Source organism: Argiope bruennichi, chromosome 10, assembly GCF_947563725.1.
Source record: "Argiope bruennichi chromosome 10, qqArgBrue1.1, whole genome shotgun sequence".
Taxonomy (NCBI): Eukaryota; Metazoa; Arthropoda; class Arachnida; order Araneae; family Araneidae; genus Argiope; species Argiope bruennichi.
In genome coordinates this window covers 101,086,977-101,231,155 of record NC_079160.1, presented here as the reverse complement: position 1 = coordinate 101,231,155, position 144,179 = coordinate 101,086,977, and the positions used below count along the sequence as shown (strand labels likewise).

The 144,179-nt window shown below is 29.7% G+C and overlaps 1 protein-coding gene across 1 annotated transcript; it reads right to left on the bottom strand.

The window, feature by feature from the left end:
• Positions 1–69,653: 69,653 nt before the first annotated feature.
• LOC129989344 (BMP and activin membrane-bound inhibitor homolog) lies at positions 69,654–116,242 on the bottom strand. Its single transcript, XM_056097825.1, has 3 exons — positions 116,034–116,242; positions 73,074–73,283; positions 69,654–71,579 (listed from the first exon to the last, which is right to left on the bottom strand). The coding sequence occupies exons 1-3, from the start codon at positions 116,095–116,097 to the stop codon at positions 71,308–71,310; spliced, it is 546 nt and encodes a 181-aa protein (XP_055953800.1). The 5' UTR covers positions 116,098–116,242; the 3' UTR covers positions 69,654–71,307.
• Positions 116,243–144,179: the final 27,937 nt, after the last annotated feature.

Below are 144,179 nucleotides of genomic sequence, written 5' to 3'. Positions count from 1 at the left end.
TTTGAGCTCGACCCCATTACCCATCTCATTAGTGTGTTTTCGTTTATATCTCTCTAGTGGCAGCGCATTGAATGTTCAAGAACAAACACTAGCACTCGTGTCCTAATGGAGATATTTTTGAGCATTCTTGCTTCTTCATTTTTTGTTGTTGTTGTTGTTACATTCGCCTGTAAGTCACCATATGGTTTCTAAATTTGTTCCCAAGACCGGCAGAACTAACCGACTAAATAGGAAACTAACAGCATCGAAAGCAACTAGTGACTACCCACAGACACGCATACATACCAGGAGCCCATCACATGATGAAAGTAGCGAAAAAAAATCATAATACCATAAAAAAAAGCCTTGACAACGAAGTAAAGAAATATAATACCAAATTTTAAAAATATAATATCAATTTTTAAATTCGTTTGAACTTAATCTATCTTTATTGACGATAAAAATCAAAACAAATTATTAAAAATGAAAAGGCTCAAAAAAGAAAAAGGGAACATTAGAAAAAGTAGTTTTCTTGATTCTTACTTTATTTATTTGGCATCCTACCAAATCAATGAAGAAGTCAAGCTTTTCTTAATGAATCGGCCAAGGATCAACTAAAAAAGTCTTTGAACTGATAAAAAATTAATTAAAACTCTATAAATAAATGTTTTGATCGTTCCTGTTTTAAATTAGAGAGAAATTTTCAAATAATTACGTCAAGTTATTTGAAAACGATAAAAAAGAATGTCAGACTTAGGAATTTTAGTTTCGAATCTTGAAACTATGCAGGTAAAGTAATAAAGCTTAACAAATAATTTATTAAATTTTTTCAAAATTTAATAAATTATTTCAGAAGTACAAAACAAATGTCTTTAACATCACAATTTCTTATTCTCTTAGATAGGGCATATATTTTTTTCTACTATCCTTATAAACTATACTACTGGCAAATGCGTGCAACAAAAATCACATAAAGTAACACAAAATAATAAATAAAAATATTCTGTATTAAATTTTAAAATTTCAGCTTCGAAGTGAATGCACATTATGACAACCTTTGTACCACATTTCATATCTATAAGTGCGATAGATTTGTCTGGACATTGCACACTCATAAATACTCTTTTTTATAATAAAGATAAATAATGAAAATTTTTAAAAAATTATAAAAACGAAAATTAAAAATTATCCAAATGCAGCAAATAATAGCAGTTTTTTTTCCCAACATTTATAAATCATCAAATATGCGTTTGTGGAGATAAAATATCTGTTGCAATGCACTGGAAACTATGCTAAGAATTCAGTGAATTCCTTTTCTAGTGGAGTGAATTCACATGACGGTTACAGATCGCGTGACATACGTAACTACCGTCACCATCCAACAAGTAACTTTATGCAACTCCTTACGGCATTCTGCGCCTGTCAAGTGACATTTTATGCACACTTTTTAAGTAGAAAAAGAATGGTTTAATATTCGTCATCTGGCTGTTATGGAAGAAAACAAAAAGACAATTGTCTCAAGAAAAAGGTTTTTTAAATCCATACCTGGTGATCATGAGTTGTTAAAGGCGTTTAATATGAGAATCCGGATATTACAAACGTACGTCATATCTTTCTTTAGGGTATAAATGCTTTCCAGCACTCTAGTATAAATATTTATAAACTGATTGATAAACCATGAAAAATTATTTAAAATAATTATGAAACAATTACGGAAATACATATTGTGATTAGAAACCAATAGTCAAGCTTAAACTATTTATATTTAAAAACTACTTGAAGTGGTTTCTCCAAAATTTTATCGCATATTCTCTGATAAAGATATTATCTTAGAGAAAGAATTGCTGGCATTGGCATACAATAGTTATGAAATATTAACCTTTGGCGTGAATTTAGCATTTTTTCTGAATGTATCATATGATCCTTGGCGAATTTTTGGCTGATTAGTCTTTGGCATAAGGATAAAGATATCCAAAAGGCGAATTTAGATTTGAGATGCATTTTTTCCAAACGATTGAAACAAAAAGTTGACACAAAACTGAAATTATAGTCACAAAATTCCATACCAAATTTAATATATTTAAGTCCTTGCTCTTTTGAATTATTGCGTTTACATGTTTCTGAAACTACAGACCGACAGACGGTCAATCTCTTGTTGGATTTGTTTAACCCTTTAAAGGGTCACTTTTTTTCTAGTCATATTATATTAAAATATTTTTAGGCTTGAAATTAGAATAAGAAAAGGAATTCATTTAGCTTATTAGATAAATTTAATTTGATTCATTAATTCATTTGGTTAATTAATAATTAAGTAACAAATCAAGACACATCATTTTGTCTGAGATAAAGAACTGAGGCATCTAAGTTTCTGACTTACTAAAAAGATTTTTCAGAACTTATGCCAACCTACATAATTTCATACAAAGATTGATAAATGTGGTGGGAAGCATACTTCCCACGGCCCTAGAAAGGGTTAAACATTTGGCAGTATCTATATTATAAATCAAAAATCTGTGTACCGAATTTTATGTATCTAGCTCTCTTCGTTTTGTAATTATCGTGTTAACTTATATTCAAACAGCCGGACAGATGGACTTCCACTGAAAAGATTTTACCAAAAATTTAATAGAAAAATGCGAATTTGGTAATAAGACCATATACCAAATTTTAACCATCTATTTCAAAGCGTTTTTGAGTAGTCTTTGTCACAAACAGGGGGACATTTCCCCAAAATGTATTTTCTATATCAGGAAGGTCTAAAAGGCGGAGATTCGTCAAAATATCAAGTTCGAATATTTTTTTTTTTTTTACGAATACAATACTTTTGTTATATTTCATATACAAGAAATGTTGACAACAGTGAAAATAAATAATACCAATAAAACAAACCATTAAAAATGGAAATATTTAAATTTCATTTTTGCAGTATAAACTTTCCTATATAACTTTATATTCATGATACCGTGAAATTGCCAAAGGAATTAAAAATATGTCGCTTTAAATGTTTGATATATGTCCCGCTCATTATATTGTTGAAATTTTCTAATGGGGACTCTTCCTATGATATCATTGTCCTATTAAAAGTGTAAATGTGTAATTCATCTGTCTTATATATTTCGAGGCATTGTAACTTTACTTTTTTATCCGTCTCGTGAACTACGCAGATATTAAACAAAATCCTTTTTCTTTAATTTTCATAAATGGAAGAAAATCCCATGATCAGATATTTGAAAAAAAATTAAAATGATGTGAACTTCAGGGCACTAATATAATCTATTGTTAAAAATTAGGCAAAAAAAATTGTTAAAAATCAGTAAAAATTTGCACGATTATTTAATTAGTATCATTAAAAAGACAATTTTTTAAGTTTTAAAACGTTGCAAAATTGATTTTCATACAATAATATTACCGGAATTCTCGAGGAAAAACATCAAAATTCATCTTAATTATTTATCAATTAAAGCTTTAAAAATTTCAAAAGATTCGATTCAAAGTGCACATCCAAAGTTATCTATGCGCCGAATTTGGAAGTTGTAGATCAAACAGTCTGGCCTGTCGAGCCAGCAACAAAAAAAGCATCTGCTTCTTAATTTATGTTTTTGTGCATAATGGTTCTTCTTCTACTTTTATAACAACTTCTTAGGGCACAATTTATGTTTTTGTAGTTATAGTACTTCAAAATTCAATATTTTTTTTACTATTTCCATGAATTATTGAAATTATTCCATGAAAAATTGAAAAGAATCGATAGAATTTAGATTAGATCTTCTTTGATATTTCTCCCCCTACTGTCATTTTTTACTTTTTAGTATACGTAGTATAGAGAAAGTATAGTAATCCTCAGAAAATTCGAACTCGAGATTTTGAAGAATCTTCGCGTTTTAGACCTAACTGGTTTCGAAAAAAACATTTAAAAAATGTCTGTATGTCTATCTGCGACAAAGATAACTCAAAAACAGTTTGAGCTATACAGTTGAAATTTCGTATATGACGTTTATGCAAAAATTTCTGTCAAATTTTCAATAAAATCTGTTCAGAAGAATTTCGATTGTCAGGCTGTCCTAAAATAAGTTAACACGATAAATACAAAATGGAAAGAGCTAGATAGATAAGATTCGGTACACAGATTTAGCATCTATTGTATAAACACCTATCAAATTTTGGATCAAATCCAAAAATGGGTTGATTGGCTGTCGATCTGCGATTTTAGAAGCATATAAACGTGAGCATTTAAAAACACAATCACTTAAATTAAATTAAATATATTAAATTTTGTATAGAATTTTTTGACTAAAATTGCAGTTTTGTGTCACATTTTTGTTTCAATCGGTTGAAAAAAACGTGTCTAATACACAAATTCGATTTTTGGATACTATTAATTGCATGCCTGGGATAAATTGTCAAAAAAGTCGCCAAGAGGGACACGATATATTCAGTGAAAATGCTAAATTCATGCCAAAAAATATTTCGTAACTATTGTATGCCATTGCCATGCAAGGCATTCTCTGTCATGACAAGTTTATTAGAGAGTATGCGAGAAAATTTTGCGGAGACCACTTCTGCTGTTTTATTTTACTATTGTTATATCCTCCTAATATTTGCTTCTTGAAACAGGAATAAATACTATTTAAAATAGATAGTTAAGAAAGAAATAGAAGTTTAAGAAAGAATAAAATGCCAAAAAATGAGTGAAAGTTTTACATTATATTACTCTGCGAGTTATGATATCTAATGAAATAATAAATAAATATTATTTCAAGCAGCAAACGAATCGTTGTAAACGTAATGAGCAGCAGCTGCACGATGCGCAATCGATTCTAAATTTTAATTGGCGCAGATCACCTGACATGCATCACGTGATCATGAATTGCTGCCATTGATATAGATAATCGTCTGCAAAATAAACCGATTTTCTTTTTTTTTAGATGCATAATTTAAAAACGGAAAAACCAAACGATTTTTTTGAAAAATAACATAAAATGTCTGAAATTCAAATTTATGAATGGATATACCTCAGAATATTTAACATTTAATTAAGGTTAAAAAATATGTATTTATCAATTCGATGCACAAATACAAATAATTTCAAAAGAATTCCGATTAATTAATTCATCTTCAAATTATTAAACCACTTAAGTAATCTTCAAATTTTTAAAGAATAAATACCCATTCAAAATTCAAATAACATTTAATGAGATACAAGATTGCATTTAAAATTAAAATAAAAAATACATAAGCGTTAAGAATTTAATAAAGACAAGTATTTACTGAAAATAAATGCATCCATTCAAAAAATATTAATTTAGAAGTCAAAAGATAAAAAGAATCTCGTTTAAATAGATGACATTTCATTGAAATGCATTCTATTGCCGCCATTGATATAAAAACCAATCTCGTTCTGAAGATTCTTCTATCATTCCAGAGAAATCTCTTTTCACTTTTTTCTTGCTTCCGAGGTAGAAGCTTTTTCGTTTCGATTCATTTCATTTCATTTCCTTTCTTTTTTCGTTTTCGCCTCACTTTCTTCGTCTTTATCTCGTTTCAACTTCTTTTGTTGTCTGTTCTCTTGAGTAAACTTGCGGTGCTTCCTGAATGGTTCTAAATAAACTCTTCGAGTGGGTTTTCGAATGTCTGAGGTACTGTTGATTAGAGAAAAATTTATGCTGTTACTTTGTAACATAAAAAATGTTTATGTTCGTATGATTCTTATTGTATACTTTTCCTTTGTTAATGTTGTTCATGTTTATAAAAGTGAAGTTTTAAAATCGATTTTTCTCTCCTTTATAGATGCATATGAGTAATTGAAATTTAATATGATCTCGTGTTTATGAAAAAATACAATATTGTAATATTTTTGCAATTTAATTATCATTTAATCTATTTATCAGTTAAATTTTTATTCCATTTGGGTGGCGCTATTTGGTAAGGAATTTTAAAGCTAAACTATAAAATTTCATAATAAGGTATTATGAAATGTCGTATATTAAAAAATGAATATAATTTTTTCTAAAAATACTATTTTTATATATTAAAGAGTATAAGTTTTTGTTAAAAATAGATGATACTTAAAAAAAATAGTGTTAATGATGAAAAAGTATGATAGTGAAAAAAAAAAAAAAAACGGAAATCAATATTATAAAGAAACTGAACTATAATTAAGGCATTATCTTCTACTTATTAAAAGTGCTAGTACTTTAGACTATATATATGGTACTTTAGACTTTATAATGATCAATTGGATATTTTGCAGAAAAAAATATCATAAATTTAATTTGAAAATAACTCTTTGTACCGATTAATTTGTCTGAATTCCTTTTCTGATTACCAAAGCCATGTATCGTTATTTTCACGATCATTACTGTTTAATGTTTATCTGGAACAAGTGGCCACAGAATAATAATTTAATATTTATCTTGTATGTCTTCTGAACATCTGTAACTATCCTTTTTAAACTTTTCATCTTAGATTATTTCTCCTTTTAGTTAACACGTGAAAAAAGGATGTTTCAGATCTCACTTCAACCCTTTTTTATCTCTTTACTAAATATATCATATCTTTCGTGTAACTTCGCTCTCTAATTCGTCATACAAACATATGTACAAGAGTAAATAATAAATAGAAACTTTCTTCGTTAATTTTCAACAATAAAAGACAATCTAACGATTGTTTACTCGATGAAATGATGGACACGGTTTCAGTTTCTTTGCAGCAATGACAACCATTGCTAAAAATAAAACAAAAAGACTATTCAAAAAAAATGTGTAGGTTCAGGGAAGAATTTCATGGCAGTTAAAATATATATAATTAAATAATATATACTTTAAATTTTAAATTGGTGTAAATATTACTTTTGCGATATACTATTTTCGGAAGTCATTGTAGAGAAATACCAAATTATCGCTTATTTTCGCTAGGACGTCATTGTAGAAAAATACCAAATCTAAAATTTCTAAATAGTTACAAAGGAATATACATTTTTACCCTCTAAACTATATATCTATCCTAAATTTGATGGCTATAATTCAAACGGCCTGGCTTTTTCAGTGACAATAAAGGTTGTGGTTAGGTATTGCAATACCGGTATACCGGGATACCGAATACCGGTATTTTGAGCCATTTGTACAATTTTGTAATACGTGTATTCACAAGTTTAAATACCGGTTTTTCGGTATTTACTAGAAATTTTTAAAATTTCTCCACTATATGTTCAGGTATCGCCAACATAGCAAAATAGTATGCGTTTTTGTTTTTATGTCTCCCTAACGGGCGAAATTAATTAGCTAATTAACGGCTTAATTAATTGTTTCATTCTAAATTAGCGAAACAGGGATTATCCCTGAAAGAAAATATTGTATGATTAATGACTGATGGAGCAACAATTATGAAAAAAGTTGGAAAGTTGATTGGTGCAAATCAGCAATTGTGCTATGCACATGGAATTCAATTAGGAGTAATAGATGTATTATACCAAAAAAAAATAAAGAACAGAAGAATCCAAATACTATGGATATAGAAACTTCGGATTCCAACTATGAAGAGAGTAAGAATGAGAGTGATATTGACAATGAAGATAATGACAATGTAATTGTTGAAGAAGATATTGTAATTGAGGATAAAATATTAACCTATCAAGAATGGCTACCTATAATTTATAAAGTTCGAAAAATTATTAAGATATTTAAACATTCCCCTATAAAAAGGATATTTTACTAAAATATATACTAACTGAAAATAAAACAGAATATATGTTAATATTAGATTCTAAAACAAGTTGGAATAGTTTACTCCTAATGATGAAACGATTTTTGAAACTGAGAAGTCCAATCCAAAAAGCAATAATCGGCTTAAACCTGAAAATTAATTTTTCAGATAGGGAATTCGACTTAATATCCAGAACTATATCAGCTCTATTTCCAATAAAACTGACTATTGAGGCATTGTGTTGGAGAGATTCTAATTTATTAACAGCGAATACAACAATAAATTTCATGTTGCAGTCACTGAAAGAACAGCACATATCACTATCTGAAGAATTATATATTACATTGAAAAATCGCACAGAAGAAAGGCATATCGAAATAGAAAATGTCTTACGGTTATTTACATAATTTTAATGATTTTAAAAATGAAAATGAAAAGAAGAAAAGAATATAACCAATTCAAATCTAATTAAGTTTAGAGTAAATTTTGTTAAAATTTTTTACCCACAACCCTATCCACATTCAGAAGAATTCGATTCAATTATCGTAACTACTGTCGATAGTGAAAAGGAATTGTCTCTTGAGCAAAAATTAGAATTAGCGATAAATAAAAAAATGTCAACGAACCAAAATACAATACAGAAATCAGCTATATCCAAAACCATTCGACGAGAAATCGATTTATTTGAAGATGATGGATTTAGAGGTAAATACCTGGAAAAAGTATATCACAAATAGCTAACAGTACCACCCACTAGCGTAGATGCCAAAAGAGCGTTTTCGACAGCTGGTCATTTTTACACAAAATTACTTTTCAGGCTTAATGACAGTACAATGGATGTATTATGTTTTTTAAGATCACATTTCAAAAACTTGTAATAGTACCGCAGACTGAATAGTGATATTTACACTTTTTTGTGATTTAAATAAATAAGATGTTTCTTTACTTTTTTGTGATTATATACTGTTATAATTTATAAGTTACAAATTATTTTTTGTGATATTTACACTCTCTAACAAAACTGGCAAATAAAGGAAAGAAACACCTGTGTTTTCTTTCTTTTTCTAAAATTTCTAATACCGGTATTAAGATTTAAAAAATACCGAATACCGGTATTGAACTTTTGGTCCAGTATTGCAATCCCTTGTTGTGGTGAAAGCTTATAAAGCTTATAAGCCAGTTAAAAGCTACTCTACCGAGCAATTGATTTGGTATTGTGGTCATGTTCCTCGGTTGCGAACCACAAGGTCACAGGTTCTATTCTCGCGCATCTCAGTCAGCTACAAGGCACGCACGCAGATACTCAGATTACTTTCCTTTATTATAATATATATATTTATTTAACTTAAGAATGCGCGTTACAGAAAAAATTCAACTCGAACGTCGCTCTACAGTCTTTACTTATATCAAAGATGAATGTGTGTGTGCATGTGTGCACTCGCGCTATCGTACTACAAGCCGTACTGTAATATAACTACCGAACTCGGAACATGTATACTTTAAAATGTGCCCCTCGGATTGAGATATTTAAAATTTTTAATTAGAATTCTATTTAAAAATTAAGCGAAATATTTTGCGTTTTTTCACAAAAAAAAAATTCTAAAAATATTACAGTGCAAAAAGAATTTTTACATCATCTTAAAATTAAAAAAGGAAATTATCTTTGTATTTATACCAATTTTTTTTGTCATATATATTTTTTGTTTTTTAAAAAAATGTGTTAAGTATATTTATCAACAAGAATACAAGATATTAAATATTCTAAATATTAAACGTTTCACGAAAAATAATTAAAAAAACATAAGAATTCTGAAAGAATGCCAAAGGTATTCATAAAAATTACGATTAGAATTGTAGATATTTTTTCTCATATTTTTTACAATCGAATTGCCATCTATTTTAATATAAAAAATAATGGAACATATAAAATAATAAAATTAAACTTCTTTCTTTAACACAAGTCATTATTGGTAAAGCAGATTTCTGAAAAATCAAACGATATATTTATTTAAATATGAGAAAAAACTACGAAGATTTAAATGTAAATTTAAAATGTTATTGACATGAAGGAAAATGCCAAAATTTGCTTTGTTTTGTTAGAAATTAGGTTACATTGTTAAAAGTCTAAAAACTGCATTTCTACATTTTTTTACGAATTTTAGAAAATTTGACAAAACATTAGGAAAATGTAAAGTAAAATGAGCAGAATTGTGCTATGTCCTAAAATAGTATGAAATAAATATCTATCATAAATTGAAGTATAAAAATATTTCGCTGAGGAATCTTTAAGGTCAAGTTACATAAAATATTTATTTACAGGTTTTAGCGATTTTCGATCCAAGTGAACCAATTGGTGGCCAAAGGCTTCTAATAATTAAGTAAAATCACAAATAAACGATATTAATATACTTCGCAGAGAAAAATAATCATCTTATAAAGAGCGCGTAAAGAAAATGAAAATGAAAGTTGAAGATATATTTAATCTGAAAGACGTATAGGATATATTTAAACCTCAAAAATATTTATTGCAAAATTTATATAAAGAAAAATATTAAGTAATTAATAAAAACATTTTGAAATAGTTTGTCTCACAAAGCTTTAGTTCGCATAGCAAAATGACATAGGTATTATAAAACATTAAATAAATCGCAAATAGTAATTAAAAATTAATACATTCTTTGACAAATATAAATTTAAACAGTCGAAAAATTAAAAGTTGATAATTTTATTGACGGAATTTAATTCATGAGTATTTTCCATTGATATTAAACGAATTTCTTTTCCCTTGAAATTTTTCGAATCTGAATAATGTATTTTCTATTTCTTTCTTTCTCTTTCAAAGCTTTTCCATTTAATTTTCTTCTTCGTCTTCGATTTGTCCCCCCCCTCCTGTCTTTTTCTATTGACAAAACCTTCAGAGGTAAATTTTAATAAACTTTTCAGCTGCATTTTCTGACGTCTCGATGGGCTGACTGTTAGAAAAAAAGTGTATGTTGATGCTTTATATCACTATAAAGCTTCAATATTAGATTGCGCTTATATTATAAATAGAATGCTTTTCTTTCAATATATTGAAAACAAAATGTAGGATTTTAGAGCATTTCTCGCATAAAATGTCCTTTCATTTTAATAAATTTTTGTACAACTTAACGTTTTTTATATTTATTACTAGTCGTCTTTGGAGATCGGTTGGTTTACTGAGATTAATGGCTGCAAAAAGTTTCCATTCTATGTTTTCCTTAATTTATTCTTATTATTTTTTCCAGGAAAATATTTTTAAATTTCAGATTTTGATAAGCATACAATTGCACTATTTAGAAGTCTTGATCCGTTCTATTGATTGTGTTGTGCATTTCCCTAATTTTATTTCTATATCTTAATATACTATTAGGATTTTTTTTTCTTTCATCCTGTGTCTTACTATATAGCTAATTATATTTCAAAAAAGCAGCTGTATTTCAAAAAGACGCACTTCAGACATTTCTCAAAATTGCTTGATTTTGAAGTTAAACAATTGCAAGTCAAACAGTATTTGTTGATGATGTCGTGTCCGCGTTACCACGGAAAGGGGGTACTGAAACTTTTGAGGGTAAAAACCCCTGAACATCGATGGGCAGTAGTCTGACTTATAATTCATATGAAGATGAAACTCATGCACTCGTTTGCACAACTTTTTACAGGGAGAGGGGGGGGGATCTTTCCCACACCCACACCCACACCCACACACCTCACAAATAGAACACATGGTGAAGATCAACCGTGTCTGAACCAGGGTTCGAACGATGGAGCTCAGATTAGGTCATAGACGCGTTACCCCTTAGTCCAGGACGGCGGCTCCAACAGTATTTCAAAACTTTTATTAAAACCATGACGTGTACTCAAACTTAATGTCGGAAAATAATGCAAATCTTGGTAAGGAGAAAGAAACCTAGATGGAATATTAGTAGCAATAAGGTAATGACTTTTACTTTAATACTGAAATATATTTTTGAAAACTATGCTTACATTTTTTAAAAAATTAAATACGAACAAAAAAAATATATATACTGCGAAAAAATTGGTTTTCATTGGAAAGATAATTTTTCGATTTTAAGGCGATATTAAAATTATTTTAAATCTGTAATATTTTCGGAATTTCACTTAATTTTGAATTGACTAAAATTATATATATATATAATTATATATATATATATCTTTTAAATACACGTTCCTATACTCTAAAGCAAAAATGCCAAATCTTATGGTTGTAGTACAAATGCTCCAAAACACACATAAACACACAAGCCCTTATTATCAATAGAGATTGTCATTTTTCGGAAGATATGGAATTTTGCAAACTATTTTTCATTCACATTTTTTTAAAGAAATTTTATGATTTGAAATTACGTTTCAATATTATTTATTTTCCAGATTGGCACTGCGAATTTTTGGCGTTTCCCGCGATAACTTCTGAAAATATTACAGCACAAAAATAATTTTTACATCATCTTAAAAGTCAAATAAATTATCTTCTCAATAAAAGCAATTTCTTGCCGAGTAATTCTTTCAATTGTTAATGAGTTTTTTTTTAGAAAATATTTAAAGTTTATTTTAATATGCGTTTTGTTCTTCTATTTTAATATATGTTTTAATGAGTAATATTATTGTTCTGATGGATGAAATAAATAATAAAAATTACATCTTTTAAAGAATTTTTTTAAAATTATTTTTAAAAATATCTGCATGCCAAAAGTTTTATATTCAAAAATTCAAAAATATTTCATCTCAATTTTTTTCAAATAAACATTATGTCATATTTACATAATATATCCACAAGGCTTCATAAATAATATTCATGTATTAATTTAAAGATATAGTAAGTATTTTTAAATAAAAGCAATAACAAAAAAAAAAAATTATGAGCGATTTTCTTAATAATTTTATACATTTTGTTAAAAATATTATGCATGATTTTTTTTAAATTTTGGCATCATAAATTCAGAACTTCTATATTGTATCGAAGCAATTAGAATTTATTAAAATTAGATCTGCATAGCAAACATTTAAAAATAACTTCTGATTTATCTTATCAACAACTTTTTTCGTTTTATTTAAAAGAGCTAAACTAAACAATAATTAAGTTTTTTCTTCGTTGCAAAAAAATTTAAAACTAACACTTTGTATAAAAGTTTTCTTCTAATCATAAAACTTCCGACATTAAAATGAAGCGAGCCTCCTCAACTCAACCAAACGATAATTTTAAGAAGAAAAAAAAAAATATGCCATAAATGCTGCGGGAAGAAATCTTGTCTCAAAACAGCAAATTTCCTTAATGCTTCATCATTTGCATAATGATGCTAACACACTTTGTCCGTTTTAAAACTTTAATATTATAATAAGACGAAACGAGAAAATCGCTCGTTTTTTGAATAATTAAAATGCATCATTTTAATTGTTCTTATGAAACTGACAGGATTTTTTAAAATAATGGCTGATTCGTTTTTTCTATAGTATATAATTTGTAATTTAATGAAAGGCTATTAGGCCATTTCTGGGAATATATTGGCAGATTTAGGCAATAATTGTTCTTTCTCTGTTTATTTCTCACATTGAAATGCTTTCGGTGGCCATTTTCTTGAAGTTTATTGCAGTGCTTTTCAAGTATTATATTTTAAATTATTTTTATTCAGGACACAATATAAAAGAGGCTTGCAACATAAAAAATAAATTTACGGGTTCATAGATTTTTAAATAAGGGAGCAAAAGAAGGCTGAATAGCTTAAAAACAATTCCAGATCATAATATAAAATATAAAATTATTATATCAATGTATAAATAAAAACAAAGGCTTGAAATACTAAGAGATATGGAGAACAATATTTTATAATATTAAGAAGCAATATTAAACAATATTGAAAAAAGTTTTACACTTCACAATATTCAATATTAAGGAACAATATTGTTCAATATTAAGAAGCAATATTAAACAATATTAAAAAAAAGTATTACCCTTCACAATATTCAATATTAAGAAGCAATATTACATAATATTGAAGAATTATTACGCTTCACAATATTTCAATATTGAGAAACAATATTGTTCGATATTGTGTGTTACCAAGAAAGATTAATGAGCAATCAGTTATTATTGTTCATGATAATCGGGAGAGTATATAATAGGGAAGAATTATGAGTACCATAAGAATGCAAAAAATATTAACAATGACTCTAAACGTACAAACGTCGATTTTACAAATGTAAAAACTGTGAATCTCCTGAAGTGTACAAATCTGCTACAAAAACCTAATAAATATCTTTTTTTATTATTTTGCGAAGCAAAAAAACCGAGCCAATTAGGTCATTTTTGAGACCAATAAGATTTTTCGACTTTTTTCAAACTTTTCATATGACTCCAAAGATAAAAACCAAGTAGTTTAATACCTGATAATAAGTAGTTTAATATCTCAAAAAGAAACTATTTCACCGTTCCACTTTGTCATTCGGTGTGTTTGAATAACCAGGGACCGCGAATAGTAACCGTCAAGTACTAAAGTCAACAATGAAACATCTTTCATAGACCCATACATCAACCTTTCCTTTAGGAGGTATGACTCGCCATCACCGTCATTTCTGAATGGATTCACCAAGAAAGTGAAAATCCATTTAATTATCTAATGACTTTACATTCGCGTACTCCCTATGTCTAGTCGGAAGGACTTATATTAGGTAACTGCAAGAGAACTAAGCACCCCTCTATTGTAGAATCCAAGGCAAACTGACGAACCATCATAGTCGCGACGGCATTCTAGCAGTAATGCCGCTTGAGTCCCAAAGGACATCACTAGGACATCTATCCCATCATAGATATGGAGGTAGCAAGTCGCACACCATTACTTTACCTGTCAGGGAAGCCAGAATCAACCATCATATCAGAAGCTACTCATCCCCATTTTCAGGTATTCTCTATGGGAATCTTATATAAGATAAAATAAGTGGCCAATGTATTGCACAAGGATAGCGAATTAAACTTTGATGATCGATAATATATGTTCCAAACTCACTGTTAATTGTTCCAAGTACCATGTGTTTATTGTATATGGAAAGGATCTTCCTGTATGAACCAAAACTAACGGTGCTCATATGTACTTTGAGAATTTCAGAATTTGACCTTTTCGTCATGGCTAAACACAATTAAGGTTTTCAAATATTCTTATTAAATCTTTTACCATTTCTCTTGAAGGTATAAGATGTATGTTAAATGTCGAGGTCAATTTATGTATTTAAAATAATTAGAAAACTTGTGGAAATGAATTCAATTAAATTATAAATTCAATTAATTAGGAAATAATTTCAAATTGTTTTTATCGTTTCATCAGAAAATACTTGCGTAATTTTCTTTCATTGCTGAAAGATAAGAAAATTCTTGTATTATCAGGCTACCACACATATACGAGTTTACATGAAGAATAAGAAAGTGCAAATATATTACCGCGGAAGAGAATGTAAAGTTAGAAGACAGTTTGTTCGGACGTCATAGGATGTTGTGAGAATTGATTCCTTCAGGAAGGTTCAGTGAACACAATAAACAGAACAGGTGTGAGGCTATTAAAATAACACGACATGATCTGTCAAAATTTTATGCTTCAAAATACTTTGTTAAAGAAAGAAAAACATCACATTTTGCATAAGTTTAGTTTAGTTATATTAACATCCCGTTTCAAAGCAACACTAGGAGTATTTTGGGACGGACCTCGTAATTTTGAACCGCCATAATATAAAGAGGACGACACCTGACCTGGCACCCCGTCTTCAAACTTTCACACCACAATAGTGGGATGACGTTTAGCCTCGATGTATTTAATGTGCACCAGACCCTCTTATACGATGATTTTTAGTGGAATCGGGTCTCGAACCTCAAAACATCCGGTTCCGAGATCTTACCACCTGGTCACCACGACCCCAAATTATCCATAAAAGATTTAATTAAAATTAAATACAACTAAAATTCCCTACGAACTAGTTGGTTGCTAAAGATGGCTAGTGAATACATCAATAGAAGGGAGAACACCTCAAGTTTGGTTAGAATAGAACCAAACTTGGATTAGACTCCCGGCCAGTTCAAGGAATCTAACAAAATAAGCTAAGAAAAATTCATGTGCTTCTAAAGAATGGAAAAAATTATGCACCCTTTATCAATGTATTCAGATGAATAACTATACATAGTATATAGTAAAATATAAACAAATTTTATGCAATTATATTTAATCACCGAAACATTTAAATTGCACAAGAGGTAAAATAGCAATATACATTAAACTATTTAATATTTTCAGCAATATACATTAAGTCGTATTTTAAACATCAATAATTAATTAATATGATTAATAACGCCATTAAGGTTAAACATTTATTGGAATTCAATGTTTATTATGGAAGATAAAAACATAAAATCGAACAAATGGCTGTTTCGTTTGATGGATGAATTATTTCCCTATTGTGACGTCCCTAGATGATCGCCTCGGGTCACGTGATGATAAAACTGGACCGAAAAGGTTCGACGACATCATTAGCAATACCAGAACAAATAGAGAGCGTTGAAAATTTGAGGCATTTTGGAAAAGAGGGTTAAGAAAGGAAAAACTGCGAATGAAGTGGCTAAATAATCAACTTAACTTGAAGAGATAATTATTTTATTTGATTGTGTGATTTGATTGGCACCTCATCTTTAGCGTGCTCCTTACATATCTTGAAGATTTGTGCAACTTGTTTCCCCAAAGTTGCTTTGGTTTGTGATAAGAATAATTGAATTTATTGCTGTGACATTTTCAACAAATAAAATTGAATGAAAAGTGTCCATAAATTTCAAGAAAAACACAAAATGCTAATTCTTTTCCAGAAAATTAAATTGTGGTATAGTTTCCAGCTGTTAAAATCGCATGAATTGAATATTAGTCTCACAAGAGGATAAAAATATGAAGCGAGACAATTTGTCAAAGATATTTGTATGCTTTAAATTCGTGATTTGTGTTTTTTTCTCTCTTTCTATAGCAAACGATACGCATTGTTTTGTACAAATTATAATAAATCAGGTTAGAAAAAATAAAATCACAACAATACAAATCTGGACATCCAAATCATATTTTATTTCACACTGTTGCTTGCCGTTCACATAAAACCATACATCTTCTTTTTCGTTACAAAACTCGTTTCGATACAAAACTGGGTTCTTTCATTTAATACTATAAACTTCTTAGAACTTTGAAATCATTTTAGTTTAACCGATTAAAGGGCCATTTTTTTCTAGTCATATTATGTTAAAATATTTTTAGGCTTGCAATTAGAATAAGAAAAGGGATTCATTTAGCTTATTAGATAAATTTAATTTGATTCATTAATTCATTTGGTTCATTAATAATTAAGTAACAAATCAAGACACGTCATTTTGTCTGAGATAAAGAACTGAAGCATTTAAGTTTCTGTCTTTCTAAAATAATTTGTCAGAACTTATGCCAACCTGCATAATTTCATACAAAGATTGATAAATTTGGTGGGAAGCATACTTCCCACGGCCTTAGAAAGGGTTAAATTTACATATTTGAAATTAGGTCTCGTGGTAATGATATGAGTATTTGTTTAAGTCCCGACGCATGACAAAGAACACAACTGGATGATGTTATTGGCGTAAAATTGTGAAATAGAAAAAAACTATCCACTAAAAATTGCTAATTATGAATTTGTTAACTGAAAAAAAGTTATTAAAAAGTTATGAAAAAGATTTTATGAAATTGCAATAATTACTAGATATCATTATTCTGGTCTACCAATTAACATTAATGAAAATCAGGATCTATATATGCAGATTACAGTAAAAAAATACTGTCGTTAAGTTGGCCCCATTGATTATAATAAGCACGGTTACCAAAGCATAGCACTTAACTGTTATTAAATGTGCTCGTTTGGGTGCCCGTGTTCGATGTGTTCCACCTAACAATTCCTATACCACTTTCCAATACGCATCTAATAATAATTCCAATAATTCTAATAAAAATCCACGAACGAGTGACTAAAAATCCAGTAAAGAGATGTGTTCTTCACCGATAAAAAGTGATTTTGTTTATTGTTCAAGGTGCCAGTACATTTGGCCTAAATCCTGAATTGTTTTTCTTAGTACAAGCATCTTGGAAGTGAATCCTTGGAGGGACGATGGCGTGGTCTGAGCAAGTACAACGTCTGACGTGCATACTGAGGTGAATAGCATATAAACCAGTTAACAACTACGCTACACGAGCGTACGCTTTTGTATCCTGGTTTAGTTACTGGACTGCGAACCACAAGGTCCCAGGCTCTATCCCAATAAATTGGTGACCCGGACGTTCTACATGAACATCACCACAATACGCTTTACGTCTTGAAAAAGAGAACAATGAATGCGCAAAATTAGCAAGACTATTACTAGTAAGAATATAACTGCATCATGTATACAGATCTTACAGTGGAACCTCGGTTAACAAACATAATTTGTTCTTAATTCTTATTCATAATACGAAACACCCTTTAAACGAAGCAATTTTATCCATAGGAATCCATGTAAAATAGGACAATTCATTCCATTCCGAAAAAAAAAATATTCAAAGAAAGAAGAAAGGGTTTTTTAATCGACCTTCTTGCAGTCCCTTTTAGCACAACGGCACTAGGCAGCTACCTAGCGTGCCTAGTTGGAAATCCGAAACTGATTGTAACCGTAAGTCCTAATTGCCAAACAAAAAAGACCATATGCAAAGCGATAAATCAGTTAATTTAATCAAAGCGGCATGAAAGATGGAAGAATTGTCTTAGAAAATTCCTTGAAAATAGAGATAAACCAGAATATTGGCAAATGAAAGGATTATAATATTTCAAAGCAATTCTAATTAGGCCTTAATATCTGTTCGAATATCGAATCATAACTTTCACTTTTAAGTGACAGATTCATGTGAAAAATTACTTATTTACTGCGTAATTAGTGACTAATTGTAAACATTCTGAAACGAAAATTATTATTATGCAACTTTTTAGTTGAGTTTTCCCGCTGGTGTTTTGTGGTGTGGAGAGGGGGGTGCCAGCTCAGGTGTCGTCCTCGTCATCTGACCTCGGTTCAAAATTACGGGGTCTGTCCCAAAATAGCCCTAGTGTTGCTGTAAAAACGGGACTTTAATATAACTAAACTAAACTAACTTAGTTGAGTTTTCTTATTTAAATAATTAACAGGAAGTGTTTTTTTTTTTGTTCGTGTATGTGTGTACTATCAGTTACTAACAATCCACTTCACAGAGCATTTCAGCTTTACTGAACTACTAAAAACGGTCGCTAAATGCTTATCCGACTCTAAAACACTGCTGAAGACATGTAGGCACATGTAGCTACAAATGAAAGTCAGATTTCTGATTCTAAAAAGTTGTGAGAATCAGCTATAAAAATGCAAAAAGCTTAAGCAAAGTATGCATAATTTTTGCAAAATGTCAAAACAACACTGATAGCACTGATTTCAAAGAATAATTTTATACTCCAGAATTTGTGGACGCAATACATAAACCTTATTTTTGAATCATTAAATTTAAAAGTACAAAATCTGATCATTAAAAATTGTCAGTTAGTAGACTTTCTCAATATTATAAAATTTATTTAAATTATTTAGTTTTTTTTAATCGTGAAAAAAAAGAAGAAAGAAATTAACAAAGTAATGTTCGCTTTCTCAAATGAGGAAATTATCGTAATATTGTAATCATTGAAAAAATTTGACCTCGAAATTTTTATGAATCTCCATGTTTAAGACCATCATGAGGATGAAAAAATCTTTTTTAGAATCATGCCTGTCTGTCTGTGAACATGATAAATCCTAATACGGAACTAGCTAGGCAGATAAAATTTGACACGGGGTGTTTACATCAAAATAATGCATCAACATCAATTTTGGAGCAAATTTGTCAGCTTGAAATCTGACTTACAGTTCATCTGAATGCCTGTGGACAAGGCAGCTAAAAAAAATGAAAGACAGCAAATGATTGAAAAGAAATATAAGATACAGATTTATCATCAAAATAGTAAATCTACGTCATAGTTTAAACCAAATACATTTACTGTCTGACTATTTGGCGACTTATCCGTTCATATTATGTGAAAGAAATAACTATGCAACACCGCCAACTAGATGAAAGAAATTCGGTGGGTGGTTTGCCACAAAATTACGGATCGAATCTGCAGACCCAACACATAAAGTTCGAAGCGAATATGATTTCATAATATGACGAAGTTAAACACAAAATGCGCCATTAGTAAGAAGTATGAAACCAAGCCGAAGTCTTAGCAATAAAGATGACAATTGACTATTGTGTGGGGCTGGATGACTAGCATAGAGTCTCCATATTCTCAGACTCCATGGCTATATGGCAGACCCTTAAGGCAATACAAATCACGAACACCAAAAATAAAGAAATCTTGAAACTTAAAGAAAACTTGAGAAAAGCTAAAGGGACCAAATGGAATAGATTAGATTGGATTAAGACTCACATCGGAATATGCTGAAAACGAGAGACCAGATGAATATGCAAAAACGTCTGCACAGAAAGACCAAATAGATATTGTAGTTACAAAATCATTCCAAATGTTAACGAAGAAAATTTGTCACCTCTCTCCTAATTTGAGAGAGAGGACTTTGCAGTGGCAGGTTAGATGGATAATGTCATGCAAAGGACGCATCTATACTACTATTATAAATGTGAAATTTTGGATGGATGGATCATTGTTAGTCAATCACGTCAGAACGGCTGAACGGAATTAGATGAAATTTAGCACAGAGGTAGATTATAGTCTGGAATAGGACATAGGCTTCTATTTATTCCGTTTAATTGAGTGGTTAATTTTTTATTAATTAAAAACTAACTTCCTCGCCAAAAATCTGAGGCCAAATCCCGCAAAAAATGAATAAGGCTTCAGTTTTTTCCCCTCTCTAATCAGGTTAGGCTTAACGTGTTTTCGACCGAATATTTCAAACGATTCTATTTAATTTCTTAATGTTTGATTCATTTAAAATTAAACATTGTTAATGAATCGAGCTTTCGGATTCATTCTGAAGTACTTTTAAATTAAAATAAAACATGAATAAAGGAAATTGAAAATTCCTAATTTGTATTGCGTTACTCCAACTGGCGTTGAAAATTCACGCATGCGCAGTGTGTTCTGATTGTTGACAACTGTGTTTTCATTTTAATTGAAAGTTTAAACATTATGTGTTTAAACTTTCAATTAAATATGTGTTATACTGTTGTATCTATCTCAGTCTCGAGCGATAAATAAAATAGACTTGACTTCATTTTAAAGAAACACGGACTTGATTTGCTGATTTGTTTTATTTTAGGTATATTATGTAAATAAATATTTTTTAGGTCAGTTGATTGCTTTTGTAATTAAATTGTATTTATATCTATACTACTATTATAAATGTGAAAGTTTGGATGGATGGATGGATGTTTGTTAGTCACTCACGCCAGAACGGCTGCACAAAATTGGATGAAATTTAGCTGAGAGATAGATTATAGTCTGCAATAGGACACAGGCTTCTATTTATTCCGTTTAATTGTTTATTAATTAAAAACTAACTTTCCCGCCAAAAATCGCCAAATGAGTAAAGCTTCAGGGTTTTTTTCCCCCGCGCCAATGATATTAGGCTTAACATGATTTTGACTATTATTTCAAACGATTCTGTTTATTTTCTTAGTGTTCGATGCATTTAAAATTAAACATTGTTAATTTATCTATCTTTCGGATTCATTCTGAAGTACTTTTGAATTAAAATAAAACAGAATAAAGGAGATTAAAAATTTATAATCTATATTGCGTCACCTCAACTGGCGTAGAAAATGCATACATTTGTGTTGCCCCAGTTGGCGTTGAAAATTCACGCATGCGCAGTAGTAACAGAAGATAAAGCCATTGATGCTATAAATTCCAGTCTATTTCCATGCTTACGAAATCGCGGGTAAAAGCTAGTAACATATAAATTCATGCCGGAACCGAAAGTTATAAGAAGAATATTTCAGCCGATGATATTGCAAATTATATCGGCACATGGAAGATTTCCTGAATACTTCTACAGATTCGGAAGGATGCAAGACAACACATATATATGTGGGGAAATAGGCAAGTTTCTGTACTACATAATAGAATTTGTCGAACTCGAAGAAATTAGAGAAAGTATCATTATGGATAATGAAAATTTTTACACAATATTGCAACAACCCGAAAATTTAAAAATATTTAAAAAAATTTATGGAAAATATTTCTAGACTTTTACATACAAGATTATTTAAACTTTTGTTGGCAGTTGTTTTCTTATAGAAAAGTTGGATAATTAATGAGCATAATAGCAAATCACAATAATCCCCGTTTATAGGCTTAGTTCTATGTTAAGGGGGCGACTGACTGTAATTAAAAAAAAAAAAAAAGGAAGTATGCAAGACAAGAAAAAGGGAGGGCAGGGCCACTGGCTCATTTTCCTTTTCCCGTTCTAAAATTTCTGCTTAAACCCACAAGTACTTTCTTAATAATAAAACATAACATTGTAAGAAGTTGTAAAAGAACGTTAACAGAATGCTGTTTAAAAATAGAAGTAGCAGTATATTTTTTAGTCAGCCCTCATTCGATATTTTTATAATTATTCGGAGTTTTTTAGGGATCCCCTAAATCAATTGGAAAAAAGAAAAAGGATGTGCGAGGCAAGAAACAAGAGTTATGCCTTTTCCTCCCCAATTATGAATTTAAATTTTTCTTAATAAATTCACAATGAAAAATTATATTTTCACCATATTACATCCATTCACATTTTAAAAAAATGCAACACCAACACCATAACAAGAATAACCAGTTTAAAACACTAAAAAAAGTCGAATGTACTTTTCCCCCTTAACTATAAGCGCACCTCTCGGCATATTTTTATGTTCTGATAAACCCGTCCCTTGGATGCCCTAACCCCTACTTCCAGAAGAAATTAATCTCTCACTTAGACCCTCGATGGAGTATTGAAATTAATAACCGGACATATTTTTGAGCTGCTTTAAGGGGTCTCCTCCCATGGGTCGATAACAAGTTTATGCAAGGAATGCGAAGCATCTCCAAAAGAAGATTCCCGGGTGGAAATTAAATTCCTCTATTAATCGATTTCGGAAATGGGCTTCCTTATTTAATGATCAAAGATAAGGTGCTGGAACCTGATGATTATTTCCTGGTATTTTCGGTGATAATTTAGTGAATGCTAAATGTGAATTAGTGAATCCAAATGCTTAATTCTTTGTAATAAATCTTTTAATTAAAAATAGTGAATCAATCAATTTTGAATGAATTAGTTATAATTATAATATGCATAATATGTAATATTTTGTTAGTAGTTAGTTTTTTTTTTTTTTTTAAATTTATGATAGAATATTTTCAAACATTTAGATAATGCTAAATGTAAATCAGTGAGTCAGTGAATCCAAACGCTTAATTCTTTGTAATAAATCTTTTTATTAAAAATAATAAATCGATACATTTTTAATGGATTAATTTTAATTATAATATGTAATATTTTGTTAGTAATTAGTTTGGTTATCTTTTTTTAAAAAAAATACGACTGAATATTTTTAAGAATTGTATTGAATATTTTCAAGCATTTAGTGAATGTTAAATGTAAATCTGTGAATCCTAACGCTTAATTCTTTGTAATAAATCTTTTAATTAAAAATAAACAATGAATAGATTATGAATGCATTAGTTTTAATTATAATATGTAATATTTTATTATTAGTTAGTTTGGCTATTTTTTTAATTTATGATTGAATATTTTCAAACATTTAGTGAATGTTAAATGTAAATTCAAATACTTAATTCTTTGTAATAAATCTTTTAATTAAGAATAGCGAATCAATAAATTTTGAATGAATTAGTTTTTATTATAATATGCATAATTTGTGATATTTTGTTAGTAGTTAGTTTGATTATTTTCTTTTAAATTTATGATTGAATATTTTCAAACATTTAGATAATGCTAAATGTAAATCAGTGAGTCAGTGAATCCAAACGCTTAATTCTTTGAAATAAATCTTTTAATTAAAAATAATAAATCAATAAATTTTTAATGGATTAGTTTTAATTATAATATTTAATATTTTGTTAGTAATTAGTTTGGTTATTTTTTTTTTAAAAAATACTACTGAATATTTTCAAGAATTGTATTGAATATTTTCAAACATTTAGAGAATGTTAAATATAAATCTGTAAATCCTAACGCTTAATTCTTTGTAATAAATCTTTCAATTAAAAATAAACAATCGATAGATTATGAATGGATTAGTTTTAATTATAATATGTAATATTTTATTATTAGTTAGCTTGGTTATTTTTTAAATTTATGATTGAATATTTTCAAACATTTAGTTAATGTTAAATGTAAATTCAAATATTTAATTCTTTGTAATAAATCTTTTAATTAAAAATAATCAATCAATAAATTATGAATGGTTTCTAATTTAATTCTAATTCTAATGGATTAGTTTTGATTCTACTATATGATATTTTGTTAGTGGTTAGTTTGGTTATTTAAAAAAAATTATGATTGAATATTTTCGAATATTTAGTGAATGCTAAATGCAAATCATTGAATCCAAATGCTTATTTCTTTATAATAAATCCTTTAAATAAAAATAGTGAATCAACAAATTTTGAATGGATAAATTTTAATTTTGATAAGTGATATTTTTCATGTAATTAGTTTGGCAGGTTCTTTTTTTAAATTTGCGAATATTAAGTTAAAGATAATAATAAGAATTGAATGATTATTGATAATTGCTGATCAATAATAATTGGTTGAATCAATAAAGTGAGTATGCCTCTCTTCATATAGTTTAGATTGTTTTGTATTAGGTTTAATTATAATATGCGATATTTTGGTGGTAGTTAGTTTGGTTATTTTTTTTAATTTTATGAACATTATGTTAAAGATAATAATAATAACTGATCGCTTATAGAAAATTGCTGATTAATAATAATTGGTCGGATCGATAAAATTAATATACCTTTCTCTCTATATATTTTAATAGAATTCACAATGTTGCTTAGTTTCACAATGTTTCGTATTATTATATACTTTTAAAAAATAATCTTTCTTTACTTTTTTACATGTGTTTTGATGGATGGAAACATAAATATTAAAAGTTTTGCGCATATTCCCTGTTTTGAATATTCTATGTAATGCAATAATTAATTGCATCTTTTCAGTAGCTTTGTTACTAGATTTTCTGTATGAAGAAAGTTTAAAAAACCAGCGGGAGGGGTCTCCTAAAAATTTTCTCGAATACTCTTTAATAAACTTGTTATGCCTGAGAACGCCTTGCGGGACAATGGTGTATAATAGTTACGAAATATGAACTCTTGGCGTGAATTCGGCACTTTAACTGAATCTGTTATGCCATCCTTGGCGGCTTTTTTGGCGATTAACCCCAGGCATGCAGTTAATAGTTTCAGAAAATCGAATTTTTATTTTAGACATGTTTTTCTTAATAGACTGAAACAAAATTTGATACAAAACCGCTCTTGTAGTCACAAAATCCTATGCTTAATTCCATACATTTAAATCATATCGTTTTTGAATTATTATGCTAGTATGTTTCTGAAAATGCAGACCGACAGACAGCCAACCCGTTGCTGGGTTTGTCTCAAAGTTTGATAGCTCTCTAAAGATGCTAAATCTGTGTACCGAATCTTATCTATCTAGCTCCCTTCATTTTGTAGTTATTGTGTTAACTTATATCCAAACAGTCGGAATAGACGGACTTCCTCTTAACCGATTTTACACAACATTTGATAAAAATCTGCAAATTTGATGTAAAGATCGCATACCAAATTTTATATATCTTGATCAAATTGTTTTCTAATTATCTTTGTCACAGACAGACAGACGGACAGATATTTTCCAGACATTAGTTTTTTAAGCTCAGAAATATCTAAAACGTGGAGATTCGTCAAAATCTCGAGTTGGACTATACTTTCTCTGTGCTACGTGTGGGAAAAAGTAAAAAAGATGGATTACATCTGTAATGTTGCCTCTTTAACTGTTTTTGATAACTGAAAAATAAATCGATATGCAGGTTCGAAAGTTTGTTTTTTCTGATGGAAGTTTGAAATATGGACGTAATACCAAAATCTTGATGCTAAAGTTTTTGGCTAATAGCAAGAATTTCTCAAAGTATATACCTCGCAGATGAATGAGTAAAAAGTAAATAAAAATTCATATTAATTTTTTTTTACGATAAGCATTAGGAAAAATAATTCCTTACCAAATAAGAAAAATAAAATTTTCCATAAACTCTTTATACTGTATACTGTATTTCTTATACTGTACCTAATTATTATAAAATAAAGAAAAATAATTTTTTCAAAAAAGAAAAAAAAAAAAAGAAAGAAAGAAAGAAAAAACGTGATCTAAAAATGAACATTGAAATAACTGATGATTAGACTTAGTTATATTAATTCTTCATTGATTACACATTTCATAATATTTGTTGTTTCAAAAAGAGGAAATTGGCGCCAAATTTTGAAAACAAATTAACTTATTTCACAATTGATATTTCTGTTAAATTTTAACTGTTTGGTGATACTATTAAATGCAACTCTTTGTAAAAATTTAGAGCTTATATTTTTAATCCCTCTCTAGATTTAAAGTTAAAAGCCAAATTTTTTTAAAACAATATTGTATTTTGCAACGAGAAAACGTACTGAAATGATTAATGATAAGTTTATCAAATTTAGCTGCCTAATATTAATTTCTCCTAATACATATTGTTCTGTAGAGTAAAAGCTGCTAAATAACAGTCGAAATGTTTTATTATTTCAACTTCAGTTTTCATGTAATCCCATCAAAATCATGATCTAACGGGTGATGAATTTTATGACAGAAATTAACATTTAAGTATGCACAAAATAAAGAAAAGTAAATCATTTGTTTCTTACATTTATTTTATTCAAGCTTATAATGCCCATTTTGCAGAAGTGAAATAACCATTCCCAATAACAAAATACACAGTTTATAGAATACAATAAATTTAGTAGCATACAATAGTTATATCAGACACACAGTTGATGAAACACGCTGTATTAATATAAACATAGTCTTTATATTAAAATAAATGAGATTGAAAAAAGCGTTTAGAATTTAATGTAAAACATATCGAATTTAATAAAATATTCCAGATATAATAACTCATTTCACCAGCATGAAAAGTAAAAAAATAAAAACAATGTTTTACAGAATTTACTAATATAATAATGAAGCTTAAAAATTGGAAATATTAATATTTAATAAAGATGATAATTTAAAAGCATTTTCTTCCTTAAAAAAAGTAAATTTAAACAAATAAAGTTTTATTTAAAATGAATGGTTTTTAAAATAAATAAAATAATATCGTTTGAACATATATCATATTCAGTATCGTTTGATATTTTTAATGCAAGCAAATTCATTTCCTTAAAGCCGTTTAGTTTAAATTTTTTATGCTTTGTTAAAATTACTTTAAATGCTGACTTCGTTTTCAAACTATTAAATTTTTATTTGAAGATATTAAAGGAAGGATTTAAAAAGAAATAATTCCGAATTCACAGAAAAACATAAATAATATAGCACAATTTAATTTCAAAATGAATTTTTGGATAAACTAAACTAAAAATAAGATGGCAGACGATATCTTTTTTTTTCTTTCAAAATCAAATTAAAACATTTCTTTTCGTTAATTAAAAAATATCTGGTACAATAATTTTTATAAAAATTATATCATGTGGTACAGCATTTTCTTTCAAACTTTTTATATTGGAAGGAGGAAACTCAATTAAAATAAATAAATAGTTGTTTGATTATTGCGAAGTTTTTAAGCCGATTTTCTATTAGAAAGAAATACAGTGAAGTTCCAATGCTAAAAAAAATATGAGTTTCCTAACTTACGGAAAAATATGCTTTTAAGAACTTCTGAACTCTTCTGAAAACATGAATTCTGAATTTATTGATTTCCTATATCTAAATATTTATGAAAAACGGCCCGAGTCTCTTGTTAAAATTTCTCTTGTGAACGATAAAAATTCAGAATCAATATTTCACAATTCTCGCCGTTCCTGAAGAACAAGATTTTGGTTTTAAATTTTTTATGAACAAGTATTTGATAGACGAGCACAAGGAAGATGAAGGAGCCTGATTTATAGAATAAATATTGAAAAGCAATAAAACTATTTTGAATTTATTTTTTGAAATAAAAGAGAAAAAAGATAGATCGATTTTAAAATAAAATTGTGATGAGTTATGGGATACAATTCAACTATTTTATAAAATTTGTTCCGAATGGCATCAGTGAAATGCAACAAATCCCAGATTCATTCTAGTCCGTTAATAATCATGAAAAATCTTATTTCAATTTTCAAGACTATCTTTTTGAAATCATTGAAGAAAAATTTGACGAATACTCTTTTTTTCTATTACAATGAATTAAACAAAAAACCAAAAGCGTTATATTTAGTAGAAGAAAATTCAAAGTTTGAATTGGTAATTTATCTATGTTTTATGAAAGTATTATCAGAATTTAAATAAAAGTATTAACATATCTGAACTAACTAGAAGATGGACAAGAAATTTTAAAATAAAAGATTCAATGTAAAACTGTAAACACTATTTAAGCAGCAACTGTAAACATTATTAAGCGATTCACTGTAAACACTATTTAAGCAGTGATAATAATTCTTATTCTGATCATAATTCATAAATTTTTTAATTAATTTTTAAAAATTTATGTTGAAATCTAATTACAAAATAACCCTGATTTCATAAACATTAAAATTGCATCAATATGAAAAAAATCAAGATATATATACAGATATTCAATTTAAGTTAGACAATCACATCTTTAATCTTTTGAGCAGAAATCTAATTATATTTCTCAATAAAGGATAAAAAAGAAAGGAAAATCAAGTTCAGCATTTATAAATTTGTTTTTGAATATAATTTTATATAGTTTTAATTTAGAAAGGAACATTGAAACCTTTTACATTATTGTGCATAGAACAGTTTCCAGTGTAGCAACTGTCTTCATCAGCCATACCCTCTTTAATGATGGTGCCCATGATGGTGATGGTGGCCATGATGATGCCCATGATGGTGATGATGTCCATGATGATGGTGGTGGCCGTGGTGGTGATCGTGGTGGTGGTCATGGTGATGGTCGTGATGATGATCATGATCGTGGTGATGGTCATGATGTTCATGATGATGGTGATCATGGTGCCCATGATGATCATGATGATGCCCATGATGGTGATGAGGCTTACCGGAAGCATACTCCAGAGCAATAGCCAAGGTAAAGGCAAACAAAACAAGAGTGATAGACTTCATGATTTCAATAGAGAAGTTGCAACTAATACAACGAAGTCAAAGATCTTGAAAATGAGATCGTATTTGATACTCGACGAATGTGTTTTGACTGTGAACACTTCGGCTTTATATAGTGATCGGCGCTATATATTTCGAAAGGTCAGTGTTTGTGTGTGCTTGGAACTGTTTGTTGGTCAATGTTAGTAAACAATGAAGCTATATTAAGAAATTTAAAGAATAAGAAGAAGGATTAAGTGTAAAAAAAGGATGCTCATTGTTTAACTGTATCAAGGTCTGAACACTCAACTTGTATAATCAAGTTTAACATTTTCATCGTCTAAATCACTGAAAAAAAACTTTAAAAAAACCCTGCAATCTCTGAAGCGGAAATGATACTTCGCAAACAATTACTCTATCGTGAATGCTGACCTAAAGAAGTGCGACTTTTTTTTTTCTTTTTGTGAGGGCAAAAAATTCATTTTGCAATACATGTCGGTTAAGTTTGCGAATGGTGACATATTACCCCAAATCCTCGGTGAATCAAACAGAAATTTGATTAAAAAAGAAATAACTGGTAACAATGTATGATATAAAACACTTTTTGTACAAAAAGTTAATGTGAAATTTTCACAATATTTCTTAACGAATCACCAATATATTTTAGCTTAAATTTTTTTTTCAGATTATTAATAAATTTCTTTCAGTAAACTTTTAATCAACAGGTATTTAAGTGTGGAAAAATCCAGAAAGAAGAAATCAAAAGGTTTTTTTTTTATATATATAAATCAAAAAATAAAGCATGAAAAAGGCAGATTAATTAATTTAAAATCATTGCGATTCATTATATTATGAAATGAATTTTAATTTTTCTGATTTATTATAAATTATAAAATAAAACTCTTGACAGTTAGATTCTTTTTTAAAATAAATGAGTGATTATGATGATATTAAAATAATAAAACCGGATGACTAAGCATTGAATTATTAAAGTAGGTGACTACTTTAAAAAGTCAATTTTTTGTAAAATGATGATTTTTTTTTAATTTAATATTCTTAATCTTTTAACAGTTTCTTTATAAAACCATTTGAATTTTGTTTCTAAAATCTATTTTTTTTTTTGGAAGATACACTTATTTTTATATTTGTCTTTACATACGTTTTAATGCTGTTTTGCATCTCACATATAGACTATGATACAATTTTCTGAAGAAAAATTTCATGAATTAAAATCTAATGCATATTATTTGTTCAAATTTGATATAATAATTTCTAAATATGTTCTGCAGTTCCTGAACAAGAGAATAAGTAATCTGTTCATTTAAAAATATTTTATGGTTGTTTTAGTTCTTCACAATGTGAAAAAAAATATTCGAAATTTTCGTGTAATTTATCAGTCGAACTCCAATATTTGAAGAATGGATAGAAATACAGCTTATTTTTTTAGTTCAGGCACTAGATAATATATTCCTTAAATTATCTGAAAATGTTAAGCAAATCATTTGATAAACTTCTAAACTAGAAGATTTTTGCTTTATATCAATTTTTAACCAAAAAAAATTTCCTTTTTTCCAATTTAAAAAAAAACTTTTGATATTTAACAGTTATATTTTGGTTTCATGATGCTCTTTCAGTCTTTTTTTATGCAAATATTCAAAATTATAACGATTTTTGAAAGTTTTTCAAAAATTCATCCCTTACGTTGTCACTTATCCATTCACGTTTAAAATCTCTCAGTAGTCAGTTGCTTTCAATAAATTTGCACAATTCCTTAGGGTTCAAAAAGATTCAGTTGAAATAAGATTAAAAAGAACCACAAGCCAGATTTTTTCTAGTAATCTAAATTTTTACTCTACGAAAACAATTTATGTATAAAGACGTTGCCATAAAATTTTAAATAAATAAGTTGAAGAAAAAATTACAAAAGTTCCAGTGCGTCCACTCGTTTAACTTTTTCATTTCAATATAATTTGGTTTTCTGCACAGTAATTAAGATAAATTAATGTGAGAACGCATAACTTAAAGTTGAATAAATAATTTGAAAAAATTGAATGATCAATTTGTTTATTTTTTTAATTATTTTTTTTTCTTATAGATGACAGCATTTCTTTTTTATAGAAGCTTTATTTAAAAGCTTTATTCACTTGTCTGAATATGAAATATAGTAATTATTTTTTTAATTGATTATCGAGTTTTATATTTTCCCCGCTACCGAAAATTCATTTTTCGAACTTTATTTGTGAATATTATTGTTCCAAAGCCGAGTAAGCTAGCCGAATGAAAAATATGTATATTTTTGCATAAATAGTATATACATTTTGTGCGCATTTGTGCATTGCATCGAAATTCTTAACGAGTGCCAAATTTTGGGCATCATCTGCTAATGCATGTATCAATATTTAAAATACTTTTTAAATAATATTACAAAAAAATCAACCCAAATAAGAACATCTAGCCGTTCAGAAGCAATGCATTGTAAGGTATTGAATTGTTACATTAGATTAAAAATACTTAAAAGTTTATAGTTTAAATGATCGTATTTTTTTAATTGAAAGAAAAGAAATTCCAAATGTCTTGTTTTAAACATTGCAGCATGAAATTTTTTTTGTCTTGATTCGTCAGATCTTTACAACGATTTTACATCACACAATTTACAAAAAGAACCCCAGTCTGAAATAAATATCATGTTAAAAAGTATTACTTAATTTGTCTGCGTTTTCATAATATATTAAACGATACATTTAAATCACGTTTAGAAATTCATAAAAAAATGTAGAAAAAAATACAAAAGGCGAGATAATTAAAATTAAACAAAACTACACATACATGACTTGTAAATTAAATATTTTTTAATATAACTCTGTTTTTTTAAATAAAATTTATACTATAAAGCCAAATCCACTATTAAAATGAATACTGGTTATTTTCAGAAGCGAATAATCAACACAAACCCATGGTATTAACTGATGTACGATATATTTTGGCGGAAAATTAAAGAAAAATTGTTCAGAAATACAATTGATATTTCTGAAAAGCTATTTTTCTGTATTTTAAAATAGAAATGTGTAGTTTTTGTGCGATAAAATGATCTTAAGGTATAAGCGGTTGGTCATGAATTCCTGTTATGCCATGGGGGAGGGACAATAGATGGGAAATATAGATTTTTGGCTTGAATCTACCTTTTTACTGAATCCATCGAGAGAAAATATAATTTGGACGCCTTTTTGTAAGCCGCTTCGAAATGAAATCAAATTTGACTACATTTGTAGTCATTAGATAACATACCGAATTTTAATGAGCTACGTTATTACGTTCATAAACATACAGACCGACAGACAGTCAACCATTGGATGAATTTGTTCCAAAATTTGATAAATATCTATATTTTAGATGCTAAACCTGCGTGAAAAATTTTATTTACTTTGCTCTTTGTATTTAGCACATATCAAGTACTCGAACTTTCGAGTACTTGATATGTGCTAAAGTATAAGCGTCTTGTACTCGAACAACCAAACAGACAGTTAGGCTTAATGCGAATGGATTTTGTTGAAAATTTAATTGATATCTATAAATTTAGTTATAATTCGATATACCAAATTTCAGCCGTCTAGCTCAGAGGCATTTTTGAGCTATCAAGTTCATAGAGATAGGCATAAGCAGAAAATGTGATTTTTCGTGCTCAGGAAAAGTCAGAAAAGTGGAAATTTGTCAAAATCTCAAGTTCGTTTTTTTTTTTTTTTTTGACGATTGCAATACTTTCTCTATATTTCGTACACTAGAAAATGTTAACGTTACAATGAATACATTTAAAATTAACTCTTAATATTTATTAATTAAAATGAGTTTTAAATGTTATTAAAAATTTGAAAACTCTTTACTTATTGAATACTTGTCGGCCAAGAAGTAACTAAGAGCAAAATTTGGTGCTCTAGATCGAAGTTCCGTCTGCTCAATGTTTTAAATTATGCATTACAGATCAAATTTCTAATTAATTTTCAAAATCAAGCATCTAATTTCTAATGCGTAATATGAGGCACTTCCTTCAAAACAGTAATTTTAACCCTCACACTGGCAGACACGAGAGGTGCGTTATTTTCATAGCCTTAGACATGGTCTGATATTTTGTGTCTTGGGTCTTTCTAATGGAATAAATCATCATATTAAGAATCTAAACGTTCGGTCATATATTCTACCATTTAATTACATATTGATTTTTGCGACATTACTACTCATTTTCTAATTCCTTATGCAAATTAGGCAAGAAAAAACATATATGTGTCATGGTATATGTAATTAATCTGGTAATTATGTATAATGATAGGTAATTACTCAAATCTCTGCTAGACTTCTTGGGGATTAGGATTAATCACTAATAAATATATTTCCCTTTAGCTGTTTTATTACAAAATTCCGATTATGATTTTCTTGATACGTGTCAACTTAGGAAAGGGAATCTTAGGTACCTTTGAAAACCTAAGCCTACAGACGCCACAGAGTTTTATCCCTTCACTCGCGTCATTGGAAAACAAAGAAAAAAGAATTTTTGGATCGCGTGTTGGCAGTAATTAATAAAAAATGTGGTATTTGATTTAAAAAAACATTACAACAATAAAAGTATTGCTGAAAATTATGGGAAACATATTTTGAAAAATCCTTAAATAGAAAAAAAATCACTTGATAAGTTAATATCGATAAAATGATAATTTTTGATATTTTTGGTGTAAAAAACATTTTTGTGCGGTAATAATTTTCGGAGTTATAGAGGAAAGCGCCAAAAATCTTTTTAACTTTCATTTAATTAAAATTAAAATCAAAATTTCTTTAAAAAAATCTTGGATGCACATTTAACTTTCCAATGTTTATTCAGTATCTCTTGGTCAGACATATAAAGCTCGATTTGTTTTGTTTTATTTTGTGTTTGTTTCTGGCGCAAAAGCCATGCTTGGCTATGCTGCGCCAATCAAATGGTAAAATTATAAAAAAGGTTTATAAAACATTCATTTATTAAAAAACAAGATCAGTGGTGTAAAGATAAAAACACATGAAAAATGATGAAACAAATACGATTAGAATCTAAAAATTTAAAACCATGATTCATAAGAATTCAATAAGAAGAAGTAATTCATTTAATCTTTTATAACACAATAGGAGAAAAAAGATGCTAAATGCAAGTGAAAAAATCAATAGCTTTTAAAAAATTAAAAATATTTGGGTGGTATTTTTCCTCAATAAATAAATAAAGCTCGTATAAAGCTCGAACAAGTAGGCATACAAATGTACAAACACTTTCTTTTATTAGTAATAAAGATGATTTATGTCTTTGTCAAGTTATATACTGTGTTTCAGTGTTAAGACCGAAAAGAATGAAAAAAAAAATGGCTATAAATATTTAAGGTTTGCAAAAAAAGTATGACTTTAAAAATTTATAACCCTTTTTAAGCAATACTGTGCTATACAAATAGAATTTTCACAATTTCAAGTATGAGAAACGCCATTAAAACACTTCAAAGACATTTTCAAACCGTAAAACGCTTTTTAATGTTCACGCCGACTAAAAATAAAAATCATGATAAACTTCCCCATTCTTAATCAACGCCAAGTTTCTGGAAGGGGATCTTTCACTTCCTAAAAATCCTCAATTATTTCAAAGAATAAATAAATAAAGATGAAAAATCGGGAGAAAGTCCGGAAGTTTATTGCCCATCTTCTCGGTCTTTCATTTCGGAATTCCAGCGAAATTCCTGGAGTTCTTTGTTCGACCAACCGGCTCCTGATATTAAAATCCCCAGACGGCCTTTCATCAACAGGGGGTCTTCATCTCACTGCTCCCCCTACTCCCCCCCCCTGCCAGATCTCAAGGCGAGGCTCTTCCGGGCAGGCATTCAGCCGATTAGAAATAGCATGCAAATCAGGATCCGGGATATTACCCAGGAGTTGAAGAACATAGGATTTTCCTAATCACCATTTCCCCTGGAGTGATTAGTCGAATGGAGGTTGGTGGTATCGGGTGTGGAGATATTGACTTTTGAATTTATGATTCTGATGGAGTGGTTGGAGTTATTTTGCGCGAGTGATTATTTGAAAAGGGAATTGTTGAACGGTTAGGTATGATCTCAGAGATAATAAATCGGCCATATCCAAGATGTCCCTTATTCAGAATACAATGAAAAGCATACTAAAAAGAAATTTTAAAAGTGGTTACAGAAGTTTCATCAAAAATGTTTGTTGAAAAGATAAGTACATATATTAATATGCATTGCAAAGCATACAAAAAAAAAAGGAAACAGAAGAAAAAAAATATTCAAAAGTAGTTCTGAATATACGACGAAAATGCGCGTTCTGCCCATGATTTTTTAAAACTAATGTACAATGCAAAGCATGCAACCAAAAAAACCCCAACCAAACATTGATATTTTCATTACAAAATATTCACTAAAAATATTCATTAGTTCTATAATTAATATCCATTGCAAGGCTTACCAATTTTTTTTTTAAAAAGCTGCTAAATATATAAATAAAATGTTCGTGTGCCCATAATTTTTTTAAACTAATATACAATGCAAAGCATGCAACTAAAAAAAATCCAAAGGTGATCACAGAACATTCACCAAAAATGTTCATTCGCCCTTTAATTAATATGAATTGCAAATCATACCAAAAAAAAAAAATCAAAAGTAGTTACTGAATACACAACGAAAATGTTTGTTCCACCCAAGATATTTTTTAACTAATATCCGACGCAATTAATGCAACCAAAAAAAAAAAAAATTCAAAACTGATCACCAAATATTCGCCAAAAATATTCATTCGTCTTTTTATTAATATGCATTGCAAAGCATACCAAACATAAAAGATTCAAAAGTAGTTACTGAATATACAAGGGAAATGTTCGTTCTGTTCATGATTTTTTAAAATTAATGTACAATGTAAAGCTTGCAACAAAAAAAATCCAAAACTGATCACAAAATATTCACCAAAAATATTCATTCGTCCTTTTATTAATATGCATTGCAAAGCATACCAAAAAAATCAAAATTAGTTACTGAATATATAACGAAAATGCTGTTTCTGCCCATGAATTTTTTTTAATTAATGTGCAATGCAAAGCACGCTACAAGAACAAAAAAATTCGAAAGTGATCACAGAACATTCACAGAAAATGTTAATTCGTCCTTTGATTAATACTCAATGCAGAGATACATAAACAACAAAGCAAATATTCATAGAACATTTTCATTATAACCATGATTTCGTTTATTAATATAAACAGCATACTAAAATAATTATGAAAGTAAAAAGCAATGATTGCATATTTACATAAAATATTTTTTATGCCCACGAATCTTTTAACTAATATGCACTGCAAAACTTTGAAAAAAAGTGATTATGGCATATTCACAAAAATGTTATTTTTAAGGATGATTTTTTTAACAAACAAGAAATACACAGCATGCAGGAGAAAAACAAAACCAAAAAATGATTACTGAAGACTCACAGAAAATTTTCACTGTACTTATGACTCCTTTAACTATTTTGCAATTCAAAGCATGCAACAACAATAGCAACTATTCAAAACAGATCACAGAATATTTCCTAAAAATGTTCGCTACCTTTAACTAATTTGCTATGCAAAAAGAAAATTAGAAGTAGTTACTGAATAATTCTTTAAAATTCTAATTTCACGCATGATTTCTTTAACTAATATAAAATACACAGCATGCCAAAAAAGGAAAGAAAATACACAGTTATATATTTACAGAAAATATTCGCTATGCTCATATTATTGCATATTATCAAATCTTTTAAATAATATGCAATACAAAGTATGCAACAACAGTCAAAAAAATCTTTAGCGATCACAGAATATTCTCCAAAAATGTTCGCTGATCCTTTAACTGGTATGCAGTAGAAAATATGCAAAAATAAATCAAAAGTAGCTACTGCGCATTCACCAAAAGTGTTCGTTTTGCACATGATTTCTTTAACTAATATGAAATACATGGCATGAAAAAGTAATTAAAACAAAATATTCACAGAAAATATTTATGTGTCCACGGTTCTTTTAACTAAAAACGGTTCTTTAACTTATCATTTTTTGCAAAACATGCAAAAAATATGAATATTCACCAAAATGTTCGTTATGTCCATGATTTCTTTAACTAATTTAAAATACACAGTACGCTCTCACCACCACCCTCCAACAAAATCCAAAATTTAATTATTGAATGTTCACAGAAAATATTCGTTGTGTCTGCGATTTTTTTTTTTTTTTTTTTTTTTTACTAAAATGCACAATATGCCCGCCCCCCCCCCAAAAAAGAGTAAAGAATTGATTACTGATCATTCAGAGAAAATATTTATTGTACCGGTATTCCCCTTATTTAATACGCTATGCAAAGCATGCAACAACAACAACAACAAAAATCCAAAAATGATTACAAAATATTCACCAAAAATGTAGATCGTCCTTTAATTAGCATATCATGAAAAGCATTCTAAAATAAAAGTAATTACTAAATAATCATAATAATAGTTTTATTTTTAGAACTATTTAAGAAATATTTTTTTTTTTTTTAAGTTAGATTATATTTATGATTTAAAAACGTATTTGACAGCGTTTTTTCCATTTAAAAAAACGCTCTCAAATACGTTTTTTTTTTTTTTTTTTTAAATCTCTCACATGTTCTCACTTGGTGTTTCATGAAGTGTAAAATTATTATAGTCAAATAAAATCTTTTCTAAACATGTACATTTAACAATTTATCTAATTTGTGGGTGGGATTATGTTTGTATTTTATTGAAAATTAAAGAAAAAGAAAACTAATCTTTGAGAAAGTCCGTAGAAAAGAAAGAAGAAGAATGGGATAAAAATTTCACTAGTTAATATTTTATTTTCTATTAGAAATATCGTTCTGTGGAATCTCCTGTGGTTTTTATGACCCCAGCGAAGCAAAATGGAAGGGGGAAAAAAGGAAAGAAAGAAAGGAAAGCAAAATACTTAAATAAAAAAAAAAAAGTTTTTTTTTTTTTTTTTCTAAAATTATGAGAAACAAAGTCGAAACTAAATTAATCGAACTTAACCAATGGTTAATATTTTATTCTGTATTAGAAATATCGTTCGATGGAATCTCCCGTAGCTTTTATGTTCCGAAGCACGAGGGTGAAAAAAGAGGAAGAAAATAAAAATAAATTAATAAGAAAAACAAAAAGTTTATTTGTAAAATCAAAAACACACAAATAAAAAAATATGCAGTTACTTAACAAATATCAATCGAGTTAACTAGTCAATCGATTCAGAAATTAAATAAATTGTGCAATCAAAGAATTCAAAATATAGCTACTATTACTTGCAGTCAATTAATTAATTATAAAATAGTGCTTATAAAATTACTTACTATTATTATTAAAAAACTTATTATTATTATTAAATTTATTAAAAACGTTGTTAATATACACTTTTATAAGTTTATTTAAAAGTAAAAATATTTCATTTTAATTATTTTCTACCTTTTAGTCTTCATTCCATAATTCATCATTACTAATATTACGGAATAATTTTTTTTCTTCTCAAAAATGACTATCAGGTGGTGCCATTAAGATTGAAATAAGTCTTAATTAGATTAATTAATTGATACTTATGCTCTGAAATTATTAAACTAATGTATTGCCATCGAATACTGAGAGTTCTGAAACATTATCCATTTAAATTTCAAGTTCTTTTTTTTCGGTTATACGATATTTCCTCTTTGTATACTTCATATGCGGGAAAGTAAAAAAAATATGTCGTGCCAATATCGTTTATCACGTAGTATTAAATATCGTTTCCAAGGCAACGCAGTTTAAGGGGGAAAAACAATTATTTTGCATTTATAAAAATTTTAAAAAATAACAACTTTACATGGGATTATCAGAAATAAAATAAATCAAAAATTGTTATTTGTCTCCTGATATAGTGAAAAACCATCCTTAGTTGAGCCATGTCATCGGTTTATCAATGTTAATTTGTTGCAAAAACATAATCAGAAAAATTAAAAAATTTTGCTTAATAATTTAATTAATTATCAAAAGAAACTGCATTTTTCAAACTTGAATTTTTTCAAGCGATTGTTCGCCAAATTTGGTGTACGATTTCAGATGCTTATGATAACTCCCAGTAAGTAAAAAAAGAATCCAAAATATATTTATTTCAATTTTGGTTACTCTCTAGTTAGTTAATGGTTTACGTGTTTTTAGTGTTTATTGTTATTTTGTTATTGTATTTTTACTTATTAGTGGTTATTTTCTTCTAATTTGTTGTTTTGTATTGTCCTTTCTGTTAAAATGGTATATCTCTTAGGCCTAATTTCAGGGGATTTTCGGGTCACTAGGAATCATTATTAGACTTTCTTGTCTGCATTCCCTCACAGAAGAAATCCATTTTTTTGAATCCCTGCCTGAGGGTGACCCTTGAAAAAGTCTTCAGGCCGGATGCTTTTTTTATTTGGTTTATTTGATTTTGATATTAACTTGATTTTAATACTTTTGTCTCAATTCATCTGTGTTTTAGAAGTAGCTGCATTTGCGCTATCTAAATACTATGAAGTTTTTCCTGTTCCGTTTTTGGTTTTAGTTTGAATAAGAAATAATATTTACTTGCGATTCAATATATATATATGTGGGAAGCGCTGACAGATCCCGTATCCTGTATGGCGCCATGCTGGCCATGTTGCGTCACGTCATTAATCACGTGATGCTTTCCCGCCATTATTGGCAGACGAGAGTTAGGCAGTGAGACTGCAAGACGTGTAGCTCACGCTCATGTATCTTTTATGTTCTATGTAGTAATGTTTTGTCCTTTGTACTTTAATCTTAATAAATATATTTCAAATATTAATGCTGGTCGTTGCCTTTTCCCACATTTTTGGGGGCTCGGCCTTTCTCGTGAATACCCCTAGCAAATCCCGCCAAATTGTTGAAAAGCTGTGGACGTTAGTACAATTTAAGACGTTAAATTGATGCTAAGAATTTTGATAAGAGTGGATTTTTGCCGTGGATATTTTAATGGACGTTAGTGCACGTTTTGGATGGATATGATTCAAGTGGAAACGTTAAAGGTTCAATTACTTCGTGTTCTTGTGCAACTGTGCTGACATATACTGGCTGCTTTAAAAAAAAGGAACTTTTAAGAGTGAATAATTCGACTGCTCCCAACCAGGTAGGCGCAATTTTTTCCCAAGTTTGTAATTTATAGTATAGTACGTTACTTTATTCCATTCTCCCTTTAAATTTTAATCCCGAGTGAATGTGCATTAGTTCTGTTTTAATTCATTACAATGTCTTTAAAACTAGGCGATATTGAATTAATCGCTAACTCCCTTAAATATGCAAAAACTAATTCCGTAAAATTGCTTAACTCTGTGTTAGGTTACAGTAATTTTGACCATTCTTCTCGAAAAAGAATGAGAAATTTTGAAAGATTTGAAAATTTAGATGTAGAAAAACATAAACAAGAATTGCTGAAGATTTTTTCTTTATCTGATTTTATCTCCGTTTCTAATTTATTACACTTAGAAGTAACTGAGACCGACAAAGATGCTATGTGTGAAAATATTTTTAAAGCCCTAACAAATTTAAATGAATTTCAGAACTCGCTAGATATTAGTTTTTTATCGGAAACAGAAGAAAAACCTTTGTCTCCTCAAAAGGTTTCTCAAACCGAAACTTCATCTATTAATAACAGCTCTATGAGTAATACGGGTAATAATTCTTCCTTCCCCATCCCCGTAACTTCAGACGAAACATTAATAAATAACAGTCAGGCATTAATTACTGGCGCCAAAAGGGAATCACTCGAAAATGATCCCTCGAATAAACAAACGATGAATGAAATAAACCTTCAGTTTTGTTTTTTATTACGCGATCTCTGTGGTAGTAGCAGAAACTTCACAGGAAATGATTCCTATTCAATTAAAAGTTTTTTTTATGATGTTGAAGAGAATTTTTCTCTTTTTCCTTCTTTAAGCGAACAACAAAAATTAATCTTTGTAAAGAGATTAGTTTCCGGCGCAGCTAAATCTTTTTTATTCTCTCAAAGAAATCTAAATTCCTATCATGCTTTTAAAAGTGCATTCATTAATGAATTTTCCGATAAAGTAACTTCGATTGAAATACATAAACAACTAGAAAGACGTAAAATGCGCTCGAATGAAACTTTTATGCAATATTTTATTGCCATGCGTGAAATTGCGAATCAGTCTGAAACCCTTATTGATGAATGTTCTGTTATTCAATACACAATAAATGGGATACAGGGTTCTCCTTCTGATAAAATTATTCTTTATGGTGCAAAATGTTATTCTGAGTTTAAAGAAAAATTACGAATTTTCGAAACTATCGTAAGTGCAATGAACGCAAATAATTCAAAGATGTCGTATTCTAGATATGCTAATGACGGCCAAAGACGTGATACAATACATAAAATCCCTGTCCAACAAAGAGAATCAAAATTGAATCTTAGTAATCCGACTAACAGTAAGACGCGTTGTTTTAACTGTAACGATTTTGGACATATCGCAAAGTCTTGCCCTAATCGTAATCGTGGTCCTAAATGTCTTTCTTGTAATTTTTTCGGACATAAATCTTTCGATTGTCATCGTACTACTCGGAATGACAGTTCTACCCCACGGGATAATGTCAACACTTTACATTTATTGCATTCTCCGTCGAATATGCATAAAGAGGTTGTTATTCTTAATAATACACTTTCCGGATTAGTCGATACTGGTAGTTTTTCGACACTTCTCAAACATTCTGCATGGATTAAACTAGGATCGCCGCCGTTGACGAATAACAAGATGACACTAACTGGATTCGGTTTTTCCCAAACTAAAATAATAGGTTCCTTTGAATCTGAAATTATTATTGACAAACAAAGTTTTCCTGTTTTTATTTCTGTGGTACCTAATAATTGTACTACTTATGACCTAATAATAGGTTGCGACGTAATAAATCAGGCAAATTTGACAATTAAACCTGACGGTGTTGTATTTTCCAAAATTTCTAAATCTGATGATCTTGTTGAAACTGACAGTTTTATAATGGCTATTTCTGCCGAAACTCCCACGTTTGATATAGGTCCGAATATTTCTAAACAAACTCGCAATGAGGTTGAACAGATTTTGTTAGCCTATAAACCTAACAAAACTAAAACCACGAACATCGCACTTGATATAACGCTTACTGACGATGAGCCAATTTTCCACTCTCCTCGACATTTACCCTTTGCCGAACGTGATATAGTAAATGCGCAGATAGACGAGTGGTTAAAAAATGGAATTATAGAACCATGTTCTTCACCCTATGCTAGTCAAGTTGTCGTAGTTCGTAAGAAAGATGGAAAACATAGAGTCTGTATAGATTATAGAAAATTAAATCGTAAATTAGTTAAAGACCATTATCCACTACCATTAATTGATGACATTTTAGATCGTCTTCAAAATGCTAAAATTTTCAGTACTCTCGATTTGCGTAACGGATTTTTTCATGTGCCGGTAAAAGAAAAAAGTCGTTGTTACACCAGTTTCGTCACAAATACAGGTCAATTTCAATTCCGTTATATGCCATTCGGTTTAAGTTCATGTCCTCCTGTCTTTATGCGATACATAAATGCCGTTTTTCGTGATCTTATTGCAAAAGGCATTGTCCTCCCGTATATGGATGACATCGTCATTCCCGCAAATAATGAATCTGAGGCTCTCGAACGCCTTAACACTGTTTTAAAAGTAGCTCGCGATTATGGACTAGATATAAACTTTAAAAAATGTCAATTTTTGTATAGTCAGATTGAATTTTTGGGTCACGTAGTAGAACACGGCAAATTGCTCCCTTCACCCTCCAAAACTAAAGCCGTTCTTAATTATCCTGAGTTAAAAAATGCAAAAGACGTACAACGTTTTCTAGGTCTTACGGGATACTTTAGAAAATTTATTCCCTCATACTCTACTATAGCAAAACCACTTAGTGATCTTCTTCGTAAGGACAGCCCCTTTCTATTTCAAGCTCAGCAAAAAATTGCGTTTTTACGCTTAAAACAGTTACTTTCTGATAAACCCGTTTTAACTATTTTTAATCAAGACAGTCCTACTACAAAAATCCAAAGATGATAACAAATTCCATCCAGTGTATTATATGTCCAAGAAAACGTCTGACAGCGAAAGAAAATACACCAGCTATGAACTGGAGGTACTCGCCATTGTAGAAGCTCTTAAAAAATTCCGAATTTACATCCTCGGATCACACTTTAAAATTATCACTGACTGTAATGCATTCGTCAAAACGTTAAATAAAAAAGAAATGAATTCCCGCATTTCGCGATGGGCATTATACCTTCAGGATTTTGACTACGAAATAGAGCATCGAACCGGTTCAAAGAGGACTCATGTCGACGCTCTTAGCCGAAGCCCATGCTGCATGATCATTCAAGACTGTGTCAATCTTCAAATTTTCAAAGCTCAACAGACAGATGAGCATATTACAGCTATAAAAGCATTACTTCAAAATGCACCTTACGAGAACTACATAGTCAAAAACAACATTTTATATAAGAACTTAGACGGAATCGATTTATTTGTCGTACCTGATGATATGCAGGCCAACATTATTAAATCCTGTCATGAACGAGGCCATTTTGCAGTAAAACGCACGCAGGAAATGTTAAACAAAGAATTCTTTATTCCGAACTTGAAAGAGAAAATTGAACAATGCATACGCAACTGTGTAACATGCATTCTAAATAACTGAAAACGTGGCAAATTAGATGGCACTTTGCATCCACTTGACAAAGACGATACTCCCTTTCATACATACCATATTGATCATTTGGGTCCTCTTCCCAGCACTTCTAAGAAATATAAGCATATTCTGGCAATCATCGATTCCTTTACGAAGTTTGTGTGGCTTTACCCGACCAAGTCCACCGATACCGCTGAAGTTCTCAATAAGCTCGAATGCCAAAGATCAGTTTTCGGTAATCCTTCAAGGATTATTACGGACAGAGGTACCGCTTTCACATCTACGTCATTCAAAGAATATTGTGAACATCAGCATATCACCCACATTGCTATTACAGCTGGACTTCCTAGAGCAAACGGTCAGGTAGAAAGACTTAATTCTACTATCATATCTGTACTCTCCAAGCTATCCATAGAAAACCCTGAGAAATGGTATAGCCATGTTGCTTCCGTTCAGCAAATTATTAATTCTACATTTCAACGAAGTATCAATTCTACTCCATTCGAAATTCTGTTTGGAACTAAAATGAAATCTGAGCATGATATAAAAATCCTCGAAATCGTCAACGAAGAGATCCAGTCTGCATTTCTCCAACAGCGTGATGAGCTCCGTAAAGATGCAAAACAACAAATCCTCAAAATCCAAGAAGAAAATCGCCGTACCTACAATCTGCGTAGGAAACATGCTCAAAAATTTCAATTGAATGATCTCGTCGCAATCAAGCGCACTCAATTTGGCCCTGGTCTGAAATTGAAACAAAAATTTCTCGGACCATATAAAGTGATCAAAATTAAAGCAAACGACACATACGATGTTGAAAAGTATGATTTCTTCGATGGACCATCAAAAACTTCAACTTGTGCAGAATATATGAAACCATGGTCCAGCAATATAGAACATATCACTTGAATTGTGTTTCAAAAGAAAACACTGAACACTACTTAAAGAGAAAGAGAACTATTTTCCTTCTTTTTGTGTGTGTATATTTGGACGATATAGACTTTGATTTTTTTTCTCTGTTTATTTTGTGTTTTTATATTTTTACATGTTCAACACTAATATTATTTTTATTTTTAGTTAGTTATTCGATATTTCCAGTGCACGCTATTGTATTGCTATATACTTATGCTGTCACGGATGGTATGACTATTTTATTTGTTTTATCTTGTGAATATTTCAATTTTACATATTATTATTTTCCTGTATTTGCTGTTTGTTTTATATATTTACTTCATTGTACTGTATACCATAAGGCGAGGTCGCCTATCCTGTCATGATGGCCGATGTGGGAAGCGCTGACAGATCCCGTATCCTGTATGGCGCCATGCTGGCCATGTTGCGTCACGTCATTAATCACGTGATGCTTTCCCGCCATTATTGGCAGACGAGAGTTAGGCAGTGAGACTGCACGCTCATGTATCTTTTATGTTTTATGTAGTAATGTTTTGTCCTTTGTACTTTAATCTTAATAAATATATTTCAAATATTAATGCTGGTCGTTGCCTTTTCCCACATATATATATATATATATATACATATATATATATATTGAGATTTAGGAAGATATAAAACACCGAGATTCGTTGATCAAATTTTTTGTCAATTGCAATTAAAATACTTTCGGTTCGTATACTGCATAAATCGAAAAATACAAAGTTCAAGAAAGTCTAATCTATTCGGAATTTTTGTTTGCTTTATAGAAGAAAATAGAAAGCAGTTCTACTAGATCTCTGAAAAGAAAGACTAGGAACCAGAAGCGTATGGAGTTGACAGCACGTTTGCCTCGGTTGTCAGGCGGAGGCGACAGAGCAGCAAGGCTTTCTAGTGAAAGGAGCTGAGTTCGAATAAATCCTAGCTGTCACTACCACCATACAGGTGTTGATTGTTTCGTAAAAGAAGACCGAGAAATATTAAAATATAATCGGTTTCGGTTAAGTTAAATTAAAAAAAAAAAAAAAAAACTTTCTCGTTTATGAAGTATACAAAGCGAAGGTATTGTAATCATTAAAAAATTTCGGAACTAGAAATTTCTACGAATCTCTACGCTCCAGATCTCCATGAGGCGGAAAAACTCATTTCTTGTTTGTTCATGTATTGATTTATCTGTCCATTCTGTGAATACGATAATTCAAAAACGCTTCGATCTATGCGCATGAAATTTGGTTACACTAAATTTACGGATTTCTAGCAAATTTTGAATGAAATCCATTCTCAGGAAGTATGGCTGTTTGGCTGTCGGAGCATACGTTAACATAATAACTTAAGAAACGTAAGTTATTGAAGAGATGAAATGTGATGCATCGGTTTAAAATCTAAAATGCAAATCCGAATCGAATTTGGAACTAAATCTGTATACGCAATAAATTAGCCCTTTAAAGGGCCATTTTTTTCTAGTCATATTATATTAAAATATTTTTAGGCTTGAAATTAAAATAAGAAAAGGGATTCGTTCAACTTATTAGATAAATTTAATTTGATTAATTAATTAATTTGGTGAAGGAATAATTAAGTAACAAATCAAGACAGATCATTTTGTGTAAGATAAAGAACTGAAGCATCTAAGTTTCTGTCTTTGTAAAAAAATTTATCAGAACTTATACCAACCTACATAATTTCATATAAAGATTGATAAATTTGGTGGGAAACATACTTCCCACGGCCCTAGAAAAGTTTAAATAAATCAATTCGGTATTGATTTTGAGATTACAATTGTAGTTTTATATCAAATATTAATTTCAAAGCATCGAAAATATAATTTCGATTTTCTGGTACTTGTGTATTAACCACATTTCAATGATTAATCGTCCAAAAAAAGCATCTAAAGATCGCAAGCTAGATTCAGTAAAAACGCTAGATTTACTGAAAAATTCGAAATTTGATGACTATTGTTCGCCATTTCCAAGCAATTAATATGTAAGACTAGTTTTATTTGCTATACTATAAAGAACGCTTTCATATACGTGATTCAGAAAACAAAAATTTGAACATTCGTGGCATTCATGACTCAATCCTAGGCCCACAGTTTTATACTGATGAGCAAGGAGTTAATACCTCTACTAGAGAGAATGTGAGAAATTTTAGGAAAGGCCACTACACTGGTTTAATTAATAGCTCATTTGTAAGAGATGTTGAAACTGTTTTAGACAAATTTCTAATCAATGATGGATTTAAACATATTGCATTCATGGCCAGGGCACATTATGAATATACTTTTTTAATAATTTTGGTCACGAACTCATAATAAATTTAATTTCCCATTTCACCACATTTTAACTTAGTAGTATCTATATATATGTAATGATATTTTAAACTTTTAATTTAATCCAAATTGATTTCCAAGATTTTATCTTAATTTAGCCCATCGTAACTTCATTCTAAAATATTCTTTTATTTCGTGACCCAATTCCACTTTCGGTTTAATTAATTCCTCTGTAAAAATAATGCGCCATCAGTACTACGTATCAAGAGAAATTTATATCTTCGGTTTCCCTTGAAAAGGTGTCAAAGGTCACCACGTGTATTGAGTTGGCGCCTGGCCAGAAATCCTATGTTATATAAGACTAGTGATCATTTGTTCGTCCCTTTTTGCCTTCTGCTTATGTGCCTCGCTGCGTCATCTTGTAAAATAATCATGATTTCCTGGAGAGAATGAAACGAAATTAAAGATACAAAGTCTCTTCACTGCTTGTCAAACCTGCACTCTGCTTCAACCAAAATAATGTTACACATTATTTAGCCGACAGGATTCGAAATGCATTATATATATATATATATATATATATATATATATATATATATATATATATATATATATATATATATATATATATATATATATAACACCAACGTACTTGACACAGAAATCGAGCTTATTACTAATTGTCGAATGGCAACAGTTAAATATCAATAAAACATCATATGACTTTCAGATTGCTTTATTCATTGAAAATTTTCACAGCTGTACTGAAAGAAACACTTCGCTTATTTAATTAATGGAGTTGCAAAATATTATTAAAAGTGTTCTGAAAATAGTTCGCCATGTCACCAAAGAGGGCATTCTGTCAGAGGAAAAAAGATATAAAAGACATCAAGAAATAGGCTTCAAACAAAAAAGTTCGATCAAGCGAAAAAGTAGGCGTAACTGTTGTCAGATAAGCAATTGTGGTAAGACTATAAGATTAAGTACGGTTTCTCGCCAAGCGCATCAAAATAGTGCCAATCATCCAAAAACTCTCTAAAAGTCTGCAATCCTAGGTGCTAATACCATAAATGCTAACAAAGTGCTTTTAAAGTTGCTATCAAAAATAGTCACGATTATATTGGCGAGAAATCGCTCAAAAATTGTTTAGTTTTGTTGCCCGCACATTAAGCTGGAGTCTAGCTGTAATCGCTATGACTTTCCTTCGAAAATTGATACTTATATCTTCCAAAACAATTATCTTATTAAAGTGCTTTTTGTTTTATCTTAAGACTGAAAAAAATTACCTTTTTTAATGATATAAATTTCATTTTGATACAATTTTTTAAACTTCAATATTATTTTTAATTCAACTTGATACTCAATCAGAAACAATGTTTTTAAGGGATTCAAATTCTCCATCAAAACATTCAAGCAAGTTCTTTTGCCAGTCATACCATCCATAGTAGAAATTTCACTTCCGCATTTATTTCACAATATAAGCACTTTGTAAATTGCAGTAAACTGTTTTAATTGAATTCATGCATTTTGGTCGTATTAACTAATTAAGCGAAATGTTTTTTTTAAAGAAATCCGTCCTTTTAATAATTTAACAGCCTAATAAATTAATAATCTGGGCGAACAAACTGTTCGCCAAAGGCGGCTAGTATGTGATATTTATTTTTGGTTATATTTTATCTTAATAGTTTTGGGAAAATATTTATGTTTTGATTGATTTATCTTGATTTATGACTGTACGGCATCCTCGTATGCGCATAATTTCTTTAAGAAGACGCTCATTGTTTATAAGTAGTGTTGTTCGGTAAATATCATAATCTAAATCTGTTAATAGACATTTAGCAGACGATTCCTTTTCAGACATTTTATAACTGCTGCCATTTTTATTTTGTTAAAATATTATTCAAAAATAAAAGCAAACGATTTTTTCTTTGACAAACATATTTTGTTAATATTATTTCGTTTATTTTTTGTATAAAAGCTGATGATCAATGGTAAACCTTCTGGAATCTGGCAATGTTGGTAAGATACGCTGTTATGTTGAAAGAATAAACAAACCGATGGAATTCTAAATTGCTTGGAGTATTATTTTAGTTTTTAAGAATTTAAGATGCTGTGCAAGCTATAGTTTGAAGCTTAAGAAAACGGGTAGTTTTCCAGAAAGCATGCAAAAAACTGTAATGGTTAAATAAATAGTATAATGATATAGATAAGAATCAGTTACGTTATTATTTAAGTTATTACGTTATTTTACAATTCTTAAAATATTATTTTTATCAAATTTATTTATTTTGCAATTAAGGTAATAACATCTTACTAATCAGCATGTCTGCAGCTTCCCTTTTAGTCCTAAATTTGCACTTATTCTAATCTTTCACCATATGAAGAGAGCGAAGGAAAGAAAATACAGGATGGTTAAAAAGATTTTCCTTGACTGAAAAAAAAATATCACAAAAAAGAAAGACAAAAACTATTATAATTTAGCATATAGCAGTTTAGGAATGCTCTTAAGACATTCATGAAGTTTGAAATAAAGTCGCTTATATAAGTAAATATCAATGTGAGGCACTTTTTGCAACTCGGAAAATTGCCAGATGATTTTTCTATTCCCTCCAAGTATTGTCCGACGTTTCGTCTAACATATTAAACACGTGATTTTAAATTTGAGTAACTCCAAAATTTACATTGACTGGGCGATTGGAATTCATGGAACGGAAAAATACTTAGGACTTTTTCCCTCATTGACGTCAGTTTGATAACAATCGAATGTAAAAATCATTATTTCTGCATTAGTTGTACTATCTTTTGGACTAAAAAAAATTAAGTAAGTAAAAAACTTACTGTATTGTATTCAAAAATTCTTTCATAATAATTTTTTATAATGTGAATAAGATTTTGTGACCACTTTTGCATACCATTTGCACTAACTAGTACATTAAGTATCTATACTACTACTGCAACTAAATTAAGTGAATTACTGTCTCATCAATATGCATTTAGCAATTAAAACATCAATAATTGATGCTTAATTGGGTATATATTTAATGTAGTGGTACAAATACTTAATGTATAGATTTAATATTGTACAAATGGACCATCCTATGCCCATTTGTACTATTACATTAAGTATATGACTACTGTAGGCCGGGATAGTTTGGTTGGTAGGGTGTTGGATACGCGCCCATTCGGTTGCTAGTTTGAACCCCGCCAGCCGAAGACTCTCCGCGTGTGTGGTGGTTGGCGCGCGTATAAATCTGTCGTGGTCACCAAGTCCTCCACGTTGCGAGTGCCTTTGGGAGTACTGAGTCAGGGATGATCTTTCTTTGATTCAGGTCTAAATTACGATCTGTGAATGAAATCCGCCCAGAGAGAAGGCTTGTGACGTGTGTAGTGGAAAAGTCGTTCTCTTGGCCCCAGATGGCGCCACTGAAAAAACAAAAGACGCACCTTATCGACTTAAATCGCTATCTTCGTAACAGCGGACTTGTCCATGGCAAGTGCCATAACAACAACACAACTACTGTAACTTCATTATGTTAATTAAACTAATATTTAACTACATCAAGTTAATAAAAAATTTTCATCGATATACATTTAGCAATTTAAACATCAATCATTGTTTTTAAATGGACATATACTTAACTTAATATGGTAGAACAAATACTTAATGTACAGTAGCACAAATGGACCACTCAGCATCCATTTGTACTATTACATTAAGTATGTGTACTACTACTTTAACTATATTAAGTTAATTATAGTTTCTATGTATATTTTGCATTTTAAAAGTCAATAACTGAACATATTTCATAATGCATATTCGGTTAAAGCTAAATATTTATTACAATTCAACATTTGTTATGCGATACGAGAGACCGACGAACAAATAACAGTTTCGTTTGATGGATGAGCTAGCTGTCTGTTGTGCACCCCCAGACGATCGTCTAGGTTCACGTAATGATAAAACTCGGCCGATAAGGTTCAGCGAATGTTCTATCAGCAATACCAGAACAAACAGAGAGCGGCGAATAACTGGGAAAAGATGGTAAGCAAAGAGAAACGGCAAATACTTGACGGAAACAATCAATTTAATTTGAAGAGGGGATTATTTTATTTGTTTATGCAGTTTGAACGAAGCCTTATCTTTATCGTACTAATCTTTGTTTCCAAAACATTGCTTTGATATCTTGTGTAAATTATGAAGGTTATTGCCGTGACATTTTTAACAGAAAAGAATAAATGCGCTATCGTCCATAAATTTAGAGACAAACTCAAAAAGCTGATTTTCGTCTTCAAAACTAAATAGTGGTGAAATTTCCTTTTATCGAAAAATAAGTTTTGCTGATTGATTAATAAATATTCAAATACTTTGACCCATACAAATGCATATTAAGTCACATAAGAGGATAAGAAAATGAAGCGGGGCAGTTTGAAAATGATTTTGTATATATGCTATGTATTTATACTGTTATTTTTTATTCTCTTGATATTGTTACGAAATTTCCGTTGGCTCGTTTGGATAGTGGAAGTTATATGGTGTGAAGAACGCTCAATCACCAGGCGGCAGTAGAAAATAAAACAACGACGTTTATTTACACGAAGACACACAGGACAGCACAAAGACGACAACTATATACAGCACAGAAGACGATTATCTTCAACCGAGACGTGCAGCAACAACAGCAGCATATAACAAGACTCTCTACTGCAGACAGTAGCGCACAGCTTAGTTCAGCACTCGCTTGACTCCGTCGCTGTTCCGCTTATCTCTGGAAGACCAGTTCTTCACCGTCGCTTTCGACTACTCTTCAACTCCTCTTGTCCACCGCTCCAATTCACGACTGCCCGGCAGCTGCGGCTGCTTCCTTTTATAGGTCTCAGGAGGCGGGGCTAGAAGCCTCTCAACCAATCAGGAACGTTCGAGGCGTAACTCGATTCCTATTAGACGGATCGGGAAAATTCTCGATATTTCGGGTATAATCTATTTTGGCGCCAAACTCGCCAAATTCGTAGCCAAGTTTGTCGCCAAGCTCTGAGACCTATTATAGAACCAACTATGCTGGGAAGTCGCATCACAGATTCGTAACATTATGATACAATCACAAGAGCATATGTATTGAAGGATAGAAAATTCTCAGTTTTTTTATTGAAACATTAAATAATATTGAACATATAAAATATTTCCTGCGTTACAAACTAAATGTAAAAGCTAGGATAGGTTGTTTTCTACACTCATGCACACATTTTGTCTTCCATGAATGTATCTGTTAACTCTGCTAGGATGGATAAAAGCGAATCTGTGGCGATTACAGGAGCTTTTGGATCCTAGAGAGGCACTTTCTCAGGTTCCTTTGTTTCTTGGACAATTTCATATCGCATTTCAACTCATTTTTAAAATATTAACGATCTATTAATTATTTATTTATTTATTATATTTTATTAACTTTACGGATATGTATTTATTTATCTATCACGATTCCAGACTTCCCAATATTCATATTTTGCTCGCAATGCTGTTAAAGCAAGTGTTCGGTTATTTTTTCATATAAATATTTTAATAACAAAGTGAATGTAAAGAAAATGTAGGAACCTGGACCATTTATATAATCGATCAAATGTTAATATTACTTTAATATTTTATAATCGATTTAATTTGTACATTTTACAGATTTCATTTATTTGGCTTCTTCCTCTTGCGTACAGCCGACCATCCCGCCACCACTGAACGTAGCAGTATCGACAGGATTTGTTGTGGCCGACATTATTTGGCTATTAGGAAAATAGAATTTTTTTTTTCCCCTTTCGTTCGTCTTCTCTGCCTAGCCGCAACGTACTGAAGATAATCTACTTATCAAAACTTACTTTTATTCTTCCCATAGAATTTCCAAGCGAACGAATGTTTTGAATTTATCAGGGTTTGACGGTTTTTCAAACCCGTTTTTTAAAAGCCGTTTTTTTTAAAAGTAAATTTGACACATTGAAACCGTTTTCCGGAAAGTCTGGATATTCCTCTTCTTCATAAAAACAAACAAATTTTTGAATTTTATCGGTTTGATCCGGTTTGTCTAGCAGCTGAAGGATTAGAGCGACGAGATGCCAATTTATTAACAAATGAAGGTATAGTTGAATTTCTGTTAAATGAACTAAAAAATTTAAACACTGAAATAAGTTTGAAATTATTATATGCTTTAGAAGAACGAATTCAAGAAAGAAGACAAATAGAATTAGCAACTCTTATCCTGTATTTGCAAAATCCACAAAACATTTCTAGTTCAGCAAAGAAGTCTAGTTTACTTTCTTTAGCTTCAAAAACCGAAATTATTGACTTATCTAGAAATATATTGTCTAGCATATTTCCAAATCCTTATGTGGAAACCTATTCTGAGGAGGAGCAAATCGAAGAAACTATTCATCAGAGTAATGCTTTCTTAAAAGAAGCCATGGGAAAATCAATTCATTAAGTTTCTTGAAGACCTTGAAGGAAAACTTACAAATCCAAAGACACTGAAAGCTGAATTTTCATTATTTGAAGCAACGTATAAAAGAACAAAAATCTTAGATTTGTTATTTGATGCCATGAAAACTATAAAACCAAGCTCAGTAGCTAGTCAACAAGTATTTTCAATTTCAGGCAATATTTTGTCCAAAATAAGAACAAGACTTAGCTACCGTTTAGTGGATATGTTTTTTTTAAATGTTTTTTATGTTTTTTAAATGTTTATGTTTTTTTTATTTATGTTTTATATTATTTATGTTTTTTTATGTTTATGTTTTTTAAAATCCTATTTTAAAATATTTTCCCTGGTCTATTTTTTTTTTTTTTTTTGACAAAAATTCGAAAACCGGTTTTTCAAAAAGTCGGGTTTTGTATAAACCATAGAATCTATAGCAATCTTGGATGTTTAGGGGGGAGGGGACAAAGGGAGTATATTTGTCTGAGGCACTAATACCTTTCTTAGAGAACTCCATTGAAACAAAAATTAGTGCGTATATATCTCTTGTGCACATCTAATACATTTTTGTCACTTTTTAAGTAAAATATGCTGAGACGAAAAACTGAAGACCATACCCCGAGACCATTTGTATTTCCTAAAACATTGATCTTGATAGAAGGTGAAAAATCCTATTCGGCCCCGAGTTCCAGTTTTTACCAGTTACGCCACTGTCTCAGAGCCATCTTTCATCACCATATTACTTGCAAAGAAAAAAACTATGCTGAATGAATCTTGCATTTTTTTCTTTTCTTTTTTCCCCTTGCTATTTTTACTTTCTCGTGTACGAAGTATAGAGAAAATATTGTAATTTTCGAAAATTCGAATTCGACACAATGAATCTTCAATTTTCAGATATACCAAGTTCGAAAAAAACATTTTTGCTATTATGTCTATCTGTGATAAAGATAACTCAGAAACACTTCGATCTATAAGGTTTAAATTTGATATATGGTGTTTTCACGAAAAACTGAAGATTTCTGTTAAATCATGAACGAAATACATTCGTCTGTCAGACATTTTGAATTTAAATTAGCACAATAACTATAAAACGAAGAGAGCTACATTGATAAAATTTGATGCACTAGTTTAACATTTCAACTGTAAATACCTATCAAATTTAGAACCAAATCCGTCGAGGGGTTGATTTTCTGTCTGTCTGTACTTTAATAATACTATAAAAGCTATACCTCAAAAACGCAGTGACTTAAAATATCAAATTTGATACAGGATTTTTTTTATCTACTGTTGTATTTCAGTGATAAAACTAGTTTCAGTCGGAAAGGAAAAATATATATTAAATACAAATTCGATTTTTGGGTATTAACTCCATACCAGGGATTAAGGTATTCGAACACGTTGAAAAGATCGATTTTCGCTAAAAATGGCATTTAAAAAAATTCTTTTATTGGATAGACCAGTCTTTGAGATATCCAAAATAGTTTAACTTTTGTCTCTACTTAAGGAACTACTTAAGTACTTACTGACTATTTACTTTTGTCTCTACCGGAAGCTGATATTTAAATAACCGGAAGCACCGATTTAAAGGGCCAGAAACATGTTAAAAATTTGTATTAATACAAATTTAGTTTTAAATATAATTTTAGTGAAGTAATTAAACTAATGCCCACTGTAGGAAATTGTGTGGCAATGCAGAATTATTGATGTTTTTATTGACAAATTACAAAATTACTACGGTATTGCAATCCACAGTAATGTAAACAATTTGAAAGAAAAGCAGTGATTGCATCCTTTTTTGCTACAAAACAGCCTATGCATGGTCAATGCTCAACTGGACCCAACAGCTAATGCAAATTTCAAAGACCTGCATGAAATAAATTAAATTACAGCGACAAGTCAAAGGGACTCTCCTAAAATATTTTGAATGTTGTAAAACTAGAATACATGAAACTGTGTAATAATAATAAAAAAAAACTGTTAGAAAAATGTTTGCACGGAAAAACACAAAATGCCAATGAGATTTTCAACTATCTTTTGTCGAAATTTGTACCTAAAGATGCCTTTGTTGAGCTTCGAGCTTAGGGGCATTTATGCCTGTAATACATTTTAACAAAGGTTTTATATGATTACTGAATATCCTTAAGGTTATTGGAGTGTATCCTAGTGCAAATACAGTTAGAGCATTTATTGAGCTCGAAAGAGGCAGAATAAATGAACTTAGGCGGCATTCACTGCCCAATTCAAAAATTGCTGGAAAAAAATTTAAAATGATTAAAAAGGAAAAATATTAAAATCTGAGGTGGAAAAAGGTATAAGCTATAAATGTGATGAATTTTAAGTATGTACACATTTAATTTGTTACTAAAATATGTTACTGTATACTTTAAATGCGTTTTTCTCAAAGTTGATTTTTACTCATTTCTTGTTCACTTCAAATCAAATAACTCAAAATATAATTATCATGTTACTATGAAATTCGGTGGACTTAGTCTTTATACCATTTCCTAGGAAATGAACTAAACGAATTTATATTGAGTGAATATTTTTTTTTAATTTACAGTCTATTGTTTGAATAATAACGTCATAAATTTACTAAAAATTTCATTTTAAATTTTCGACGGCTTCTAAAGTTTTTATTTATTATTATAACCATACCTTTATAGTTCATTCCCTAGAGAAAACTATGCAGTTTATTTCGGTATAAGTTTTGTTCCGATGGGAGTAATAGTTTTTGGTGTAAACCATTTGAAGTTTTTGAAGAATTTGTTTAAATTTTAGGCTATTAAATGCCAATTTTCAAAAATTATTAATGTTTATTTCAAATATTTACATTCTGTTGCTAATCTTTAATAATCTTAAACCCAGAAATATGGTTAAAGTATGTCTACATCATGTTTTTAAAAAAAAGTGCTCCAAACGCTTCGGATACCTTAAACCACAAAAAAAAAAAAAAAAAAACGCAAAGAATCACATGATAGATTCAATAAAAATGATAAATTCTAGCCAAAGATCAGTATTTTCTTCATTATGATTCGCTAGTACCATACAAGGCATTAGCATTTTCACCCAGGATCTATAATTTTATGAGGCGTGTCAGAGATAGCACTGTCAGCATGTTGCCCCGCCTCTCACTTGTAACGCCCTCTAGCGGTATATGTAAAAAAACCATCAGTCTTTGTAACATCATCGACGTAGCAGCACGCCGAAAGGCAAGGCTCAAACCAACTCCCGAAAGCGGAGAAACAATAAATTCTTTAAAAAACCAAAAAAGGTCCGTCATCATTATCGAACCTCTCCAAGCACCTTTATTAGAGTACACGGGATAAAGTTTTTTTAAGGGGGGGGGGAGACCACACACCCTGGCTTTCTCAAAAATAAGATTAAATATCATTCGGTTAATTTTTATGTTATAAACTTCGTAAAGATCTCTCACAAATCACATTACCCAAGCACTTTTCCACTTTTACTTTTTTTTCGAAATTTGTAACAGCAAATTAGTTTGTGAAAGATTTTTTTATTCCTTCTTAGAGTGAAATCAAATTAAACGAAAATCATCTTGGCAAGTGATAAATCGTATTATTCAGGTCAACAATGGTATATGCTCTTAATATTCATCGATGTCATCTAATTGAACAGACGATAAAAGCAGTGGCGTTGTGGGGGTAGTAGGCATCGGTCCATAATTGTTTGTTTCGCCCTCAGTCATCATCAGTGGCTTAATAAATAAAGATGGCGCTTGGGCAATGGCATTATTTTCCCGTCCCTTCATGATATTTCATTTCAAAAACTGATATATAAACACATTCAAATTCATTTTTTCGATAGCGCCCCTGAAATCTCCCCCCCCCAGGGGATACAATCCTTAACACTAGTCGCTACGCCACTGTATAAAGGGTATGTGCATAATTTATCGTAATATTTCTTCCATCTTATATCCTCTTTTTCTTCAGATATATTAAATATTTAGAAAATACATTGTTCAAACTTTTAAGCAAGGATATAATTTTTCTTTTGCTGACAATATGCCGAAATTTAAAATTGTATGCGCTAATATAAAAGGTGACGTTGTTTCGGTGACGTTTTTTAATATTTATAGCATTTAGCAAGTGTTTCTGAAATCATTGAAAAGAAAGTCAGAAACCATTTTGTGTAAAGATGGAATTATCTAGACATTTTATAGGTAGTTATTTTTAGCAATTTTTGGAAACATACTTTTATTGATAGTACATTAATATATTTTATATCTTAGTTATTGAATTTAAAATCTAATTGAACTCAAATAATTGTGCATAAAATTTCCTAATTAAAGCATAATTTGTTCTTTAAAGATATTTCACGAAAGATGGCACCACGAATTCAGTGAGAGCACTTAAGGCTTAGCACTTTTCAGAAAATTATTTTCAAAAAAGAATTCATGGAAATTATAATGATAATTTTTGGGTAGAACACCATTTGAAAATGAATTTGTTCATTTAGATTTTCTGGTTTAAAATTTCTAAATTTTCTGATTATCAATTAAATGAACGCAATTTGTTTCAAAATAAATTTGATTTTTCTATAGAATAGACAAACGTTGTTGATTGGCCACAGAACATGGTGGTGCCATCTCTTGGAATTTGTGTCGGAAATTAGTGATTATTTGTATGTTTTTGAGTGTGATAATTACAATAATAATAAGTCGAATGTTTCTATAAAAATAAATACATAATAATCAATAATTTTTATATAAATGAAACAGAAAAAAAATCAAAATATTTTAAGTTATATAAAATTTTATAGAACGTTAGCCGCTTTTAAGGACCACCTGCTTTCCTCGGATTAATGCTCTCTAAAATTTCAATTTATTATTTTATGTAACTTGGTCTTGTAATAATTTCTTCAACAAAATGTTTTCCAAGTTTAAAATTTTTACAGTCATATAAATTATTTTGTCATAAAAACCTTTCTCCATTCTGTTTATTGTACTACGTATTTCACTTAATTTTCTGTCTAATCCCTTGTAAATTTGTGGATTGAACTTTAAATCGAAGCAGAAGTGATTAAACTAGAATTAATGCAGTAACCTTTTCTGTTGAAAATAAACATGTTTTAAAAATTATGTATAAAAAACTGTTGCGTTCAACATAGTCTTACGTGCCATGCGGAATATTTTTTTTATATCAAAGAATATCAAATTTTTTATATCAAATTTATATTTCAAAGAATTATTCCATCAGAATTTATTTGATTCATCATAAATTTCAGTTTCCAGTTTTTATTTTCAAAGGAATTTAAACGACATAAATAATGATATTTCATTTTTTACGTCACTAGATGTACTTCTCAAAAAATTATATTCTAAATTTTAAGCAATCCCTTAACTCTAATGAATCATATTCCGTGAGATATTCAATACTCTCGACATTCCAACTTTTAAATTATATTTTAAATAAACGTTTCTGTCTTCTGAGACCGAAAGTAATTGAGTTATGAATTTTTAAAAATCACTGTTTTAGGACAATGGACAATTTCATAATTTTAAGACTTTTCAGTCTTCGGGAAACTAAGGGCTCTGATTGGCGCAACTTCTTTCAGACAATGAATGGAGTTGTCTAAAACAGCGAGTTTTTATACGATAATAATATTCATATTTTTAAAACACTCAGTTTTAATCTCAAAAGAGTAGGACTTTTTTTTTTATTTAAAATGTTAGTATTTCAAGAATCTTGTTTAATATGACTCATATGACTGAAATTCTATATAAAAATATAAAATCTGTAATTCATAAGAACATTTATTGACTCAAACCACATAAAATAATATTCCTTACTTAATTTAGATAATTTTTCCTATTAGATAGATATGCCTAATACTAACTAATTTAGATCATTCTTCCTATTAGATAGATATGCCTAATACTAACTTAGATCATTTTTCCTATTAGATAGATATGCATAATACTAACTAATTTTGATCATTTTTCCTATTAGATAGATATGCCTAATACTAACTAATTTAGGTAATTTTTCCTATTAGATAGATATGCCTAACTAATTTAGGTAATTTTTCCTATTAGATAGATATGCCTAATACTAACGAATTTAGGTAACTTTTCTTATTAGATAGATATGCCTAACTAATTTAGGTCATTTTTCCTATTAGATAGATATGCTTAATACTAACTAATTTAGGTTATATTTCCTATTAGATAGATATGCCTAATGCTAACTAATTTAGATAATTTTTGCTATTAGATAGATATGCCTAATGCTAATTTAGATAATTTTTCCTATTAGATAGATATGCCTAATACTAACTGTTTAGAAATTTGGAGTTGGGGCACGACTGGAGTCGACATCTTGTATATATATTTATAAATAATGTTTGCTGTAAATACTAAAAAAATATTGAATTAACAATATGAATATTTTAAGGGCTCACAGTAATCTTTTTACTTTGCGTTTTTTTAAAAGAAAATGTCATGTTTCATATTTTTTTCATTTTTTAAAGACACGTGCTGAAAATTATACTTCTCTAGATTTAATTTGCACTACAAATTAGCTTGATCTTTAAATTTGAACTGTTGTCTACGTGATGACAACATGTTTTCAAAGCTCATTTTTCCCTTGATCAACGTGATCGTGCGAGTTAAATTTATTTTTGTTTTCATTAAAATAAATTTTTAGAAAATAAGTTACAAATATTTTTTTAAAAAAATTGATTAAAAATAGCAACTTAATTTTTATGTTAAAATATTGAAATAATTGAAAGAAAAATAAATGATTTTTTTGAGTTTCAGGATGATGTAGAAATCCTTTTTGTATTGCAATATTTCAGGGACAAAAACTGAAACTGGTGAAGAAGAAAAAGATTTGAGCTCATTCTTTAAAAATCACTAATGATATTAAAAGAAGGGGGAGGGGGCGGAATTAGTGTTTTTTTCTTCTTCTTTTTATAAAGAAATTGTACGATGAGTGAAAAAAAATTAAGAAAGTTTCAGTCATTAAATTTCGCCAACAGTAATCTTAACCAGCGGAAGTGGTCTTACCAAAACTTTTTTGCATATTCTCAAATAAATCTGTCGTGCCAGAGAACGCCTTGCATGGCATCTGCGTACAATAATTGCGAAATATTAAAATTTGGCGTGAATTTATCGTTTTTACTAAATCTATCGTGCGATCCTTCACATTTGATTTTGGTTTTTTTTGGCGATTAATCTCTGGCATGTCGTTAAAATTATCCGAAAATCGAATTTGTGCTTAAGGCACGTTTACATCAACCCACCAGAACAAAGATTTGACGCAGAGTTGAACTTGTAGTCACAAAATCCCATACAAAATTTGATATATTTAAGTCATATCGTTTTTGAGTTATCGCCTTTACATGCATCTAAAAGTATAGACCGACCGACAATCAACGCGTTGGCTTTGGGTCAGACGGTGACAGGTGTCTACACCATAGATATTGTTACGAACCTGCGATGCTGCTTCCCAGCGTAGTTGGTTCCATAGGAGGTCCCGGAGCTTGCCGACAAACTTGGCGACCATTTGGAGACTTGGCGACGAATTTGTCGACTTTGGCGCTAAAATAGAATTTACCCGAAACATCGAGAATTTTCCCGATCCGTCCAGTAGGAAACGAGTTACGCCTCAAATGTTCCTTATTGGTTGAGAGGCGTCTAGCCCCGCCTCATGAGACCTATAAAAGGAAGCACCCGCAGCTGCCGGGCAGTGGTGAGTCGAGTGGTTGAATTGAGTAGTCGGAAGTGACAGAGAAGAGTGGTCGTGGACCAGTGGAGTCGTCGTAGTTGTGAACCGGACGGTGAATTGAGTCGTGGGCCAGTGGAGTCGGAAGCGATGGTGAAGAACTCGTCTGCCAGGGACTACCAGCTGTTGTGTATGCTGCACGTCTCGGCTGAAGATAATCGTCTTCTGTGCTGTATATAGTTGTCGTCCTTGTGCTGTCCTGTGTGTCTTCGTGTAAAAAAACGGCGTTGTTTTATTTTCTACTGCAGCCTGCTGATTGAGTGTTCTCCACACCATATAACCCCCACTATCCAAACGAACCCCGGAAATTTCGTAACAATATTAAATTTGTGTACCGAATCTCCTCGTTTTGTAATTACCGTGTTAACTTATATTCGAATAGCCGGAACTTCCTCTGGATGGATTTTACTGAAAATGCGACGTAATGACAGTAAACCAAATGCCAACCGTTTAGTACATAGCGTTTGTGAATTATTTTTGTCATAGACAGACAGACGGATATTTTCCAAAAATGTGGCTTGAAACTCGGGAAAGTCAAAACATGAAGATTCGTCAAAATCTCCTGTTCGAATTTTTTGACGAATACTATATTTTCTCTATATAACCTATACGAGAAAGTAAACATTCTCTGCAAGAATATAATACCAGAATGCTCACTTTGAACCAACCATATTGATTGATCTTAAATGATTGAATTAAATTTATTTAAGAAAATATTCATTTGTATATTTTGCCAACATTCTCTGTTTTTCTTAATGCACTGTTAATTTTCCTTAAATAGGATGTTCATAAATTGCATTTCTGACGCACTCATTGCTTCATTTATGTACTTGAATATATGGATTTTAAACTGTTTTTATACGAAGTTTCGTGGTTTAAAAGTGTCGGAGAGATGTCACTTTTTCGTATGCGTGGTACAGAGAAAGGACAGTTAATCGTCAAAAAATTCGAACTCGAAATTTCGACGAATCTCCAAGTTTTATACTTCCCTGAGTTCGGAAATTGGTACAGTTCTAGAGACGGGTACCATTTGGCAATTTTCCGCCAAATTTTTCACGCCAAGCCAATATTATGAATATTTCAAGAGACGTAGTTCAAATATTCAATATTATGAATATTTTCCAAGAGACGCTCGAGATTTTATCTTTAAAATTTGGCGGTACCCGTCCCTAGGATTTAGCCCGGAAATTGTTCTTTTAGTTATGTCTGCTGTCTATGAACACAATAACGAACGCCTCTCGAGCTGGAAGTATGAAATTTGATATATTATGTTTACGCCAAATTTGTTCCGGCGTCCTGGCATAAGGGTAGCGCGTCTTCCCCGTGATCTGGGCATCCCGGTTTCAAGCATGGTTGTCCTTCTGTGTCCTATCTGCGAGGTGTGTGAATGCCCCCCCCATAAAAAGGAGTTGTGCATGCGAAAGTGATGCGTGAAGTAGCTAAATCGTACGCTTGGCCCTCGTTGGCGCTACGGAAAAAACAAAGATACGTTCACTCGGCTTAACCCTTTCTAGGGCCGTGGGAAGTATGCTTCCCACCAAATTTATCAATCTTTGTACGAATTTATGTAGGTTGGCATCAGTTCTGACAAATTTTTTTAGAAAGACAGAAACTTAGAGGCTACAGTTCTTTATCTCACACAAAATGATGTGTCTTGATTTGTTACTTAATTATTAATGAACCTAATTAATTAACTAACCAAATTAAATTTATCTAATAAGCTAAAAGAATCCCTTTTCTTATTCTAATTTCAAGCCTAAAAATATTTTAACATAATATGACTAGAAAAAAATGGCCCTTTAAAGGGTTAAATTGATGACAGATAACTGTCGGCGGGCTTACTCATAAAGTGCCATAAGTCACAGCACAACACCAAATTTGTAGATTTCTATAAAATTTGGAATGTAATTCATCCAGAGAAAGTCTGTCTGTCCGGCTGTGCAAATATAAATTAATCCGATTATTACAAATGACAGAAAGCCAGATGGATAAAATTTGGTCTACAGATTAAATATCCCAATGGGGTCAATTCATGTGACGTAAAAGTCACATGTCATGAGCTATTCGCACATGGCATTTAAGTTTCATCCGCACCGCTTTCGTCGATGAGTCTGCCATTAACGTTCTCCGCCGAGTATGAAGCGGATTTTTTTGTTTACATTTGAAGTTATAATTTTTGAGTCATTTTTTTTCCTCTTATTATGTGTTAACAGAGGAAATACTGGTGTGCTGATGGATGCATGCTTTAATGTGAAACACAAGAGTGACTGTCATGATAAAATGTTTTCTTATTTTCCTTTCAACAATCCTGACTTGGGTTGATAGCTTTGGTATAGATTTTTTCAAGCCTTCGAAGTCGGCGATATGCTCCGATCATTTTGAAGAATTCATTCAGTGTGTGTCCATTTATTAAATATAGCTGTTCCAGTAATTTGGTAGAAAAACTCTTCGAAGAAAAAGAAATCGGTAAGTCATTTGCCATCAAAAACAATCAAACAAAAACATGAGTGCATTTCTAATTTACTTTATTCACATTTGGTGAAATTTCTGATAATTTTGAATATGCTTAGAAGGTTTTAAAATGTTTACATGAATATTAAATTGCATTTTTCTACAAAATTTTATCTAAATTTAATTAATGTAAGTAAACAAATTCCTGTTGCAAAAATAACAACTGCTATAATGCTAAACTTATGTGGAAGTGAATAAATTTCTTAAAGATTTATTTAGTAAGTGAATTCTTTACTAACTACTAAAAATCCAATTTTCTTATTGACTGTTATAATATATATATATAATTCATGTATTTTATTAAAAGTGCTCTTAATTTGGTAAATTGAATGCTATATATAAGATATATATATATATATATATATATATAAGATATATATATATATATTTAAGTTTTGAAAACACATGTCATTTAGTTAAGTATATAAATGCAAGAGAATTGATTACTAAGCAAAATTATATGAATTCTGATTTCAGTGGAATGTACTCTGCTTCATCACAGACTATTACTTTTTTCTGAAATAATCAGCAAGATCAGCAATTTGCAAAATGAGCTACAAGAACTTCAGGATTCTGTAAGAAAGAAAGAAATTCATTGCAGAAAATATTGGACTTTTTTTTTAATTTATTATTATTTATTTTTATTTATTTATTTTCTATTTCTTTAACATATCAATCTTGAATTATAAAATTCTGTAAAAGCATAAAAGTGTTTGTTTCAACTACTCTTTATATCCTATTTTAATTCTCCCTCTCTCTCTCTCTATATATATATATCATGACCTTATTCTTGTTTATTAAATTTACTGTATTATATGTTTTTGTTTTATTTTATGATATTCATTCAACTTAATTTTTATCAATGTCACTTTAGCAAAAATATTCATAAATGTTCTGCATTAAAAGTATATCGTTGAACATTATGTTTTTATTGGTAATAAAAAAAAATATTGTTTAGTATCTAGGATGTTTCTGTTAAATAAAACTGATTTCATCATTTACAGTGACATTCTTGTAATACTGTGTTTATATTATTTCTAAGTGTCTAGAAAAATAGATGTTGATAAATAGTAAATAGTTTTTTTGAATTAGTGAGTGCATTAAAACATCCATTTGATCCAATTTTTCCAAATAATTATCATATATATTTTATCTATATATATATATATATATATTTTTGTAATGTGTAAATAAAAATTATGAAAATTTGATTTAGTTTGTTTTTCCTTAATGATTTCTACAAATTAAAATGAAATAACTGATTCATAAGTTGCATAGATTTAAAAAAAGGTATCTATGCCTTTTATATTTCATAATTTGAAATTGTAAACCTAATTTATTCAATATATACTAATTTGAGTTTCATGTTCTTTCCTCTGAGCAAACATAAAACATCAAAGTCTCAATATTTATAAAAGTAATTACATAAGAAAAAAAATATAATAATTTTATTAGTAAGCTTTAAAATATTAACTTATCTAAGAGTAATAATTATTTTTTAAAAGAACTATATTCATAAGATTCAACATTCAATACTATTTAAATAATATGTAAAAAAGAACATATGTAATTTTTCAAAAACACTGCCATAGTTGTTTGTTAAAATGTATATTTTGGATAAAAAAGGAAGGGATATGGGAAAGGAAAGAATAATATGGCACCAAACGAATTAAAAAGCGATGGTAATTAATTATGCAATAATTCCATTGAAAATACTAATTAAAATTTTAATATAATAAATAAAATTATATAACTACGAAAATTTGGATTAAATAATTCAAAATAATATCTTTTTTAAAAAAATCAGAAGTTTTTAATAATTGATCGGCTAGCGTAATATTTACAAAACGATGGTTTCATCAACGTTATCGACAGACATCACGACATGCGCAGAACGGTTGAAAATTGAACAGAAGCGGTTTGTTTGGTACATGACACGTGACCGTGAATTGACCCCATTGCAAATACCTGTCAACTTTTGATCCACGTGTATTAAAGAGTTGACAGTCTGTCGGGCAGAGCTTCGACAAGAATGTACAAGCGATAATTAAAAAATGCGATGACTTAAAATACATAGAATTTGGCACATGATTTTGCGATTGCTATTGTAATTCTATATCAAAGTTTGGTTTCAATGTAGTGGGGGTGAAATATAATACAAATTAGGTTTTTTGGTGCTTGTTTATTTACAGCATCCCAGCGATTAATCGTCAAAGATATGCTGATATGATCTTTAAACTATTGCTCGACAATGGTATGCAGTTAATATCACACAAATGCATTTCATAGAGAGCATCCGAGAAAGTTTTAGAGAGACCGTTGTCACTGGTTATATTCATAGCTATTTCAGTCAAATGATGATACTTAAATGTTAGAACAATTCAAATAATGGCGTAGAAGCAAGATATCATCTTCAGAATAAAGTTAAATGTGCAGCATTCATTAACAAATTGCTTACTCACTATATTAGTAATATTATTTTAGTCAGGTTAACCAGTTTTCATAAATTAGTCTTAAAAAAAAAACGGAAAAAAATCTATTTTAAATATACTTGTAGAATGAACATTGAGTATTCTAATTGATTAGCTATGTTAGCCAAATGATGAAAACGGTTTTGTTATTCAAACTGGGGTATGCGCTGCCGAAATTTTATTTTGTGACATTTCAAGGTGGTGGAAAAGGTGGATAAGCCATTGGGAGCTTATCTTGGGGTTATCTATCACTACTTATATAAAGCTCAATGTGTGTGGGTATGTATGTGTTGGCCGCTCTACAGGCCAGACGGTTCGACCTACAGCTACCAAATTTGGCACATTGCATACCTTGGAGGTCGGGAATGTACACCTGGGGTCCCTTTTTTGAATTCTTAATTAGAATTTTAATTATTAATTAAAAACTAACTTTCCCGCCCAAAACAATCTTTTTATTTTCCCCACCACCAAATGAATAAAAGTTCAGTTTTTTTTTCAGCCCTACATTAAAGAAGGTAGGCTTAAGAAATTTTCGGCAGATTATTTCAAAGGATTCTGTTTATTTTCTTAAGGTTTGATGCATTTAAAATGAATCATTGTTAATGAATCGATCTTTCAGATTCATTCGGAAGTACTTTTGAATTAAAATAAAACAGAATAAAGGAAATTAAAAATTTCTAATCTGCGTAGCCTTACCCCAACTGGCGTAGAAAATTCACGCATTTGCATTACCATAATTGGCGTTGAAAATTCACGCATGCGCATTGTGTTCTGATTGTTGACAACTATTTTCAACGGATACGGACTTGGTTTTGAAGGCTTAATATGTTTTCGACAGATTATTTCAAACGATTCAGTTTATTTTTTTTAGTGTTTGATGCATTTAAAACTAAACATTGTTAAAGAATCGATCTGTTCATGATGAATCTGAGAAAATTTTGTTGAAAACTTCTTGAGATATTATATAAATTAAGAAAAATATTCTTCAGTGCCCATAAAGTTTAAATACTCAGAGACTCTGTTTTCAGTACTCATATTTTTTTAAAAAATACTTCGTTTCAGTAAAAATAAAAATATTATTATATTTATTGCAGTTTAATCATTTCCGCTTTAATCTAAAGCATAAATTTTACGGGAGCTAACAGAAAATGTGAGAGATACATATTACGTTATGGCTGAAGGCCTTTATAATATTGTGAGTGAATTATATATGACTATTAAAATTTGAAGTTTTAAAATATTTTAACGAAGAAGCAATTAAAATGGGAGTTCCATAAAAATATTTAATTATTAAAATTTTAACGTGCATCAAGATTGGCAAACCGGCTGGTCGCCAAAGGCGGCTAGTAATAAAATAAAAATTGCTGAATATTGTTATTCGTTGATAAAGCAAAAAAAAAAAAAAAAAAAAAAAAATGATAAAGCAATATAGTGGTCATGACAGGGTTGATTCACTCAAAGGTTTTTCTTTATATACAGCATAATAATATTTCTTATATTCCTTTCAAAAATTCGAACGGGGATGTGAGCTATCATTGGTGACATATCTAAAAGGTCATTTTTTTTCATATAAAAAAATATTGACGACGTCGTATTAGTGACTTATGTAATGTTTCAATGTATAGAGTATACAATAATAATGTATAGAGATAATTAGTAGGTAAAATTTTATTCCAGATTTCTGAATATATTAGCATATCAATTTATGAAAGGAAAAAAAAATCAGCTTATCTAGTGTCAGCTCGATTAAAAAATTTACTTTAACTAATCAGTAATGCATTATTATTTGCATATATTGGAGTAAATTTCTGATTTTATTTAAGTATACGTTCATTGAAATTAAAATAAACAAAACATTATTTTTTCAAATTTAAACTAAACTACATATTAATATGGAAAATGGAATGATATCCATATGTCAAGTATGGTTCAAAATTACGAGCTCTACATCCAATAATGTAAATTCCAAATGGGACACCAATTGTTATCAATCACAATTAAAGTTAACTGTATTGGAAAATTTACAGATTTTTTTTCATTAAAAACAGTTAATTATTCTTACATATAATCTTAATGTACTGACATAGACATTTATTTGAATATATATATATATTCAAACACAATATCTGCATAATGAAATTCTATATCTGTACTACTAATAAAAATAAATATGTGCCCATGTTTGTTGACGATTTACAGGGCAGACCGTTTGACCTACAGTTACCAAATTTGGCACAGGTATACTTTACAGTGTGAAAACGTGCATCTCTTAGACTTTTTTTGAAATTTCAATTAGAACTTTAATTAATCAAAAATAAAGCGAATTCTTGGCGTTTTTCGGCAATAATTTCCTAGTATTTTATTGTAAAAAATAAATTTCGCACAGCTTCAAAATTTAAAATATTTTCTTTCTAATGATACCAATATAATTGTAGTGCAAATTTTTTTTCTGAATTTTGGCAATTTTTTTTTTTAAATATTGCTTTGCCTAGTTTCCAACAATAGATTCCATTGTTGTCCTGGAATTCATACTATTTTCACAGTTTCATCTAATATTTAATCGTTAATTTTCTTCCATCGATTTCCTCAAATGTTTAATCTATAATTTTCTTACAAATATTTATTCGCTGAAAATGAAAAGAAGTAATTCTAATTTAATCTGTATAATTTATGACAAATAAAATTCGAAGTTACATTAATAGAAAATTTAGAAGACACACGAATTCGACCGTTTACGTTTTCAATGCAGCTGTGATGCCATTACACATGTTCCAAATTCGAAATTTCCATGCAGAGTGAACAGAACATACGAAAATCAAAATAACATGGCTTATTGTTCGAAAATTTGACAAAATCATGGATATGAAGTTATATCTAAGCGATTTAACTGAAATTAAATATAATATCTCCGCGAATCAGTTATCTTGAAAAAAATAAGCGACTAATCTAATATAAATATTAAGTTCTAGGCAGATAGCTACCTACTAAAAGTTTTAAGAACGTTAATAAAGCATATTTTAGCAGCTGCGTGACCGAATAACTTCTGAAATACCACGGGAAGCATAATTTACGCATAAAAAATAAGCAGTAAGAAATACGTTAGTCTACATCGGGACACAACAGCAGAAATTTTCCCGTCAGTGGTTTTAATATGAGATTTTGATAGGGACTTCTTTTACACGTGTCCACTTGGGAAAAGGAATCTGAGGTATCTTTAAAAGATTAAATGAATGTTGCAAGTACTGACTACTTTTATCCCTTCATTTGCAAGAACCTTCGGAAATGAGCAGTTTTAAAAAAGTTATATTATATATATATATATATATATATATATATATATATATATATATATATATATATATATATATATATATAACCAGTGATTGGAAGGAAATGTATTTTGCTTGTGTATATATAAAAAAGAATAACACAAACCAATTCAATAATAAATATTTTTAATATCACGAAAATACTTTGTGTCAATATATAAACACCCTCATGTTCAGAAGTTCAACAAGTCTTTTCTTTTTACGACATATAAACACTGATTCTTCTGTTAGAGGCTTGATGTTGATACAAGAATATAAACCATCTCTAAACTTCATTTCAATTCAAAATGCATTGATAAAAATTTCAATATTACAAAGAAGTTTGATCCAGAGAACAAAATTTGTATTGTTAGTATGAAATCCATCCAGAAATATATGACATTACAAAATATTTTTTTTTATCAATTAACTATCATCCATGTATAAAAATAATTACACTATTTTTTAGTTTGAGATTTGAAAGCGAAACAATATAGGCACCCTGAAATGCATGAGATCAAGAGATAAATTCTTTACATATGAGCTTCTCGGTTGATAACAGCACCTATCAAACATTAAAAACAATTCTTTGTAAAAGATTCAGAAAATTATCAATAGGTAGAGACGTACAAATGCACTCACTTTAAAATACATAATCATAAGTCTGTATGAAAAGATTTTTTGTAAGCATTTCCAAAAAAATCCATGTTAATAAAATAATTTATATCTATAAAAAATCTGCGCTGTACACTTTTCTTCCAGACAAACGAACTAAAACACAATTCGGACATTCTTTGTCCTTTGAAGTTTGATGCTGTAACACAATTCATTAAGTATACATCTTTCAATGGAACAGAAATTATGTACAAAAAAAGATATCTCACTTAAAACATATATCGAAACAAATTTTACTACAGCACAATAAATGAAATCACTAACGAAATCTGGAACTATAAATTCATTGATCTGTCTGTGTCATATGCATATTGCCACACTGGTCACCACAAGTCTCCAAGACGCCATTGTTGATGATTGACTTCAGTTATTTTTTGAGCTCTTAATCTGAAGTTACATCCACGAGGAGACAGTAAGCAATTATTTTCAAAAATTATTTTTTGAGCTTTTGGTCTTGAAGTAGGTAGATTTTGATCATTCAAGCTGTTACTTGATGATTCTTTCCAAGAGTTATATCTTTAAGAGCTTTTGGCCTGAAGGTCGGCAGAAATAAACCATTCCAGCTTAACTTGATGATTTTTTCCAAAAATAAACTTTTTGAGCTTTCGGCCTGAAATTCGATGGCAACTGATGATTCAGGCTGTAAATAACTTGATGTTTCTATATTTTGGCCTTTTATAAAACATGAAATAACAACTCATTGATAACTGTTTTCAAAGTTACCTAATTAGGATCTTAGCCTGCCGTGAAATATAAAGTAATATATTTAAGATGTAAATGTTGAAGACCATCTCCAATAATTACTTTTCAAGCTTCTTGACCAAAAATTGAAAAAGAAAATGATCCATTCCCCAAGCTGCAAGCAACCACTGAGGACACTTTCCAGAAGTTACTTCTTAGAGTTCTTGGCTGAATTTACAGCAATAAAAGATAAGCCTTGACCATCACAATTTAAAATTCTGGGAAACCATTGTGATGGTATGTGCGTAGAGTAGCCACCACTTTTCTAAACACTTAGGGGCCACACTGCCCCTGAAACATGCAATGAAAGCTCTTAGCGTGTCGTATGTTGGAGTGGAAAGAGTGGTAAATGTTCTTTCTATCCAGGACTAGACAATAGTTGTGTTTTTATCCTTGCTCCAAGGGAGCAATGTATCCTTCAGAGAGTGACCATAGACTCTCCGCAGTTCTAGGAGTCTCCGCTGCCTCTCCGCATCTTGGCGCAACATTCTGGCGGCAGCGATCACTAAGAGAGTCAAAATACAGAATCCGGCTATAGGTGTGGCGATCACGGCGGCCCTGAACCAGATTTCCCTACGGAATGCGGATTCCATGAGCGCAATCCGATCGGAACCATCAGGTGAACCATCTCCAAATGCATCTGCAAGAAGATAGAATAAAAATTGGTTTAAAAAAAGATATGTTTTGAAAATTATACTTTCATTTAGTTCAATTAACGATTCATTTTATTGAAACTTGGAAAAATGATAAGGCCATCATTGAAACCAGGACTCTACTCTTTCACGCCGTACTAATACTCAACAATTTTTAATACCTCATATTTATCTCCAAAATTAAACATTAAGAATCATTACTTCTCTCTTATTTTCGAGGATCTAATTACGATCGCAATTAACGCGGATGAATACATTAACAGTACAAATGTATTTTTCCCACTTCAACGTACAAAATTAATTTTAAGAAAAACACTAAATATATAAATAGCAGTATATGCAAATTAATTTTAACAAAATCATTTTTTAATACACACTTTTATAAATATGCAAATTATAATAATTTTTTTTTTGTTTATTTTCTGCTTCTTAACCCTCGATTTTATTCTTCTTAATTATAAATATTATAGAATCTTAAAATAATCTGTTTTTTCCCCCTAAATGCTTTACTAAGTGACATCACTGATCAATATTTAATTAAATTAATCGATTAATTGATACCACAACTTTGAAATTTTTTTAAATAATGTATTGGCATCGAATATATACAAGTATTAAAAATTTCAAAAATAATTTATAAAGATCCAAGTGAAAAATCGATTAAAAACTACCATTACAGACATGTAAAAATATAAATACAAATGTGTAATAAAAAAGAATTTAGAAAATTCCATTACAGACATGTAAAAATATAAATACAAATGTGTAATAAAAAAGAATTTAGAAAATTCCATTACAGACATGTAAAAATATAAATACAAATGTGTAATAAAAAAGAATTTAGAAAATTCCATTACAGACATGTAAAAATATAAATACAAATGTGTAATAAAAAAGAATTTAGAAAATTCCATTACAGACATGTAAAAATATAAATACAAATGTGTAATAAAAAAGAATTTAGAAAATTCCATTACAGACATGTAAAAATATAAATACAAATGTGTAATAAAAACGAATCTCTATCATAGCTGCCTTATGCATGTGCATATAAACTGTGAAATTCACAAATTAATTTTAACGAAAGCAATTTTTTTAGAAATCACTTTTGGTTATATGTTTATTAACTTTTTTTAATTTAATTATTTTTTATTTCTCAGTTCTTAATTTATTCTTCATTATTATAAATATTATAGTATCTAAAAATAATCTATAAATAAAAATGGTTTATTAAGTGGTGTGATTGATATAAGATCACTATTTCACTACATTCATCGATTAATTGATATCTGAACTTGGAAAACTTAAAAAAAAAAAAAAAAAAAAAAACAGTGTATTGGCATCGAGAATATACAACTATACTACATTTCAAAAACTCTTAATTTATCAGGTTGTAAGAGACAAATCGATTAGAACAGCCCATTCAAACATTAAAAAAAAGATAAATTCAAATGTGTAATAAAAAAGAATCTCTATCCTACCTGCCATGGGTGCTTTATGTGTGTGCATGTGTATATCCACATGGATGTAGTTGCACATGTCCTCTTTGCAGCAGTGAAGTCCCAGGCATTTTCGTTTCTCCAAACATCCGTGCAGCCCACTGTCAAGGTCACTGAAGCAGACAGACCTCGACTTGCACATGTACCCCGTGGACACACAGTGGGCCTGGTTGCAGTAGCACCGGATCTCACCTGGAGAGGAAATGAAAAAAAATAAATTAAGACATTGTCACAAATCTACTGGGTATCCCCCTTCTAAACGATAAAGCGGTTTAGAAGGTCGTCCAAATCATTATCAAACTAATGTAGGATAATTATTAAGCTTAATGTTTTTATGGACTCAATTTGGTATGCAATATATTCCTGTAATAAAAGTCAAGAGATATCATTCAAAATGGGAAATTTCTTTTTTTCCGCTAGCCATATAAAAAAATTACATTAAAATGATTACTAAAATTAGACCCACACAATTTCACTGCTCATTGAGAATAATGATGGTAAATAAATAAATAAATAATAGTGTTCGTAAAGTTTTTGGCGTTTCATGTTCGTGTATGATAATCACGTGTTGACGGATAAAAAATAACAGACAATAGAAAAATACATTCCAACAAATGATTTAATTAAAATGTTTCTCTTTTTTCATTAATTGATTATTTACTAAAATGAAGCATTTCTGACGTCAAATTAGTGAGACTATATCAGCTCTATAAGGTAAAACAAATTTTAATATCATTCTTCGTTCTCTTTTCTTCTAAAAATAATTTCTTTTCATTTTATTTACCTTTTTACAATATTTTTTAAGGTTTCTTTTAGCAAAAATGTTTTTTTAATTTAAATTTTAATTTAATTAATTTTTTTAATTGGATCAAATCTTATAATTAAATGTTTTCCTACATTCAATGAATACATTTTCTAAACATCAACACTTTTTCGGTGGAATTAGATTTCATCATACTTCAGTTGTAGATTCCTTTGCCCACAGATGGAGCTGCAATCTCACACAACTGCAATGTTGAAAAGTTTTGATCACAGAAACAAGAAGGAACACGGACTGATTGAATGAATTCAAACAAATTTATTTTAATTTGTTAAAATATGTATGAATGACCTATTAAAAAATAGGATAAAAATTATTTACAATAAGTCTTATTTCAATTAACATAAAATAAATATATTTTTAAAAATTATTACAATTTTAATAAACATAACTGAAAATTTAATATAAGGAAATATATTGAGATTAAATTTCAAACGTTCTAATTCTTTAAATCTCATTAGAATTATGATATAAAATAAAAATATATTAAATAACAAAATAATTGATATCATTGATAAAAATATATTTTTTTAATTTTAAGATGATGAAAAAAACAATTTTCTACTATAATATTTTTGGAATCTATCATAGATAAACACCAAATTTTTAAATATTTTTAAGTGAAATTTTAAAAAGTTAATTTTATTTTAAAAGCATACACCAAGTTTGAAAGCTCTTATCAAATGGTCTAGCCTATAGAGCGCCAACACCCATACACACAGGCAAACACATATTCATCTTTAATTAGTAAGGATTAATTAAACAACAGCGATAATGATTAAATAGAAAATATAATATCGCCGTAACTCTCAGAAATATAAACAAATATAGTAGTAAACCAATAGGACGTGCTATAATATAAACACTTAAATATCTTTTTTTAATTTATGAAAATTATAGAAGTGTTTTAATTGATATAGGTATCATTTAGAAGTAGATTTTTCAAATTTTTAAATATTGCAAAAACGGTTAATGTTCATATATTCCGAAGTTATCAAGAAAAACGTCAAATTTTTACTAATTTTGAACCATAAAATCATTAAATGATAATAAAAATGAATTTTAATTAAAACTCATTTTATAAATTTCATTAAAATTATTTCATAAATTAAAAAAATATTTCAAAAGAATTAAAAACTGAACATTATAAACTGAATTAAAATTAGATAAGATTAAAATGAGAAATTTCATAATTTTAATTAAAAATTATGAAATCTCATTAACGAGGACTAACTATCACAGAAGTAGTAACTAATAACCAAATTTGGTAGCTCTAAGCCAAACAGTTTGCTTATTAATATTTTGCCCCTAATATATCGATGCGTGGCAACCAACAAGCATTATTTTCAAAAAAAAAAAAAAAAAAAATCATGATGTGTAGGTTGAACGCATATACATCGATATGCAGGTAATGAAATAAATAATTGAGACATGAACATTTTTCAAAGAACACATATTCATCAAGGAAGAATTTCAAAATAGCACTAAAAAAAATAAAAAGAAAAACATAGACATATCATATATTCCATGTTTCAAGTCAGAGGAAAAAAAAAAAAAAAAAAAAATTAAGATTCTAGATGTATATTCCGATAAATACTGAGATTCAGAACACCAGCTTGGTAAAAATGTTTCATCGCATTAAAAAAAATGGAACAGAACACTCATCAGACATAAATCTGAAAGATTTAATCTGTTTCATCGTTTGTAAAAAACTCAATAAGTGTTTCTCATTCTTTTGGAATTCCATAAAAAAAAAAAAAAAAGAAAAGAAAAGAAAAGAAAAATAAAAAAGGGTTAAGAACATCGTAAAACGAAGACAGCAGAGGGAAAAAATAGCTTACGAAGAATTTACCAGCTGAAGCAATCGCTTGCATAAATATTACTCTTTGAACGAAGGTCTCGCAAAAGCGAACAGATAAAGCTGCAGAATCGCCGTTCGTTCTCCGATCTTTTTTTTAATCGCTTCTCCCAACAGTTCAAGGACGAGCCACTAAAAAGATGACTCCTCATTAGAAGATTTCATTTTGAGGCACGTTTTCGTAGAGGGAATATTATCTCCTGCCAGAAGTGCGGTTTGAATGTTTAAAAATCGTCTGCTTTTCTTTTTTTTCGCTCATGCTAGACAAGCAAAAGAATCTTTCGAACGCCGATGTAATGAATATATGAGAACTGGATACGAGTCTGCACACAAGTGTTGAGAATACGATTTTTCGGAATACAATTCACAACTCTTCATCATATAATTCGATAGAATAAAATTGTATTATATATATATAAAAGAGTTTCGATAAATCAGTACTTTTAATTATTTATCGAACTTCGTTGTTGAAGTGAACGATTTTTTAAAAGTTATGATATTCCATATTTTAATCACATAGTTATTAATTTCAAAGTGTTTAAAATAATAATAATCTAAGAGAAATGTTTCGAATAATAATAAACTAAAAATAATTAAAATAAAATTATTGGAAAATGAATTTTGAATTCTATGTTAGTCGAATTCAAATCCCACCTTGGCGTCAGATAAAATCTAATTTATAATTATCGCACTTTTCAAGCGTATAACCAGCTCAGTTTCGGTACCGCAGGGCCTCAAGTTCGAGACCTGATTCCATTAAAAAAACCGTTTGTATACGAGCTTAGTGCATGTCAAATCTGACGTTCTAGGCCATTCTCACCGGGGCAGTGCAAAAGCTTGGAGCGGGATGCGCCAACCCAAGTATCATCCTTGTCATTTAACATGGGTTCAAAATTACGAGGTCCGCCCCAAAATAGTCCTAAACTTCTAAACTAATAAACTTCTAAACAAGATATTTGGTTTCAAAAATAGATCAGTGCGAAAACAATTAAATAAACTAAATTATATTTTTGAGAAAGTGAAAATATAATGGAATTTTTAAAAATCTAACTGTTATGCTGTTGCCATGCAGCTTTCTACTGTCTGAATTTGATTATTCAGTTCACAGTTATATATATATAAATAATACATCTTTTGGCAGGTCAAACGATATCCAGTGTCAGTAATGGATTAACTGATATAGCGGTGGATCGTTTCGATTTGTTGAAAACATATGACTTGAAGCCGATATTTCAACTTGTAACGATTTACGAATCATCATTTCTTATCAAAATGAATTCAATGATGACTGATGAATCTGATTTCTCGGATTGGAAATTTTTTATATTTTTTATTAAACTTTTTTATTCCACCAATAAACATATAACGTATACTGAAATTTGTGAATCATAAACAAGAGCTCTTCGATGCATGAACTCTGAATACATAATCATAAAAAAAAATATGTTCGTATCAAAGTAGTATTAGTAAATCATTAAGAATGATTCTTGATGATAACAAATGTTCTTTTTTCTTCGTAGGAGTACTTAAACAAAAATAGAAATTATTTTATTCGCATTTAATAAAGTTTTGACGTGAGAATACAATATTTTTACCTTTTTCTAAATATACTGATTTTTGTTTTAAAATCGTTTGAAAGTTTATTTAGAATTGCTAAATTCTAATTAATAAAATGTGAAAAACTTTTTTATTAATTATTCTACTTTTAATGATTTTTATTCATATACGACACGCACAAAGAACTTCAAACAACGCGCTTTTTTATACATTTGCAAAAAAAAGCATTATATGGAATAAAAAATAGAATATTATTAGTAATAATTACTGAAGCATGGAATTTAGAGCCATATCATTTAAAGTATTTCGAGTTCGCTACTAATTTATCACACAACAGAATAGAATTTTAGTCGAGTCTACCTCATAAAATTATTAATTTTGGATAATGCGGGATTAAAACATTTTCTATGAGTTTCATAAAAATAGTGTATATATAGTATATTGCGAAATTGTTATAGATTAATACAAGCACCCATTTAAAAAAAGATGAAAATAAATCATTTAAATAAAATACTTATAAAATGTATAAACGTCCGACGACAAAAATTACACTCAGGATACTAATATTGACTTAACCTTTTCTAGGGCCGTCGGAAGTATGCTTCCCACCAAATTTATCAATCTTTGTATGAATTTGTGTAGGTAGGCATCAGTTCTGACACATTTTTTTAGTAAGTCAGAAACTTAGATGCTTCAGTTCTTTATCTCACACAAAATGATGTGTCTTGATTTGTTACTTAATTATTAATTAACCACATGAATTAATGAATCAAATTAAATTGATCTAATAAGCTAAATGAATCGCTTTTTTTATTCTAATTTCAAGCCTACAAATATTTTAACATAATATGACTACAAAAAAATGGCCTTTTAAAGGATTAAACTAAAGTTACTGAATTTTCTGAACAAAAGTCGGAGGGGTATGGGGAAGATGAGGGGATATTAGTCAAAATGCAAAACATAAAACAAACAAATAACATTATAAATTTAGACACAATTAAGTATTTAAATATTAGAAAATATTCAGAAAGAGAATAGGTAGAAATAGTGAAGTATAAATAATGTATTTTGTAGGTTTTTGTTCCACTTTAGCTTTTCTCCAAATTGATTGATTCATTTGCAATTTACCAGAAGTTAATCTTCAAACTAGCAGGATTGGTCTCCGCAAAACTTTCTCGTATACACTCTAATAAACCAGTCATGCCAGAGAATGCCTTATATGGCACTGGTGTACAATAGTTACGAAATATTAACTTTTTGCGTGTATTTAGCATTTTTACTGAATCTATCATCTTTGGTCAGTTATATGGTGATTAACCCCTGGCATGTGTTAATCGTATCCAAAAACCGAATTTGTGTTTTAGACACGTTTTTCACAACCGATTGAAACAAAAATTTGACGCAAAATTGTACATTTAGTCACAAAATCCCATACCAAATATGATATATTGAAGTCACTGTGTTTTTGAATTAACGCATTTACATACTTCTGAAAGTAGAGACCGACAGACAGTCAACCAGAAGTTGGATTTGGATCAAAAAAAAAAATTCGACAGGTGTCTATAGATGTTAAATCTGTGTATCGAATCTTACCTATCTAGCTCTCTAGCTTGTAATTACAGGGTTAATTTATATTCGAACTTCCCCTGAACACATTTTACTCAAAATCTGACAGAAATCTGCAAATTTGGTGTAAAGACCGTATACCAAATTTCAATCTTCTAGCTCAAAGCGTCTTAAAGTTATCTTTGTCACAGACAAAAGGGCATTTTTAGAAACGTTTTTTGAAATCATGATGATCTAAAACGTGAGGATACGTCAAAATCTCCAGTTCGAATTTTTTTGACAATTACTATATTTTCTCTATACAACGTATAGTAGAGAGTAAAATAATTAAATTTCTTTAATTTATTGAATATGAACTATACGCTGATCAGTAACATAATAACATTTTTTTTAACTAAATGAATTCAATCATGAAATAGCTGCTAATATGTACAACATGGATCCGTATTCAATGCTGAAAAATTCCAACTAATCCAGAGAATTCAATCAATTCATTTACAGGAATATCAACAGAGATTCAATTAATACACACATCACTCTACGCACAGCCCAAATTCTCTGCCATATCAATTAATTCACCACCAAGAATTCCCAGCAACAACAAACGCATCAGATACGCCACCAAATTCCCACGACCTAATCATTTCTTTGGCGACGACTGCCACTTTTTTCTATTGTTTCAGCACGCACTCGTTCCTTTCTTTATATCCGCAGTCAGCCATCCATGATTTACACGGGAGGAAAAGGGGTTTCGACGCCAGGTCCCGGGCCCAGACGTTGCTAATGAGGCATAATAGGCCCCTAATGAGCAGGTATCCTTTCCCCTCCCTCCCCGAGAGGGGAATGGCAGTGACCTCTGGTGGGAGACTCGGAGGCGCTGCGCCGGGATGAAGATGGAAGCAGATGATTTCCGCGCCTGCTGCAACCGGAAAGATTTATGCAGGGAAAAACGGAAAGATTTGGTTTGTTGGCCAAGGGCATTTATGTATTTTATTACCCCCATTAGCCTGCTGTGCATTGAAATATAGACAGCCATAACTCGTGTGTTTGCTTGGTAGCTATGAAAGAGGAACAAGCTGTAGTATAACATTAACATATTTTGATTTAGATGCCAGTTTTTAAACCGTTATGAAGTGATCTGATTTTTAAACTCGGATGGGCATTCTGGGATATTGGCTAGAGGGGACATAATTCCCCCTTCTTCTTTAAAAAAAAATTAATTAAAAAAAAACGTAATGGAAATTCGAAAAAATAATAAAATAAACCGAAATAGTTAACTACCAGAATTTTTTTTTATAACGGTTTGGAAGCGATTAAGACGTATCTCTATCTCTACAACTACTCATGATAATACAAATTATAATGGTGCGTGTGTGTGTTTGTTGGCATCCTATTGACCAATAGATACCAAATTTGATAGATATATAACTTTGAAAAGTAAAAATGTACATCTTGGTGCAATTTTTTTTTTTTTTTTTGAATTTTGACTATAATTCTAATTAATTATGAATTAAAATCGAATTTGCAGTCCTTAAGCAAGTTCCTGAAAATATTACTACACAAAAATCAATTTTACACCGTTTCGAAATTTTAATTAATTTAAATTTTATTTTATTTATTTGTTTTTATTTATTGCTTAATTTCCAACAAGAAATTACAAGGTTGTCATGAAATTCAAACCATTTTCATTGCTTCATTAAGTGTTAAGTCACATGATTTGTTTCCGTTTGTGAAAGCTAACAAAGAAGGATTCTTTAGCTTGCAATGTTTAGTTTTCGACAAAGATTAAATCTTTGCAGTTTACAAGACGCATAAAAAAGTGAAGTTACAATACTATTAAATTCAGAACATATGAGAACTGGATACTGACGTTTTTAACAGCGCTGTGATGTTATTCGACTGTCATTATTAGAAAGATTCATGCATACAATAAACGGAACATAAGTAAGTCATTTAAAATGTCCAGTCTAATGTTAGGCAATTTGGTGAAATCATGGACATGACATAAGCCCAAGAAATAGGAAAAACTTTTTAATTAAAAAACTTGATTAATTTAATTAACACTGAACTATTTTTAATTTCTGCCTTTTGTTGATATCTATAACTTGCTGTCTGAGCTACTCTTTGTTTTTATAAATACCATCAGAAAAAATAAGTCATCTTATGAAAGCATCAGCCCGATTTAAAATGTACTTTTAAATATGGTACGTAAAATAAAGAATTAAAAGATATGTTGAGACAGCGAATATTCGAAGCAAACACGGTGAAAATGTTAGAAATCGGGAAACAAATCGTTTTGCAGTACCAAATTTATAACGTCTGTTATGTAGAGACTGAGTGTGAAAAATTGATGTTTGAAAAGAAAATCTAAATTAACAACTCTCTTACACAAATAAAATAAAATTAGTTAATGATAAATTTAATGTTTCCAAATCTTAGCAATAACACTTTTTTTCCGAAATCGTCTGCGTCCTTTGTAGTAAATTGATAAACCGAAATTTAACCAATAAATTTTTATTCGAATTGGAAAACCATATGCAAATTAAGTATAATTATATGCTTAAGTGCCTAGTTTCATATTATTTTATTTAAAGTTTAAAATAGATTTTTTTTTTCCTATATACTTAATTATTTAATTGAATACAATGCAAATTTTAGTTTCCTACATTTTGAAAAGTTATACGGTAATTAATACGGAATGTGAAAAATTAATCTTTTGAAAAAAAATCTAATATAACTACTCTCTTATACAAATAAAATACAATCAGTTAGTGATGAATTTAATGTTTCCAACTCTTAACAATAATATTTTTTTTTTTTTTTTCTTTTTTCGAAATCGTTTGCGTCCTTTATAGAAAATTGATAAAACAAAATTTAATCAAGCAATTTTTATTCGAAAAGGAAAGTCATTTGCTAGTTAAGTGTATTTATATGCCACATATAAAATAATATTATATTATAATTATAATAATAATATATAATTTATCTGCCACATAAATGCACATTTTTCTATTATTCTATTTACAACTAAAAAACATGCAAGTTTTATAGTTTCCTAAGTTCTGGAACTTACATGTTACGGTAAACGCAATTAATTCGGTGATTATGTTCAATTATCAATGATAATTTATAATCACCACTAAACTTATTCAGGATTCTGAATAATCACCACTAGTGATTAAGAATTATCATTGATGATTATACAAAATCACAAGTTTATAGCATTTACCGTAACATATACTATACCAAGATCCAACGTTCTTTAATTACCAGGTGTATTTTTTATTTGGAGTTCAGTAAAATAGGAATAATTTAATTCTAATAATCACCGACAGAGATAGAATTTGGAAGGAGTACTTGGGCTTTAGATCCACCATTTCTGGCATTAAAAAAAGTAAAAAACAGTCATCTATAAACAAAAATAAAAATCAATTTTTTTTAAATGCAAAATTTTAACGGGAATGTTGAGAGTTTATCCTTCCTATGGATTATATTATTACAAAATCAATGGACAGATTATTCATATTGTAATTACCAAAATATAATACAATATTACACTTGAACCTTCAGTTCCTGCGTTGTTCTTAATATTAGGCTGTAGAACCCCGTTTCTTGGTGTAAAATATAACAAGGGTGGGGTGGGGGAGGTAAGTCAGCGATTCAAAGAGAGCTGTTTTAAAACAGTAGCTGACACGAATGAATAATTGCCGCTCCAACCATAAATTACAGTCGTCATAAAGAATCCCTTTACCTGCACAGAGCGGCGAACCTGACAAGATGCCCTTAAGAAAAGAGCTTACTAACAAAAACGAATACTTGGCCCTTAACCAGCCCCGTGAGATAAGATAAACGAAACAAGAACACATAAAGGCTTCCGAATTGAGAGAAAAAGATAATTTATACTCTCAGCAACTGCTGATAATGTTCGAGAGTTACACTTATTCTCTTTTCTTTCATGGAAGAAAAAAATTGATTTGATGCATTACATGGCCTCCTGGGCTTTGAACCTCTGGCGTACAATCACACTTGAGGAACTTCCAGATATTAGCAGGGCAATAACAAAGATGCACTTGTGGCTCTTAACCAGGGAATAATAGATAAGGTTTATTTGGCTCGAGCGAAAAATGCTTCCTTTTAGTGGCTGAAATAACCTTGGACAAACAAATGCTGAGAGATCGACGATAGCTTGATCTAGTTTGCGTTAAGAAAGTAACCAAAAGATGATTTTCGTAACAAAGAGCCATGGACGACATGAAGTGTTAATAAAACGAATATATAAGTGCGTATATATAAACAATGTAAACATCAGTAGCCATAAATCGTCCATGACGAGCCAGTGATTAAGTCGTGTCCGATTTATGTGCAAGACAGGACATAAAAAAACTGAAATATTTCATGGAAAATTTCGATAAGATGAAGATAAATCAACAGTTATAAGTAATCAAAGATCATTCAGTTGTATAAAAGGGTGAAAATATAATATACTGCTTTTTCGGAAGCTGGTTTAAAAAAAAAAAATTGTTATACATTTATTAGTTAATCCAAATCCTCCCTTATCCAAAACTATTTCGAAGTCTACAATGCTGATCGTATTAGATAATTAAATTCCTTAAGGGGACGGCTGACTCTAATAGGCACTATTGCAAATTATTCACTTAAGGTTGTGAAATCTTTTATGCATATGTATTATTAAAATATTAATACGTCAGATTTCTTAAGAACGTTTTTTAAATCGAAATATATTATTTTTTTAAAAAAATTTCTATTATTTTTTTCTTATTACTCAATATAAATTTTTTGGAACAAAACTGCGCATGATTTTGCAATTACAATTAAGCGCTAATTTTTTAGAAATATTTTTATGTACACTTATTGAATTTTATAGCAATTTCATGTTTTTCTGAACTAAAATTGACTTTTGAATCTAAAAAAAAACTTGAAACATAAAATGTATATCCTATTTTATTTTAATGTTAAACCGAAATCTTTAGTATCAATTCTATTTAATTTCTTCAAAAATTAAGATACCTGTAACATTTCAAAGATATTTAAATCTAATTACAATATAATTCTGTGAGAAGGCATTAAGATGTACTTTTTTCCCCTCTTAATCCTTCATATATTTATTTTATTGAATATCACATTTTATAACACTATTTTAGTTCAATATAAACATATATTTTGGCGATGAAATGAGAAAAATAAAATTTCATGTTTTCGTCCATTTTTGCTTATTTTCAAAGTCCAATGTCCCCTTAAAACACAATCCAATTATTTTAAATAACAACCACAGTTAGTAATTGCGACCTCAGCAAAGGTCGATCTATAGTATCTATACAGTAGGCAAAATGATTATTTGTACACCACTTTTTTTTAAAGTTTTAGAAACATATAAGCAGCTATTTTATTCATTGCGACGTGTGAGCGTGAGTTTGTTGTTTATTTCTAAGTAAACGAAAAAAATATTTTGAAATAATTGAAAATAAAATCTAAATCTAACAAACTTGGAAAATTTCTTGCAAAAAGTATATTTGTACACCTATATCTCCGGTAAGTATTACTATCATTTCATGTAATTTTTCACATTATAGTTAATTTTTTGGATAATTTGTATTTTTTTAAACATTGAAGGTTATCTTTTTTAACAGTGATGGTCACTCGCAGAGAAAAGTTGAGAAATGGCCACGAAATCAAAAGAAGTCTCTTTAGACATGAGAACTCATATTGTTAACCTTAATAAAAGTGGAAAATCTTATCGCGAAATTCAAAAGATGGTTAGGTTACCCTTTACAATTATTGGTTACATAGTAAGAAAATATAAAAATACTGGACGCGTTTAAAACGAACACAGGCTAGGTGGCCCGAGTAAATTAACTTCAAGAAATAAACGAAGTATTGTTAAAGCAGCTATTAGAAAACCACAAATTTCTGCTCAGAAAATTGCAGATGACCTTCTCGCATCTTCTAACATTAGTTTGACCGCTCAAACAATAAGAAATGTGTTACATAGTGATGGTTTAAAAGGCAGAACTCCGAGAAAAAAACCCAATGATCTCTGAAGTAAATAGAAAGAAGCGTGTAGAATTTGCTATGAAATACAAATACAAACCAATGGACTTCTGGAAAAAGGTTATTTTTTCAGATGAGAGTAAGTTTGAAATTTTTTCACCCCTAGTATCCGAAAAATCTGGCGAAAAAATAAAACAGCCCTTGATAGTAAAAATGTACTTCAGACTCTGAAACATGGTGGTGGAAATGTGATGGTTTGGGGCTGTGTAGCTCACGGCGGTGTTGGAAAATTACACTTTATTGACACAAAAATGACAGCTTTAGGTTACATTGATGTGTTGCGGCATAACTTATTAGACAGTGCTAGAAAATTGGGTATCGGTGACACTTTCTTATTCCAACAAGATAACGATCCAAAACACACTGCGATAGTTACTAAAACATGGTTGCTTTATAATGCGCCAAAACGCCTTGAAACTCCACCACAATACTCGGATATAAATCCAATTGAAAATTTGTTGATGCTATTGGATGCTCGAGTCCGAAAAAAAAAAGTATTACAAGTAAAAATAGTTTGAAAGAAGCCCTCATGGAAGCTTGGGAAGAAATAGATCACGAAACCATCAAAAAGTTCATAGAATCAATGCTAAGACGTCTTGAAACAATTGTAAAAGCCAATGGAATGCATACAAAGTATTAAATTTCTATAAAATAATTATAATTATGTTTAAAATTTGTCACTAAGTAAGTGTACAAATACTCTTTTTGTATAGTTTTAATAAAGTTTTATTCATTAATCAACTAAAGTTTATGTGACTGTTTTTTTGTTGATATTTTTTTATTATTTTACCTCACTAGAATATATTTCTGCAATTTTAACTTAGTTACCTTATTTTATTTTGCTAAAATATTTCAAAATTGAAGTGTACAAATAAACATTTTGTCAACTGTACATGGTATAAAATGAAGTCTCCCGAAAGCGTCTGTATGTTAAAACCCTAAATCCTCGAGAAATACTTAACTCATTTTGGTGATATTTGTACCATTTTGTAGGGCTTTTATTGGGGAAGGTTTTAGTATATTGAAGTCATATCAAAATAAAAAAAGGAGTTTTATAATTGCGATTTTAATTATTTTCCTACTATGATTCGCGCATGCGTAAAGCAGCAGTACCTGTGCTTTGCACTTATCCGCGCGTGAGCGGAAATCTCAAACTTGGCATGTGCAAATAGCAAGATCTGTGGTATTCATATGCGATGCATTTCTTTGTTTGCTTCTGATTTTAAACAGCGATTCAAATCTCATTATCCCCAAAAGAAGGAAATTCAGACTTGGCCGGAACACATTAAATGCCAAAACGCTTCTTAATTAATAACTAACATTTGATGAGTGCAAGAGATATGATATTAACAATATTTAATATGTATATTAAAGAGTTGTATCGAATTGTTAAAATTATTCTGTGCTTTTTACATCCTCATATACGAAGTATGCAAAATATTACAATTATAAAAAAAAAAAAATTCTAAAATTTCCACGTTTCAAACCTCCAAAAACCACATTTCGGAATTGTGCTCGGCCTTCTCTAAACACAATAACTAAAAAAATGTTTAGAGCTAAATGGATGAAATTTTGTATGTGGCTTTTAAATTACATTTCTATAAAATTTTGAATGAAATACTCTCAGGAAGAATTCAAATTTGGCGAATGCACAGTGTTTTAGAGTTAAGAGATTAAATCACTAAGCAAAATTTTAATCTATTCGGTTCTGCGGTTACAATAAACATTGATAAACCGAAGACACGATTAAACTCTGAATGAGTTTTAGGAGTTTAAGAATGAAGGGCAACTATCACAAATTTTTGATAGATCTATTTTTGGTAACATCTTACAAAGTTTTCAAGTTATATATGAGTACAAGACAATCTTTTTCTTTTCATGGAAACTCGTGATAAATATTTGATATAAGATCACATGCGAAATCTACAAATTTGGCATAAAGATCGTATACGAAATTCCGTTTATCTCAAAGCATTTTTGAGTTATCTTTGTCACAGACAGGCGGATATTTAACGAAAATGTGTTTTTCGAACTCACGGAGATCTAAAATGTGCAGATTCCTCAAAATCTATTCAAATTTTTTAACGATTACTTTCTCTATACTACGTATGCGAGAAAGAATAAGGGGGAAAAAAAAAAATCTCACACGTGTTGCAAACTTGAAACGACACAAAAGATCTTCCTTCCAATTCCAAACACCATCCCCTCCCTACCCCCCTGCCATCTTACGGCACAATAAAGAATTCAATTCGAGATAACACAAATTTGACTTTCTTTAATGACATTCCTTGTCATTCAGGTTGATTTTTTTTTATCACCGTTGCCATTAAGACGTCTTAAAAATGTCACACGTGTAATTTTCTCTACTGAGGTCTCTTTCCACGATTCATTTTTGAGAGGGAAAGAAAGTTCAAAAAAATTTTTCTTACGACGTTATTATTTCAGAAAAGGGGAACAAGTTTTTTCGGAAAACTTTTCTCGTTTTTTGATTTGTCAGGGAAGGTCACCGAAATACGATCGCGTGACAGCGTGAGTTATTTCATCTTTTCTAGCCTTTTTTTCTTTTCTTTTTGGTATATTTTTCGCTTCGCTATTTTCGCCTCTATCGCTCCTCCAGCATATTACGCTCCTTCTATTATATGCCCCAGAACTCCGGCTGTAAATTTTTTGAATGTACGCTGCAAGATACGAAACGTCAAGCACTTGGCGGGGTTTGTGTCGCCGCGTTCAGTTAATAGACGGCGATACGCCACTTTTTTTCACTCCTTCTCTTTCTTTGGAGCAAAATAATTCAACAATCTTATCTAATGACAGAAAGGGGGGGGAGGGTCTTGAGCCCCCCTAAGTGTACACATGAATTGCGGCCACTTGCACTCGCAGAAATGAGCACAGCTCGAAAAATGTTTCTAAGTTTAAAATTTTATGACATTTTAAAATTATAAATATATATGTTACGATATATATTAAAAAACTGGTGATTATGGTATAATTACCAGTGATTATTTAAAATCCTCAGTGGTGATTACTCATAATCATCAATAATCACCGGTAATTATACATGATCAGCATAATAAATATATTTTATAATTCCATAAGTTTTAGTTTAGTTATATTAACGTCCCGCTGTAAAGCAACACTAGGGCTAATTTGAGATGGACCTTGTAATTTTGAACCGCGTTTAGATGACGAGGACGACACCTGAGCTGGCACCCCCCTCTCCACACCACACCACACCAGCGGGAGGACGTTTGGCATGACGGATTTAACGTGCAACAGACCCCCTTACACGACGGTTCTTCGGTGGAATCGCGACTCGAACCTGAAACCCTAGGGCTCACAAGCCGAGACCTTACCACCAGGCCACCGCGGCCTTTATAATTCCATAAGTCTTAATATCAGTGCAACCTATCAAATTAAAAAAAATAAGAGGCGGAAAGAAAAATCTTTTTTGGCAGCCATTTAAGAGCCATTAGAGATAAGGATGTTTGTTTGTCCGACTGTTCACAACTGCATTTGCAGTCACAAAAAAACCATACCTATATTTTGACAACGGATTGTAACACTCCGCGCTTTTGCGCATGCGTTAGGATGGGTTTAATTCGTCAGAATAGGGGTGAGTGTTAAGATGAAAGCAGGGGATGTTTACATTTAACAATTAAAATAATTTGCGGATTACTCACAGATTGAATTAAAATAATAAAGCCAGAAACGACACAATATTCACATACAAGTGAAAAAAAATTGAACAAAAAAGCATTAATACGGCTAAAATCAAAGAAAAAGGATGACGAAGAATTCCAGAAATGCGCTAACCCTTCCGCCTCTCTCCCCTTAATAAGATAGAACCATCGAAAAGGGGTCGTCTCAGAATACTGAAACGAACAGTAATTTGGTACATTTAAGTCATTGCATTTTTGAGATATCGCGTTTACATGTCTCTGGAAGTACAGACCGACAGACAGCCAACCTGTTGATGGTTTTGGCTCAAACTTTGATGGATGTCTATATTAGGGATTCTAAATCTTTGCACTGCATCTTATCTATCTAGCACTCTTTGTTTTATAGTTATCCTGTTAAATTATATTCGATCAGCCGGACATGGATTGTTTGATACAAAGAAGAAACGAAAATACATTAAGTAAAACCGTTAAAATAAGGAACCTAGAACGCAAATTCAGAATGTAAAAAAAACTGGATTAAAACTAGATTTTTTTTTTTTTTTTTTTTTTTTTAAATTTCTAGAAGAAACAGATTTTTAATTCCTACGCTTCTTCAAATTTCCGATTTATATTATATAATTTTTTTTGAAAAACAGATTTTTTAAATGCATTATACTTTGTTTAAAAATGGATTAGAAATCTTGTAATCACTTTTTTTCAAACAGTATGAAATTTATCAAATGATGCAAGTCAAATTTAAATTTATTAATAAGACGTGTGTGTTTGCTGGAGTTCTACAGACCAGACCGTCTGACCTAGAGCTGTCAAAGTTGACATATATCATCTGGTATATATTCTGTAGCAGTGTGGAGAGACTTTTTTTAAAAATTTTAATTGATTAAAAATTAGACAAAATCTTCTAATTTTTCTGCCAGAGCCTTCAAAAACATTACAGTACAAAAATAATTTTACATCATCTTACAATTTTTTTAAAAAAATATCTTTTCGATGACATCTATTATTCCCGTATAATTTTGTTTTCAATTTTTAATCAATTTAAAAAAAAATATTTTAACTATACTTTTAAATAATTTATTTAGCTCGAAATAAAAATAAAATTTAACCCGCAAGATCACGTTAGGTTTCACGAAGAAAATTAGTTTTATCAATATGTTGCCACCGCACTGACAAAAGTTCAAATTAAAAGATTCGATTAAATCTTACTGTATATTAAACCTAGAAAAGAGTAATTTTCAGCACGTGCCTATAGGAAATAAATAAACACAAAACACGATACTCCCAAGAAAAGCAAGTGTAAGTAAAAAACTATTAATAACTGTTGAAATATCAATATTATTAATTCAATAATTGGATAGTTTTAAAGGCAAACGTAATTTATATAAAGAAGATATTCATTCTAATCAAATCCCAAGAGTTAATTTCAAACCAATTATTATTAGGCATATGTATCTAATAAGAAAAATGGTCTAAATTGAAAGAAAATTACATTTTTATTTGAATCAATAAATGTTCTAATGAATTACGAATTTTAAATTTTTATAGACCAACGCTGCTAGCAATTACATGGAATTAATTCTTTCTTAATGTAGCATACTGTATTTTAAATCACATCAGATAAAGTTTTATTGAAAAATATTCTGATATATTACATAGATCATAAAAAAAAAATCTGTAATAATAAAAGATTTAAATGCTGAATGATTCTTCTTCAGTACTTATATTTTTTTTTAAATATATTTGGTTTCATCAAAAAGTTTTTTTGTATTAATTAAATTTCAATCCTATTCACTTCAAATTAAAAATCAAATTTTAGAGGAAGTGACAGAAAATAAGAGAAATGCGTAGTAAAATGAACATATCTGCATAAGGCCTCTAAAATAGTATCAGTTATATATCTATAAAAATTGAAAGTTTAAAAATTCTTTTCTGCCAGTACAAGTCAAGTTACAGATAATTAAAAATTTTAGCAATCATTGATTACGGTGAACAAGCTGGTCACTAAAAGCGGCTAGTATGTAATAGAAAAGTACTTAACTTGTAAGATTAAATGATTAATAAAATTTTTAATGAAGAACGTGAAAAATCAATCATAAAATTTCATTTTAACAGATACGCAAAATACCAAGTTTACTGACAGGGTTGAAGAATTAAAAATAGTTTTCAATTCTGCTTTTTATTTTGATAATTTTTTATTACTGAAAATATATATATATTTTTTTACTTACAGTTGAATAAAACTTGGGATTGTTTCATTATTATATTATTAAATTAAGTATTAATTCCATTTTAATAGATGCAAAATATGCTAATTTTATTAGAAAGGTTGACAAATTAATTTGACTATTTTTTTATTACAGAAAATAACCTTTTTTGTTAACAACTGAATAAAACTTTGAATTGTTTCAATATTATATTATTGTAAAATATATAAAGCAACAAATATATAAAATATATAAAACATTTCATCATAATTAAAGGAATCAGATGTCCCGTATTAGCATAATTAATTCTACATTTCAATTTTTTAAGTTGGATTGAAAAATGCCAAGGATTATAAAGTATGGCCCATAGGATAATTAATTAAATCAATGAATTAACAATTAAATTATTTAATAAGAATTTTATTAAATTAATAAGTAAAGTTAGAATTTAATGGCATTTTTCTTCCTAGGTTTTACTTAAATTTATTACATGTAAGTAATAAATTTATATACTACATTTATTACAATATTTATTATCATACATTTATTACTTACATGTAATAAATTTATTACATTTATATTTTACATTATATGTTATTACATTTATATTTATTACATGTAAGTAATAAATTTATATACTACATTTATTACAATATTTATTATCATACATTTATTACTTACATGTAATAAATTTATGTATGATAAATAATTAATTTAATTACATTGATCATAAGGAATTAAATTAATTACTTATTAATTAAATTAATAAGTAAAGTTAGAATTTATTGACATTTTCCTTTCTACTTTTTTCTAAGCCTAGCTTAAATGGCTGTTATTTTAATGAACCAATCTTATTCCATGCCATAATTCTTATAAAATGCAAATAAATTCCAATAGCCAACAAAAAGAGACCAAGCTTCAAGAATTAATTGAACCGAGTTTTGATTTACTACTCCTCTATTCTTTAACCCTTTAAAGGACCATTTTTTTCTAGTCATATTATGTTTAAATATTTTTAGGCTTGCAATTAGAATAAGAAAAGGGATTCATTCAGCTTATTAGATAAATTTAATTTGATTAATTAATTCATTTGGTTCATTAATAATTAAGTAACAAATCAAGACACGTCATTTTGTCTGAGATAAAGAACTGAAGCATTTAAGTTTCTGTCTTTCTAAAGAAATTTGTCAGAACTTATGCCGACCTACATAATTTCATACAAAGATTGATAAATTTGGTAGGAAGCATACTTCCCACGGCTTTAGAAAGGGTTAACCAAAATGTTTTAACCGTGTCATGTTGAAAGAAAATCTAATTATTTAATTGTCATTTATGTATTTCTCGGTCTCACTGATAAAACAAGCTACTCTCTCTTAAAGAACTACATTAAACTGACCCGTTCAAGCTTCAGAAGCGAGATGGAGAATCTATCCAAATATGCACCAAACAATTAGATCCCACACTTGCCCTAGGTTGGAACAGAGAATCGAATCCACGATCCTCTGCAGCAAAACCCCAAGACTATCAGCAAACCCCATCTTCGTTCATACAGCAACTTTTTTCAAAAATCGACCTAATTTATCCCACAGATTACAGAGAGACGACAGACTGTCGCAGCGCAAACTTTTCTGCAAGATATCGGGCCGGATTAGAAGGTTCACTCCCCAAGGATTAGCTAATGGAAGAAGGGGAGGGAAGATTAAGTGTCGCCTGTTGTTCCGTCTTCTCTTCCACCCCGATTAAAAGCAGGGAAGGATGCTGCCACGAGTAGGGCGGACGGAGATAACGGAGGCAGACGACGCCACCAACCCCCTCTTATCCGACTATTTGCAACCAGACGACAAAAAGTCTGAAAATTGTTTTCACACCGGGAAGATGGAATGGAATGCGCTCTGGGAAAGGACGGCTTCTGGGAGAGATAATGCGATGAGTCGCCAGCGTTTGGCGACAAAAATAATTGCTTCATAAAGGTACACAATGGGGAAATAGACCTCCAGTCAGAGATACTGAAACAAAAATGACGAGATAACCCCTTTAAAGACATGTGACTAAGATCGACCCTTAAAATATTGGATTTTTCACTAAAATACACAAGCATTAGTTAAGCCCTACTGACTCTTAAACTACAATCCCCAGGGATAAAATAAGAAGGCGGTATAAAATTTGACATCATTTCCTGTTGTCATGTTCACAGATATTTGTATTCCAAACTAAAAAAAAAAAAAAATCACTTCTTTTTAATTATTTTAATTAACTCTTTGCATTTAAGTCATTAATGAGCATTATTAAAAAGCAACGCATTTAGTTTATTTTTTTAAAGAATAAATACAACGAGTTTTGGTTTGTTATATCATTGAGTCAGGAACACATTTTTAAAACAAATATGGAGTCATTAAGTATCTTATGAATGAAAAATAATATCGAGTGGAGAAAAAATCATTACTCTTTCAACTGAAGGTTATAATTATAGTATAAAAACTATTTTGAAAAAAAAATGACAATTTATTTGAAGAAAACTTTAAACGAGTAATTCTTCTATATATATATATATATATATGTAACATTATTTTATGTGAAGCATTTTAATATGTAAACATTATTTTATCTTAAGCAGAATGCTGGTGCGACCAGCAGTGAAGAGACTCAGTAATTTTTAAAGTTCGATTTATAATCCATCGGGAAAGCATAATTATTTACAAGAAGTTTAAAATATCATTACATATATATATATATATATATAAATTTATTTCGTGTATACCGAAAAAGGATTGAACGATTTGGATCAAATTTTATACTTAAATAAAGTTTTGCTTTTTAAGTTTTTATATATATATATATATATATTGACATGTGGTTATACATGGCCTGCATAAGAGAATTGGAGTAGTTCTTAGGACTTCGGACTCCCTTGCATTTTTCCCACATTCGATCCTGCGTTTGCAGAGATTTCTTGCATTTAATCAAATTCGAAAATTATGAAGACAGAAAGCGCATCGTATAATTGGACATTGTATTTGTGATTAAATATATATTGTTAACACCACACCTTTACAAATAAAACAAAGTTGGCCAACGTTTTTAATTACATTTTTAATGATCTAAGTATTTAAAGTTTTGATTAATAAAATCATACAAAACAGTAATAATTTTGCAGGGAGAGAAATCCTGCGTTCAGATTTCGATTTTAACTTTGAAAGAACTGTAGATAAGATTTTATTTACGATTAAAAAAAAATTCGAGCGAAACTCTGTCTTCTAGGTAATATATTTCATGTTTTTTTATGACTAGTTCTAGAATATAGGAAAGATATTCTGGTTCGCCAGAAATTATAATAAGTTATTTAATTTCAATTAAATATCTTAAGTATCATATCGTGACATACATATAGCCCCCGTGTTTTAATAGTCTTACATGTGTTCTGGCTTTTGCGCAAATGCACCTTCCTAATGAAGTCATATAAAGTCCCACGACGTCATACTGCATAAAAACCGGAACTGTCTGGGTATTCCATCTTTTAATTGCACTTTTCTTTCACGGTATTCTACCTTCACTTGCTTATTTCTCATGTAAATTGCACAAATAATAAGTAGAATCGTTCTAGTTTAATTTTCCACGAAGGAGGAAAATCGAAAATTAAATATTTGATGAAACAATGAAAGCGACTCGTTAAATAAACAGTTCAATTAATTAATTAATTGATGTGGAAATTCAGAAAAAATTGCACGAAAATGAAACTGATATCATTAAATGACAACTTTTTGAGTTTTAAAAATTGTGTAAAAATTATTTTTGTTCAATAATATCTAGAAATAGAGAAATAAAAAAATTGCATTTAAATTAAATTAATTTAAATTTAATTTATGATTAAAATTTGAACATATAAACTTTTTTAACTTTAAATTAATTCAAACTTTAAAAAAAAAAGACTTCATTCTGAGATGCATATTCGAGTACATATTTTATATATATATATATATATATATATATATATATATATATAGAGAGAGAGAGAGAGAGAGAGAGAGAGAGAGAGAGTCAAATTTGGAAACTCTAGTTCAAACGATCTAACTGTGTCGAACCAACACATACACACATAAATCATTAGAATTTCATTAAGTAGAATACAAACACTTGTATTTAAAATACTAAATGGTTATACTAATTAAATAAGAGTAATACTAATTCTCAGGGTAATTTTCATTACATTAATATGAATCTATAGAATTGGGGTGAGTAATTTTGAATCATGGTGGCATAATAAACAACAACTCACTCTCCGTACTATTATATCATTTATTCGATGCAAAATTATTCACATAATACAAGGGCTTGTTTATTGTTCCGAAAAATAAATATATACAATTATTTTAACTTGAATTTCCACGAAAAATTAATTTACATCTTTTTACCATACTGTAAGTAATTTTAACAATCAAAATTGAAAATTAATTAAATAAAACGTCAAAATGGTGCACCGTCTTGAAGGGTGAGGGAAATGTATTATCCGAATGCAAAGGGTTAAATATAGAGAAACTAAGATATTGATTCAGTTTATAGTTAAATTAAAATTCTTCAATCAATTTCATTTGATATAGAATAAAATTGAATTTTACTATTTTATTTTATGAAATGCTGAAAAATGCTAAATTCAATTTATACTTAAATAAAGAAATAAAATTATTTTAGCCAAAAATTCAAGCGACAAGATATTAAAATTATTCAGTTATAAAATTTAATGTTTAATTCCATCCAATAATTAATATTTTCGATCATTTGAGCCATACAAAAATAATAAGCAATTATTCAAACGAATTTATATTGGAGTCAAAATAAAATCATTTTTATGTTCTATTAAATCAAAATGCCATGCAATTACTTTTTCACAATATTTTTCACACTCCATTTCATTCGAATGCGAAACATCCTCATCCCAGGCCCCTTGGGAACTAACAAAATCAACACACCTGTAAAACAAGACGAAAACGAACACCCCACAGATAATTAAAATATCATTTGTTGTTTCCCTTCCAAAAATCATTTCCCTCTCTTAAATCCCTTCCGTCAAACCCCGGAAACGAAAAGAAAAAGTAAGTGTTAATGCCTGTCAGTAATTACAGCCAATTTTGTAACACGAATAAGCAAGATTTAAATATTACATGACTTTTGGATTTACTGTTGCTGTAACTGTGGAGTGGGGGGAAGGGTTGGCGGGGAGGGTGGTGACGTGGGTATTGTGGAACGGGTAATTATTCATCGGTAGAGAGGCAGAGGGGTGACGAAGACAGGTGAGTGGATGTGGGACGTCGGCGGACAGGCGCCGTATTTGCAATTCGCGGCGAGACTAATCAATTCGCGTTCCCTTCCGGGACTGTGGGGATTTTTAAAATGCGTCCTCGACCGCTCTTCGAATGAAAGGGCAAAATTGAATTTCATGCATATTTTCACGTTTGTTCAAAACACATTCACAATCAATGAAAGATAATAGAATATAACAGTTATGAGCGTTGAGAATGGATTCGTGGTTAAATGCATAGTTAAAAAAATTGTTACTCAACTAGCTCTGTGAATAGGATATTAAAATGTGATTTTAATGCATGATTGCACGTTTGTTTAAACCAATTTAAAAGTTTAAAAAGCAGACAGAGCAGTGTAGTTAAAAAAAAATATGTTAGTCAATGAGCTCCATGAAAGGGATAGTAAAATGTAAATTTAATGCGCGTTTTAACGCTTATTTAAACGAATTTGAAAGTGTTAAGAAGACAGAAAGCGCAGCGTGTAAGTGATCATTGCATTTGTGGTTAAATATCTTGTTAACACCAAACTTTGGGAAATAAAACCTTACCTTTTTAACTACGGTTTTTAATTACATTTTTAACGACCAAAGTGTTTAACGTTTTGATTAATAATACAATTCAAAAAGGCAATGATTTTCTAGTAAAAAAAACAGGTTATTTCGATATTAATTATATATTTTGCGTTTAAATATGTTGTTAATGCCAAACGTTGGCAAATAAAACGGTTTAAATTCCGTTTTTACCGACTAAAATGGCTTAATAAAAGAATTCAAAATTGTAATAATTTTTTATCTTAAGAAAAAACTAATATCGATATTAATTACACACTTCTGCACATAAACTATATTTTAACAAAAAAAAAAATTTTTTTTCTTCGATTAAAATTCTTTGAGTATTTCACAGCACACAAAAACGGTAGCACAGTTTAAAAAATCATAATACACTAGCGATTCCAAAAGAAAATGTAGAAACAAAAGCAAATAATTGTTTTTCATAAAAACATAACCTGCGATGATTAGGATAAAATCCATTGTTTATACAACATTAATAAATCATTTTAAAAAAATATTTTTTCCCCTTCTCTACAAAACTATATTTATAAAAAAAATTTACTAGCAATTTTAAACAAGTTCGTTAAATGAAACTCTTAAAATATTTTAATAATAAAATTCTTAAAATATTTTAATACATATTTCACTTTTATAAATTAATATGCAAATTAAATTAATTTAATGAAAGACCATTTTTGCTTCGTTGAACTTGCATTGAAAAATTATTTTTTGCTTACAATTTTCACAAGCCACACTTCTGATGAAACTTTTTAGAGTTTTATAAACAGGTGTCTTTAAATTATTTAGTTTTATAAATCTAATTTTATTTAACCAATTAAATTCAATGGATATTATCATTAATCAACATAAGCCAAATTTTCCAAATTCCATAACAGCCATTTATTCAGTAAAAAATTTCTTAAACTTTTTTTTCTGCCTTTTTGTCAGTTTAATTTAAGAGATAAAATAGAAAAAACTGCTACAGACTAGTTTATCTCTTTACAATGAACTTTAAAACAGGACAACGCAGACTTTATAATAACGCGAGCTCATTAATTAATGCGCATAAATTCGCTCGACACCAGTGCAACATAGCGGTCGGAATAGTTATGCAATTACGTGTTTCCAGCTCCACAGTCTGATTAACTTAATTTCGCATTCAAATGATTTTCCCAGGAAACAAGAGCATTAAGTTACCCCAAAGTAATGAATAAGCCGCAGCAATTGAAAAGTATCAGCGTGGCTAAAACATCATAAACGGATGTGGGCGACGAATTTAGCCTAGCAGGATATGACGCAGGCCCACAAACTAATAAACCGCAGAGAAAATGGTAAGAAAACGTAGTGGGCCAATTTTTACTCGGCGAAAAAAAAAAGAGGCCACACATACAGCAAGAGGAGGGGACAGTTCAAAAATAAACACTACGTCGATATTTTGATGATTATGATAAGTCGCGTCAAAGTAGTCTTGAGAATTTAACCAGATTGGAACGGAATATTTAGTCAAACTAAAACATTGAAAGCGCAGTTTTTTAGTTCTACAATGTATTATATGAGGAAATATCGCATAACAATATTTTTCAATGAAATAAAATATATAGGACATTAAAACAGAACAAAAAAAATCGCAATTTTAATTTGAGAAATTGTGATTGAAGAGGAGGGGGGGGGGGGGTTAAAATAAAGCGTACCAAAAATATTTATTTTATATAAAAGGTGCATATTCTTTATAAAAGGATGAAGATGCGATATTCCAGGAACAATTTCGGGTTAAGACTGGAGAATGACCGATTCTGAGGATGAAATAGAATATTCATGTTCCTCGCTCCTTTAATTTCATCAAAGTCAAATGCTCTCTTGCTAGAGTGGTGAGAAAATTAAGAGAAGAAAGGACGATGCAGTTGTTAACCTCGGTCTTTGACAATGTTTTAATATTACGATGTTCATTCCAACATAATCTGGTTTAAAACGGGATAACCATTCGATTAATTTATTTGAATAACAATTCAGTCCCATGTACGATGTACTTGAATCACCAAGCAGCCATAGACGGTAATACTGGAACTGTGAATAATGCGAAAAAAGATTCCATTATGATCAAACAATGCGTTGAATCCCCAAGTCTTCATTGAGGAGGTGTCAACCAATGACTAAAACCATCCCTTAGACACGTATGACACCATTAGACATTAGACACCATCACACCATTATCTCCATTAGATACCACACTTACCCGTTGGCGTGGTGTGGTGTGGAGAGGGGGGTCCCAGCTCAGGTGTCGTCCTCGTCATCTGACCGCGGTTCAAAATTACGAGGTCCGTTCCAAAATAGCCCAAGCGTTGCTTCAAACGGGACATTAATATAACTAAACTAGATACCACACTTCAGAAACATGTATATGGTGATTCTTTCATCATGGTATTGAAATCATTCTCCCAGGGAGGAAATTTAACTAAACTGAATTTATACACAGTCATTGGAATTCGCCATTATCCTCTTCTTCTAACAAAAAAAGATTTAAAAAAAAAACAGAATAAATAACTTAGAATAGTTAAATATGTAAATATGCGCTTAGTTCCTACAAAATACTGCCAAATAACAAAATAACTCAAATATAAATTCAAAAACATTTAAGGAAACCTTCTAGGAAATTGTCAACTATTCTAATAGCAAACCTTAACCAACTATTCTAATGCAAAATACTTAAGCCTCTTTAGCAAAGTTGATGAACTGACTCAAGATTACTTCAAAAGTTAAAGCTAATATTTTTTTTTTTTTTAAATTTTATAATGAAATTCTCAACGAGGCAATTCCTCTTTGCAAGGAAGGTTAAATACAAGCAGTCAGAAAACAAAAAACTTCGTTCCTCTTTATTATTATTATTATTTTCCTTTTTATCTTAACCTAACGTATCCGTCATTAATGTCAAAATGGGAAAAAGAACACAGCACTGGAATTATATCTGAGGGTATATTTCATGGGTCTCATTTTGAAGATGAGACGGCCGCCACAATTCAAGGATATAAATTAACATTAGACGTAAAATACTATTTAACTTTTAACACATAATTGTCCTTCCTGATAGAGCTTAAAATACAACATCAAAAAAACTTTCAAAGCGACTTTAAATAAGCTTTCAATACATATCTTGCGTTACTGAATAAATTTATCTGCGGTTTATAATTTGCAAAGGAAATAAAAGAAATAATAATTGACATAATCCAGACGTGAGAAAATAAAGAAAAATGTAAGCAACAAAGTAACCGCCCTTTGCATAAACACACCATAGAAATTGTTTCCTTATGGTTAAAATTCCAAATTATTTATTTAAATTTTAACTAATTTGCATAATTATCCATATTAACAATCGCGCCGCTGCATTCATTTCCCGAACACCTTCTCCCATTTCACAATTTGAATAAATCTTTATCAATTACACAGTTTAGATTTTTCTTTGCAACTGGGGGGGGGGGGGGGGAGAGGGAAGTGAAGTGAACCCAGAACTTTTACGCAACACCCGCCAATTACCAGTCTGTTCACGTCGTTTTGGTCCTTATCACCAGCTAATTCTAATCGTTATACAAAAAGCGTTTTCGGTAAAAGCTACAATACGGAACAACTGATAAAAGCAGTCCCAAGGTCCGATAAAGCTCCGGTCGAATTCATTACCGACATTATTTGATACGGATATCGAATTACAAGCGGGGAAAACAATACGATTCGTCTAAAGCGATTCAATTCATCTTAATCGAAAAGCAGTCTTTCTGGTTCCCGGAGCAGCTGAAAAAAATAATAAAATAGAAAGAAAAGGAAAAAAAAAAAAGAAACGCATAACTACTGACTTCAGGCGATTTCTTTGAAATCTACCGACTATTTCTGTAGGATGAAAGTGCTTTTATTTATTTTCAACTTTTAGTGGCTCTTTTTTTTATGTCTCAAGAGCTGATTGAGTTTTTATTCGACGGCCATATTGGACAAAAAGCTTCGATTTGATGGTATTTCAGAGACGACAAAAACAAACGATCAGACGTAGAACTGACAACGTACCCCCTCCCCCCCATTCATACCTACTTCTCAGGTAAAAAGCAGCGTGGAGGTGTAGGGGTGGGCAGCACATACCCTAGGGGGTCGAGCGGAGCGAGTCCTGAACAAACGAAACCGGTCGGGGAAAAACTGTAAAACTAACAGGGTGTACTCAACAACTGCGGAAAAAATTTTTTAGGTCAACATTAGTAGCAACTGAGCAATCTAATTTGGTTTTTATGCGGTCGCTCCCAGCAAGTAGTCAAGACATTTAAAATTCAGTTCCTGCAGATTCTTCTATATGCTGTGATGTCATTTTAGTATGGAGTGTGTTTTTCCCGTTCCATATTTACGCATTTGGGGCCAATTCTCCAAAAAATAAAACTAGAAAAGACATCATAAAGAATAACAGTATATATTTTTAAATTACATCATGTTAGATAATAAGGTAGAATTCGTGCTTAAAGCGCCAAAAACAGCACTGAGAAAAAATTTCGCCAAATTATAAAAATATATTCAAGTGTATTATTATTTATTATGAAAAATTTCGAATGTGCGTATTACATGCTATATAGTTTAACGATTAAAATCACCAGATCAGCAAATTTTTTTCTTTGCGCTTTTTGGCCGCCATTAAACCGACGAGTACCGATAATTACACGTGAAAAAGAGTCCAGGTGATCAAATTATTGCGCTAGGAGAAAATCTTCCAAATTAAAATCTATATGTTAAAAGCGGCAAATTCTTTTTTTAAAATTAACTATTAATCCAAAACTCATAAAATCCCGATACTTTTATTTTCATGAATTTTTTTTGTTACCAGATAGTAAATAGTTATTATGTTATTACATCATAACTTAATATCTGCCTTTCTCTTTAAATGGAAGGAGTTTCTCTTTCATAATTTTACACGCGATCCGCACAAATATGATGAAAATCCCGTCCAAACTGAAATCAAACGATAAAGGATGCACCACAACACATCGGATAGAAAACTACATGACAGCATAAAGCAAAAACCGTGGACCGGTAGCTGACTCATTCATACTAAGGTCCATCGGAAAATCTAACGGCACCAAATCGTAAATAGTAAACGTAGAAAATAGAGAGAGGAAATAGAAAAAGCAGATGTAAAAAGAGTACATGAGAAAAACAAAGCTATTGTTGTTTAAGCATTGTTCAGACCTTTAGACAATAGTTGCTCAACAATTCGAGAATTATTGGCTAATTGAAATTTCAATAAAATTGTCAATTCCATTTCCAGCCAGCCAGAAGTTATTATGCATGTTGTTATCTTTTCTAATGAGCTTTAAAAGAACCGTGGGCATTGAGAATTTTGTGGCCGGTATATATATATATATATATATATATATATATATATATTTACTTTTTGGAAATGCCTTTTATAGAAGACAAAACGTTTTTGAAAATCTACTTTTATCAATTTTGTTTACAACTAATTTAACTATTTTATGAAAAAAAAAAAAAAAATACGGACTTAAAAGTTGCCATAATTTTTCGAATTTTTTCATAACATGTTACTTTAAGAGCACAAAATGTTACCCTTAATATATTACTTTAAAAATGTCCAATTGTTCAATAGCATAAACGTTATCGGCATTTCATATGCACACATAACAAGGAAATAAGTTAAATATATTTTTATGTAGTAGTGGCCACCAATTGAATCAAATGCACAATGTTCATCGCTTAAAATATCATATAAAAAGTATTTTTTCATGTATTTGGCAATTACTCACAAAAGGATACGAAAACAGAATTCTAAATACATATATTAATACATGCAACGTAATTTTCCTTGGAATGATTGAGGAAAAGCAAAACCGGCCGTGCGCTGTGAAATGATCATCCTATAATCAGCAATTATAAATTCCACTATCTCAGCATGCTTATATAACAGTATAAAAACATGGTGACTTTTCAATCAAGTAGCATAAATACACTACAAAATAACAATTTTCCAAATGATAACAATTACAAAATTTTCTATTTATCAACTGCATATTTCAATATAAATATAATATTTTTTTTAAAAAAAAAAGTGATAATATTCGTAAGTCTGTTAATAATCAATGACAAGGTATAGAAAACATTAGGACGCATATGGATATAGCAGCTTGTCTTATATTATGTTTGTCTTTTGGGAAATTTATTTTCATATGCTACCTTTACTTTCTGGTACACGTAGTGTAGAGAAAATATAGTACAATCATCGAAAATTTTATTAAATATGGTATGGGATTTAGTGACTAAAAGTGTAATTTGTCGTGTCGAATAAAAGTGTTCAGAGAAATGCGTCTAAAACGCGAATTTGATTTTCGGGTATTATTAACTGCATGCCAGGGAATATGCGCCAAATAACTCGCTAAGGATGACACGATAGATTCATTAAAAAGACTCAATAGATTCGGCTAAATTCATGCCAAAAGTTGATATTTCGTAATTATAGTATGCCAAAGCCATTCAAAGCGTCCTCTGGCATGACAACTTTATTAGAGAGTTGGCGAGAAAGTTTTGGGATGGCCCCTCCCGCCGGTTCTAAAATTAATTTCACAGCGACTCATTTAAAAACAAAAACTTTACTTCGATTATCGCCATTATGGTCAAGAAAAATGGAGCAATTTTTATTGCCAATGGCAATATGGATATCATTGGAAATTTAATTTTTTTTTCACTTGCTTTTTGTAAGAACATTTTTTTTTTTTTTGTGAACTTTTAGCGCGTACGCAACAAACGCATATCGACACCCGGTACATACTAAGACATTAGCTCAATAAAAGAGAAAAGATGATTATATGAATTTTTCAAAAAAAAAAGAAAAAAGAATGAGAAAAAAAACCATTAGTTTCAAAACACACGACTAGAAATTCATAGAAATCTTCCAAATAACTAACATTCGAAGCTACTAGACACAATCATAAGTATGATGGGTAAAATTTTACCTAAGAGGCCAAAAGAAAATTAGAACGAACCTTGGGTGCGCCCCCCCCCCTTTCTAAAAAAGCGGGGTGGTCATGAACCGGATCCCCCAAGAAGGGACGGGCCCCGTCATTATTAGGTTCCACAGCAGGGACTATTCCGACGTATATAATTATCGAGGTCTCTTCCTTCGTGGCTGCTACGCGCCTCAAGAGTTTCGGCCGAGGTATGACGATGGAATTTTTCTTTCATAAACAGACCCATTATCTTTATGGAAGAAAGAACAGCAGAACGGGATGAAAACGCTCAAGTTTCAGCCAAGATGCTAGAGGAGGAATGAAATAAATCCCCACACTTCTTCAGCGAGATGGTTTCCGTACAAGTTATTCACTGGCTACTGTCTTTTGGAAAGTATTTTAAGGGACAGTGAGATTGGAATAGATGGGTTTCGTTAAGTTATGGACGACAATTAAATGGGAAGATGTGATATAGAACTGATATTCGGATGCTTCGTCATCTCGGTCGAAATGCGGCAGCGACGAGAATTGGGAAAAAATGCTATTTTGAAAATTTGGGAAAATCTAATTTACCACATTATGAGATTAAATTTACTCTATAACTGGTAAATAATAATAATAATAATAACTGGAAAGGAACGCTCGGGAATTTTAAATTCACACATATAATTGACAAAATATTAATTTAAAATTTGGTGTGTCCAGAATATTTCTCAGAATATGATACCTTACTGCATAAAATGTAGACTTCATAATTTTGAAATATATTTATAGGCCGGAACAAAATATTATTATTGATTTCATTTCAATCCTTTTGAAAGCAAAACTAAAAACTGAATTTTATGCTGAGTCTGAGAAATTTTTGTTGAATTATTCTTTGAGATATTACACAAATTATGACAAATATTTTGTAGTTCACATAAGATTTAAATACCGAACCATTCTGTTTGCAGTACTCATATTCAATAATAATAATAAATAAATAACAACAAAAATGATAAATAAAATAGAACGCTTGGTTTCGTTAAAAAATATCTTTATATTAATTGCAATTTCAGCATTTCCACTTTAAATTAAAGTTGAAGTTTTACCGGAAATGACAACAAATTAGCAAAATATATATAGTAAATTGAACGAAACGATCTAAACAACAGTATAAGTTTGGTATGATTATCAAAATTTGAAGATTAAAAATGTTTTGTTTGAGAAGCTCTTAAGTGACAAGTTACTTAAAATATTTAATTGAAAATTGTAGCAAGCGGTAATACTGGTGAACCGGCTGGTCGCCAAAGGCGGCTAGTAATAATAATAATTGGAAAGGATTGAGAATTTTAACATCTTTTGATGGTATATTTTACTATGATTTTCCTGAAAAAGTTCAATAAACTAGAATTATTCAAGTAAGATAGAGATTCCTACCACTGAGTTAAAAAAAAAATCAACATAAGGTTAACAACAAGGTATGGAATGCATTTTTTAAACAGTAAGATGCTGGATAATCAAAATTAGGAATTTTCTTGGAAGTTAGCATTTATCCATATAATTTTTAAATAGTTAAATCTTGAAAGTAATTTCAATTTCAAATTAAATAAATACATCTTAACCACTATCGATATGGTTTTTATAAAATTTTTAAAAACTAAGTCTATTTTTGTTCACATCCTTATTTATTGAACATTTTAAATCCGCTACTATGAAAATAATATTAAATGAAATCATTCATTGAGTCTATTATTGTTAAGCAATTATACATTCTAAATTCGCTACTACGAAAATAATATTAATTGAAATGATTTAATGAGTATATCAGTGTTAAACAATGGGAAATTTTAAGTTAGCTGCTTGGGAAATAATATTTATTGAGATAATTTATTGAGTCGTCGATCAATGTTAAACAATGAGAAATTTCAAATTTGCTACTATGAAAATAATATTAATTTATATAATTTATTGAGTCTATCAATGTTAAACAATGGGAAATTTTAAATTCGCAACTATGAAAATAATATTAATTGAAATAATTTATTGAATCGATCAATGTTAATCAATTAATTTTAAATTCGCTACTATGAAAATAATATTAACTGAAATAACTTAAGCATTGATCAATGTTAAACAAAACAATTAAATTTAATTGCATAATTTTTGTTGTCTGCAGTTTTTTAGATGTAAAATAATTATTCTTAATTTAGGAATGACATATTTTCTTAAAGTATTTATTCTTCGATATTTCAAAAACTATCTCCAAGCTATTATTACATTTTAACCATCAATATATTTTACACGATAAAAATTGCAAGCTAATCCATGAGTTTAACAACAAATGTAATTATTAAACCAAATAAATGATGGCATAAAAATTAAAGTAAACCTTGGTTCACTTGCATTTTTTATATGCTGTGAATGTAAAAATTTGAATAATTTACTACAGAATGAAAACAGTTCATTAAGTGACATTGGTCTATTGAAATTAAGCTATTAAATTCTTTCAAACAGTTCAGTACACATCTTGCAAGAAATATTCTATAATAAAAAGTTAAAAGTTTTAGTTAAAGAAATATTCTAAAAAAGCTTTAGCATTATTTGAATTCATAATTCATTGCATCATAAATTCGATCGTTGCCAATTTCTCACATTTAAAACAGTATTAATTTCAAAAAAACTTTTTAAAAAGTTTAAACTCCACCATTAATATAAATGAATATTATATAATCTTATTCAAAAGTCTATTCATTTTTCTTTTATTCAAGAATTGACTATATTTCAGGAAGATTTAGATTCAATGAACACGGGCAAATTGTGAGACTTCTTATATGGTATTCAAATTAAAACGGAAAAAAATACATACATTGCAAGCATCGATATAAAATTTTAAAAAATAATTAGCATTTCCGCAAATATATATTAAAATCTCTTTGAAACTAAGTATCTTCCAATCAAAAAGGTTCAGAGTTCTCTCATTAAAATCAAAAGGCAGGTCAAACCTCCATACCCGATGCTAATAATAATACATACATTTCAAAGCAGAAAATCAATTACGGAAGGGTAGGCATTAAAGCACTTCGAACGCCAAGTTTTACAGGATACGAGAGAAAATGTTGACCTTACCAATTGATTGAAGATCCGAAATTATAAATGGTAATTAGATGAAGCTACTTCAATTAACCGGCGACCTCTTTTACCCCGAGAAATTGCGTAGGCTGGAGGCTTCAAGTTTGCAAAGTTTTTATTTTGATAAACAAACTTTGAAAGAAAAAAAAAAGCACAGGTATATTAAGAATAATCATTCTTCTCTAAGCTAGAGTACTATTGTTATATTTAATATAAAGGTCATTTTCCTTAAAGGCGAATAAACAAACAAACAAAACAAAAAGTAAACAGGATTTGTACGGATAATGAAATAGGATATAATTTGACGTAGTTGTTCGTTTAGATTGCTATTTTTAATGTAAATATTTTCATGTGGGTTGTAATTTGAAAGAAAAAAACTTCTTGTGATAAAGAAGCAAAGGAATGATTGAATGTTGATATCAATATTTTGAAATTTATTAACTAAAAAATATTTGAAATATAACTATTGGTTATTTTTTATATACTGGCTTTTATAGCTGTATTATAACAACAAACATATATTTATTAAATTAGGGTGATTTTTTAAATGCTTTAAATTAAAGAAATTATTTTTAATTAATTTAATTAAATTAACTTCTGTTGAATTTTACTAAAATTTTAATAATCGAGGCAAAATTATTATAATCCAGTTGTTAAAGCGATTATGAAGCAAAATACATACGAAACGAAAAACATAATGAATACATATGAAAGCAAAAAAACATAGAAAATGGTTTAATATATAGATTAAATACCTGCTTACGGAAAGATGAAAAGATCTCTCTAAATTATAAATCGGTAAATATATCTACAAAGGCTTATGATCCCTTTTGTACTCATGACGAAGCGTAATTAAATTCGTTATAACGACTATACAAAACAACATTTATGGTAGTCTAAAATAAACACTACATTGGACATGAATAACAATATACCCTGATTAGCAAGACAAAATAAGGAATCGCTTTATTAAGCGGTCGTTTCATTACGAATTATTGAAGAAAAAAATAATCTACAAACATTTCTGATCATGATTTTTTAATTGGTATCCAGTATTCAGATCCGTTTTGGACACATTGGCATCTTGTATGGTATGGCAAATATAAATATAGTCGCTTCTCTTTATATATAAAGGGTGTCCCAAAATTAACGCAAGGTTTGAATTCGCCACCATTCGTGTAGTAAAGTGTTGACAACCCTATTAAAAAGAAAAACCATTTGACAGCTGATAGTTCAGGATTAGCAAAAATAGTGAGTTACATAAGAGAACAACGTGTTTTTATTGTCGATCAATATTTCGAAACTAATGAAAGTCTGGGGACCACAGTTCGAAAGTTTGAGAAGTGGCTCCCTAGATCGTATGATTTAACACCATTGGATTTCTTTTTATGGTGTTATTTGAAATCAAAGATCTATGCCAACAAGCGTGCATTGGAGAAGAAAATTCAACTACATTTATGCAAAATGGTGAAGGAAAATTTCAACAAAAGAGTACGTATGTGTCAACAAAATCATTGAGGCCAATTGCCCTATGTGTTATTCCATACATAACCCTATCCTGTGTACCTTAAGATTCAATAAAAATATTATTAAAAATATAACAATTTATTTAATTTCAATCTTACATTAACACGTAGTTCTATCGTGTAACGCTACATTTTTACTAATCCTGAACTATCAGCTGTAAAATGTTTCTTTTTTTTTTTTAAGTTGTCAACACTTTACTGCAGGAATGGTGCAAATTGAAATCTTCCGTCAATTTCGGAACATCCTTTATAACGATAAATAATTGAATTCGTTATAGCAGCTATTCTAAACGGTAATTATGGAAGTAGAAAATAAGCAATGATTTGCAAGCCAGAGTAAAGAAAAGCTATATGAAGTGGTCATTTTATTATGGGCTACTTAAAAAAAAATGAAACACCTTTTGATCGATTGGTTTCTAAATCTCATGATTCATGGTACCAAAGGCTTATGTAGCCAATCTAATGTGATGGAGTCTGCTTCATAATCCAACCCAATTTCCTCAATAACATAAACAAACAAAAAAATCTTTGAACATGTATAATTCAGATATGGCGTGGCAGTATTATATTTCTTTCCCACTAACAACGCCAACAAAAAAAAAGTGACTCCACAGCATATGATTTCCATCTTAAGAACAGAAATAAGAATATCTCCTTATTGATACCACTGATGCCAACTTCCGTAACAACTCTTGAAATATTTATAACGAACGAGGCATCATTATTCGGGTGAGATCATTAAAAACAGCCCACCAGGTTTTCCACTCGGAGTCCTGAACTGATGTCATTTTCCTTCATATTTGTGTGGATGTTGATGGCGTTGATCGGGATCAGGTCGGCAAAAATTTCTGCAAAAAAGTTTCCACTGTCTCTCTGTGCTTCGAGAAAGATATCTACCGCGATCTTTTCTGGCGACTTCGCTTGATGAATATCTCGGTACGTTCCACAGACCCTCGGGAGCCGCTTTAGCAGGGGCAGAAAATAAAGGTAACTCTGTTGGGAACCTTTCAAGCGATTCGTCTTCGGACCAGATCGTACGGTTGGCAGGCAAATCTTTTTGAGAGGGTTGGTGGAAAATCTACCAGATAAGGCATAAAAAAGAAAAACGTTCTTGGTAGTAAAGAGGGGCTTCAAATGACCATCGAGCAAAATAGAGGGGGGAAGAGAGAGAAGAGGGGAATGGTGGAATACGAGAAGGGGTGAGGCCAAAATCAACACAGTATTCAAAATCGGATAAAGCTCTCTTCCATGAATGAAGTTACGGCAAATCGCTCTCTTGTGGGATTACAATGGAAACGTGACACGAGGAGATTTCTATAGCCCACCTATTCAAAATTCGTGAATTGAAATCTAAAAGGTGAGGTGAAAATGAATATAGTAAGAGGTGGATAACACCAGATTGTTGCTTGAGATTTTGATGTTACATATGTTACTCTGAAGCTGATGACAGCAGAGTACTTGAAAATCACTCAGAAGAAAAACTAATCATAAAGCAGGGAATTTCGACTATAAATTAAACAAACAGAAATATATCCAAAAAATAATTTAATATTATTAAGAGATGAAGTTTATCTTGATGTTATATCCTAAAAAAATAATTAAAATAAAGATGTTTTCGGAAACACACTGTTAATAGGATATTAAAAAGTAGAAAATAATTCTTTATATAAAATAATTGAGGCTAACCCTAATTTGTATGATTTTATTTTGTGTGTGTGAAATAAATCAGGGTGATATAATTCATGCTCATAAAATTTATGTTTATTTGATACGTACGACTTAAGAACATGAATTTAATTAAATCAATCTGCAATAAACTATTTTGAAAAAAAAATGTATAAAAATGAAATCGATATCATTAGAAAGGTAATTTTTTTTAGTTTTAAGATAATGGAAAAACCTTTTTATGTAATTAATAGTTTTGGAAACTACAGTCATCTGTTTATATAGGTAAGTCATAGCGAATATCCGTCTAGTGTCGATTAATTCTATTTTTGCCCACGGTTTTTTTTTTTGTTTGTTTGTTTAACGCCTATTTCTTGATTTCTTTTACATCTTTTGATTGAATGAAATGTTTAACACAGCGAAGAGTATTTATACAATAATTTTATTTAACGTACTAAGTTTTGAATTAAGCGCAGCTGTAAAATAAACAAGTAAAGCTGTCTGAAACGTCAATGTATCGTTATGTTTACATTTGACTGTTGCCATTCTATAATAAGTAATAACGACGATTTCTGTGCCGCGTAAGTTAGCGTTATATATATATATATATATATAGATAAATCTTTTTTCCCAGGTCAGAAAAAAAATATATAACGTGATAATTGCCTAAGATTGCTTTTTTTTTTTTTTTTTTTTTTTACTAAGAAATACTAAGTTTGAATTTACTACACATTTTAGGAACTTCATTCGCATGAATTCCTCGATTTACAGAAAAAAAAATTACATAAATCTAACTGCGAAACACAGTCCATTTTGTAAAATAATATCACACGAAAACACGTGGGCTAAAATATTAATTGAATTTGTCGAGTCATATTATGATGGCAAAACAAATAACAAGCTTATCCAGCCGTTTCATTTCGCAACTGAACATTTCAGCTATCTTGATGACAGTAAGCATCTTGTATGGGCCAGAAAAAACAAAACGGTTTGATATAAATTCCAGCAATAACGTTTAACTTTATCTAAAACTAATTCAACACTTTTTTCGAGTTTATATCCTATACGTGAGGAGAAGCTATAATCTATGAGAATTCTTGCGATATCATCTAAACGTGTCAAATACTTAAAGGTAAAGCGATATTTTTCTTTTCCTAGCAGAAGACAGCTGTTTCGTACATCGTTTGGATGTTTATCAGAAAGTCAGCATTCCTAATAGTGTGGTATTTCTTGTATCGTGTCCAAAATTTTAAACAATTCTAAGCTGTTCCAAGTTATTTCAGATTTTACTCATAAGCCACCCATATTGTTGAGCTGGAAACGTGTACTGCAAAGTATTTCGTGATTTCAAAATAAAAGTTGTACCATTCAGGACATTTAGAGTCAACAGCTTATTTGAGAACGCGTTTGTAAAATGCAATTATATAGACAAATTTTTATTGTATAAATTCTATAATATGTTCAACAAGAATTTGATATTTTTAATATGTCATTTAGTGTTTTTAGAAACGAATACCTACAATTTTTACATTTCTAATATATTTCTAAAAAATTTCAAGATTGAATGCATTTAACTTCTAAATGTCTAATGTAATTTTTAATGTTTTTATTATTACTTATCAATAATATAAATTTTATAAAATATCCATCAATCTCTCTGAAGAATGATATTTTTAATATGTCGTTTGGTGCTTTGAAAAACAAATAACTACAACTTTTAAGTTTCCAATGTTTCTAAAACATTTTAAGCCTGAATGCATTTAACTTCTAAATTTCTAATGCTTTTATCACTAATTATATTCGGCTTTTGAAATTTGAGGCTTTAAACATTATGTGAAAAGTTTAAAAGTATATTAAAAAAATCATGCTTTTGTTAGTTTTCTAACGTTAATGAGGGAGAAAAAAAAAGAATTATCATTTGCTATAAAAAAACAGACAAAGAAAAATTCTTAAAGATTTTTAATTCTTAAAGAACGAACAATGTTAAGAATATTTATCTTATTAATTATACACTAAGAATAATTCGTTGAATGATAGCAACATGAATATACTGTTTTGTATTTACCAACATTTTGTATATACTGCTTAAATTCATAATTTTATAAAACAGAATTCTACAAAGTTTAAGAATCGAAAATTAAAATAAATTCCCAAACTCCCAATCTTTCACTTCTATTCAAAGAGAATAAAATAAAATCGAAATAAATGTCAGTAGTCTTAATACCATCGTTCCAGAGGAATTAAATGACAGACGACAGTATCTTTTTCTTAGCTCTAAGGCAAAGACCAGATACCACAGGTAAAAGCGAAAAGAGGGGTAGAAAAAGGTAGGTGCAGGTAAAGTGGGCAGTCAAAGCTAAGGATGGATGTTTTCCCATTGTGGGCAGCTGTCAGGAGCCTCTTTCGTTTGTTTGCCCTCGCAATCGGGGGTCGCTTTCTGCTGCATCCCCCCAGCCAAATCTCCCTGGGGGCAGGAGAAACCGGAGCCTACTCGGCGATGTTGTCTGCAAGACGAAGATTGACTAACTGATTACCAGACGACGACAGGTCGCAAAGCATCGCCAAATGTCGTGCCAACCAAATATTGACTGTCTTCAGAAGAACCGAAGAAATTTTGCCAATTAACAACGAAATATTCAAAGAAAAATCTAGTACTCAGGAGGTGGTCTACCCTCGCCCCCACACTGTGCAAACAAGGTAGGTTGGTATTGAATGTTTCAAACGTATACTACAAACACACTTGAATGTGGAAAGTGGGAAGCAGTGACCAAAAAACTATAAAAAAAAGTCTGCCACATAGAACTATAAAACCATTTCTTTTTCACCCAAAACAAAACTGAGGAGAGTCCCCAAGTTAAAGTTGAATTTGTTAATTAATTACATCTTTCTTTATTGAAATTTGATTAAAACATGGGCTCTTTCAACTCATATTATCATAATTCCATTAAAACAATAATCTAAATGGTTCTGCTATTGCAAAGAAAGAACACAAATGCAGCAATAGAAACTCGTTATTATGAAAAAATATGTAAATATTTACAGCAACATCAAAATGAATAAAGTGATGAAATCTCTTCATGTCAATTATATTATAAGAAAAGTGCATATGTATATCGCAGCAAATAAAAACAAAATAAATGTATTTTGCAACTAACATACATAGAAAATCGCCTGACATCGGAAAAAATAATTACAAATAATGAGAAAGAAAAAAAAAATAGTTGAATTCTGACATACAACCGATTAATTAAACAATAATTACAATTAATACATACAATAACTTAAAATAACCATTAAGAGAATACAGTTTGTAATATTGGTCAAATAAATTCGAATTTAATTTTAACTATAAAAGTTCTCATTTTACAAATGATAAGATTTTCATAAGATTATTATAACAAGCAGTGTTCAAAATGACGGAGCGCAGTTAGATTTTAAGTAATGCAACAATATTTTTTATATGAATTACGTAAAAAGGAATTGTGGAATATAATCTGATTAACGGCGAATTTAAATTATCCAGATTTACAACTAGGAGTTAAAACAACATTTCTGTAGGAAAATAATACAGTAAAAATTGATTTAATATCTAAATCACTTAAGAAAATGTTTTGTAGCTCTAAATAAGTTGAAATTCTGAACTTAACCTCTGATTAACCTTATTGGTCTGGCTTCATGAAATTATTAATGAAAATATTTCCGATATTATCAAAATCTACAATACTATTTAATAACAAAATTTCACTTTCACAATAAAGGAAACAAAATTTTCATCACATTTTAAAATAAACAATTCGAAATATCCAGAATGCTGCTGAATATTTCATCAAAACATGTAGAATGAAATTATAAGAGCCTTTTTCAATAACCGTGATGCGAAATGTATTATTTTTTTAAAAATTAATTGCTTACTTTCAGATAAAAAAAAAGAATAGAAGAGTTTCGGTTCTATTACTTAAATATATATGTATAATTCAATCATATATAAATATTATGTCAAATTTATTCTATAATTAATTAAAATAATGCAGCTGTATATAAACCCCTTTGTAAATGTCATCGAAAAAAATCAACCCGCTAAAATACAATTCTTCATAGAACGATCACAAAATTGCATAATTTAAAATGAAAGAAAAAAAAATCTAACTGGAGACGTTACTGAAGGTCACTTAAAACAATATTGTGACAGAAAAAAAAAACAGCAAAATATTTTCTCAGATGATTAAAACCTGACAGCACACAGTTCTCTGTAGAAAAGTTATGGATAGAATTTTAAATAGATAAGAGCCCTATCCTAGCAACAAGGATGGCGTAAATCAAACTAGCTATGTCAGACTAAAAGACCATCATAAACAAACGGGAACGAACAGGACAAGACACACATACCTAATACAAAATAATAAAATAATTCTTAAGACGAGACCACAGGAATGAAAAATGTTGATAATTGAAGAGACAAAATTATTACCAACATAAACAATGATGCAGAAAAGATAGGATTCCAAATTCTTTCATGTAGCAAGATATAAAACTAGTTTCTAATTATTTAATGCTATCAAATATATGACAAAGCTTAAAGATTACTTTTAATTATAAGAATTATATTTCTATAAAAAGCTATTGATAATATCTTAATTCCAGCATTTTACATAATGCAATAAGAACAATAATATTAAAAAAGGTTTCCTCGAATTCGTTAAGTAACAAATTAATTCTGGGAGTAATATTAAAAAAGTAAACAAAATTCCTGCAAACGATTTTTTTTTTAATTCTTTTGAATAAATATAGAGTAAAAAAAATTTAATTCCACTAAATTTGCTTTACTGATAATTCCACTCAATTTGCTTTCTGATAATTCCACTCAATTTGCTTTAATAATAAAAGTACTAAATAATCAAAAAACATCAACAAAAAAATCTCATCCCGTATTGTTTATTTCATAAAACAATTTGAAAAATAAAATTTTGAACCTAACAATTTATTATAGAAAGAATACATTTTTAAAAAAATCTTTTTAAGTGGCAAGAAGTTTAAACCGACCGGAATAATGAAGATATTCTTAATTTCACTGCAACTAAAGTAACTGCTGTCTTACTATAGAATTGTGAAATTCACATAAATGCAATAACAATAAATAATAAGTTAGCAAAGAATATTACAAAAATAAGTTTCAAATAATGCAAGGGTTGGAATAACATATCAATCAATGAAGTAAAAGTGTTGTAACGAAGCAACATATTAAATATTATAAAACTGTTAAAATTTTAACATATATAAGTCATTTTTAAAAAAGTAAGGGAAACTTTTTAGGACTTTATTATGCAGCATTAAATCAAACATGTTGGTAGTATTATATTAATAAAAATGTAGTCGTTTGTAATCAAAGTTTAAAATTATCATTTATCTGACAAAATAATACGTTCAGAAGCATAATAAAAATGTTTTACACAGAATTCGACTAAGCACTGTTTCATACTGTGACGATTACAAGAATAAAATATCAGCTTCGTATCAAAATATCTGTTAAAATTCAACTCCAAATAGAATTATTTTTTTCTTGTCCATTTTCGATGTCAAAAGCTTTGATCTTATCACGCCGTTCTAAGTGAATTGAAGGGACATTTACAAGGGGCATTTACACAAGAGGCATTTACTGAAATATCAAAACTTCAATACATAAAAGACATTGTTTGCTTCATGAAATCTTACAGCTAGAAACGCATTATGAAAAATATAAAATCATTAGATCGTTTCCCCCCCCCTGTCTTTAAATAGTCTGAATACCATATAATTCAACTCACTGACATAAACACAATATGTTACAGAAAATTAGCTTTCAATAGATAAATATTTAGTACTCAATAATATAACAATACAAATTCATGCTAATTGTACTTGTAATTTTCACTGTTATAATAACATTAAAATTTCATTCATTTCGCAAAATAATTCCAGGAAAAAGTGAGATTTATTCTATTAACAATGTACAACTCAAGCCTTCTACGCAAATATCCGTTCGAAATGCGATACATTTGCATATTTCGATCAAAAACAAGAACTTTACCTTTCACAGAGGAGAGGATGAAAACAATGATAACAGACCACAGCTCCCATGGTCTGATGTCCATCCTTCCGGTCAAGCGGGTCACTCCTAACTTTCTGCACGGAACAACACGAATATCATGGCCGTCGACGTTCTAATCGCGTATATCTAGTGCGAACACACATCGCTTCTTCCGCTACTGGCGCCCGTTTTCCGACTGTAGCTAGAGATATAAGCAGTTCGTGTTTGGTCCAAAGACAACCGGTGCTAGGTTACCGCAAATTCACCGTTTGGCGTGTTTCTGGCGAGGAGTGGCGAGCGGTCGCGCCAAGGGGTAATTTATGAGCGGCACTCCAAAGAGGAATGAAGATCAACTGTTGCTGCATGCTGTTGGAGGGGTGGAAAGAAAAAGGAAATTTTCTGCCCTTTTAGTTTTGTTTGAATAAGTTTTGTGATTTTATTTACTGCTTTACAGAGGTGATTCTTAGAATAATTTTCTGGGTATTTATTAGATTAAAAGATTTAATTCAATTAGATCTTTGAAATAAATGTAAAAAAAGGGAAAAAAAAAGTTTTTGCTTTCTTTTTTTGTAACTATTTACATTTTATTGTATAAAAATAATGAATTCAAAATGTGGATTTTAATTATTTTATTTCTCTCTTTAAAATACAGTAAAACCACTTTTTCGTTGATGAGAAGTTCTAAAACAACAATTATATTACATATTAGATGACATTAAGTTTTAGTCCAAAATGTAATAAACTGTAGTTTGATTTAGGTTTAATTTTTCATAGAATATCATCATCAATTTATTACGTTTTTATACTCATTATTTTTATTTTATTTATTTATTTATTTATTTTTGTAATTCTCAACAATGTACTTCATTGTTGCCATAAAATTGAAATTATTTTGATTGCTTCAACAGATATTTAATAACATAATTTTTTCTTATTATTAAAAACTAAAAAATAATTATTCCATTCGTTATTTGTGTGGTTTACTTGAAGAATAAGAATATGAAGTTACTTATGATATCGTGTAAAACAACGTGCAGTTGAAAACTAGATTATTCGGGGGGTTATGTGTTTAATGACACTTTTATATCAGTGGAGACTATCATTGGACAATAGATAAAACAAATGTAAGGCTTTTAAAATAGCCCGGCTCCAATAACTATCATAAATTGATGCTTAATTTTTTTTTTGTGTGTGTGTGTGAAAAATCTTAAAAGTAAAAATCATAAAACATTTAAAAATTAAAATTCTGGAAAATCGTAAAATATTAAACCGCATTTAAGAGAAATTAACATTCTCAGCAAACCAGTAAGTCTCCAAAGACGGCTATTTGAGCATTTAATAAAATGCGATTTTCATTGTTGGATGCATTCTACATTTCAGAATATTTTATAGCAATATATAAACATTAGAATAAATATTTTTAATGTAAAAAGTTTTTCTAGTTCTTTTATTATTATTATTATTTCTTTTTATGGAAATTTGCAAAGAAATAAAAGTTCGCGTTTTAATTTTGTTTCGAAGACGATTATTTCCATTCGAACACAATTACGTTATTTCGGTAACGTTCATTTTGAATTACAGCTTATTCAAGAGCCACGGTGGCCTGGTAGTAAGGTCTGGGCTTCGGAGCCGCAGTGTTTCAGGTTCAAGACCTGATTCCACTGAAGAACCGTCGTGTAAGCGGGTCTGGTGCATATTAAACGTCCAGGCCAAACTCGACCTCCCGCTGGTATGGAGAGGGGTGGGGGTGCCAGTTCGGGTGTCATCCTCGTCATCTGACCGCGGTTCAAAATGACGAGGTCCGTCCCAAAATAGGCCTAGTGTTGCTTTAAAACGAAACGTTAACATAATTAAACTAAACCGTTTTATCAAATTTGTGCGATTGTTTCTAGATTTTCCCTATTTATATTAAAAGTTAATTAGACTCTGTATATCAATGTATATACAGAGTATCAATGTATGTATACTTATTGTACAATGTATTGTATATTGTACAATGTATCAATGTATGTATACTTATCAACAAATACAGTATAAAATCCTGATGAAATTTTCTTCTGATTACTTCTGTAATACTTATGATTTCCACATCAGGGTGACCCTTATTTATAATTAGTCCAATAAATCATAGTTTATTTTAATCATAATAACAATTTTTTTAAGAGATTTGAATTATCACATGATAATATTTTAGGTTTTATTCGTTTATCTGCATTTTATTTGCAAAATTTGCTCTTAATTAAACAGCAATAATACACATAGAAAAAAAAGCATTTAATATCATTGCAATACGTGTATGTGTAAAATATGATTTAAAATATTTTTTAAAAATTATTGAGATTAGACAAAAATTGTAAGAAACAAAAACTACTATCACTAAAAAAAACTTATTCTTCCCAGTAGTTTTTTTTTTTTTTTTTTTTTTTTTTTTTTTTTTTGCAATTATGTAATTAAAGTAATTGAAAATAAACACTGAAATTTCGATTAATTTTTTTATTAAAAATGTAATTAAACTTTTGAAAAACAATGCTTTTAAAATATTGAGTATGTATAACTCATGTATTCTACGTGCTGAATTTGGTTGCTTAAGATTCAAGAACCTGCCTTGTAGAATGTTTTGAACAATTTTTGTTCGCTATGTTTGTCGCATCACACATTTTACAAATAGTAAACAGCTATAAGCCTCAGGGCGGATTAGGTTGGTGGGGTACACCCTGGCTCTAAATTTCTTAGGGCGTTTAAACCTCCGAAACATTAGAATAAGAATTTGCAAATTATGACACTTTATTCAATATGTTTTAAAACAGTATAATTTTCGGTACTTTTAATAATTATAATTATATTTTTACAAATAATATTATATTATAAAATTTTTATAATGTGTTTAATTACTGTAAATAAAACACTTTGAATTCAACATTTTTATTCTTATGTTTTAAATACGTACACAAAAAAATAATCATAATAAAAAATATATAAAATCATAATATAATCATAATAAAATCGATTTATTTATTAGAATTTTAATTAATTAAAAATTCAGCGAAATTTCGGCGTTTTTTCGCCATGACTTCCGAAAATATTATCACACAAAAATGATTTTTACATCAATTTAAAGTTCAAAAAATTAACCTTTTATTGATATCAATATTTTAACCTATAATTTAAGTTTCTATTTTTAAAGAATTTTTTTAAAAAAAATATTTTAGCTATAATTTTTAACAATTTGTTTCTCGTAAAATAAAAAATAAAATTTTAAATTTTAGTTTGCTTCTATATTTTTTTATATTTAATCCAATCTAAGACAGATACATTCCTGAATCCTTTTTTCCACGTGCGCTTTTTCAAGCGGCTGAAGTTGTCACAAACAGCATTCCACCACGGTGGATAATCTCTATTGGGTAAATTTTTTTCGAAGTATGCTTAGTTACAATTTAAGAAATTTTTCTAGTAACCATTTCTATAGTTGGTTGTTTAGTTGCTCTGAAAATGTCATTTGTTTCTTGAATGATTGAATTCCACTTAATAGTTTTGAAATATTTAGATGCGGTATTGAGTTTTGACCATGAAACTACTATGAGTCTAGATCACTTTCGAAGGAGCAGTCAAAAACATCGCAATCAGTTTCATCGAAAAGTTGGACAGAGTATAAAGTAAGATCAAGAATTGAGTATGTACTTGAGTTCATGATATGAGTTGGGCATAATGAGTTAAGAAGTATAAAATTGGAATTATTGAGACATTGGACAAAATCTTCAGTATGCGACGAATGATGGTGAAAGCTTATAAGCCAGTTAACAACTACGCTACACGAGCAATTACTTTTGTATCACGGTCATGTTACTAGACTGCCAACCACAAGGTCCCAGGTCCTATCCTCGCTCATAACAATTCTCCACATTGGTGACCTCGGACGATGAACCTTCAACCTTCGCACAGCTGTTGTGGCGCCATCTACCCACAGTAAACCAAAGTCGTCAGACTCACTTGACGCAACAACAGCATCAGCAACCACTCACCCACACACGCTCGCCATAACGCTTGGCGCTACTCAAATGGGTACAGGCGCATTCGAATCAACAGCTAATACATCACCACTCAACAGCCATATCGTTCGTCTCACCTCCGACTCACTGGAGGGAGAGTCTGTGGTGAAAGTTTATAAGCCAGTTAACAACTTCGCTACACGAGCAATTGCGTTTGTATAGTGGTCATGTTACTGGACTGCGAACCACAAGGTCCCAGGTTCTATCCTCGCTCATCACAATCTGCCTCAATGGTTTGCACCCCATAAAGGGTGATAGAGGTTAAAATCGCCAAAGATGAAGGTTGGCGAGTTTATGCTGTCAAGGAATGTTTTATTCAGCTTAATATTGAACCCGTGAGGTGCATAAATAGTAATAATCGAGAAGGCTTGATTACGTGTTTGGGTTTCAACCGCAAGGATTTCCAGGTCCGGATCATTTTCTCTTTTGAAAATGACTCTGCCAGACAGACTTGTTGATATACCGATAAGGTGGCCACCACTTGGTCTGTTATATCGGTGGGTACGAAAAAAAAAAAATTGTTTGGAAAAGTGAAATGATCCGTATCTTTCAGATACGTTACTTAAAAAATCCAAAAAGTAGATGTGGAAAATGGAGGTTGGTTGAGCCATTTTTTTTGGTTTTTTTTGTTTTTAATACTGCGGCAACTCCACTGCAGAAATGTCATTTAGGGAAAGGAAATAAAGGTGAGCGAAAACTTCTGTTGAAAAACTGAGGCAAAAGAAGCCTTGGAAATTGAAAAAGAAATGGTGTACGAAGAACCAAAACCCAAATTGATGGGTTGAAAAGAAAAGGAAACAATGACAAAAAACAACCAAAAAAAAAAAAAAAAAGGAAAAGAAAGCTTAGCCAATTGGCATAGCCTCTTGGTTATTGCATCCCAATGCATTTTAGTATTGAACACTGGATTCAAATTCTGTAGGATTTTCTTTTTACGTGCAGGAGATGAACTGCAATCGACACTTTGTGTAATCACTTTGCACATATTCTGGATTATGCATTCAATGGATTTTTGAAGCATGTCCGTAAAAGGGGCAGTTTGTTTTTCGAATCTTTCGTTTATTGATTGTAGAAATGATTCGAATTTCGCGTTGAAAGAATTTCGTAAGTCAGTAGTTGCCGGCATGATTTTAACACTATCAGAATATTTGATGCTTGAAAAGTTCGGCGAGCTTCGCCAGTAGTTATATGGTTATGGCACTTAAGTTCAAGTATCTTTTGTTCTTTAACATATGCTGTAAATGATTTATGCTTGGCATTTTGAGGATCGTTGCAGTTAGTATATTTTTCAGGTCCTTGGCAAGGCCCAAGGTGCGTCACTCCATAAAGAATGACAGATGTCAGTTTTCCCACAAACATGGGTAGGATGGCCAAAAGAAAAGCATTTGTTGTATTGTCGCGGGCGGTCTATAAATAGCTGGAGCCGCTGGTTAATAAACCAAATTTTGACAGAATCTGGCAGAGTTGTTCCCAGAACAGTTATTAGGACTGGTGATATATCCTTTGTAGCATTTTGTTTTAAAAATCTCCGCATTTCAACCACAGTAAGGTTATTTTTATACTGTATTTTTGCTGCTAGTTCATCCATAGGGGTATTTGTTGGTATGTCAAGCAGTAAAAAGCGAGGTGATGTTTTCCCATATCACATCTGCCGCGATATCTTTATCCATAAATTTATTTAGTGACAATAATTGCATAGCACAAATCGGGTCCTTTGTCGTAAATAATATTTTGCCTTGTCGGGTGTATTTCATGTTATCTATTGAGTCATGTCTATTAATAACGTTTTTGATGAAATCTTGCACTAGAAACGTATTTAATTAGGACAATTTCTGCAATTTGTCTGCATTCGACAGGATAATATTAATTTCTTGGTGTTGATTTGGTCGGAGGCGCATAACATGCTCATTGGTTGTTTTATTATTTCAATTGTAATTATTATTTTGAACTGTATCCATATTCAATTGTTTGACTTCGTTCAAGACTGCAGCATGTTCAATTGTTAAAAAAAGAATTCCGAATTCGTTTTACGAAGTAGATTATCTTCTTAAATCAACAAAAATCTAATAGCAGGCAACCTTATCTTTTAGTAACACAAATTAAAGAGAGAAACTATTAATAACATTGGAAAACACACGATTGAAAACCAAAGATTGAAGGCACAAGGAACGGAAAGAAACACAACCGTCACTCGCAAATTCAAATTTTTTCCACCAACACGAACAAAACAATATGCTATGTGATTTTAAACAACATGAAAGTTTACCTTAAAGTATTTGTCCATATCTTTTATTGAAGTACATTTATACACCGAAACAAAATAAATCGTTGTTATTCACTTCCTTTGAATCATTTAATCCTTTTGAAAGTAAAACTAAAAGCTAAATTTTATGATGAATTTTGGGAAATTTTTGTTGAATAATACATAAATTATGAAAATTATTCTGTTGAGCATATAAGATTTAAACGCCGAAATTAGTCAGTTTTTCAGTACTCATATTTAAGAAATATGCTTGGTTTCAGTGAAAAATGTTTTTTATATATATTAATTGCAGTTTAATCATTTCCACTTTAATTTAAAGTAGAAATTTTGCGGGATCTGACAGAAAATGAGAGAGATTCACAGTACATTATAAATCTTAAGACCTTTATAATAGTATGAGTGAATGATGTGGCTATCAAAATTTGAAGCTTAAAAATATTTTGATGAAGAAGCTATTAAAAGTCAAGTTACATAAAATATTTAATTGAAAATTTTAATAAGCATTAAAATTGGCGAACCGGCTGTGAGCCATAAAGCGCTAATAGGGCAATAATTTAATACTAAATATTGAAATATGATAAAGTATTATGGAATTGAAATTAGACGAATACATTTTTTAAGTCTAAATTTTGCTTTCAACTCGGAACTCCTGGCGCGCACTTACTACGTCTTTACTTTGATCCACCGCCGATTATTTTGCTAAAAAAATAATCAAATTGCAAATTCAAACGTGAGTAATTACAGCAGTTTGTTTAAAAAATAAAAACATGTCTATTAAAGGCAAAGGCGTGGTCTATTAGGGTATTTTAAGAAATATTAATTTGAATGCTATGCTTAATATATTTTAATGACTTATCGCATATGAATTAAATTTACATTTCGTAAAAGAAATGAATGTAATAATTAAAAATGCATGCAAAATTTATTTGGTGCGTAGAAACATCTGAAAGGAATTTATAGTCGTTCCGAAATATCGGATATCTTTTAGTGCGATCGGTAAATATCACTTTCGTAAACGTAGCATAGAAAAAATACAGTAATTTTAAAATATTTTTTTTTAAATAAAGAAAATACTGTTAGTTAATATTTATCTCATTCGAATTTTTTTGATGTTGAAACTCACTTTTTTGTGTGTTTTTTTATCTTACATTTCTTTTAGAACAAAATATTTTATGAATTTCACAAGATTAACAATGATAAAATTTTAAATATGCAAAAAGGTTATTGTGATATGTTTAATTTTATTGTAGTATTTATAGAATAACTTCTAGGTACTTTCAGTGTTGCTATGAGGAAGTTTGGTTTCTTCCGTAGCAATCAAAACTCTTAAAATTGTTTGATTGCTAAACAGAGCTTAAAGCTTAACCCACAAAGGGCTCAAGTTGGATTGCAGGGTACTAAAAATATGCTAGGACTAAACAAATTCTAGAAGGAGATAGCCAAAACTAAACTTGCATTTAGTTTAAACTTAGAACCGAAAGTCGATTGTCTCTGAAGCCTAGCAATTTGTATTTTTTTTTTTTTTTAACTTTCCTTTTCTTATTTACTTTTCCTTTGCATTTGGGCGAATCAAAAGGTCTTGTTTAGAAAAAACATCGCAATAAAAAGCTAATTAAATATATTGGAACTCTTTATAGTAAATTTCAAAGACAGCATTCAAAGGTTCGTGTTGTCTGAGAATTTTCAGCATTCAAATATTTGGGTGAATCAAAAGGTCTTAGTAAGAAAAAATAACCCCAAAAAAACTAATTAAATATAGTAGAACTCTTTGTTTTAAATTTCAAAAGCAACATTCAAAGCTTCACTATGTCTGAGAATTCGCGCCATTCGACTATGCCCCCATTTTTCTTAAATAAGAATATAGTTTCAGTTAAATTCTTATCATTTTTTTAAAATAATCATTCTTAAATTTTATATCTCCCAGCATCTTTTATTGTTATTGTCCAAAATAATTCGATAAATTTCGAAGAATCATTATGCTATTTCATCAGTTTGAAGCATATTATTCTGTTCTTTATTTAATAAAATTTCTGTTTTTTAAATAAATTCTACAAACTTTACTCTGGTCGGTCCTTGATAATAAATAATTTTCTAAGGAGTTCAAATACTATTAGGATTAGCTATACCACTAAAAATAATATTGTTTCAATCATAAAAATATTAAACAATCATAATTTAATTATATTCGATTTAAAATTCAGATTTTAAATTCATTATATTAATTCTTAATTTTTCAACATCTAAAGGAATAATTTTTCCTTTTTTAACTCCATTTTTCTATTAAAATTTTGAAAGAATGTAAATATTTGTTACATTTAAATAAATAAGAATGCTTAATTATTATTATTTATAAGCAATATCGTAATAAAATGTTGGAAGCAATATATTACTGTTATAAAAATACTCAGAATGCTTCATTAAAAAAATATATGTGTTAGATATCGTCTGCAAACTTTTATCAACTCTTTTTACGACTTCTATAAAGATTTAAAACAGTCAAGAATTTATTTCAATTTATCGTCTGGAAATAATTTTTATGAGAGAAAAATTCTCGCTTGCTCATTTTTGGAAATAGCAAATAGTAGTGGACAAAAAAAATTGTTTTTACACTTAAATTGTTGCTACAAAAGCTCTTGAAATGTTTCAAAAAACTTTGAAAGACGATTTTCATCAAAAGCAACAGTATTTGATTGGTATAAAAAGTTTTAAAGACGGTAGAGAATTTGTCGTAGAGAATCGTAGTAATAGATCATAGATCTAATAGACCATTAATTCGATTAATGTTCTAGATATCAATAATTGAACATGTTCCAAGTCAATTGTTCCGGTCAAGTAATTTTAAAACTTTATTTAAAGTTGTAATGTATTGTTTCTCGTGCTGTTCCAAGAACTTTGTGCTACAAGCCCTAGTCTCAAATAGCAAGAGAGATGCTCTTTAAGGTGATTTCTTTCTAAAACGTATTAATATCGATGATGGAACTTCGATATATGCTTTTGATAGAGAAACAACCCAACAATCAAGGGAATGGACTTTGCAAGTGAAAAAGACCGAGAAGAGTCAAATTCTCTCAAAAATCAAGATAATGTTGATTGTTTTCTTTGATTATCTTGGCGTTGTGCATTATAACTTCCAACAAACTAACCAGACAATCAATGAAGATAATTGTTTGAGGATTTTGAGCCATTTTCGTAAAGAAATTCTTCGAATACAGCCTGGAATGTGCCGAGAAAACTCATAATTTTGCACCATTTTGATACGTCTTCTCAAAGTACAATTAATATTCATGAGTTTTTAACTAAACATTCAACAAATACGGATACACAAGCTCTGTATTCACCTGATATGACACCGTGTGACTTTTCTTTCCGTGTGAATTTCAATGAGCTGGAAAATAGTATTAGAAATGCTTTGGACAATACTCATTAAAAGTCCTATTCACTCAGAGGAAAGAAGATGTAAAAGAAATTAAGAAACAGGCGTTAAACCAAAGTTAATCATGCACGAAAATAGGCTTAACGGTTTTTGGATGGGTAAGATGGGTAATCACTATGATTTATGATGGAAATCGATGACAATATCTTCGCAAACTTTTTTCTGAAAAAAACATTTTTTGTTTCATTTTAAAACTGAAAAAAAAAATTTAACATTTTAATGATATCAATTTCACATCTGCACTGTATTTCACATCTGCACTGTACTTTGTTTTTGATATTTTTCTTTAATGTAATACACAATTTGTAACAATTTTTTGCGTTATAAGATTCAAACTCATTCATCAAAGTAGTCAATCGCGTAGATTTGCCTAAGTTAAAATTAAGAGTAAAAAATGCTTTCGTTGAACATAAAATCCCAAACAGGATTTTCACTTCCGCTTTTATTTCATAGAATATACACTTTTTAATTTGCATACGTTATAATTTGCTTTGACATAATAAAGTCATGTTTTTGTCTCATCAAATAACAATGCTAGATTTAATAAATATACATTCCACATTAATATTTAACAATCCCAAAAGTTAGTCATCTGGGCGAACGAGCTGGTAGCCAAAGGCAGCTAGTATTTTAAAACATCTCAGATAGCAAACTCTGCAAAACAATTCTGATCACTTTTTAACAAGAAACATTTGAACTTTTAACTTTAATTTATTTCACCACGGGAGTCCTATTATGATCAGAGAAAAAGCGATAAGATATACGTCAGTCTACATCGCGATACAAGAGCAAAGTGGCAGAAATTTTTCCCTTCATTGATATACTAAGAGAATCTGATGGAGATTCCTTTGATACATGAAAACTTAGGAAAAGGAATTTTAAGTATTTTTAGAAGAGTCAGCAATTTTGTTAAGCGAGTGTTAAAAATAATTAAATAAAAAAGTGGGATTTGGATTAGAAAATAAGAGAGTATTTTAGAATGAAGTTAACATGGAATTAAGATTTAATTAGGAAATTAATAATTAAGATTTATGTTAAATTGAAAATATCATTACATAATACGATTGCATGTTATCTCATCCATTTATTAAACATTTCTCAAAATCATTTTGATTAGGCCTTGACAACAGGAACATGGGCTTTTTAACGTTTTAACACCTAAGCAAAAATAATTCTGTATTCCTGCCATTAAGTTTCTTGCATTAATTTAACTTTAAATTTTAGAATTCATATTTACAACTTCTAACTTTCCTTGAAAAGAATCACTTTGACATCTCATTTCATTCAAAATCTCTTATTTTAATAGTCTTTTAAAATAACCTAATCAGTTGGTTTGCAAAATTGGGACACCTTCATATTTCAATGATGATACGATTCTTTATTCTTCTTACAGTTTGTTAACAAGCTCTTCAAAACAACTCTAATGAGGTCTTGACAACAAATCACTTCTTACTAAGAGTAGGCAAAAAACTCTCCAGGCTGTATTGTTTTAACTCTTAAATGAATAACTATGTAGATCTAAATTGTATGTTTAAAACCTCATATCTCTTTATGCAGAAACCTTTGCATAGTAATTTTTTTTTCTAATTTTAATTTTACAAAAACTATTTTATTGTTTACTGAAAGCAGCTATAATCTTTTTTTCTTTATCTGTGACAATTTTCATTGCTGGTGCGTATCTGAGTTCAATTTCATTTAGGCTGTTGTTACGAATTACGTTTATTTATATAAAAAAATAATAAACACAAAGAGGAAAAATTGTTTTTGGATAGAAGTAAGATAAGCTGATGAATAGCATTTGTATTTTTGCATATACTGTTAAATTTATGAAGAAACATTTATCTGTTTTTTGTGATGTAAAAATACATCAATATGCAAAATTCGTTGTACATAAGTTCACTAAACATAGAGAGTTCGTGGGATGCCAGCTTAGGTGTCTTCCTCGTCATCTGACCATGGTTCAAAATTTAAAGGTTCTTCCCAATGTTGCTTTAAAACGGGACATTAATATAACTAAACTAAACTAAACCTAGAGTGTTATATCATCCTTTGCCCGTCTATGGATATACGAAGATACGATGTTGGTTACTGTCCTGTATTTTCAAACAGATTGAGGAATAAAATTCGTTTATGTAAGGGTACCACATAATGGTCATGTAACAAATGAATGTCTTTTTTAAGTTTAAATGCAAAAAATAATTATTTCATGAATTTTCATGTTTTGAAATGTAATGAGAAGCATTATTTATATTTGAAATATTAAATTGTTGTACGCAGTAGATCTGTAGAACTCAAGAAATTGTTCATGATAATGTAAAAATACATAAATATGTTCTTTTTTTTAATTAAAAAAAATCTTATATGTTTTTTTGTGTTGTTCCTATTACCTACACTTATTTCCCAGTTGATTTCAAATTTCTTTTATTAACAACAAAAATTCACGCATTTATGGGTTAAGTGAACAAGAACAAACCACATATTTTCAAATACATTAAATTGCAAACACTGCTAACTTAAGGTTAATTCTTATAAAGCAAAATTTTGTATAATCTCTAAAAGAAGCATTCTGATGCATATGTTTTTTAACTTTCAGAATCTCTTATTTTAATCGACGTTCTTTATGAAAACTTAAGCTCCTGTTCTGATAATTACTGTTAATTTCTCAAAAAATATTGAAAATTATTATACATGACTGCTTATTCTTCTAATTATGTATGAAATGTTTCTCAAAACAATTTTGATCCGTCTGTGGCAACAAGATCCACAGACTTTTTAACCTTTTCTTATTTGATAAAAATGGTAGCATGTGCATTTAATAAGTTTATTACATAAACAAATGTTTTAATTTTAGAATTTATAATTAAAATCTCCAAGCATCTTTGCAAAAGCCAATTTCTTTCAAAAATTTTTATATTAATCGATGTCTTTTAGAAGATTATAATCAGTTGCCTTATAAAATCGCTATGTAATCACATTTCAATGCTAAAATGGTTCTTATTCCTTTAACCGTTTATTAAACTCGTCAAACCATATTTAATAAGATCTTGACAGCATATCATTTATTTTGAGATCTAAGCAAAAACAGAACCAAATTCCTGTCATTAAATTTCTTATATTAACTGCGGTTTAAAATTTAAAATTATTGTTGGAAGTTTCAAAAGATCCTTGTAAAAAAAAATCATTTTGACACTTCATTTATCTCAGAGACTCTTATTTTAATCAATGTCTTTGAAAAAAATCTAATAAGCTGCTGTACAGACTCATGGTGCCTACATATTTCAATAGTAAAGCGGTTTTTTTATTATTCTTTTTTACCATCTATTAAACAAACTCTTCAAAACAACTCTGATCGGGCCTTGACAACAAATCACTTACTTACTAAGTGTCAGAACAACACTGGGCATGGCTGCACCATTAAGAAAAATTGCCTTTTCCCTGTCATCGGAAAAAGCAAGAACCAGCCATATTTCGTATTCATTCAACAGCAACAGACACGATGTCTTAATTGGTTTTCTGATTGACAGTACGCGTGGTTGGACAATTCTCTATTGTGGCTGGAAGGCTGATCGCATAGATCATCTCTGGGACTGATTGCCTTGGGCAAATGAAAGCTTTTTCTCGAAATTTTCGCTTTTTCTTTGACGAGTGGCAACGATGATAAGATTTGTGAGGGAACGGTTTGTTTTCAGCACAAGTCACAGCCTTGTCTCTCTGCTGCTGGGTTCGATTAAGAATGGTGATGGGGTGATTTTAACTTCCGATAAGATGTGGAGTTGAACTGTCTACGGAGAATAATTAATTGTCGGTTTTATTTTCATTTCCTTGACATTGAACTTACGGATATCAGATTCGCGATTTGTAGTTATAATTGTCCTATAAATATCTTATCTTTTACTTGACTTTGTGACTTGGTAACAAAATCGTACAGTTTTCGATTATGGGTTTGTAAAATGCACTTTTTTTATATATATATTGTGGAAACATTAGTAGCAGAAAAGTTCGTTAATGGAAAGATGACAGAAATAATTTCGGTTTATTAGTTAGTTTTACTTTCCATGTCATTATCTTATTCATAAAAAGTAATTTTATTTCAGTAGAATTTAAGATTACAAAAATAATTTTATTGCATTGCACGAAGGAAATACGAGCGTAAACATCATTAAAAAAAGTTTAAATGTTATTTTGAATTCTACTTAAAGTTTAATAATTTCAAATTATCTTTTTTGCTTTAAGAATAACAAAGATTTTATTTTATTTTATTTATTTATTTTTGTGCTTTGAGAATAATTTTTAATGATTATTTGTTAAAAATAAATTTTTTTGACTGAATATTCTAAGAATAAGGAAAGAAAAATATTTCACACATGAAATACAGTTTATAGATGGTTTATTTAATTTGAAATGTTGTATACAAATATTGAATTTCCAAATAAAAACAGTAACAAAATTTGAAACCAGCTATTATTTATTTATTTATTGAAATTCAGGTTCACTATAGAGAACTTTGCTACAGCGTTTACAATTTGCATGCAAAACTGACTCAGTTGTCTCACAATAGAGTACTTAAACGCGCTATAATTTTTATTATATTACAATTGCACACTTAAAAATGCTATAATTATTATTGTATTAGAAAACTATAATTATTATTGTATTAGAACACTATAATTATTATTATGTTGTATTAACACTGTATTAGATTTTTTTTTTTTTTTTTTTTTTTTTTACTTTCTTGCAAACGAAATTTAGAGCAAGTATTGTAATTATCAAAAAAATTCGATTTCGAGATTTTGACAGCTTTTGACACTTGAGGTTTGTCTGTGCTCGAAAAAAGCATTTTTTTCTTCTTTTTTTTGCTGTATATCTGTTTCTCTGTAAACACGATAACTCAAAAATGCTTTGAGCTAAACTTCTGAAATTTGGTATCTGGAATTATGATTTAAATTTTTAGATTCTTCCAAATTTTCCATTCACAGATAGTCTGTTTGTCTGGTTGTTCTAATTCAAGTAAACTGGATAATTAAAAAATGCAAAAAGATAAACAGATAAAATTTGGAATACAAATTTAGAATTTAAAATACAAATGCTTATCGAATTTTGAATCAAACGCTCCCAACGGTTGACCGTCTGTCAATCTGTACTTCCGCATGCATTTAAACATAATAACTTATAAACACAATGATTTAAATTAATGAAACTCGGTATGTTACCTTGTGACTACAACTTTAGTTTATGCCAAATTTTGGCGTCAATCGCCTGGGGGAAAATACATATGCTCGAGATAGATTCAACAAAAATGTTAGATTTGCACCAAAGAATTATATTTCAGATGTATCGTCAACCAATGCCATAAAAGTTATTCACAGCGTTACCCAGGTCTTCAATTTTAAGCGGTGGAAGGGTGGTAAGACTTTATTCGAGACTATGCAAGAAAGTTTCAGGGGGACCACTGCCATTGGTTTATTTTCAAAAACATATGATATCGTAAAATGTGTTTTTTGAAGTTGGCTGTCTATTGCATAGTTGCATTCAGTTAATGCTATATTGTCCTAATGCCCATACATAAAATTATTCAAATTTGGCATGATGCCAATAAAATTACTCAAATCCCTATCGCAAGAAATTTTAATTTTATTGTCTGTTTCAAATATCATAAGAACCTTCAATGTGGAAAGCCAACAAACTAATTAAAACATTTATGGTTAATAAGTTTATTATTTAATTATTTACATCGATTATAGTATATTGGTACGCTATTCCTACCTTTTCTTAAAAGCAATTATTCTTCAATTAAAGCTAAATTGTCCTAATGCCCATACATAAAATTATTCAAATTTGGCTTGATGCCAATAAAATTACTCAAATCCCTATCGCAAGAAATTTTAATTTTATTGTCTGTTTCAAATATAAGAACCTTCAATGTGAAAAGCCAACAAACTAATTAAAATATTTATGGCTCTTAAATAAGTTTATTATTTAATTATTTACATCGATTATATTATATTGGTACGCTATTTCTACCTTTTCTTAAACACAATTCATTCTTCAATTAAAGCTAAATTGTCCTAATGCCCATACATAAAATTATTCAAATTTGGCTTGATGCCAATAAAATTACTCAAATCCCTATCGCAAGAAATTTTAATTTTATTGTCTGTTTCAAATATAAGAACCTTCAATGTGAAAAGCCAACAAACTAATTAAAATATTTATGGTTCTTAAATAAGTTTATTATTTAATTATTTACATCGATTATATTATATTGGTACGCTATTTCTACCTTTTCTTAAACGCAATTCATTCTTCAATTAAAGCTAAATTGTCCTAATGCCCATACATAAAATTATTCAAATTTGGCTTGATGCCAATAAAATTACTCAAATCCCTATCGCAAGAAATTTTAATTTTATTGTCTGTTTCAAATATAAGAACCTTCAATGTCAAAAGCCAACAAACTAATTAAAATATTTATGGTTCTTAAATAAGTTTATTATTTAAGTATTTACATCGATTATATTATATTGGTACGCTATTTCTACCTTTTCTTAAACACAATTCATTCTTCAATTAATGCTATATTGTCCTAATGCCCATACATAAAATTATTCAAATTTGGCATGATGCCAATAAAATTACTCAAATCCCTATCGCAAGAAATCTTAATTTTACTGTCCATTTCAAATATCATAACAATTTTCAATGTGGAAAGCTAGCAAAATAATTAAAATATTTATGGTTCTTAAATAAGTTTATTATTTAATTATTTACATCGATTATATTATATTGGTACGCTATTTCTACCTTTTCGTAAACACAATTCATTCTTCAATTAAAGCTAAATTGTCCTAATGCTCATACATAAAATTATTCAAATTTGGCATGATGCCAATAAAATTACTCCAATCCCTATCGCAAGAAATCTTAATTTTACTGTCCATTTCAAATATCATAAGAATTTTCAATGTGTAAAGCTAGCAAAATAATTAAAATATTTATGGTTCTTAAATAAGTTTATTATTTAAATATTTACATCGATTATATTATATTGGTACGCTATTTCTACCTTTTCTTAAACACAATTCATTCTTCAATTAAAGCTGAATTGTCCTAATACCCATACATAAAATTATTCAAATTTGGCTTGATGCCAATAAAATTACTCAAATCCCTATCGCAAGAAATTTTAATTTTATTTTCTGTTTCAAATATCATAAGAACCTTCAATGTGAAAAACCAACAAACTAATTAAAATATTTGTGGTTCTTAAATAAGTTTATTATTTAATTATTTACATCGATTATATTATATTGGTACGCTATTCCTACCTTTTCTTAAACGCAATTCATTCTTCAATTAAAGCTAAATTGTCCTAATGCCCATACATAAAATTATTCAAATTTGGCTTGATGCCAATAAAATTACTCAAATCCCTATCGCTAGAAATTTTAATTTCATTGTCTGTTTCAAATATAAGAACCTTCAATGTGAAAAGCCAACAAACTAATTAAAATATTTATGGTTCTTAAATAAGTTTATTATTTAATTATTTACATCGATTATATTATATTGGTACGCTATTTCTACCTTTTCTTAAACGCAATTCATTCTTCAATTAAAGCTAAATTGTCCTAATGCCCATACATAAAATTATTCAAATTTGGCTTGATGCCAATAAAATTACTCAAATCCCTATCGCAAGAAATTTTAATTTTATTGTCTGTTTCAAATATAAGAACCTTCAATGTGAAAAGCCAACAAACTAATTAAAATATTTATGGTTCTTAAATAAGTTTATTATTTAATTATTTACATCGATTATATTATATTGGTACGCTATTTCTACCTTTTCTTAAACACAATTCATTCTTCAGTTAAAGCTAAATTGTCCTAATGCCCATACATAAAATTATTCAAATTTGGCTTGATGCCAATAAAATTACTCAAATCCCTATCGCAAGAAATTTTAATTTTATTGTCTGTTTCAAATATAAGAACCTTCAATGTGAAAAGCCAACAAACTAATTAAAATATTTATGGTTCTTAAATAAGTTTATTATTATTTATTTACATCGATTATATTATATTGGTACGCTATTTCTACCTTTTCTTAAACACAATTCATTCTTCAATTAAAGCTAAATTGTCCTAATGCCCATACATAAAATTATTCAAATTTGGCATGATGCCAATAAAATTACTCCAATCCCTATCGCAAGAAATCTTAATTTTACTGTCCATTTCAAATATCATAACAATTTTCAATGTGGAAAGCTAGCAAAATAATTAAAATATTTATGGTTCTTAAATAAGTTTATTATTTAATTATTTACATCCATTATATTATATTGGTACGCTATTTCTACCTTTTCTTAAACACAATTCATTCTTCAATTAAAGCTAAATTGTCCTAATGCCCATACATAAAATTATTCAAATTTGGCATGATGCCAATAAAATTACTCCAATCCCTATCGCAAGAAATCTTAATTTTACTGTCCATTTCAAATATCATAAGAATTTTCAATGTGGAAAGCTAGCAAAATAATTAAAATATTTATGGTTCTTAAATAAGTTTATTATTTAAATATTTACATCGATTATATTATATTGGTACGCTATTTCTACCTTTTCTTAAACACAATTCATTCTTCAATTAAAGCTGAATTGTCCTAATACCCATACATAAAATTATTCAAATTTGGCTTGATGCCAATAAAATTACTCAAATCCCTATCGCAAGAAATTTTAATTTTATTTTCTGTTTCAAATATCATAAGAACCTTCAATGTGAAAAACCAACAAACTAATTAAAATATTTGTGGTTCTTAAATAAGTTTATTATTTAATTATTTACATCGATTATATTATATTGGTACGCTATTCCTACCTTTTCTTAAACGCAATTCATTCTTCAATTAAAGCTAAATTGTCCTAATGCCCATACATAAAATTATTCAAATTTGGCTTGATGCCAATAAAATTACTCAAATCCCTATCGCAAGAAATTTTAATTTTATTGTCTGTTTCAAATATAAGAACCTTCAATGTGAAAAGCCAACAAACTAATTAAAATATTTATGGTTCTTAAATAAGTTTATTATTTAATTATTTACATCGATTATATTATATTGGTACGCTATTTCTACCTTTTCTTAAACACAATTCATTCTTCAATTAATGCTATATTGTCCTAATGCCCATACATAAAATTATTCAAATTTGGCATGATGCCAATAAAATTACTCAAATCCCTATCGCAAGAAATCTTAATTTTACTGTCCATTTCAAATATCATAACAATTTTCAATGTGGAAAGCTAGCAAAATAATTAAAATATTTATGGTTCTTAAATAAGTTTATTATTTAATTATTTACATCGATTATATTATATTGGTACGCTATTTCTACCTTTTCTTAAACACAATTCATTCTTCAATTAAAGCTAAATTGTCCTAATGCCCATACATAAAATTATTCAAATTTGGCATGATGCCAATAAAATTACTCCAATCCCTATCTCAAGAAATCTTAATTTTACTGTCCATTTCAAATATCATAAGAATTTTCAATGTGGAAAGCTAGCAAAATAATTAAAATATTTATGGTTCTTAAATAAGTTTATTATTTAAATATTTACATCGATTATATTATATTGGTACGCTATTTCTACCTTTTCTTAAACACAATTCATTCTTCAATTAAAGCTGAATTGTCCTAATACCCATACATAAAATTATTCAAATTTGGCTTGATGCCAATAAAATTACTCAAATCCCTATCGCAAGAAATTTTAATTTTATTTTCTGTTTCAAATATCATAAGAACCTTCAATGTGAAAAACCAACAAACTAATTAAAATATTTGTGGTTCTTAAATAAGTTTATTATTTAATTATTTACATCGATTATATTATATTGGTACGCTATTCCTACCTTTTCTTAAACGCAATTCATTCTTCAATTAAAGCTAAATTGTCCTAATGCCCATACATAAAATTATTCAAATTTGGCTTGATGCTAATAAAATTACTCAAATCCCTATCGCAAGAAATTTTAATTTTATTGTCTGTTTCAAATATAAGAACCTTCAATCTGAAAAGCCAACAAACTAATTAAAATATTTATGGTTCTTAAATAAGTTTATTATTTAATTATTTACATCGATTATATTATATTGGTACGCTATTTCTACCTTTTCTTAAACACAATTCATTCTTCAATTAATGCTATAATGTCCTAATGCCCATACATAAAATTATTCGAATTTGCAATGATTCCAATAAAATTACTCAAATCCCTATCGCAAGAAATCTTAATTTTACTGTCCATTTCAAATATCATAAGAATTTTCAATGTGGAAAGCTAGCAAAATAATTAAAATATTTATAGTTCTTAAATAAGTTTATTATTTAATTATTTACATCGATTATATTATATTGGTACGCTATTCCTACTTTTTCTTAAACACAATTCATTTTTCCATTTTGGAAATATTTTTTTTTATTTTACTTAGTATGTATTATTATATAGATACTGTTATCAATTAATATTTATCATAAGTACGATTTAAAGGCTTTTCAAGCTTTTATGGTCAGAAACTACAGCACCAATGGAAAATCAAAATACTTTGGTGTTTCTGGATAATATAAAGAATCTTACAATTCTTAAAATCTTACAAATTAAAGGATATCACATCAATAAATTGCATTGAAATCAAAATTAAAAAAATTGAGACCTCGCGGCTCTTCAAAACTGTAAAGTAGTGTTCTACTTTACCTATTTGATAATCCAGCTCTCCTGCCAATATAGTATACAGGGTGTTCATTAATTATTGTCGGGGTTTCCGCACCTCATAACTTTCGAATAAAAAATATTATGCATAAAACGATTACGTATTCGTAAATTACAACTCAAAGAATTTTATTAATGATATTAAAGTGTAAAGCTTGCACAATTTTCACTTTGTAGGCATTCAGCTGAAGGCGATTATGTATTCGTAAATTACAACTCAAAGAATTTTATTAATGATATTAAAAAGATTAATGAATTTGCATATGGCTACCCTTCGCGGCTCGTAACACATCGAGACGAAATTCGATTTCCCTCCAAGTGTTCTCCAGCATTTGTGGGGTAACATTTTGGATCGCAGTAACAATTCTGCTCTTCAGTTCATCAAGGGAGGGCACAGGGGTCTTGTGCACAATGTTCGTGACAAACCTCCATAGAAAGAAGTCCAGTGGTGTTATATCTGGTGATCTCAGAGGCCATGGGATTGGTCCACCTCTTCCACATCATCTGTCGGGAAAGTTCTCATCTAAAAAGTCACGTACAATCATGCCCCAATGTGGGGGTGCACCACCCTGTTGAAATATCCCATCTACATCTGAGGAACCGCATACATCTCCAGCCTGTCAAGGTATGTCACGGAGTTTATTGTTTCAGCAAAGAAGAAAGGTCCAATAGCTTCAGTATGTGATAAAGAGCACCAAACATTCACCTTTGGGCTATCTCTTTCTAATTCTCGATAATCGTGCGGGTTCTCCGAGCCCATATTCTACAGTTATGTTTATTCACTTTTTCTGACACATGAAAAGTGGATTCGTCACTGAAGAACCATTTCTGAAGGTAATTTTCATCATCCTCAATTCGAGTCAAAATTTGTTCAGCGAACTCAAAACGACGCGGTTTATCATTCGGGTGCAAATTGTGCAAGTTTTACATTTTAATATCATTAATAAAATTCTTTGAGTTATAATTTACGAATACGTAATCGGCTTTTGCGTAATATTTTTTATTCGAAAGTTATGAGGTACGGAAACCCCGACAATAATTAATGAACACCCTGTATTTCCAACCAACACAATGTCCTGAGTCTAATTCAAATCGCAATGATTTTCACACATTTCGAAAAGTTTATTCCAGTGTGCGTGTTGAAAAATTCGTTTGACAAATGCTTGAAGCCATGATGGCTATCTGCTCATAAATCACCTGGTGACCAGGTGTTTATTCAAAGGTCCAAATACGGGAAACTTATGGGTGCTAAATCGGTCTGATGGTAGAGAGGTCAAAACTATTGTCAGTTGCAGTCAACGCATTTCCTGTTGATGTCGATGGTTATCGTCGCTTGCTTTTATGAAGCTATATATTCGAGAAAGTGTTCAACGAACTTGTACCCTCTGTAATCCGTTGCAGGAAGTTCATTTTACTAGGAAAGTTTTTTCTTTTTTTCTTTCTTTTTTTTTTTTCTTTTTTTTTTTTGTTGTTGTTGTTGGATTTACCTTGAGTCATTTTTTTTAATACAAAGTATAGAATAGATATTGCAATTTCCTCAGGATTTTGACGAAGCTCCACATTTCAGACTTCTTTGAGTTCGAAAGTCACGTTTTCGACATTATGTTTGTCTATGAACACGATATTTAAAAAACGCGTGGAACTAAAAGGATGAAGTTTGACATATAAATTTTAAGCCAAATTTATATATTTTTTATCAAATTTTGAACAAAATCCATTCAGAGGAAGTCTATTTATCTGGCTGTTCGAGTAGAAGTGAATTCGATAGCAAAATGTAGACAAATAAGATTTAATACACTGATTAGCATGTAAAATATAGACATTTATCAAATTTGTGTTATATCAGAAAAGCATTTATGCACTTCATCATTTATGTCGTAAAAGCATGTATTCAGTTATGTCGCATAAATATTTGTCCATATGTTCAGTTACATCGGAAGACAGTTTAGGTATGTATTCAATTACATCACAAAAGCATTTATTCTTTTTTTCAGTGATGTAGCCGAAGATTTATTCATGTGTTATATCAGGAAAGCATTTATGCACTTGATCAGTTATATTTTTAAACAATGTAATTTATATGTATTTAGTTATATCACATGAGCAATTTTTTATGTATTTTTTTGTATAACAGGAACATTATTAACGAACTCAGTTATGTCACAAAAACATTTCTGCATGTGCAATTTTAGTTATGTTAACATCCCGTTTTAAAGCAACACTAGGGCTATTCTGGGACGGGCCACGTCATTTTGAACCGCGGTCAGATGACGAAGGCAACACCTGAGCTGGCATCCCTCTCTCCACACCACGCTACACCAGCGTGAGGATGTTTGTCGCGGACGGTTTAGCGTGCACCATACCCGCTTACACGACCATTCTTTGGTGGAATCGGGTCTCGAACTTGAAAGCCTCCGGTTCTGAAGCCGAGGCCTTACCACCAGGCCACCGTGGTCCTTCTGCATGTGCATAGTTGTGTCACAAGAGCATTTTTGCATCCATTTAGTTATATTTCGATATAATTTTTTGATACAAATACATTTTTTAATAGTTTTTACTAATCTATATTTTTAATTCCAAAGTGTTAATTGAAAAGCATTATATTTATTCGATGAATTCGATTTTAACAAGGTCTTCTTGTTTTAGTCGAGTATTAAAATAGAAAACTTAATTTAATTTTAAAAATTAAATTTAAATTTTTTAGACTCATTTTATTTGTCTCTATTTCACAGTTACAGATTCCAACCATAGGAATGTAGTAAATATTATGTGAATATTCGGAAAATGATATGATGATTCAGATATAATATTTAGCAATTAGACCCGTACTTATGGACTTATAAATTTCGACAATTACCAGTTCTTAATAATGGTTTCTTAAACAGCATTTGAAGAACAATTATAATTTCAATAAACATAAAGTATGATACAATAAGCTTCAGATCATTGGGTTATCGAAGGCAAACTATGTACCAAAGCGGGTGCCTGAGGTCAACTACTGGTTATAGTCAGTTCTATTAAATAAAATGAAAGTATTTTACTAAACGAAGACTCATAATGTATGAACTAAAATTAAGTTATCATAATTATGAAAATTCTATTTATAATTAATAAATTTTCCTATTATTATTATTAAATTATATGAATAAACACAAAACAAGTGTAATTTTAAAAATAAATAGAAAGAAGAAGTTGAAAAAATGAAACTGTGGTGGTTTGTCAATCAGAAATTAGCAATACTGAAAAAAAAAATCAAAAGATAGCAATTTTTTACAAAGTTCCATAATGTTTATTTTTCTTTTTTATTTCAAATCCACATACAGAGTTTCTTGCATTTCAAACATACTGCAGCAGCTGTATTCAAAACGGTTAAAGAATCCAATCCATGGTACGAATTTTTTTTTAGTTTCCTCAATTAAATATTATGTAAATATTAAAGTAATAATTCACCAGACAGAAGTTAAAATTTCAAAAAGTCTCACCCTTAAAAGTGTAAATCAAACAGTAGTGGCTCTTCAGTTAAAAATTGGCAATACTTAAAAAAAAAATCATCAATCATTTTTAAAAAGTACCCCCCCCCCCCCCAATTCTTTAAATTTCAAATCTGTGTATGGAGTTGGTTGTGTTTCAAACATATGGAAACAGCTGCATTCAAACATGTTAAAATAACAAATATATGATGTACATTTTTTTATTATAAAAATTGAAAATATTAAAGCAATAATTCAGCAGACAGAAGTGAAAATTTCAAAAAATCCCAGTCTTAAAAGTATAAATCAAACAGTACAGTACTGGCTCATCAGTAAGAAATTGGCAATACTGAAAAAAAAAATCATCAATCATTTTTAAAAAGTATCCCCTACCCCCAATTTTTTTAAATTCAAATCTGTATATGGAGTTTGTTGCATTTCAAACATATTAAAACAGCTACATTCAAACATATTAAAATAACCAATATTATGATGTAAATTTTTGGTTGTTTTGTCAATAAAAGATTATGTAAATGTTAAAGCAATAACTCAGGAGACAGAAGTGGCGATTATTAAAAGTGTAAATCAAACAATAGTGGCTCGTCAATTAGAAATTAGCAGTAAAAAAAATTTCGAGAGATAACAATTTTTAAAAAAGTGTACTTTTTTTTTTCTCCCCCATATCTGCATATGGAGTTTGTTGCATTTCAAACATATGGAAACAGATGTATTCAAACATATTAAAATAACCAATATATGATGTAAACATTTTGTTGTTTGGTCAATAGAAGATTATGTAAATGTTAAAGCAATAACTCAGCAGACAGAAGTGGCAATTATCAGAAGTGTAAATCAAACAATAGTGGCTCGTCAATTAGAAATTAGCAGTAAAAAAAATTTCAAGAGATAACAATTTTTAAAAAAGTGTACTTTTTTTTCTCCCCCAAATCTGTATATGAGGTTTGTTGCATTTCAAACATATAGAAACAGCTGCATTCAACATGTTAAAATAACCAATATATGATGCAAATTTTTTTTGTTATTTTGTCAATAAAAGATTATGTAAATGTTAAAGCAATAATTCAGCAGACTGGAGTGGCAATTATCAGAAGTGTAAATCAAACAATAGTGGCTCGTCAATTAGAAATTAGCAGTAAAAAAAATTTCAAGAGATAACAATTTTTAAAAAAATGTACTTTCCCCCCCAAAAAAAAAAATCTGCATAAGGAGTTTGTTGCATTTCAAACATATGGAAATAGCTGCATTCAAACATGCTAATATAACAAATATATGACGTAATTTTTTTTAAATAAAAATTATGTAAATATTAAAGCAATAATTCAGCGGACAGAAGTGCCAATTTCTCTCCTCAGATACACTTTCATCTTCGCTCTGTCAACTCGGCAATGTTCGTCCAAAAATGAATATCAAATCAATCATAAATCGTATGCAGTAAATGATTTGAATGTCCATCATTATTTGCATGTAATGATTAATGATGATTGATTCGCTATGAAGGTTTTCATTTGTATATAACGCTTTTGAAAATTAACCACGTACTTTTTTCTTATAACTTCAAACAAAAGAAAATGAATCGATATCTTTATCTTTACTTATAATAAGGATGAATGTATGTGTGGGTGTATATGTATGTCTCTGTGTTCACGTTCTATAAGTTAGACCTTAGACACAGAGTTTCCAAGCGTAGCACATATATATTATAGCGGGTGGAAAAGTGAAACTCAGCGAGATTTTTTTTTTTTTCAATTTTAAATACAATTTACAAAATAAAAATTAAGCACATTTTGGATTTTTTCTGTTATTAACTTTATAAGATGTTATAGGACAAAAATGATTTTTAGATCATTTAAAAATTTTAAAAATTATCTTTCTGTTATTATATACTAGCCGCCTTTGGCGACCAGCCGGTTCGCCAATCTTAATGCACGTTAAAATTTTAATAATTAAATATTTTATAGAACTCCCATTTTAATTGCTTCTTTATTAAAATATTTTAAAACTTCAAATTTTAATAGTCATATAATACACTCATAATATTATAAAGGCCTTCAGCCATAACTTAATATGTATATCTCTAATTTTCTATTAGCGCTAGTAGAATTTATGCTTTAAATTAAAGTGGAAATGATTAAACTGCAAAAAATATAATATAATATATATATATATATATATATATATATATATATTTACTGAAACGAAGCATTTTTTTTAAACATGAGTACTGAAAACACAGTCGCTGATTATTTAAACCTTATGAGCACTAAAGAATATTTTTCTTAATTTATATAATATCTCAAGAAGTTTTCAACAAAATGTTCTCAGATTCATCGTGAACATATCGATTCATTAACAATGTTTAGTTTTATATGCATCAAACACTAAAAAAAAAATAAACAGAATCATCTGAAATAATCTGTCGAAAACATATTAAGCCTTCAAAACCAAGTCCGTATCCGTTGTGAACAGTCATAACACAAGCCAATTTCACGCCAAAGGCGTGAATTTTCTACTCCAGTTGGGGTAAGGCTATGCAGATTAGAAATTTTTAATTTCCTTTATTCTGTTTTATTTTAATTCAAAAGTACTTCAGAATGAATCTGAAAAATCGATTCATTAACAATGTTTAACTTTAAATGCCCCAAACCTTAAGAAAACAAACAGAATCCTTTGAAATAATTTGCCAAAAATTTCTTAAGCCTATCCTCTGTAGCGTGGGAAAAAAACTGAAGCCTTACTCATTTGGCGGTGGGGAAAATGAAAAGATTTTTTTGGCGGGAAAGTTAGTTTTTAATTAATAATTAAAATTCTAATTAAAAATTCAAAAAAAGGGACCCCAGGTGCACATTCCCGACCTCCATGGTATGCATGTGCCAAATTTGGTAGCTGTAGGTCGAACGGTCTAGTCTGTAGAGCGCCAACACACACACGCACGCGCACACACATTGAGCTTTTTATAAGTATAGATTATTATCTTATTTATTAATAATATATAATAAATATGCCCGGCGTCCTGGCATAGGGGTAGCGCGTCTTCCCAGTGATCTGGGCGTCCCGGGTTCGAGTCCCGGTTTGGGCATGGTTGTTCTTCTGTTGTTCTATCTGTGAGATGTGTGAATGTACCCTCCTGTAAAAAGGGGTTGTGCAAGCGAATGAGTGATGTGTGAGTGGCAAAGTCGTACTCTTGGCCCTAGTTGGCGCTGCTATAAAAAATAAGAGACGTTCCCCCTCAGGCTTAAATCGCTGTCTTCGTAACAGTGGGCTTGTCAGTGGCAAGCGCCATAAGAAACAAACAAACAAACAATAATAAATATTATTCTTACATTATATTACCTTTTGTATCTAATTATATAAATTTTTTGCTGCATAATTTGTTTCTATATTTAATCTATTTTTAAAAATATTTTAAGCACATTTTCCACAATAATACGCAAGAATTCTGAACACATATTAAACGTATCATGTAATGTTAGCAGAAAAGCATAAAAATTCTTTAAGAACATCAAAGTTATTAATAAAATTTACTTTAATGTTTCTGATATTTTTTTGTTTTGTAATCCGAATAACTATCAATATTAATATTAAAAAAAGGAAACTTGCAAAATGCTGAAATTAAATTCCTGCCTTTTACACAGATCATTACAGGCAAAGCCGATTTCAGGAAAGAAAACGATATATTTATTTAATTCTGAGAAGAATCAGTAAAAAAATTCAATTTAATTTTAAAATGCTATTTATTTGAATAGAAATGCTCCGATATTAAACTTTAATCATATATCCAAATATGAAATAAAATTAATAAGAAAAAATATAAAATTTTACATTGCTTTAGGTTAGAAATTAGATTACATTGTTAAAAGACTGGAAATAGCGAAGAGTACGCCTTTATTTATGAATTTAAAGGGAGCTGACAGAAAATAAGGGAAATACACAATAAAATTAATTAAAACTTCTTAAATAATATGAATTATATACCTATTAATATTTAAAAAATATGTAAAAAATTTTGAAAGAAGTTATTGAGACAAGTTACATAAAATATTTAAATGGAAATATGTCATGCTCTAATAACAGTGCTTCCGAATATTGAATGTTATTAATGTAAATAAAAACGATATAAAATAGA

Coding starts and splice junctions, on each gene's coding strand:
- LOC129989344 (XM_056097825.1), bottom strand. CDS start 116,097: ATGGACATCAGACCATGGGAGCTGTGGTCTGTTATCATTGTTTTCATC. Junction 73,284..116,033: donor CATCCTCTCCTCTGTGAAAG/GTAAAGTTCTTG, acceptor TTTCCTCTCCAG/GTGAGATCCGGTGCTACTGC. Junction 71,580..73,073: donor ACATAAAGCACCCATGGCAG/GTAGGATAGAGA, acceptor ATCTTCTTGCAG/ATGCATTTGGAGATGGTTCA.